Source organism: Cornus florida, unplaced genomic scaffold (genome assembly GCF_030987335.1).
Source record: "Cornus florida cultivar Cherokee Brave unplaced genomic scaffold, ASM3098733v1 CherokeeBrave_3.0.0_Hap2_Chr07, whole genome shotgun sequence".
Classification (NCBI taxonomy): Eukaryota; Viridiplantae; Streptophyta; class Magnoliopsida; order Cornales; family Cornaceae; genus Cornus; species Cornus florida.
In genome coordinates, this window is record NW_026775577.1 from 81,504,304 (window position 1) to 81,648,482 (window position 144,179).

General features: G+C 38.1%; 1 protein-coding gene across 4 annotated transcripts; it reads left to right on the top strand.

Moving 5' to 3' along the window:
* Positions 1 to 20,768: 20,768 nt before the first annotated feature.
* On the top strand, positions 20,769 to 94,741 carry LOC132267342 (DNA polymerase delta catalytic subunit). Of its 4 annotated transcripts, XM_059768495.1 has the most exons (31): positions 20,771 to 21,502; positions 21,597 to 21,707; positions 22,684 to 22,790; positions 22,965 to 23,124; positions 23,649 to 23,844; positions 23,961 to 24,096; positions 24,209 to 24,346; positions 25,041 to 25,118; positions 25,288 to 25,379; positions 26,609 to 26,675; positions 26,791 to 26,862; positions 31,105 to 31,191; positions 33,505 to 33,624; positions 33,718 to 33,816; positions 36,035 to 36,142; positions 36,922 to 37,017; positions 37,110 to 37,175; positions 37,279 to 37,335; positions 37,566 to 37,653; positions 37,784 to 37,863; positions 52,662 to 52,775; positions 53,580 to 53,694; positions 53,779 to 53,951; positions 54,075 to 54,146; positions 82,052 to 82,126; positions 82,207 to 82,296; positions 82,379 to 82,539; positions 91,057 to 91,130; positions 91,252 to 91,339; positions 91,493 to 91,626; positions 94,034 to 94,741. In XM_059768495.1, the coding sequence occupies exons 1-30, from the start codon at positions 21,250 to 21,252 to the stop codon at positions 91,578 to 91,580; spliced, it is 3,261 nt and encodes a 1,086-aa protein (XP_059624478.1). In that variant the 5' UTR covers positions 20,771 to 21,249; the 3' UTR covers positions 91,581 to 91,626; positions 94,034 to 94,741. The 4 variants fall into 4 exon arrangements, with proteins under 4 accessions (XP_059624479.1, XP_059624480.1, XP_059624478.1 ...); XM_059768494.1 differs by lacking the exon at positions 94,034 to 94,741 and having other exon boundaries at positions 91,493 to 91,770; XM_059768496.1 differs by lacking the exons at positions 82,052 to 82,126; positions 82,207 to 82,296; positions 82,379 to 82,539; ... (2 more) ...; positions 91,493 to 91,626; positions 94,034 to 94,741 and adding an exon at positions 73,924 to 74,156 and having other exon boundaries at positions 20,769 to 21,502.
* Positions 94,742 to 144,179: the final 49,438 nt, after the last annotated feature.

Here is a 144,179-nt window from a genome sequence, read left to right on the forward strand (position 1 = left end):
TTGGTTAGGGGTCCACCAGTGGATTCCCAAGTTGTAACCTTGAAGTTTTAGGAGGATTGGAGTTTTATTATTTCAGTTATGCATGTAGGGTTTTATAATTAATGTTTTTTTCTAGTTTTATTCCATCTTTATTATTTCATTTTGTCATCTGTGTTCGCTTTAAAATACTTTAATTGTTTGATATTCCCTCGGGTTTGGGCTTGGGCCTGATCAACCCGTGTCTCGGATCCGAGGGGTATCACAATAGGTAAGTTGTCGCTATGCCACGTTTTAACGGGGTTTCTAGCACTTTTTTTGTTCCATATGGAGGAGGAGGAAATGGAGGAGGAGATTACTGTATCATTGGTTAGTGTACCAATTGTATAGGACTTTCCAGATGTATTTCAAGATATTCCAAGGTTGCCACCTAGTCGCGAGATAGACTTTGGGATTGACTTAGCTCCAGGCACTGCGCCTATTGCTGAAACAGCATTCAGGATGGCACCAGTGGCGATGCGAGAGCTGAGGGATCAGATTCAGCAATTGCTCAGCTAGGGTTTTATTCGCAGGAGTACTTCACCCTGGGGAGCACCAGTGCTATTTGTAAAGAAGAAGGATGGTTCGCTTCGCCTGTGTATAGATTACAGGGAGTTAAACAAGGTTACTAGTCGGAATAAGTATCCATTACTCAGGATCGATGATCCTTTTGATCAGTTGAGGGGAGCTACATATTTCTCTAAGATTGATCTGCGTTCTGGGTATCATCAACTGCGGGTTAGGGAGCAAGACGTTTCGAGGACAACGTTTCTCACTAGATATGGGTTTTATGACTTTCATGTCATGTCTTTCGGACTAACTAACACATATGCAGTTTTCATGGACTTAATGAACAGAGTTTTCAGGGCTTATGTAGATCAGTTTGTCATTGTCTTTATAGATGACATTTTGATTTATTCAAAGTAAGAGGACAATCTTGTTAGACATCTACGCATAGTTGTGCAGATGCTTCGTGAGCACCAGTTATATGCCAAGTTCGAGAAGTGTGAATTTTGGCAGCGTGAGGTGAAGTTTCTAGGTCACGTGGTGTCAGAAAGGGGAATAGCGGTGGATTCAGCCAAGGTTTTAGCGATGGTTGAGTGGGGACAGCCTATTTCACCTGTTGGTATTCAGAGTTTCCTCGGATTTGCAGGATACTATAGTAGGTTCATCCAAGGGTTCTCAAAAATAGTGGGACGGCTCACTTACCTAACTAAGAAAGGAGTACTGTTCGTGTAGGATGAACACTGTCAGAAAGCTTTTGATGAGCTAAAGCGCGAGTTGACTTCTGCACCGGTTCTGTCCACTCCACAGAGCGGGATTGAGTATCTTGTCTACACAGATGCTTCTTTGTAAGGTCTTGGATGTGTTTTGATGCAGGAGGAGCGACCGATTTCGTATAGATCTCAGAAGCTTAAGCCTTATGAGCTTAATTATCCAACACAAGATTTGGAGTTGGCAACTGTGGTCTTTGCTTTACGCATTTGGAGGCATTATCTGTTCAGAGAATCCTTCAGATTATTTAGTGATCACAAGAGTCTACAGTATTTGTTCACTTAGCGGGAGATGAATATGAGACAACGCCAATGGTTAGAGTTTATGAAAGACTATCATTTCTCTATACAGTATTATCCAGGGAAAGCGAATGTGGTGGCAGATGCACTCCGTCGCCAACCTATTGCTAGTCTTTCTGCTCTATTCACTACTGAGTGGAATGCTTTAAAGACGGTGGATGCGTTATCGGATGCTTTTATGGCTAGCATGGTAATTACGGCTTCTATTATTCACAAAGTTTTGAAGGCGCGGCTCACGGATCAGTAGTGCATTGACAAAATTACAGAGATAACTTCTGGGGAGGTCCCATTTTACTATGTTGGGGCTGATGGAGGTTTGAGGTATAAGGGATGGTTGGTGGAACCTTCTGCTGATGATTTGAGCAAGGATGTGATGACTGAGACTCACCACTCTGAGTTTTCTGTTCATCCAGGTGGAGAGAAGATGTATCAGGATATGAAACGGTAGTCTTGGCGGGCAGGTATGAGAAAGGACATTGCTATATATATATATATTTTTGTCTCTTGATTTAGTATTTGTCAGATGGTTAAGATTGATCATCAGCGGTCGCCAGGAGCTCTACAACCACTACCTATACCAGAGTGGAAATGGGAGAGCATTTTTATGGATTTTGTGGAGGGATTGCTTAATTCCTTTAAGGATCACAATTCCATTTGGGTCATCATTGATAGATTGACTAAATCAACTCATTTCTTGCTTATTTGCACTAACTTCACTTTGGAGCAGTTAGCGAGACTTCACATTGTAGAGATTGTAAAGATGGATTACATTCTGTTGTCTATTATATCGGACAGGGATTCGAGCTCTGTGTCAGGATTTTAGAAGAGTTTTCAGCAGGCTTTGGGTACAAAGTTGCATCTTAGCACTGCTTATCATCCTCGGACTGATGGACAGACTGAGAGGGTTAATCAGATCATGGAGGATATGCTTCGTTCGTGTGTTCTTGATTGCAAGGGCCATTGGGAGGATTATTTGCCACTTGTGGAGTTTGCATATATCAATAGTTTTCAGAAGACTATTGGTATGGCGCCATTTGAGGCATTGTACGACCGACCGTGTCGGTTGCCTGTTTGTTGGATAGAGGTTGGCGAGAACAGATTTTTGGGTCCTGTGTTCATTAAAGATACCTCTTGGAAGATTGCTCTTATTAGGGATCGCATGTGCACTACCCAGAGTCGGCAGAAGAGTTACACAGATCGTCGTACTCGTGCATTGGAGATATAGATGAGGATTGGTATCCGCATATCGATGTTAGAGAGATCGAGTTGTCGCCGGATGTAACATATTTGGAGTCACCGTGTCGCATTGTCGACCGTTGGGATAGAATCCTTCGTAATAAGGGTATCCCTAATGAGGCTGAGTCTACTTAGGAACGGGAGGATGTCATTCGCTCGTAATTTCCTAACATACTGGAAGAAGGTAAGAGCGAATTCCGAGGACAGAATTCCTTTTGTTAGGGGGGAAAAATGTAATACCCCTAATTTTAAAATGATAGTCTCGGCATTTTAAGTATTGTTTAATTGCATTTTTTTTAATTATTTAATTGTTTATTTGCTTGTTTATTTGAATTAATTGTGAATTATGTTATTTAAATGAATTATTTTATTTAGGTGTGTTTATTTAATTGTACTTGTTGTTCTTTTGAATTGAAATTAATTGTATTCTTTATTTTATTTAAATGTTTTGTTTAATTGTTTGTTTTAATTTTTTGTTTTCCTTGTTATATGCTTATGTGGATTAGTGAATTAAATGTTTTAATAGTTTTAGGGTTTTATTTTCTTCACGGATGTAGCCGACTTGGTTATGTAAGTAGGTTAGTTTTCCTTTCCGTCTCTCAATATAATTAGAATTAGGGTTGGTATTTGTATAAGCCTATATATATACCTTCATACATCTTCCAAGGGTTTGTAAACCCTGTTCACGCATACAGAGAGACAGAGAGAAATAGAGAGAGGAAGATTAGGGTTTGGCTTAGACTAATACTGAACCAAGGAGGGGAAATTGGCTTGCTCGTGGGTTGAACTAAGAGCAACAGTGGTCGGTGAAAGCAGTAAGGTCGCCTGAATTATTAAAGACGACGGTTTAAGGTTTTGAACGGAAACCTAATGGCAAGTCTCTGTTCTAACTCTTTCCCCTAAACCTGTGTTCTGTGCATACCTACATAGACTCCAGGGATTTAATTAATGCTAAAACAAATCTTTTATGCATGTTTAAACTATATTTAAACTCGTTGAATTAAACTGGTTTGCAAATTCTTAAAGTTCTGTTAACTGGTTTTTGCTGTCTTTGAGTTTACACTTTGTTTAATTGAGATCGTTGATGCATGTCGATGTCTTATAATTATTCTGGGATGTTGAATGAACACTAGAACAAGTATGTAAAACATTACAGAGGCCCTAAGTATAGCCGGAGGCAAGGAAAACGAAGCAGAAACACATAACAGCTTTAGGGAGTGAGAGAACAGGCTCCCAAAAGGAGGGAGCCAGCTCCCTCATTCCCTACTCCTTGGAGCCGGCTCCCAAGTTAATGGAGCAGGCTCTCAACTTATGAGAGCCTGCTTTCGCCCGAAACACATAGTTTTGGTTCTTTTAGGGGCTGTTTGGGTTGTCCGGAGTATTTTTAATCCGTTTAAATTGCATTGAAGGATGTAATTATTTATGATGGACCTATGAAAATATTAGGAAGCATTATTACATAAGTGTATTAAAGAATGAAACAACATGAAGATAAAGAAAAGCCTACATGTTGAGCACTATTTTGTTAAGTTGTTTGCTTACTGAAACTTACCAAATCTTTCACATATGATTTAATAATATTTAATCATATTTAAACAGTGTTATAAGGGTGATGGAATTCTGGCAATTAACTAGGCTTGGTTTGGATTAAATTAATATTTAATTTGTTAAAAACGGTATCAATTTCTGGACTGTCTGGAGGATTTAATTGTTTATTATAATGCTAGCATTTTGTGTCTGTATGATTAAACAGTATTAATCATGTTTAAATACTGAAATAAGTATAATTGATTAACTGAAACTGTAGTATGCTTATATGGAATTAATTGATGTTTTAACGGTTTAGATTGCATCAATTGTTGGATTTATGGATTGTTATGAAATTTACGTTTAAGAATTTCACTATAATGTGTTCAGTAACGATTCTTATTATTATTATATTGTTCTGGATTATAATTGATGAACTATTTGTACTATTTTGTCAATTGTTGGATTGGTTGTGTGTGTACGCACCGATATGGGACGGTGGCATATTAGGGATGGCTTAGTTTAAAACACTAAGACCTACCTATTCTGGGGATAGATTAGTTCAAAACACTAAGTCCTACCTATTCTGATGTAAGGTGGATTAACTATAAAAGGTAAGTCCTACTTATATATATGACAGGTCAATAAACATTTGAATGTCATACCTTGAACAGATTATATATATATTTATATATATATATATATATATATCTTTATGGTGCCGTGATATAAGCTTGAGTCTCAGGATCATGGTTAGGGTGCGTATATCGCCTAGGATGGATAACCGGACATAGTTGCTGTTCCTTGGTAGGTCTAAGTTTACATGACCACGTTACGTGCAATTTGCATGTTACCTTTTATTCCAGTTGAGACTACACTATAGTCTAATGAGTGTCCTATAGTGTGTACTTATATCTATATGGACTACTTTAGTTATTGTGAGCTATCTATGATGTATCTACATATCGGGTTTCTGTATGGATTGTAGTAGGATATGACTTACATGTGGGCCTGACCCACTCCCTTATTTTTCAGGTGTTCGTCACTTCCAGGGTTAGAGCATGATCGTGCAGAGCAGATACAGTTACTCACTCCTCCGACTATGTAGGACTACTTTCTATGTTTCACTTTAGATTTTATTACAGTTGTTTCCTTTTAAATATGGGATTTGGATAGGGGTTCACTAGATGGATTCCCAAGTTGTATAGATATTGGGAAGTTTGGAATTTATATTAATTTATAAATTTTGAGGATTTTATAATTAGAATTCTTTTCAGCTTATTATTTTATTCTTATTTTATTTTTGTATTATGTGTTTATTTACATATTAATTGTCTGGTATCCCTCAGATCTGTGCTCGGACTTAATCACCTGTGGCTCTAGAATTAAGGGGTATCACAAATATCAACTGCAAACTTGGATACCCGGGGGGTAGCCGATATCTAATGTTGAAATCATCTAGCCTTGCCGATCTCAACAGGAAATTTTACCAGAAAATCAGCAGCAAAGTTGGTCTTATTATCATCAACTGCACTAGGCAGTAAATCAACCACATATAGAAATCAACCAGCCTTGTCGATTTAGTGAGTGGGAATAGATAGAAAATAAGCCTCCTGTGGCCGATCAATTCAACAACTATATCAACTCCAAAGAATTCCCTCAAAGATGCAAAGTCCCAGACTTTGTTACCACTTATGGTGGTGAAAAAAATAAATCAACTGTTTAGCGCATTGACCGCTTTATAGTTCAGTGTAGGGAGGCCAGTGTTGATCCCTAGTGGAAATTAAGGCTTTTTTCATCCTCCTTAACAGGGGTAGCCTACTCATGGTTTGGTAGTCTGCCTTCAAATTCTATCCATGCTTAGGGTGTAATGACCCTGTCATTTTCCTTCCTTTCCTTTTTCCCCTTTTTACGGAATTTTTTTTTTCTGTTGATGTTTTCCTTTCTGAGTTCAAGTTTTGTCCCTTTATGTTATCTTGAGTGCTCGGAATTAGCCTCCGACACTCTTCTCTTTTAAGATTTTGCTTTGTTTTGTGAGGACCGTGTCATCTCCTCACTTTTTTAGGTATTTTTCCTTTTTTATTCTTTTTTCCCGTTTATCGTTTCCTTTTGCGTTACCTCACTTTTGGTGCTCGGATTTGATTCACACTTCACATACCTTCATTCCATTTGGTTTCCACGAAATACGTATCTTTACTTTTGTGGAAAAGTACACTGGTTGTTCACTGTGTCCGTAAGGGTATGGATGCAGAGTTTCTTCAGAAGCATTTTATTTTCTTAGGTTGTTTTTTGTAAATATCTTTTGAAGATATTTTATTTCAGGGTTTTTAAGAAAGTATCTTTTAGAAGATATTTTCATTTTGGGTCATTTGTGCAACTATGCTTTTGTGTAGGGACCTTTATGCAATTTATGAAAGTTAGTGTCAAGTGTCCCGTTTTGGGCCTGGATCCTCGTACGGGATTTATTTTCACTTTTCATCGAGTCGCGTACTCTTAGAATTGTTTTCTGGTCATTTTTCCCAGTTTTAAGGTTTTTGACCCCGGTTGCCACCGAACTTGCTCGGAGCATATCTTTCTGCTCGGGACTCGGTTTTCGATGCCGTTTCTTTTGTTGTTCAATTTTTTCTTCATTTCGGTTCTTTTTTAGTCACAGTGCTTTTCCGTTTGAGCGTGTTTGGACAGTTTTCACTTTTCTGGGCCGCGTGGGGCCCGTTTAGGGCACTTTTTGGAAATTCTATAAATAGGGAGTAGGAGAGAGAAATATCATTTTCTCCCCCCTTTTCTATGGCTGTCGTCCCTCCCCTTTCTTCTTCCTTCTTCCTTCTTTTCTCCTTTAAGCCTTCTTCCCCTTAGAATCTTCCCTCGCCGATGAAGGCTTTATCGTCTGCCTTGACGAGGCCTTCGTTTCCATTCTTTTAGAATCCAGTTTTGACCATTCTTAAGTTTGGGTTTTGAGTTCAGGTTTGGATTTTGGTGTTGCTACAAGAGGGTTTGTTGTTCCCCTCGTTGTCCCCTAAGTATCGTCGCATTCAGAAGTGTTTCGTTTTGGTGTCATTTGAGATTTTCATCTCAAATCGAGGTAGGGGATGTTTTCATGTTTATACCCTTAGTGTTTTATATGTTCTTAGGGTTTATATAAGTTGTATGCATGTCTTTAGATAAAATCTAGAATTTTATATAATTATAATTGTATGAAATTTAATTTACATAGTTGTAACTTGTATGGAACTAACTTAAGACATGTTATTAAATTAGGCCATGACTTGATCTTAAGCATATATTAATTTGGAATTATTTGGATGAGTTTTGAAATCTAGAGATATTAATTAAATGAATTAATTGATTTTTATTTAGTGGTTCCATTGATTTAATTAGGTATTTGATTTGATATATGTAATGACCATGATATAACCTTCAACTTATATTAATTTGAGAATATTTGGATAAGTTTTGAAATCTATAGAAATTAATTAAATGATTTAATTAAATTCTACTTAATTGTTCCATTGATTTAATTAATTATTTGAAGTTGTTTTTATTTGTGCCATTGTGATATGGCTATAGGTTACTCACATATGTATATTTTGAGTGTGTAGTATGATACGAGCATGAGATCTCGGGATCGATGGTTAGGGTTGGTGTATATTACCAGATGAGATGGGTCGCTGGATATAGGGATGTGTGTGCCCTGGTAGAAGATGTACTCATGACCACCTTGTGTGCGCTTACATGAGACCTACTATCCGGTTGAGTTTGTGTTATAGTCCAGTGAGAGTCTATATTGTGTATACTTATGTATTTTGACCTACTTAGTTATTGCAAGAGTCGGACTAAGATGGATCGTTTATCGGGTCTCTGTTTAGAATGTAATAGAAAGGGCTTGTTCGTAGGTTTTGACCCACATTTGTTGTTATCTTTTTAGGTCCTCATCAGTTCCAGTCATAAAGTCAGTTCCTGCAGAGCAGAGGCCAGTCTTTTTCATTCTTTCGGTGTCATTAACGTATGACTCTATATTATGTTTTTATTATTTCTGAGATAGAGACATTCACTATTCATTTATTAGTTTGGTATTTTTATTAGGGGTCCACATTGTATGGATTCCCAAGTTGTACTCTGAAGGTTTTATCCTTATAAGGAGAATTTATTAGAGATTACGTTATCAGAGAATTTATTATTTAATTATTATTTTAGATTTCTCTTTCAGCCATATTTATTTTTTTATCATTATTTCCTTCATATTCTATGCTTGCTTATTATTGATTGGCTGCTATTCCCTGATTTTGTTCGCAGACTTGATTAACCCGTGTTCCAAAATTTGGGGGTAACACAAAATGTCGGAGATGCATTTTTAAGACCCCATAGCTCGACGAAATTTTAAAAGGAATCCCTTACAAGAATTCTAGCCCAAATTGAGACACTTTGCCTTAACTTTCGTTAATTGCACAAAGATCCCCCCACTAAAATATCTCACAAGAGAATCGCACTAATGCCCCAAAATAAAATATCTCCAAGAGATACTTTCTCAAAAACCCCTCAATAAAAATATCTTCAAATAAAAACCCCTCAAAAGATACTTTCTTTTTATTGAGATACTTTCTCAATAAAAACCCCTCAAAAGATATTTTCACAAAGATCCCCAACATATGAAAATGTCCTCTTACATAATAGCACAAATAACCCCAAATAAAAGAAGGTGAAATAAAAACAAGGACAATACAAATATCAAATAAAAGAAGTGTCGGGAACTATTCTTGAGCACTCGACTCAACCCTGTCTGACAAAACCCTAACTCAGAAGAAAAAAAAGAAAAAAAAAAAATGGAAAAAGGAACCGGTCTCTATACTATTTTTGAAGAAAAATACCTCTCTTAAATGAAGATTGATGATCGTCAAGCTTCACTCATAGCATATGAAATGAGGATTCGTGCTCCTACACAACACAAAAGAGAATCAGCTCTTAAGGCTATAGAAGTGGTTAAGGATGCTGAACCTAAGTCTGAAGATGATGATCTTGAAGAAGATGAAATTGCTTACCTTACCAAAAAGTTCATATTCAAAAAGAAGTCTCAGTCACAGCAAACATGTTATGGTTGTGGCAAGTCAGACCGCTATGTGGCTAATTGTACTAATTCAAAAGGCCAACCTCAGAATAAGACTGAGAACTTCAATAATAGAGGTAGATTTGGGATGAAAGCTCTTATTTCAAATTGGGATGCAAGCCTTGAAGAAGAGAAACCAGATGAAAGCCAAGGAGATGAGTGTTTATTCATAGCATTACTTAAAAACCCTAACTCACAAAATGAAGAAGACAAGTATAGTGACACTGAAGTGGAAGAAATCCTTGAAGAGTGTGAGAGTTGGATGTGAAGTGTGATCTACAGAAGGTTTAAATCAAAAAACTCAGCTCAGAGTTGCACAAATCCAAGGGTTTACTCATCAAATAGATAAGGTTAAAGTTGTCAAGTCTATGTTCCATCTCCTTAACTGTATCATGTGTATTAAAATTTCGCAACCAAAATGTGTGGCCAACCAAAAGATGTAAGGAATAACTCTCACAGGCTCTAGAGGAGAGATCACTGAAGATGACTGAGATTTGGAAGAACTCTACAAAGCAAATTGGAAAAACAGGCATTGGTTACTTATGTGATACTACAACTAAGGCTAAACAAACTCACTAAGTGTTTGTTAAGTCTTTCACTGGTGAAATATATGCTAAGTTTCCCATTATAAAAGTTACTAGGTCTAAATATGATTTACTTAACAAGACCTATCCTACACTGAAGCTCAACAAGTGTGACTTTGTCAATACAATCATGAAAAATATCAAAATCACCCCTGTGTATATGAAGAGGTTAGACCTCTTATAAGCTCGGAAAGCCAAAGAAAGTAAATCCTTTGTTATGACTAATATGATGTGGATTCCCAAAAAGTTAAACTCAGTTAGCATATTGGTTTACACAACTTTTAAATCTTGTAAAACCAATGATAGATGGTATATTGACAGTGGATGCTCTAGGCATACGACAAGTGACAGTTCTAATTTTCTATCCTTGAAGAAATTTGATGGTGGCAATAAGGTATTTGGAGACAATCAAAAGGCTAAATTGTTGGTATTGGAATTGTGTGCAAGTCTGAAGACCTACTATAGATCAATGAAGTGTTATTTGTTGAGGGACTCAAACATAATTTGCTAAGTGTTAGTCAACTATGTGATACAGCCAAGAAAGTGTGTTTTGACAATGACAAGTGCAATGTGGTTGATCTTACCTCAGATAAAGTCCTTTTCTCTGCAAAAAGGTCCTCTGGAAATGTATAAGTTTCTTTATTCATTGAGGACAATGCCAATCAACAAATGGCATTAAAATCACATGTTGTTAAAATACAATTTAAATTTTCTTGTAATGAAAGAAAGCACCAAAGACAGCTGAAAATCTTAAATTAAAATTTAATGCCTTAAAAGGAAAAGCAATAGGCATTGTAAGAGTCAAAACATGTGTGTAAAAAAAAAAAAAAAAATCATTAATAGCTGGCAATGAGTGTAATGTATGAATAATGTCGGTAAAAATTTTAAATTATACGAACAATAATGCAAATGCAATGTAAAACGTCATTGCAACTATAACTTCCAGTCTTAAATAAGCACTATAGATGTAACCTTTTACAACTATTTTAACCGACAGAAAAAAGCACTACCGTTACACACATATGGTTCTATAGACTAACTTACACATTAAAAGTATTCATTTCTCTGCATTAACATCTTAATGTTTCCCAAAAAGAGTGTCTCTTTTGGGAAACTGTGACTCATAAAAGATACACTCTTTTGCGACAGAGGGAGTAGTTCATAAGAATAAAATTAGAAAATATACTATCACGCATGCACTAAGCCTCGGAGATTGAAGTCAAATTGATAAAAGTAAGGTATAATGTCCACTAGTTTATAATTATATAAACATAAACAGGTTTTTACATAGAGTTCTAATAGGAATAGAATGACAATGACATCAACAATATCAACACTAAGTAATGCGGTAGGATTTCATTCATGGATGAAAACATTAAGTGGAAAAAAGCAACTATTACTCCGGGCCTTCAAACTCACCAATTATTTTATTCTTCAATTTTTCATATTTTAACAAAAACATAATTTAAATAAATATGTAGGAGATATGACTTTAGATTTGTTAGAAATAAAGGAATGGAAAAATATGATATTGCATTGTGACAATAAGAATACATAGGGGTTTATATAGGAGGGGTTATATGTGGTGAATAAGTAAACCTAAACTTTATATGGTAAACCTAAATCCTATATGGTAAACCTATACACGGTAATAATATATTCTACAATATATTCTAACAGCCCCTTCAAAGTCAAGGTGGGTTATATGATGCCATCTTGAGTTTGAAGATAATCATTTCACCCTGATGTAGCTGACGTGACACCGATGCTAACGTGGTTGATGACATAGCAACTGAAGTGGCAGGTGACTTGGCACTACTACTAGCACCTCTACTGCGTGGCAACTAACGTAGTATATGACGTGGCACAACTACTAGCACTGTTGCAGAATGTGTCATACGTTGCACCAATGCTCATATGTCATGTGGTGTAGGGTCAATCTGTGAAGATCTTGGAGGTAGTGTGGAGTGTGAATAGGTTAACATTGCCATCCCCAGTGGTAACTACTATAAATTGATGGGTGATCAATTTGTGAAGATTCACCACGTTGAAGCGCATGATGACAACAGATGGCGTGTGATGGCGCAGTGACGGAGTTGATCCGACACGTTGGGGTACGGGATTACTGCTGGTGTGCGTAAAAGCGCATAAAATAGTGGGATTACCGCTTGAGGCGCATGGTGGCGCGGTGACGGAGCTGATTTGACACGTTGAGCATCTTTGAACGAGGTATCTCGTTAAACAACGAGGCTTCCCTATATGAGGCATCCCTAGGCGGGGCTTCTCTAAATGAGGCATCTCGTTGGGTTTCCCGAATGAAAACTTAGACAATGAGGCTTCCCTGGACGGGACATATGAAGATCTAGGAGTGCAAAAGCATGAGATTGTTGGTTGACCGCCGTCACCGAGGATGAGATTGATAGTGTCATCCCCAACGATGGCTCTTATACCATGTTAGAAATAAAGGAATGGAAAAATATGATATTGTATTGTGATGATGTGAATAATATAAGAATACATGGAGGTTTATATAGAGGGGGTTATATGTGGTGAATAAGTAAACCTAAACCTTATTTGGTAAACCTAAATCCTATATGGTAAACCTATACACGGTAATAATATATTCTACAATATATTCTAACAGCCCCCTCAAAGTCAAGGTGAGTTATATGACGCCATCTTGAGTTTGAAGACAATCCTTTCACCCTGATGTGGCTGACGTGACACCGATGCTAACGTGGTTGATGACATAGCAACTGAAGTGGCAGGTGACTTGACACTACTGCTGGCACCTCTACTGCGTGGCAACTAACATGGTATATGACGTGGCACAACTATTGGCACTGTTGCAGAATGTGTCATACGTTGCACCAATGCTCATATATCATATGATGTAAGGTCAATCTGTGAAGATCTTGGAGGTAGTATGGAGCATGAATAGGTTAACGTTGCCATCCCCAGTGGTAACTACTATAAACTGATGGGTGATGAATTTGTGAAGATGCACCACGTTGAAGCATATAATGATCACAGATGGCGCATGATAGCGCAGTGACGGAGTTGATCAGACACGTTTAGGTACGGGATTACTGCTGGTGCGCGTGAAAGTGCATGGAAGAGTGGGATTACCACTTGAGGCACATGGTGGCACGATGACGGAGCTGATTCGACACGTTGAGCATCTTTGAACGAGGTATCTCGTTAAACAACGAGGCTTCCCTATACGAGGCATCCCTAGGCGGGGCTCCTCTAAATGAGGCATCTCGTTGGGTTTCCCGAATAAAGACTTAGACAACTAGGCTTCCCTGGACGGGGCATATGAAGATTTGGGAGTGCGAAAGCGTGAGTTTATTAGTTAACCGCCGCCGCTGAGGATGAGACTGATAGTGTCATCCCCAACGATGGCTCTTATACCATGTAAGAAATAAATGAATGGAAAATTATGATATTGTATTGTGATGATGTGAATAATATGGAATATATGGGGGTTTTTATAGAAGGGGTTATGTGTGGTGAATAAGTAAATCTAAATCGTATATGGTTAACCTAAACCCTATATGGTAAACCTATAAATGGCAATAATATATTCTACAATATATTCTAACAAGATTGTTGGGGAATTTACATATATATTAAAAGACACTAAGAATAATACATATACTTTTATTCATACACAATGATAATACATCAATGAACAATACATCGAATATAAATACACATAATTTAAATAAAATGAATTAATAATTCATCAATTTGAATATACATAAAATATAACAATGAAATTTAAACAACACATATAATCTTAGTTTTTAATTATATAAAATTAAGATAATATTAGAGATTAAGAAAGCAAAACAACAACAATAAAGTAAGTAAGAAAGAACTGGCCTAGATAATGAGAGGCATGTAAACACTATCCTAAAGTCATATGGTCTCCCTATGCACGCAGGTGATAGCGGTCGAATATGACTCCAAGATACAACCCATATCCGTCAGTGGTCGTTTCCAGGCACATCTAAAGAGAGACAATGTTGTACTAGTCTTGTCTTCAAAATTGCCCCAAACTCAATAGAAAATACTCTTATATACTCTCATGTATGTATGATAGTATCTCTAAAATGAAGGGAGAAAGAGATAGAAATAATTTACTTTTCTAAGAATAGACTTGCAGTCTTATTTTACATCACTCAAATATGTATATATAACAAAGTATAGTATAAGCTTTCTTTTATAGACTTTCTAAGCTGTAACGTTTATATGCCATAAATATAGGATTAAAAATATAATAATAATAATAATCATAATAATAATAATAATAATAATTTAATAATATTTATGATTTTTATTAAATAGTAGTAACATAAATTGTGCCGATGCAACCTTTTAGAAAATATTTCTTTGATACTCAATAACATGCTAAATATCAATATATAAAGTATTAGCATTCTTAGCAAAACTGACCTTAAGTAATATTTGCCCTCTATATATATTTAGGAAAATATATATGTCACGTACATATTTAGTATAAAAACTTAAAATAAATATAATATTTTAATCATGAAAATTATTATTTTTTAAAATATATAAATAAATTAAAGTACCATAGGATTTACCATGCACCTAATAGCATATGATCATGAATAATATGTATGCATGAACTTAAATGGTGATAGATGAAATTGAAGTGTGATTCTAACATTTGAAGCTCATACTTGAGAAGATTACATCTTTACCCTTTGAAGTTGATCTGTAACGATCCTAAAAAAACATAATTCTGTTCATCAATCATGTCGTTATTGTCCTCAAGTCGAACTTTAAATATCATTCTCAACTTAGGAATGCATTGTATAGACGTATGTGTGTTTTGAGACCTCGCATGATGTCTCGTTTGTTGACATGACCATTTTACCCTTTGACTTCCGTGTTAGAAATCGATTTCAGTCCCTTTTATTATTCGCTTCCACATTTGTATTCGAGTTGAGTCTTGTGACCTAATTAGAGGATCCCCTGTTGTCATAGAGGTAATGTTTGCCTCTAGTGACCTCTTTTTTTGTTTTCACTTCCGCATTTGCCATTGAGTTGAGTCTTGTGACTTGTTATGAGGTTCTCTTGTTGTCATAGAAGTGGTGTTTGCCTCTAGTGACCTCTTCTTTTGTTTTCACTTCCATATTTCAGACTCGATATTAGGTCAGATTTGGGTATACTTAGTTGATGTACCGAATCACGGGATTTGGGGCGTTACATGATCTTTAGGTTATTTTGCCCCTCGTAGTAGAATTTTTTACGGTTTTGCCCTTGCGATGGTTTTTAGACTATTTTGCCCTATGAGGTAGAACGTTGGACGACATGCCCTTGTAGTAATTCTTGAACTATTTTTCACTTTGAATAAGTACTTTGACTAAATTGCCCTTTGTAGTAGTTCTTTAACTGATTTGCCATTTGTTGAAGATTTTGGACCATATTGCCATTTTGATGTAACTTTATTCAAGCAATCTTGTCATCACACTCAAATCATCTAACCTATTATATTTCTATCTCACTCACTAAGTATTTAAATATTAAATTACAAGAGTAAGTTTGTACTACGATATTTGCCAATTATAATATCATAATTGCTAAATTCCTAACAGTAGTGAATGACATGATGGGAACTCCTTTCATTCCCCAAAATATTATTAATGATGTGCTATCTTTATTGCAAATAATGCATCTGTGTTCTATTGTCCATATTGCCAGAGAGGCAAACATGGTTGCACATAAGTTAGCTAGCCATGCTATACGTAGTGCATTAATATGTGATAATGTAAGTGATTTCTAGAATGATGTTCAGTTGGAAGTCTTTTGAGATATATCTGTAGTAATTTGAAACTTGTCTTTGCCAATGTTAAAGTTTTTATTTATGATAGTTTGAAATTTGTTATATTATAGTAGCCCCTTCCACATACCTTCTAGCTCTCTCTTTAAATCAAACAATTGTCTTTCTCTTACTCAAATAAATTAAACACAAAATCTTAACAAAAATTATAAATTGTAGGGAATAAGAAGAAAAGGAAGAAGAGAAGGAAAATGAGAGAAAATGAAAAAGGAAGATTCATTGTGCGAGGGTTCTGGTGAGAGTTTTGGCAGTCAACCAACGAGCTCCCTTCCCCTTCCATTCTTTCAACCACAAGAGTACTCCATGGTTTTCATTTTTTCATTTGGTTGTGTATTGAAGTTTAAGTCATGTGTGTATGTGTGTGTGTGTATATATATATATATATATATATTTTTCCCGGCAAAGGCAAAACACAAAAAAAAACACACGCACACACCCCAACACAAGCAAAACAGACTAAGGAACAAAGCCAATGTCATCCACTCGAGCACCCAGCACATCCAGCCGAGCAAGATCAACAACCTGAGGTGGACAATGGTCCAACACATGATCCATCGCCACATTAGTCCGAGACAACACAGCCAGAGCGTGAGCCACCCTATTTCCTGAATGCTGAACAAAATGCAAAGACGCAACAGAGAAGGTCTTAAGCTTCATCTGGATATTAAAACAAAGGGACGCAATCTACGTGGGGCAAGCAGAAGCATCCGCCACGGCCTCAACAACAACCTTAGTATTCGATTCAAAGCTTAAGCACCGAAACCCAACGAAAGAGGCCCAAAATAAAGCATGATGACAAGCAGTCGCCTCAGCCATGAGTGCCGACGAAACAAAGAATGGCTTAAACACCATAGATTTGAGAATATTACCCTAAAAATCATGAAACACAACACCCCCACTCCCACGAAATAGCTTTTTAAAGAAACATGCATCAAAATTGCATTTAACCATCCCCCAAGTAGGCGTAAACCAATAAGCCAAAGAAGAAGATGGTCCAGCAAAATTTAACTTTTGACATTGGGACTTCGCTGCCTGAAACTCCCAAAAACAAGTAATAGCATTTTCCACCACCTTCCTCGGCCCCCACAAAACACCCTTAAACACCAAATGATTCATGGCTTTCCAAATATACCACGCATAAAAGGATATCAAGCCAAGAGCAACTGGAGGATCCGGTGCCAAACCTGCCTGATGCAGCAAAAAAGGCCAACCGTTTTCAAAAAAAGTGGAAAGAACAAGAGGAAAAATAAAAATGAAACGGAAATAGCTTCCAAACCTGCACAGAATGAGAACAAAAAAACAAAAGGTGCACAAGCGATTCCTCCTCCAACCCACAATGGGGGCATAGAGGAGAAACAACACAACCCCTTTATCAACAACGCTGGACCAGTAGGCAGAGCATTATGATAACACCGCCAAAGAAAATGCTGTACCTTAGAAAGAATAAGGCAACGCCAAACTGAATTCCAACTAAAAGGCCCCCATAAAATGGGAGATCGAAAAAGCATTCATAGACATAGCAAAAGAATAAACAGACCTAACAGAAAAAATACTTGTTCGCTCGGGCACCCAGATTTGAGAATCCGGCTTGTCCCAACGACTAATATGTAACCGCAAAAATTCCTGAACCATGGCCGGGGAAAAAAGCTGATGCAAAACACTCACATTCCATGTTTGGGACTGCGGATGAATCAAGTCTGCCACATATCGGCAAGACACCCCAAACTGCGGACGAGGAAGCTTGAAAGGAAAAGCTGGAACCTAATGATCATTCCAAATATGAATTGATTTCCCATTACCCACTAACCATTACAGGCCTGACGTAGAAGAGGTTGAGAAGACCAGCCCTAAGAGGGGTTAGAACCTAAAGGAGCATCCAAAAACGAACATGAAGGAAAATATTTAGCTTTAAGAAGATCAAAAGCCAAACCATGCTGTTAAACTTGGAAATTCCACGCATGCTTTGCCAAAAGAGCCAGATGCCTTCAGATCCCGAAAACCTAGACCACCTTGTTACTTTCTCCGACAGAGAAAGTCCTAGTGAATCCAATTAATGGAGTGAGTTTTTCGTTTATTGCACCACCAGAAAGAACGAATATATTGCATTAACTCAAGACACAATGTATGAGGGAGCTTGAAAGAAGACATAACATATATAAGCAAAGCACTCAACACCGACTTAATAAGCACCTCTTTCCCCCCAGCAGGTAATGTGCAAGCCTTCCACGAAGACAAACGTTCTTGCACTTTAGACAATAAAAACTGAAACGCATCACGCTTAGATCGACCCACGATAGTCGACACACCGAGATACTTGCTATGCAACCTTTCCATCTACAATCCCAAAAAATGAATCATAGAACGGTGCAAGGAAACGGAAGTACTCTTGGAGAAAAAAATTGATGATTTCGCAAAATTCACTTGTTGCCCATAAGCCCTCTCATAATCATCCAAAATTCTTTTCACAAAACGAACTTCAGCTTCCACAACCGTACAAAAAATAATAGAATCATCCGCAAAGAAGAGATGAGAGACTGACGGAGCTGCCCTACAAATTTTTATACCGGACAACCAAACTTGCTGAGCACTAAGAAAAGCCAAAAATAGGGCTTCCGCAATAATAATAAACATATACGGGGATAACAGGTCCCCCTGTTGTAGACCCTGAGAAGGACGTAAAAGGCCCATAGACTGCCCATTAATTTTCAAAGAGTACAAAATTGTAAAAACACAAGCCGAAATCAACTTAATCCAATGAGAATGCATCCTCAGTCGATGTAACGTTTGGAACAGAAACTGCCATTCAACCCTATCATAGGCCTTGCTTATGTCAAGCTTCAGCGCCAGAAAAGATTTCCTCCCTTTTCGCTTATTCTTAAGATAATGCAATAACTCGTGAGTAATGAGAATATTATCTGTGATATGTCTACCTGTAACAAACACACTTTGGGACTCGCCGATAAGAGATCCAATAATCCCTTGGAAACGGTTAGTCATAACCTTAACAATAATTCGATAAGAGACATTACACAAAGAGATAGGCCTATAATGGGAAACAAGCGTGGGAGCCAGTATTTTAGGAATCAACACAATATTGGTATGGTTAAGAGTTGATAATAGATTCCCGATGGCAAAAAAACTAGATATAGCACTTAAAATATCAACTTTAAGTACGTCCTAATATTTTTGGTAGAACAATGGCGTCATGCCATCAGGACCTGAGCCCTTCATTGGTGCCATAGAAAACATCGCTTGTTTCACTTCCATTTCTAAAGGGACTGCTAACAAAGTAGAATTCATTTCCGCCAAAATTCGAACCGGAACAAAGTGCAAAAATTGCTCCATATTGGTGGGATGTTGAGATTGGAACAAGTTCTGAAAATAACTCAGAAACACCTCATGAACCGCATCTTCCTCATCTACCCACCTATTCCAGTCATCAGGCTCTTCTCCTCTTAGTGGCGGCATGGAAAAATTTTGTATTCCGATCTCCAGCTTGTAACCACTGAACTTTAGATTTCTGTTTCCAAAAGAACTCCTCCTCCAGCCAGCAAGAACTTAATAATTTTGCAACCTGGACAACCTCAGAATCATGATAATCAACAACTCGATTTTTAAGTTCCCGAAATCGGCGCTCCGCACAAGCAATTTGAACACAGGAATGAAAAATATTAACTTTAGCCCAATGTATAAGATCAGCTTTACATTGTTGCAATTTTTGAGCCCACCTAAATTGAGCAGAGCCAGAAAATGGAGTAGACCAAGTAGTGTCTATGATATGAGCACAGTCATCATGCAATGTCCAACGGGCATCAAAATGGAATTGACGTTTTCGCAGCTGAAACACAGGTTGAAGTTCCAAAAGTAAGGCAGCATGATCAGAGCCTAACACTGTGAGGTGAGATAATTTATCTTTAGGGAAAACCAAAAGCTAGTCCTTCGTCGCCACCGCCGTATCAAGCCGCTCTTGAATATTAGCCTGGCTATCCCGTTGATTAAACCAAGTAAAAGGAAAACCCACAAAACCAAGGTCCACTAAAGCACAACGATCTAGTAGTGAGCAGAACGATTTAAGTTGCCATCCCTGTTTAATCTTGCCACAAGAATTTTAGAAGTATAGAGAATGTCATTAAAATTCCCAATTAGCACCTAACTCCCAGGTCATGACTTAGCCCGGTGCTCTAAATATTGCCATACCGATCCACAGTACTCGCATAAATAAGAGACAAAACCCAAGGAGCCTTATTAGGTGGAGAAATTAATAACAGCAGTAGTAAAGAACCTCGTTTGTTCCAAAACACGTAATGGAACATGATCTTTCCACCAAAGAACCAAACCCCCAGCAAAATCATTAGGTTCCACAACACATCCATTAGAAAAAACCCAACAAATTTTGCATAGAAACAATACGTCTTTGACTATCTTTGTTTCAATAAGACCAATAGTATCAGGAGAAAACTTATCTTGCTAACGGTGAAGTTGTTGAACCGTTGAGAAAGAACCTAATCCTTGACAATTCCATACCAAAATTTGTGGATATCTAGTTGAGTGAGAAAGTGGAGCTACAGCCCGAAGCGTATCCAACTGTACCGGAGGCCGTTCAACAGCGGACAAAGAAGGCAAAGACCGTGAAGAAGGATGGCACTGGTTAGAAGAAGAAGGAACCTGCTTTGATGGACGAAGCCCCAAAGCCTCGAACCGATGTAATGGAGTATGCCTCACAGAACGGATAGGCACCTGAAAACCCAAACATAAATCCTTGTTACCCTGTGGGCTGGACGGCCAGCTTCCTTGGGCTGAAATATGAGGGCCCATAGCCTCCACAATGGACTTAAAGATCAAACCTGGGCATGCAAAAGAAACACGGCCCCGCCCACCAAAAGAAGCAGCGTATCACAAACGCCTCACCTTGGGATTGGTGCTACATACAAGACCGCAAAAGAAACGTCGCCCGCCGGAAAAAGCAGCGAGCCACCGCTCAATCCACACCCCAGATCAGCAGAAACAGATGAAACCAGCCCAACAACCAGTAGAACAAAAGCTACTTGGGATCGGCCCTCCAAAGAACAGGAAAACAGAAAACTCCCAACCCAAGGGAAAAACGGACAGAAACCCAAACTCGCCACACGAAAGAAACCCGAAACAACACATAACAAAATCATCCCCAAACCCAAGGGTTTAGACCGAATACGGGCAAGTCAAATTGCCCGTGTATGACACGTGATTTTGGTCCAGTACAAAACCATCCCTAAAACTGGCGGGAATATCATTCTCGTGGCAGTCTCTTTCCCTCTCTCTTCCTCAACCTCACTGATCTCTCTTACTCCTCAAAAATCTGCCATGAACAACGGCAACAGCAGGAAGCGTCCACCACCACCATCTGCGCAGCACCACCACCAACAACAAAAGCAACATGCGGCCATGGAAGAAGAAGAAATGGACGAGGACGTCTTCCTCGACCAAACCCTCCTCTACGAGGAAGAGTCCCTCGTCCTCCGCGAACTCGAAGACCGACAAGCCCTTGCTTCTCGTCTCTCCAAATGGAGACGCCCCTCTCTCTCTCAATCCTATCAATCTCAGTCCCAGAGCATCAGTAAGCACTTGAATTGAATACATATGCATTCATTCCTAGGGTTTTGAAGTTGATTTTTATTTTATATTTTTAATCTTTTATTTTTGGTTTTTAGTGTTTCAACAACTGGAGATTGATTACGTGATCGGTGAAAGTCATAAAGGTTTGATGCCTAATTCGTCTGGACCAGCCGCTATTATTAGAATCTTTGGGGTCACCAGGGAAGGTTCTCTCTCTGTCCACACACACACACACACACACACACACAAACATACATATTGCTTTATTCTCTATGAATTTGTGTTGGAAATTTTTATTTTTTTATTTTTGTTTTTTGCCCAGATAAGATATTATTGGAATAGCTCAATTTACATCTGAATTTCAGGTGGCCCCAAAATTTTAAACTATCATTCTTTTGCCAATCCTTCATTCATTTCACAATGGATATACTTTGCTGCTTCTTGTGAATTTTCAGTTTTCAGTGAATCTAAACATCGGTCTTGTCAGGGCATGATATCTGAATCTTGATCCAGTTTAATTAACATGAACAGTTGCTGAATGTTAATACTTTATTCCATAGTTATTAAATTTATAAGCATAGATTTATAGGTAGTATAACTTGTCAAAAAAAAAAAAAAAAAAATTGTTTTATAGGTAGTATTTATCCACCAAGGATATTAATGTTTCCTTAACAATTTTCTCTCTGATTTATTTATTTATCTTGCACTATTTGTATGTAAAAGAAGGAAAAAAAAGGACACATCAACAAAAAGGACGAAAAGGGTTGCATACATAAATATTGTAATTCACCTTGGACTACTAGATTTGATGTTAGTCCAAAAGTGTTGCTTCTTTTTCGACAACTAGAAATATGACTTTCAGCTGGTATGCCAATTGCACGCTAAACTTACTCCATGGTAAAAAAGAAAAGAGGTCAACTATTAAATGTCATAAAATTTCTAAAATTCGTTGAAATATCATCAGATTTTTCAACACAAAACAAGTGTTGTTTATGCTCTGTCACTCTTGCCAACGCTGTATGAAAAAGAAAAATTATCAAAACTCTTGAGAATTTTGAGGTTTGCCATATACAAGGTTGAAAGCAGTCACATCACATTTATATTCTGTAATACCATGGTGCTTTTATAACTTAAGTCAACATCTCATGCAAGTCTAAGGAAGGTTATATTTTGTATTGGTAGGACATAGTGTTTGTTGTCACGTTCATGGATTTGAACCATATTTCTACATCAGCTGTCCTCCGGGAATGGGCCCTGACGAAATATCCCGTTTCCATCAAATTCTTGAGGTACTTTATATGTCACTTGAATAATATATGGTTCTATGTACTTTTGTTTTTGTTATTTTGTGGACATATATTTTCTTAAATGTATTTTTGAGTGTGTTTATATGTGTGCATTATTGAATGCTTTCAAAAAAGTAGTTGTCTCAGCTCACATGTTGCAGTTGATGGTCACATCAGGGGAGGATGAGGGAGGTGAATAGAAACAGTAACGTTCCCAAACTTGTTCGCCGTATAGAAATGGTGCAGAAAAGAAGCATTATGTATTATCAGCAGCAGAGTTCTCAGCCTTTTCTTAAAATTGTCGTGGCATTGCCAACAATGGTTACGAGCTGCCGTGGTAAAAATTTGGATTTGTTATGCCCTCTAAAATTTATTTTTAGTTAATTGCATCTACTTTGTAGCAGCTGGTGAGAGTTTCCATCAATTGAACTCAAAAGAATCATCCTCTTTTCTTGTTATTTAATGGTATGCAGTTGTGCATACAGTGTATGGATTTTTCAATACATAAGACATCTGTTGTTGACTTGTTGCCTCATTCTCTCCCTTGTCATGCTTTTCTATGGCCTGTAATGTCAAATGTTGCTTCTTACAGGCCAGTAGGGAGACGGATCTGCTTGCATAGATGACCATTCCTTTATATAAAAGGGATTTATGGTTCATAGCCCTGAATCTAATTTACTTTTTGCTACATTCACTCTTCGTACATGAGATAATAGGATGAACGTATATACAAGAATGAGTGGATCCTGCTAAAGTCATAGTGCAAATTGGCAAACCCTTTTTGATATCATGAAGTCTAATTGCATTCATAGTTTGTTTATTACTTGTTTCTTTCCATTATTTTTATTCAAAATTTGGCAGGCATACTTGATAGGGGCATACAAATTGATGGCATTGGTACAAGGAACTTTATGACGTATGAGAGTAATGTTCTTTTTGCTCTTCGATTCATGATTGACTGCAACATTGTTGGTGGCAATTGGATTGAAGTCCCTGCTGGAAAATATAAGAAGACAGCAAAAAATCTATCATATTGCCAATTGGAATTTGATTGCCTGTATCCTTATTAATTGGGGCACATTACATCTTCGATAAGGATGGCATCTGCTATGTCCTATTGTCATTGAGTCTTTCCCTACTGTGATAAATTATTTCCTTAGCAGTTGTTCTTAGCTATTCGGAATTGATCAGCCATGTCCCAGAAGGAGAATTTTCGAAAATGGCTCCATTTCGCATTTTGAGTTTCGACATTGAGTGTGCGGGCCGTAAAGGTCTTTTTCCCGAGCCTACCCATGATCCTGTTATCCAGGTTCAATTTTTTACTCCTCCGTCATTGATCTAATTTATTCATAACAATTCCACTTTTAAACTAGTGATCATGCTTTTCAGTTGCTGACATAAAATTTCTTACTGCATTCTAGGTGGCCAATCTAGTTACCTTGCAAGGAGAGAACCAACCATTTGTTCGCAATGTCATGACTCTGAAGTCATGCTCACCAATAGTTGGTGTTGATGTGATGTCATTTGACTCAGAACGAGAGGTCTTGCTAGCTTGGAGGGTAATGGTTTTACATTTGGAATAATTCTATCACTCTTCAAAATAATGTTCCTGTACCACAGGCAAGCATAGCAACTAAAACATTTAGCATGTGTATAGGTAGAATTCTTTGGGAACTCATTTATAGGAAATAACATATTTGGAAAAAATGTTCTTTTGTTGTCAGAGATAGATTTACTTGTTGAATTCTCTCTCTCCATTTTTTTTTTCCCTTTCAAGTGGTGGATTAACAAGACATCATCAATTGATGCTGAAGGACAGGATGGGAGGAGATGTAACAGCATAGAAATAAACTTAACTCTATTATTTTTCTCTTCTTGTTTGTGGGACATTTCACTTGCAAGTTATCTAAGAGTGTACATGCTGGACAGATGTTACTTTGTATTTCTTTAAGTGCTTGGAGCAGTGTAAAGTTTCATCATCCGTCCTCTGCAGTGCTTAGTTGTTGATTCCCTTGTCTTGATTGACAAGCATTTCTCAAAGAGTGCATTTTATGCTGCTTGCAATGAGGAATGATGCAGTTATAAATTATCCATTGCTTGAAGAAGTTGGATTATGTTGTTTTCGTCTTCTTTTCTTCCTGGTTTTGAATGACGCTTAATTTTGTTAATGGAACAGTACAGCATTACTTGCAAGATCTAACCCCACTCCTGTTTTAACACTTATTTAGTTTCACTTAGCAAGCTTATTTGCAGGATTTCATTCGTGAAGTGGACCCTGATATTATTATTGGATATAACATCTGCAAATTTGATTTGCCTTATCTCATTCAGGTTGGTGACTGTTCTCTTCAGTTTCTATGTGGTCCACCACTTTGAATTTTATATTTTACATTTTATATTTAAACCTCTTATCAAGACTCTGGGTTGTGCAAGAATCTGTCATGCGCAAGGTTTCTATATCGAGTTAAGCTAATTCCAGGCATTTTTTCCTTGGTGATAGAGAGCTGAGACTTTAGGAATAGCAGAATTTCCAATGCTTGGTCGTATCAGAAACAGCAGGGTTCGAGTCAAAGATACGACTTTTTCTTCAAGGTCATGTTATGATTGTTATTTGAGTTCTGATTCTATTCCAGTATTTTTTTTTTTGCTTCATTCACTAACTTTTAGTTTAATGTGATTGATTGAATTGCCTAAGAAGGATTCTAATTTCCAGTTGGATGAAAAATGAGAGAAATCCTATGTTTATAGAAAATCACTGGTCTCATCACGTATGGATTGAACTTTAATATCTGCATTCTTATACACATTTGAATAATCATTGCAAGTTTTTTTTTTTCCTTTGTTAAGCCCATAAAATTATATCTGTTGCAACTCTATATAACTGATACACATGTTGGAATGAAATTTGTTCACACGTGACGGGGCATGTTAGGGTATATAGATACTTATGCTTCATTTGCTAGGAAGGGATGGAAAAGTGGGTGAAAGGGAGAGTAGGGAAGAGAAGGTGTCCTTTCCTCTTGTTGTTTGGTTGAGTGAAAAGGAGTAGAAGGAAGTGACACCTTCCATTATTTTTACCATTATACTCCCATTATCTAAGTTTGTTCAGTCTTCTTTCAAGTTTGAAAGTGTATCGGGAAATATGTATATAAATCCCAAAATACATAATATATGTTGATGTGAAAAACACTTTTTCCCTTTTTTTGCATATATGAAACAAATAAACAAATCTTAGGTTTTACCATGCAACTTATAAAATATGATGATGTACTGTATGTATGTATGAACCTAGATGGTGATAGATGATATAAAGTCTGATTCTTACCTTTAAAATCCCTACCTTGAAAAGATGACATCTTTGACCTTTGTTGATGATGTTGGACCTTTTTGCCCTTTTAATGTAGCTTTCTTCAACAAGCATTATGTTTAGACTGAGTTTCACCTAACTAACTTTTTCTACTTCACTCACTGATGATAAAACATTAAATTACATTGAGTGAGTTTTGTCATACCAAATTTGCCAATCACATTACTAAAATCCTAAAAATCCTAACAGAGAATATAAATACTTAAGTTACATCCTCTTTAATAAGTTAAGATTTTAGAGTAGATTGTCATTAACAAGTATACTTCCACAGAATTATAAATTAAAAATTTTCTTTTTCATACTTCTGTTTTGAATTTTTATACTGATGATGCATGTTACATGCAATTTATGTTCAGAGTTCAGACATATGAATGTGATATTTTTTACTTGATGAATTTTCTCCTTGCTGTTTAGCTTGTGGAAATATTTGACTGATTGATACTTTGTATTGCAGACAGTACGGCACAAGGGAAAGTAAAGAAGTTACAGTGGAGGGAAGAGTTCAATTTGATTTGCTCCAGGTATCCTTTCATTTAGCTGTTTTCTATGGTTTCTCTGAAATTAAATTGTGAATAGTGTATTTATGAAGATTTAATTAATATGAAGTGCTTTTATACTTCATCTTTACTTATGCAGGTTATGCAAAGGGATTATAAATTAAGTTCTTATTCATTGAATTCTGTTTCAGCACACTTTCTTAATGAGCAGGTAACACTCGCTTTCCTCGATGTAATATCAAGAGTCTAGCTCAAGAGTTGTTTCTTTTTGTTAACAACCATCTACTCCAAAACTTAATCTGTTAGAGAGGGTGTAACTTAAATATTTAAATCCTTCAACATGCCCCCTCACGTGTGGCCTTCTTTTTGGTCCAACACATGTTTTTCAATTTTTAATTAGGGTGACAATGAGGCTTGAACTCGAGATTTTTGGCTCTGATACCATGTTAACAATCATCAACTCCAAAAGCTTAAGCTGTTAGAGATTGTGCAACTTTAATATTTATATCCTTCAACGCGTCCCCTCACGCGTGGCCTTCTTTTTGGTCCAACACGTGTTTTCCAATTTTAATTAGGGTGACAGTGAGGTTTGAACTTAACACCTTTGGCTCTGATACTATGTTAACTAGAGAAACTGAAGATTTAGAGTGATTGAATTAGATGTTATTTCTATGGCCAAATATATGTATAACTTTGTAATGACCCACTTCACCACATGGTATGATATTGTCCGCTTTGGGCCCGAGCCTACACGATTTTGCTCTTGGGCTTTTCCCTAAAAGGCCTCATACTAATTGGAGTGACACACTTACATATATAGCACTTCTCCTTTCCCCCCTCCTTTCCACACCCAGGCGATGTGGGATTGCGCACCTATATCTCGCCTAGTGTGGTAGCCTGCCAATGCCTCCTGCACTAGCCCACGGCACACCCACCCACAAGGTCGCAACAATCACCCCCCTTGGGGTCCAACGTCCCCGTTGGCCACACTTTCGGCTGGTGAGGTTATGATACCCTGTTAACAACCATAAAATGGTATCAGAGCCAAAGGTCTCAAGTTCAAACCTCACCAATAGGTTTTTGTTTTCTATTGGTGTGATGCCAATAGGATTTTTCTTATTTTCAATTACTTTGTCTCTTGAACCATAATCTATTTCTTTGACCCTGTTGGTGTGATGCCAAGAGGCAGCTCTTATTTTCAATTACTTTCTATTCTCCTTGATTTCCTAAATTTCTACTATCAAACCTCCAAATTTCCGCCCTAGTTGTTAGAACTTTCAGACTCTGAATTCTTCGAGTTCTTAAGTATTTAAGGCTGCTCTCTTGTCCTACATCAACCCCATACATCTGAGTGAATTAACTGAAAAGGACTGGACACACAATTATCAATTCTAGATTTGAAAGACGCATGATGATGCTTGCTAGGTTGACAAGCTCCGCACGATAGAGATGACATACAACCAAGACTTGGGACTTGACACTGCAAAATAGGAAGCAATGGGTGGCCGAGACAATAGTGCCATTGAAACGGAGATAGAGAAGAATGACAAATCGTAGGATGAGGCTCAAAATCAAAATAGTATAAGCTACCGACTTCATGCCCTGTACCAATCTTCTTGTTTGTCTTAAGATCCCAAGAAACACGATAAGTGGGATAAAACGTAACGGAACATTGTAGGTATTTAGTAAGCTTACTACTAGACATCAAGTTAAAGGGAAATTGAGGAACATGTAAAACAGATGATAAGACAAAGAAGAACCATCACAAGAACCATTACAAACCTGAAACTTTACATGATGAATCCTCACAAGAGTGACATTCTGAGATTGATCAACTGAATGGTAGTCTTCTAAAAGATGAAAGCAACCAGTCATATGGTCTGATGCTCCCAAATCAATAATCCAGGGATTATGAGTGGAAGACAATAAACATGTGGATGCAATACCTAATTTAGCATAGATAGCCTTGGAAGATGACAATGAAACCTGTTGTTGTGATAGCAACTGAGCATACTTGGCGCGTGGGATATTGATCATATTAGATTCAGTTGGTTGGGCATCTGATTTGGAATGTGAAATGTGAACATTCTTATTTGCATAACAAGACTGTTTATTATAAAGATCCCAGCAATGATTAATAGAATGATTCATCCGTCGACAATATGTACATCTCTGTGGTTCTCTACCTTGCTCGTCCTCCCCTCATCTGGGCACGAATTGGCTCGTACTTGTACACATCAGTGGCTGCCAAATTAGAATAGAATAGAAAGAAGAAATTGGTTGGAAACTAGTTCACCAAAAACTGATTGGCCAGAATTAAACTGGCCAGTAGAAACAAAATTGGCCGGAAAACAAAATTGACCGGAAACTGGTCTTGTTGGTAATTGGGATGTGGAAACTGAATAACAGAATTTGGACTGGTTGGCTGGAGAAGGAAGAAAGGAAAACCAAAGTATTTTGACCTTAAATTGACGAAATCCTACAAGTAGAAACTAGATTGTTTAAATCAGGTTAAGAGGATGATCCAAGTGGGCCAAATTGGGTCGATATAGTTGGATCAAATTGGCCCGATCCAGTCGGGTCAATCTTACTGGGAAATGATCTGGCTGGGTATTGTCTCCTCTATTCACTATTCAACAACCAACCTTATCTGCAGATGATAACCCCAGCCTAGGGTTAGCCCCAGTGAGCCCAGTTGTAGGAGAAAAACTTCCTCAATGACGGTGATAACTCACAACCAAGCGACGACTTCCACATGATTGTCGCCAACAGCAACCACCACACACCTGTTACACAGGGACGATAAACAACACCATGACGACGACGATAAACCCAAACACCATGTTGAAAGCCTCTTGCGGCGATAAATTTTTTTTGTACAATGATGATGGCAGTTGAACTCTTGCCAGCAACGACAATCAATGATGCTAACAATGACGATAATTGATATTATTGACTAGAATCTTGCTCTGATACCACGTTCAAAATGAGGTTCTGGAGCGAGAGGAAAGTTTGGTATTTTCTTATTATTTTATTTATTCTCTAACTTGTAAATATATACACCATTTGGATTATTAAGTTGAAAAGACTAACACGCCCCTAGAAGAGTACTAATTGCAATATATACATTCTAACAAGTTCTAAGCTTTGATTTGGCTCCGATACCAAGTTGAAGTTGGTGAGGTTGTGTTCTAGAGTACGAGTGAAGAAGAAGACAAGAAAGGGAAACTGTTCTAGAGTATGAGTGAAGAAGAAGAGAAGAAAGGAAAACTGTTCTTATCGTGGAGTTGAAAACCTAAATCAGATTCTACACCACTCTAAAATTAGATAGAAATAGCAAGATGACAAAAATGCCCTTTATACAATAAGGCCCAATAACCCAAACTCTGTAAGACCAATAATTTTTAAACCCAAAGCAACGCATTACTAATTCTCAAGATAAAGCTGAGATGAGATATTTTGCCCACAGCTTAAGGCAGAAGGGTAGATGTTGTATATGACCTTCATATGATTGGGAGCTTCAATAAATGGGAACCTTTAAATGAAAAGGAGCTGCATTAAAGGAGAATTGTATCAATAGCTTCCCTGGCTTAGCATTTAATAGGCTCTTCTACAATCTAAAGTCAAATGGAAGTGTAGAGAACACATAGTTGGGGAACTTACTCTCAATCAGATTTGATCAGATTAATTTTGACTGTTAGGGCTGTATGTATATTCATGGGTTTTATAGGCAGAGTTTAAGGGATCGTTTTGTTGAGTCCAATAAAATAACTGATCAAGGTTCAAGGATTAAAACTTTCTTTGTGGACTGGTTTTCTTGATGATGTGTTATAAAAGGTTTTCTTGATAATGTGTTATGAGATTGTTCCAAAAAGTTCTTGAAACTCTAATATGGCTTTGGGGTTTTCTTGTGGACTCTTAGAGGATGTATTTCTATTTGGTTAAGTACAGGTCTGCATAAGGTCTCTCTGGTTTATTCTTTGACTGCTCGGAAGTCTGAAATATAATTTTAGTTGTAGTTGGGTTATATAGAGATATCTCACTTAGAATAGTGCCTCAGCCTGGACATGAATTACAGTTGATGAATGGTTTTGTTTCTATGTCCTACACAATACCATTCCTTTCTGCATTAGTGTTACTGCCAGGTGTGTTGGCTTTACCCTTTGTTTTTGATAAGGTTTCCATCCCTAGATCTTTGCTAGATTCTTGCTGCTGGTTGGTTTGTGTGATTAATATCGTGCGGTGAATGCATGGATTACCTTTACGTGTAATAGGATTTCTAATGCATGTCTGATCCATTTTTTCTCCTTTTGTCTTCTTATGGTTGTCATTTGCTGTGTATTTTCTGTGACAAGTACTGTATCATCTGTTTCTTTCTTTCTGTTTCTTCTCTTTGACTCCATGTTTTCTTTCATGCATTGAACATTTGCTGCTTTCACTTTTCTGTGTGCAGAAAGAGGATGTCCATCATTCAATTATATCTGACCTTCAGAATGGGAACCCTGAAACGAGACGTCGGTTGGCTGTTTATTGTTTGAAGGTGCATATAAAAGCATACTTTGTGCTACTCTACCTTGCGAACATTTTTGCATTGTCTAATCCCTACTTTCTACTCATGGAATTGCAAACCTATTTGCTTTATCAGTTTCAGTAGTCAAAGGTTGTATTAGAGAAAAGTTGTGCTTGATCTGCATGGAATGTAGAGGGACATCTATGCTAATGGCCCTTTATCATGCACTTTTTTGTCTGAATTATTCTTATTTTATATACCATTTTTAACTAAATAAGGTGAATGATGCGCTTGTAATGGACCAATGTACTTTCAGATTTGATGTTTCACTAAATTATAGGCTGCCCTCTTGTCAAAAGAGTTAGTCTCAAACATCAGACTTGTAGAACATAGATCCCGTTTTGTTTTTCTCCCAAGTGTTTACAATTTTAGGTACATGAAGTTAGGCATTGTTGAGTCTCTACATGAGCTTGAATTCTCTCTCTTTATGGGCATAAGGAAGAACATTTCATAGTGTTATCAATGTTATGGGTGGAAAGAATTCCTGTCCGAAAACATAAGCTAATTTACGTACTTCATTCTTATCAAAAATCCTTTTCTAGTTGCAGTTCCAAAGTTCTCTTGATACCAAAAAACTTTAACCGCCTATAGGCTATATCAAAACGATAACGAGCTCTTGAACATGGGAACTGTTCAGTTAGAGAGAGAGAGAGAGAGAGAGAGAGGGAGATGAAACTGATTTGGGGTATTTTCACATACATGAGAGAGAGAGAGAGAGAGAGACGAAACTGATTTGGGGTATTCTCACATACATGAGAGACCTAAACAATATTGTATATATATAGTTACAAGTATTGCTTATTTATACGAAGAACCCAATTCTATGAGTAGTTACAATATTACCCAACACTTCCCCTCAAGTTGGAGCATAGCTTTCTATCATTCCCAGCTTGTTACATTATTCCTACCTATTTTATGTCCCTTTTCCGGATACCCATAATGGTGGTTCATACACTCGATCAGATTCAGCGGAATTTTTTGTGGGGAGGCATGGGAGACGAGTTCAAGTACCACTTTGTCAATTGGGAGAGAGTTTGTACCCCTATTAGGAAAGGAGGTTTGGGGATCCGAAAGCCATAGTTGTTCAATAAAGCGTTGTTGGGAAAATGGCTTTTGGAGATTTGGGAGTGAGAGGTATAATCTTTGGATGCATGTTATTGCATGCCATTATGGGGAAGAAAATGGAGGGTGGCATTATAGGGAGGTGAGATCGCCAGCGGGCATGGGTTCTTGGAAGTTTAATCGGAAAGGATGGGATGAGTTCTCCAAATGGATCCAGTTCAGAGTTCGGAGTGGAAGTCATGTTAGCTTTTGGGAGGACCATTGGTGTGGGGACTTTGCTTTGGCTCACAGGTTTCCTCGCCTTTTCTGGATTTCCGTGAATAAGCATGCTGTGGTTGCTGACCATTATCGGTTTGATAATGGGAGGGTAACTTGGGATGTGCAGTTTCGTACAGATTTCAGTGATTGGGAGCTCTTGGAGGTTACAGATTTTCTGGGTTTGATATATAGGCAGGTGGTGGAGGGCGTGGGTATGGATGAGATGTTGTGGCTGGGCACCTCGAGAGGGGTGTTTGAGGTTAGGTTGTTTTACCGAAGCCTTACTGAGTTTCCATGCCCCATCTTCCTCTGGAAAGCTTTGTGGAGAACTAAAGCCCCGTTGAAGGTGGCTTTTTTCACTTGGACTGCTGCCCTTGGAAGCATCCTCACTCTCGACGACTTCATAAGGAGACGTCAAATTGTGGTAAATTGGTGTTGCATGTGTAGTAATTCAGGAGAATATGTGAACCATCTTTTGTGGCATTGCCTTGTGGGAAGGGATGTTTGGTCTATGTATTGAAGGTCAACAGATAGTACTTGGGCATGGCATTTTAAAAGTATACTTGTACTGCCGAACTGGTTCTTCGAGCTTTTAGATACTGTTTTTTTCTCAAGAACCTTTCCATGGTGGAATAGCTAAAAGTCATAAAAAGGCCATTACCGAGTGTTGGTCTTGCCTATGTGGGGTGCGGGATGGGAAGACAGGAAACAAACCTAATCTGAAATTTACTCGGTCAATTTTTTCTTCTATATGCTACAGAAGACACTAATTTTCATGATAAATGAGGAGAAGCCTCTTTGTCATAAAAATCTCTCTTTACTTCTGACATGTGATATGCAAATTCTGGCATGACTTAATTGCATAGACATACATTCTTTATTCTAGGAATGGAGAAGCTTCTTGGGTTGAGAATATCAATTTCATGCCACTTACCGAACTAAACATAGAAATTTGACTTGCAGGATGCTTATCTCCCACAGCGGCTTTTGGATAAGTTAATGTTCATTTACAATTATGTGGAGATGGCTCGTGTGACAGGTGTCCCTATCTCATTTCTTCTTTCCAGGGGGCAGAGCATTAAGGTTACTTTAATGAGTTTCTCAAGTTTTGAGTTGTTGGCAGTGATGAAAATGATTAGATGTATTGAAAAGTTGAATTTCAACCATTTTCTTCAGGTGCTTTCTCAACTTCTTCGGAAGGCGAAACAAAAAAATCTTGTTATTCCAAATGTCAAACATGCAGGTTCTGAACAAGGAACATATGAAGGTGCAACTGTAAGTTTGTCATTTACTCCTTGGTAAATATAAAGATTCTATTGCATATATTTTGGATAGATAGTCTCTTATCTAGATATACATGATGAGATATAAAAGGTAGGGCGAAACAACTTGAATGATTGCATTGTCCTGTTGGATCCACTTTTAAATCTATGAACCTCTAATTTGTGTAGTCCAATGATATTCCTTAGTTTCAGACCATGGATTTGGCCATATTCTTTTTTCCAATATTTTTTTATTGAAACATTTAAATGAGTGCTCGCTACTTGCAGTTTGAAATCAGCTAGGGTTTGAAGGAGACTTTAGCACTAGAGAACTAATTCTCTCACATGTGATGTAGCCCTTTGGGCTCAAGCCTAATTTCTCTTCCTAGGTTCGGACCCCTATTTTGGGGTATTCCGTTAGCATCTAAAATGTTGCTAAGGGTTTCTCGGAGCTATTTGTGACTTGTTTGGGCTGCCGGTGTGTTTAGCAGGATTGTTCTTCGCCTTTGCCGTGTCTCCGGCAGTTTTTATTGATGTGTTTGGGCTGCAGGTGTGTTCGGTAGCATTATTTTTCGCCTTTGCCGTGTCTCCGGTTGTTTTTATTGACTTGTTTGGGATGCCGGTGTGTTCAGTACCATTGTTCTTCGCTTTTGCCGTGTCTCCGATAGTTTTTGTTGACTTGTTTGGGCTGCCGGTGTGTTGGTAGCATTGTTCTTTGCCTTCTCTCTTCATCATTCGCACTTGCTACTACTCATCATCTCAATGGCAAGTTGGACATTCATGCTCCAACTTGAGGGGGAGTATTGAAGATTTTATGGAGGAATTAGTGGAGGAAAATCCTCAACTAATTGATGTGGTTTTCTATTATTAAAGATTTATTGTTACTAGAGGAATCAGTGGAGAAAAATCCTCATTGTTTCCTATTTTCCATCTCTTCCCATTCTCATCATTTCTTCTCCTATGTAGATGAGCCTCCACCATTGTATTGTGTATGAGTTGAGAGAGTATTGTTATAAAAGTGATGTAGCCCATTGGGTTCTTTGTGACGTGGATATAGGCCCTAGTGGTTGAACCACGTAATATATGCGTGTTTTACTCGTTTAATCTCTCTCTTCACTTTTTTTGTTTCATTTTTTACAACATAAATGAACAGTGTCTGTGTAGTGACAATAGTGAAAATATTTTTGGGCTACAGTGCCGAAAGCATAGGAACCACCTTTTTTATGTTTCCTCTTTTCTTCACAAAAATGGAAAACGTTTTCTATTATAGAAAAACAAAAACATATTATTAAACATGAATTTTTTTTTTTTTTTTTTTTTTTTTTTTTTTTTTTAGCCTTTTTAGGGGTTGGCAAAATGTTTTCTGTTAGTGAGTGCAGCCTAACAAACACGCACAGGTATTTGTGTGTGCACACTCATTCCAGCACTCTATCCTAATTTTGCTTTCCCATGCCTGTGCAATTTGGGATAAGCCCTATTTGTGGATATAGTAGCACTCCTGTATGGCATAATCACCATGGACGTTCTCTCGCATTACTCCTAGTAATATTGAGTGTTCTCTTATCAGTACTGTTGCGACAGTAACCACGATCAAGAATCATGATAGAAAAACTAACACGCCACAAATAAAGAACACAACAGATTTATGTTGTTCAGCGTAAACCTACATCCTAGGTGAAGATCCGGTGAATGTTTCACTATGCAAAAATCAGGAGATCGCACGTTTTAGTCTCCAAACCCTAGCTCTCTCTCTCTCTCTATCTTTTTTTTTCCTGTGGTTTTCATTGTTCTCTCATAACACACCCCAATCTAGAACCAGGTCCATGACCTACCAGAGAAAAATATGGATAAAAATAAAAATCGGGTCAAAACCCTACCCGTGTAGAAACAAAATTCAGGCCACAATTGCACAGTAACTGTGTCTTGGAGTACTTTTTTTTTTGGTGAGTAAAATTGTGTCTTGCAGTACTTTAACTAAAAAAAAACTGTGTCTTGCAATATTGAGTGTTCTCTTATCAATAACTGTGTCCGTTATGTGCTTTGACAACTTCTACTTTACACAATGCAGGTCACTCTCAAATGAAATGTTATGTAGACTACTACTTTAATCGTGTTTTTACATGTGTAGCAATTTTAATTATCTTCAATTAAATATGGCTCAGTTACCTTTTCTTTTACTTTTTTAATTTTTTTAATTATGCTTTGACTTCCTATTTTTTTATACAACACAGGTTTTGGAGGCCAGGGCAGGATTCTATGAGAAGCCAATTGCAACATTGGATTTTGCATCTCTATATCCATCAATCATGATGGCATATAACTTATGCTACTGTACTCTGGTGAAATGTTTTTCTGTTACTTCTTTTGTATTTTATGTGACTGACAGTAAAAACTCTCCCTCACCCTCTCTCTCTCCTGGTTGCATTTAAAAGTCTGACAAGCAACCCTCACCTATGTCATCGCCAGCCATTGACGATGTAAACGCTGACACCATAACAATGAATGCTGTTGGTGAAGAATCAGTAAAGATCTCTCTCATAATCATCCCAGGTTTCCAGCTAAAGGGGGTGGAATCCACTACACATTGCTGGAAGCTTGACACTGAACTCCAGCTATTATTGCCGTTAAATACTTTTCTGTCTCTTCCACACTGACAACCCCAACTGATACACAAACAATCGTGTACACACACATGCGCAAGCGCGCACGCACAGAGAGAGAGAGAGAGAGAGAGAGTCTCCTGCAGCATCTGCAATTAATGAGTAGAAGATATGAGGGAATAATGGCCCTTTTGTTTTTTTGATTTTTATTGACAAGAAACTCACGCACCCATTTGCCCCTAAGGGGACTTGAACCCTCCCCATCCACTTTGGGAGGTAGAGGAGTTATTACCACTAGGCTACATTGCCCTTGGTAAAGGATAACGGTCCTTCATTGTTACTGAACAGTCCCATTGAGCATGGGTAATTTTGTCGCTCTAATGTAATGGATATTATCACATAGAATTTGTTTGTTTGTTTATCTCTCTCTCTCTCTCTCTCTCTCTCTCTCTCTCTCTCTCTCTTCTCCTTGAGAAACTTATAGGGTTTGATGCTAATTTTTATTGATTTATATGAAGGTAACGCCAGAAGATGTTCGCAAACTTAACCTTCCACCAGAATGTGTTAACAAAACTCCATCTGGCGAAACATTTGTCAAGTCAAATTTACAAAAGGCTAGATCTTGTTATTGCTGTTATTTCATATGGTGTTTGTTTTATAAACATGAGAAGACGTAATCGATAAGAATGTATTATTTTACTTTCAGGGAATACTTCCAGAAATTCTTGAAGAGCTGTTAGCTGCTCGTAGAAAAGCTAAAGCAGATCTGAAGGTGTCCTTTTTTTTAGTTCTGTTTTCATGCTTTGTTATTTGTTGACTCGAGCAGAATCATTCCTCTCGGTGTCAGACCCATAATCAATTTCTTTTGTTTTTAGGAAGCAAAGGATCCTCTCGTGAAGGCCGTGTTAGATGGGCGTCAGCTGGCTTTAAAGGTAGAGCATGTCTCTCTTAATTTATCATCTTCTTCTGTAGGAGACTGCTTTGAGTTCTTTTTACTTTTAAAGATTGTGTTTTTTTCTTCTTCTTTTTCCTTTTTTTCCCCTGAATTTCTTTTTCCTTTTCTTTCTTTTTCTTTTTAATGTGTGTGTGTGTGTGTTTTTTTTTTTTTTCACTTGAGTTCTTTATCATGTTATCCATTGGTTTGTGTATGTTGGCTTTTCAGATTAGTGCGAATTCTGTATATGGGTTTACGGGAGCTACTGTTGGGCAATTACCCTGTCTGGAGATATCTTCAAGTGTCACAAGCTATGGTAATATATCTATCTTACTTATTAGTATTCCTTCTCATTAGTATGAAACTTTTCTTTCTATGGGGTAAACAATTAGGAAATACTTCTTTCTGGCTTCTAATTGATCTTATGAGCAACCCTCTTTTTAAAGGTCGTCAGATGATCGAACACACAAAAAAACTTGTGGAAGAGAAATTTCTGATGCTTGGGGGCTATGAACACAATGCTGAGGTACATCATCTGAATTTTTTTCATGTGGTGGGGCATATAATATGTTAGACAAGGCAAGTGTTATTAGTGATTTCCATCACCCTAGTTATTTGTGTTCTAGGAATTATGAGTTGAAAAACTCTCGAACTACTTAAGTTAGCCACTCAAAAACTTCTTATTTCTTGCCGCGGTAATATACGAAGTGCAAAGCTAATCAGTTGAAACATAAGAGCATTTGAATTTTGAGGCAACAAATAAGTACTCGATCAAATGTCTAATTGTATTTTCATCTAATAATGTTTGACTTTTTTAGAAGAGGACATGCAATTGATGCATTCACACTTAAATGGGAGATACAAGTCTCTAAAACAAATCTTCCACAATTTAAAGAATAATATTGTTAAATTATTGAGACAGATTTTAGAACTACTGATTTGAAAGGATGATTTTGGAAAGATACAATTTTTGTAATTGACTTTTCAAAGTAGACATCTATTATGGGACATCTTGACGAGCAGATGGACAAATAAATTGGGACAAAGAGAATAACATTGACTAGGGAAAAACACCTTAAGAGACAATGCAGATATCATACAGGTAGTTTTTTTTTTTTTTTTGTCATGACCCAAACCATAGGCAGTGAATAAATTAAGGTTTAAACACAAACCAGCCTACTTTCTATCACCCCATTTCAACATACAACCCACAGCAGAATGTAGTCCCAGTCACCAAAATCCTTTACAACACATTGTATATCATAAAATCTGGCCTCAATTACATCAAGATCTTCGAGTCACCTATTTACAAGCATTTCACAAAATACCTAACATACAAAACAAGTTCAGTCTCTAAATAGAGCTAGTCAGCAACTCCCAAATCTCCAATTGATCTTTGGGTACCTGGATAAATGATAGGGTGAGCTAACAGCCCAGTAGGGAAAAACCATAACAGGACCTTCAAAGAGGTTTAAAGGCACATGGAAGTGAGTTTACAGAAAATATGTAATCATTTGTATTACAAAACATATATATACAAGACATGGTTGTTTCTCAGCAAAATGGAACAAGAAACTCAAGAAAGGATGAACAACATTAGGAGTATGAATTTGAGTGAAACACATGTTGCAATTAAAACAGATAATTTCATGGCCAAACCAAGGAATTCAGGAAGTAAAACCACTCCAAGCAACTCAAGGTATAGAGAACCCTACCCAAGAGTGATGCAGATACTATGAAGAAGGAATCCTACGACTTTCTCCCTTGCTCTCCCTCTTGTTTTTCTCTTTCTTTTCCTTTGGTTTGTGCTGTAACAAGAGGAAGGCAGCAACAGGTGTAACATGTGTCTCTTGGGTTGTGATATAAGACCAGGTGTTAGGAAGACTCATATAGCTTTGACACATGGCTGCCACCAAGTCATATTTTGGTTTAATTGTATCCTCTCCCCTGCCAACTAAATAATCAAACAAATGCCTTCAAATAAAATCCCATAACTTCAATATATCATACTTTATACCCAATGTCACTAATGATGATAGGTGAATACTCCGAGAGAGAGAGAAGAAGAAATTCTCTTATTGCATATTTAGAAATTGTACAGAAACAATACATAAATAGGAAAATTTGGAGGCTACAGACCAGCTACTCAATTTCCTAAATTGATGGAATAAAACAAGCAACAAATAAATAGGAATTAAACTAGGAAAGTCAACACGCAGAAAGAATCAAATCAACACTAAATAGGAAAAACAATCAGCTAGAATTTACACCCTAAGATTAGGGTGCCAGCTATTCACGAATTAATCCATGTCTCCACTACGTATTGAGAAAAAAGAAAGAATTCTCAACACTCCCCCTCAAGCTGGAGCATAGATGTCGATCATGCCCAGCTTGGCTCCTAATTTTTCGAAATTCAATCTCGGTAGGCCCTTTGTCAAGATATCAGTAGTTTGGCTACTTGTAGGAACAAATGTCCTATAGATTGTTCCTTCTTCAATTTTCTCTTTGATAAAATGACGATCTACTTCCACATGCTTTGTTCGATTGTGATGAACAGGGTTATGAGCTATATTGATCGCAGCCTTATTATCACAGTACAGCTTCATAGGTAGATTTGCTTCAATTTTTAATTCTTGTAATAATAACTTTAACCACAATAATTCACAAATACCTTGAGCCATAGCTCTAAATTCAGCCTCTGCACTGCTTCTAGCAACAACTGCTTGCTTTTTACTTCGCCAAGTTACTAGGTTTCCCTAAACAAACATACAGTAACCAGTAGTGGACCTTCTATCTGTAATTGAACCTGCCCAATCAGCATCTGTGTATGCCTCAATTTTCTTCTCTTCATGTTTTCCAAAAAACAGGCCTTTACCAGGAGTTCTTTTGAGGTACTTGAGAATTCTGTACACGGCTTCTAAGTGATCCTTTCCAGGAGAATGCATGAATTGACTGACTGCACTAACTGCGAAGGTTATGTCTAGACGCGTGTGAGACAAATAGATCAGCTTTCCAACCAATCGCTGATACATGCCTTTATCCACAGGAGTTCCACCTTCTGTCAGTCCTAGCTTTTGATTAGGATCCATCGGAGTGTCAGCAGGTTTACAGTCAAGCATACCTGTCTCCTTTAGTAAATCCAGAGTGTATTTTTGCTGTGAGACTGAGATTCCTTTTCTGGTTCTTGCAACTTCCATGCCCAAAAAATATTTTAAGAAACTAAGATCTTTAATCTCGAATTCACTAGCCAGAGTCTTCTTCAATAGTTCCATTTCTTCAAGATCATTACCTGTGAGGATTATATCATCAACATAAACAATTAATATTATGACTTTCCCTTCACGGGATTGTTTATAGAATAAAGTATGATTTGCTTGAGTTTGACTGTATCCATGGCTGCGAATTGCTTTAGTGAAATTTTCAAACCAAGCACGTGGTGACTGCTTCAACCCATAAAGGGATTTCCTCAGTCTGCATACTTTCCCAGATTCGCTCCTGTTTTCAAATCCTGGTGGTCTATCCATGTATACCTCCTTGTCAAGATCTCCATTAAGAAAGGCATTCTTCACATCTAGTTGTTGTAGAGGCCAATCCAAATTTGCTGCGAAAGATAAAAGGACTCGGATGGTGTTCAGTTTTGCCACCGGTGCAAAAGTTTCCTGGTAGTCCACTCCATATGTCTGAGTAAATCCCTTTGCTACAAGTCTAGCTTTATATCTCTCAATAGAGCCATCAGATTTGTACTTCACAGTGAAGACCCATTTACATCCCACTGTTTTCTTTCCTGTAGGCAAGTTTACCAATTCCCACGTGCCATTTTTTTCAAGAGCCCTCATTTCTTCTTTAACAGCTTCTCTCCACTCTGGAATAGATAGAGCCTCCTGTATAGAATTTGGAATTTCGACACTGGAAAGATTAGTGGTAAAAGCTCTATAGGATGGTGATAATTTTTTATGCGAAACAAATCTAGAGATAGGATGAAGGGTGCATGATCGAATTCCTTTTCTAAGGGCAATTGGCAAATCTAGATCAGATTCATTATTAAGCATAGAAGTAGACTCGAAGGGGAGATTACTTGAATCAGAATTTCGAGTCACTGTCTGAGGTTCGGATTCTTGGCGATGCTGAGGTGGTGGTTGCTCTATTACTCGTTGATTGTTTCGTCGAGTGTAAACCCGTAGCTCTTCTTCATTCGGCTGCTGAAGTTCTCCCCCTATCTGAGAATTTTCACATGTTAATGGCATAGTAGGATTAGGAGGAGAAGGTGGAGGTTGATCTGGTTGAGATGGGGTTGAGTTAGGTAGAGAAATATCCCAAAACTGATCTTCCGAAATATATTGCTCCCCCTGAAGATCAGTTTTTGAAAAAAATGACTGGTTCTCAAAAAAGGTGATATCTATGGAGGTGAGAAATTTCCTTTTTTCTGGAGAATAACATCGGTACCCCTTTTGAGTAGGAGAGTATCCCACAAACACACATTTTATGGCTCCTGGATCAAGCTTGCCACGGTTATGGCTATGTATATGGACGAAAGCAGTACAACCAAACACTTTGAGAGGTAATTTGCTAATGAAACGTATATGAGGATAGGCTTCAATCAAGGAGTTGAGGGGAGTCTGATAATTTAGGCATACGGTTTATGAGATAAGAGGCAGTGAGAATTGCTTCTCCCCAAAAAGTTTTTTTCATATTTGAGGTGAACATGATAGACCGAGCCACTTTTAGGAGATGGCGGTTTTTTCTTTCAGAGAGGCCATTTTGTTGGTCGGTATCCACACATGAGCTTTGATGAATAATGCCATGTTTGTTAAGAAACTCACTGAGAACAGAGTTAAAATATTCACGACCATTATCAGTTCTTAATATTTGAATTTTTGTTTGAAACTGATTTTGGATCATGGAGTGAAATTTTTTGAAAATATGCGCAGTTTCAGATTTTTCTTTTAAGAGAAAGACCCAACAAATTCTGGTGTGATCATCAATGAAGGTTACATACCATTTTTTACCAGTAAAAGTTGTTACTTTAGAAGGCCCCCAAATATCACTATGAATGATGGAAAAAGGTTTTGATGATTTGTACGGTTGAGATGGAAAAAAAGTACGATGATGTTTAGCAAGTTGACATATTTCACATTGAAATAAGGCTGGATTTTTATTCTTGAATAATGAAGGAAATAGGTTTTTTAAATAGGAAAAACTAGGGTGGCCAAGTCTACTATGCCACAACATTATTTCTTTTTCTCCAGATAAAGAAAGAACTTCACTCTCACAGCTTGTTTTTTGAGCTTGTCCACTCACGACTATGTCCTCATTAAAGTAATAGAGCCCTTCACATTCCCTAGCACTGCCAATCGTCCTCCCCGAAGACAGTTCCTGAAATTCACACAAGGAATTAGAGAATTTAGCAATATAGTCTAGATCCTTAGTCAGTTTGCTAATAGACAAAAGATTACATGAAAGATTAGGAACATGAAGAACAGATTTGAGGGTTAGACTCTTTGAAATTGGAATTGAGACTTTTCCTGCAACGGAAGATAATGAACCATCTGCAATTTTTATTTTTAGATTTCCAGGACATGGATTATAAGAAGAGAAAAAATTTGCACAACCTGTCATGTGATCGGTGGCTCCTGAATCAATGATCCAGGGTTCCTTTTTGCTGACACTCGAAGCAATTTTAAAACTACCTTTTTGGGCTAAGAAAGACGAAGGATTGCTGGAATTTGTGCTAGACTGGTTAAGGAGTTTGATCAGTTGCTCCATTTGGTCCTTGTTGAGAGATAAGGCACTGGAGCTGTGGCTGTCTGGAACAGGGATCGGTAGCTGTCTGGAATAGGGATCGGTGGCTGACTGTCGGCTGCAGTTTGATATCCTTGTGGTTCTCTTTCTGATCTTGGCTTCCAGTTTGGTGGTTTTTCATGTATTTTCCAGCATGTTTCTCGGGTATGACCTGATTTGTGGCAGTGGTCACACCATGGTCTGCCTTTCCGAGGACGGTTGTCATAGTTTGAGGGACTGGAGTTTTGGGTAACCAAGGCTGATCCTTCTGTTGAAGCAGGTTGATTTTGGCTACCCATCATCACCTTTTTTATGCTTTCCTCATGTCGAACTTCTGAGAATACTTCACGGATGCTTGGTTGAGGTTTAATACCGAGTACTCTTCCCCTTACTTCATCAAGGTTTTTATTAAGACCCAACAGAAATTTATAGATTCGTTCTTTCTCGACAATCTTTCTATATTTTTTTGCATCTTCGGGAGTATCCCATACAGAGGTCTCGAACATATCTAGTTGCTGCCAATGACGAGTGAGCATATTGAAATATTGGGTAACAGACATCTCACCTTGTCGTAGATCATGAAAGATACCCTTAATTTCAATCGGTTCTGATGTATTTTCATTATCAGAATAAGTCTCTCTTGCTGCATCCCACATCTCCTTTGCTGTTGCATAGAACATGAAGTTTTCTCCCACCTCTGCAGTCATGGAATTAACCAACCATGACATAACCATCATGTTCTCAACTTTCCAAGTTTTGAATTTTGGATCTTCTTTCGCTGGAGCAGTAATCTCTCCGGTGAGATAGTCGTCCTTTCCTTTGCCACAAACGTACATCATGATGGATTGAGACCATTGTGGGAAATTGTTTCCGTTCAGTTTGTGTCCGGTAATTGGTAAGACTGAGCCTTCGGATCCTCCGACATGGCTGAGGATGGTTTTTTCTTAAGTAGATGTCATATCCAAGCAAGAGCTTTATTTCTGCTCTGATACTATAATGATGATAGGTGAATACTCCGAGAGAAAGAGAAGAGGAAATTCTCTTATTGCATATTTAGAAATTGTACAGAAACAATGCATAAATAGGAAAATTTGGAGGCTACAGACCAGCTACTCAATTTCCTAAATTGATGGAATAAAACAAGCAACAAATAAATAGGAATTAAACTAGGAAAGTCAACACACAGAAAGAATCAAATCAACATTAAATAGGAGAAACAATCAGCTAGCATTTACACCCTAAGATTAGGGTGCCAGCTATTCACGGATAAATCCATGTCTCCACTACGTATTGAGAAAAAAGAAAGAATTCTCAACAGCCACTAATCATGATTAAAGGTCACTAATCATGATTAAAGGTCACTAAACACAATTAAGAGTCACTAAACACATTTAAGAGCCACTAAGCACAATTAAGAATCACCAAACATGATTAGAAGGCCTAATTAAATCTTAGGCTATCACATTTTTGCTGTTACATGGTCACTTTATTTCTTAAAGGTTTCTGAAAGTAAATATAAATTTGTGCATTATGTTTAATGCTTTATTTATTTATTTCTTCTGGAAGAAGCGAAATCCAATCCAGATAATTCTAGCCCTCCATCCTGTCCACAAACACAACCTTTTGGAGCATGTTATGTATGTTTTATTCAATAACAATATCAGACATGGACATACCAAGAATGAGATTTGAAAAGATAACCAAGGATGAAGAGATTGCAAATTAACAATCTGGAAGTAGAATTTGAAATTGTATGGTTAAAATTGGTAAGGCGTTAGTTTTGAGGTGGGTCTCATATATGTGGAAGTCATACTTTTTTTATACTGATATTAGTTATTGCCTCAATCAAACAATGTTAACATGAAACCTTTGAAAATATCTGCAGCCCCTTTGTATGCTGAATATCTGCCTTTTCCAGTGCTGCTGCTAATGGCTTAACCTCATTTATTTTTCCCTGATTGCGACAATAGCACTGATATATATATTTCAGAGTCTGATTTCAAAGGCTTGATACTTGTGATTAATTTATCGGAAACTTGTTGATTCAGTTAATGAGATGTAAATCATATAATGTTTCAGTGTGAGGCACATACCTTAGATTGTAAAATGCATTTTAGATTTTTCAAGTCATTAGGGTGCTACACTTTTCCTATTGTTTCCTCTGCTTTTTCTGTTTTGTAAGGTATGCTTATATAGGAAGGTAAAAGATTTGGTGTAAAGAGTAGTTCCTGAACTGTAAAAGGATGGTTAGAGTCAAAATCAATCCTAAGGTCCCAAACTAGACCAATGGAATTCTCTCTGCTTTATTTATAATAAAACGAAAAAAGGTGCTTCTAAATTGATTTCATCTTTAAATAGTTTTCATTTTATGTTTGTTGCTTATGAGTAATTACTTAATCTTTCAATAAAATACTTTTTGTGGCAATATCACTAAATATTTCCACCAAACATTTTCAATTACGAAAAATAAGTAGACATTACATTAGATCATGAATCATGACAAAAAGCCTCCCTCTCTAAATTTGTATATAGGAAAGAAAGAATGAAAAAAATGATCCTTTTTTTTTTTTTTTTTCCTATTGCAATTACCATTAAAATTATTATGCTGAAAAGCATTTCTTATATTTAATTTGTTTGTAGTCTGTTAAAAACTTTATTATGCTTGATCGTCATTAAGTATTTTCACAAGCTGTTAAAGTAATTTGAAGTTGCTTGGCCAAAAGTCATTTTTTTCACTGATTTTTGTCTTCTTCTCCTTTTTTATTTTTTTGTTCCTCTCTGGAAGGTAATAGAAGATTTAAATATGAGATTATAAGGAAACCCAAGAGAATGGACAAAAATAAAGTAAAAATGGAACTGTAATTAGAAGAAGAAATATATATACAACGTAATAAAGTGAAATAGAAATTGGGATTGCATTGTTAAAACTTGGTATGGCATGGGTTTCAGGTCTTCCTCATATTTGTGGAATTCATTTGTTCGACTGACAATTCAATACGCTTGTTCTTGCCTCAATCTAAATGTTAATTGTTAACACCACTGTCCGTTGCACAGATCTATAGCCCTTGTTGGTGACCTGCCTTTTCCAGTTGCTCTGCTAATATCATCTTGTTATTTATCCAATGGTGACAATGGCTCTGATGCTTCTGTTCTGAATCTACAATTTAAAGACAAGATCTTTGTAATTATATGCTTTGAGAAAACTAGTTGGTTTAATTTAAAAGATGCATATCCTATATAGCCCTTGTCATGGATTCCGAGGTTTGTGTTCCTGTGGAACATACCTTGCATCTTAAAATTTATCTTATGCTTTCTAAAATTATTGGGGCTGTTGAAGGATAGAAATACTAAAGCTACACCCTCTCCAATAGCTTAAGCTTTTGGAGTAGATGGTTGTTAACATGGTATCAAAGCCAAAGGTCTGAAGTTCAAACCTCACCGACACCCTAATTGAAAAATTGAAACAGCATGTGTTGGACCAAAAAGAAGGCCTCACGTGAGGGGGGTGTGTTGAAGGATATAAATATTAAAGTTATACCCTCTCCAACAACTTAAGCTTTTGGAGTAGATGGTTGTTAACAGGGGCATTGTGCTACTTCTAAATGTCAGTTACCTTTCTATGGGATGTATAGCACATCTCATGTAGTAGAAATATATAAAAAGAAGAGAAAGGGGAGAATTGCGTAAAGGCTTGAATGATATTACAAGAAAGGAAACTAAATCAAATCAAAATCAAATCACAACTTATTCTAAAGCATATTCTGTGGTATATTCTATAGCATAGTCAAATCTCTGCTATTATGGTAAGTCATACCATAAATCGTGGTATCATGCTAACACTCCCCCTCAAGTTGGTGCGTGGATATCTGAAATGCCTAACTTGGACAATGCATTCTCAAACACAATCTTGCTGACGCCCTTTGTAAGAATGTCTGCAAGCTGCTGAGAGCTTGTGACAAATGGAGTGCAAATTTGACCAGAGATGATCTTCTCTCGAATGAAGTGACGGTCCACCTCTATATGCTTAGTCCTGTCATGCTGAACGGGATTTGCTACTATGCTAATGGCAGACTTGTTGTCGCAGTAGAGTGAGAATGGAAGCGACATTGGAAGGCATAAGTCTGTCATCAAGGTTTTCAGCTAAAGCAACTCACCTACCCCAAGAGCCATAGCCCTATACTCTGCCTCTGCACTAGATCGAGAGACAACATCCTGCTTCTTACTGCGCCAAGTAACCAAGTTACCACCAATAGTGGTACAATAACCTGAAGTAGACCTCCTATTTGAAATTGATCCTGCATAATCAGCATTTGTCCAAGCCTCAACACGTAAGTGACCATGATTGGCAAACAAAATACCACGGCCTGGACACCCTTTTAAGTAGCGAAGGATCCGATAGCTGCATCAAGGTGTGGGGCACGAGGCGAGTGCATGAATTGACTCACGACACTCATGGCATAAGCAATGTCAGGTCGAGTCATGGATAAATAGATGAGTTTCCCTACAAGTCGTTGATACTGACCAATATTTGACAACAACTCCCCCTCAGAATCAGCCAACCGATGATTCTGCTCAATCGGAGTATTAGCAAGACGAGCGCTAAGCTGACCAGAAGCAGAAAGCAAGTCAAGAACATACTTTCGTTGAGAGATGAAAATGCCAGTCTTGGAGCGAGCCACCTTAATGCCCAAGAAGTACCGTAGGGGACCAAGATCCTTAATCTCAAATTGACGGCCAAGATAGCTTTTAACCACATTAATTCCGGTAGTATCATTGCCGGTAAGAATAATATCATCGACATACATAATGAGAGCAACTGTCTTACCGCCTGAATGACGTAAAATCAAGGTATGATCAGCTGCACTTTGATGGAAACCAAACTTAAGCATAGCAGTGCCAAAGCAATCAGACCAAGCTCGAGGAGACTGCTTGAGGCCATATAGAGAACGATGAAGACGACATACCATAGAGAAACGCATTCTTGACATCTAACTGAAATAGAGGCTAAGATCGAATTGCAGCAACGGAAAATAATACCCGGATGGTATTCATCTTAGCAACAGGGGCAAAAGTCTCCTGATAATCTATGTCATAAGTCTGAGCATAACCCTTGGCAACCAATCGGGCCCTGTAACGAGCAACTGACCCATCTCGATAATGCTTAACTGTAAACAACGACAACCCACAGCCTTTCGTCCAATAGGAAGCGGAACCATGTCCCAAGTCTGATTTTTCTCAAGTGCTTGTAGTTCTTTTGTCATAGCATCACGCCATTGAGGTTGTGCTAGTGCATCTGCAACACTAGAAGGAATAGGAACCGAGGCAACAGAAACAAGAAAACTCCGCTAGGAGGGTGAGAGAGCATAATCAGAAACAAAATTAGAAATAGGGTAAGTACAAGAACGTTTACCCTTTCGAAGAGCAATGAGGCGATTATCAAGCGAAACAATAGCTTGAGAAGGAGGAGCTGGTGCCGAAGGAACAGGGCAGTCGATCGTGGGAGTAGAAGCTTGTACCTGTTGTCTCCGACTATAAACCTATGAAAAAGGAACAATTCCCCCTGCTGGAGGGGTATGACGAGGAGGAATCATAGAAGAAGAAACAGGTAATGGTAGAGGAGTTGAAGACAGAAGAAGGTGATCATCCATTATATTCAATGGGAACCATTTAGGGATGGCAATGGGGCAGGGCGGGGATCCCATTCCCCATCCCCATCCCCGCTTAAAATTTCACCCCCCCCCCCCCCCCCCCCCAATCCCCGACCTCTTATCCCCATCCTCGGCCTCGGCCCCGATTAACATATATATATATTTTTAAAAAAGCATAATTTATCTTATTTTCATATATGTAATAAATCTAGTTTAGTAATAAATTATTAAATGTAAGGGTATATTAGTAATTTAATACTTAATCAGGGCGGGGCGGGGCGGGTTTACCCCATCCCCGCCTTTGCCCCCGCCCCCAACAGGTTTTCAAAATTTACCCCCATCCCCTGGGGTGGGGCGGGGATGGGGAATTTGCCATCCCTAGAACCATTCACTCTGAGAACCAACTGAACCACTATAGTATGGTGTATGCTCAAAGAAAGAAACATCCATGGATGTAAATCGCCGACGATTAGGAGGATGGTAACACCTATAAACCTTTTTGAGAGTGAGAATAGCCAAAAAACACACACTTCAAAGCCTTGGGGTCAAGCTTTGTACTAGTTTGCCCCAACTGCTGAACAAAGCACACACACCCGAAGACTAGCGGAGGAATAAAAAAAAGAGATGAATTGGGATGTAAAATTGAGAGTGGGGCTGCAAAGTTAAGAATCCTAAAAGGAGTCCTATTAATGATGTAAACAGCAGTAAGAACTGCATATCCCCAAAATGACTGGGGAACATTCATGCCAATGCAGATTGCTCTGGTTAAGTCAAGGATGTGGCGATTCGTTCTCTCAGAATGACCATTCTGTTGAGGAGTTTTAACATTAGCCATCTGATGCTCAATCCCAAATTCTGTACATAACTGTTGTACCTGCCTATAAGTGTACTCTGTACCCTGGTCAGATCGGAATTTTTTAATGGTACGACCATATTGAGTTTGAACCATTGTCATAAAATTTTTAAAAATGGTGTATACTTCATTTTTGGTTTTCATAAGATAAACCCAAGTAACACGAGTATGATCATCAATGAACAACACGAAATATCGAAATCCAAGATTAGAAGTAACTGGGCAAGGACCCCACACATCTGAATGAACAAGATCAAAAGGTGTTAAAGCAAATTTATTATTACTAGCAGGATAATTGGAACGAACATGTTTAGCCATATGACATGTTTCACAGGATAAATCTGACACTGCCACGTTGCAAAATAAGGAAGGAAATAAATGTTTCAAATAACCAAAAGAAATATGTCCTAAACGTATGTGCCAACGCATAAGCTGGGCTTTATTAGATGAAACAATATTAGAAAATGAAGCTGAATGTGCTTGAGGTGACAAAGGAGCATCCAACAGGTATAAACCATCCACTGCACGCCCACTGCCAATCGTCTGTTTCGACACCAGATCCTAAAAAATACAATGAGAGGGAAAGAATGTTACACTACAATTTAATTGTTTGGTTACGCTACTAATAGAAATAAGATTTGTAGTCAACTTTGGAACATGAAGTGTATTTGACAAAGTTAATGAAGGAGTAACTGATATGTGACCCTTCCTAGCAATGGAAGATGGAGAGCCATCCGCAAGGCGGACCTTGCGTTGGTCAGAACCGATACTATAAGATTGGAAGAGTGAGGACATACCAGTCATATTGTTTGAAGCACCAGAATCAATGATCCATGGTGTTGAAGATGTAGATACGCTATGTGCAGACGCAATAGTACCTGAGTGGGCATAAGTGGATGTTGGCTGAGATGATGCCTCCATTTGGTTGAAGAATTGCTTGAACTTGTCCAAATCAGCTTAAGTCAAGGTAAATGTGGCAGAAGATGTAGAGGCAGGGTTGTCAGGAGTTGACAACGAGACTGGTTGTGTAACAGAATGTGCAGAGGATCGAGGTGGCTCTTTATGTTGCGGTGGACGTCCATGTAGAGTATAACAACGAGATTTGATGTGACCAATTTGTCCGCAATGGTCACACCGTCCACGTTGTCGTCCCAAAGGAGGACCAGTGGTAGTGCTTTGAACTGACTGGGATGGTGAAATTCCTGAAAGGTTGGGAACCCAAACTGCCATAGCAGAACGATCAACAGAAGCAATACCTAATGGATGAGTCCGGCGGCTCTCATCTGACAACGCATAGGAGTATGCATCCTCAAGAGTAGGGAATGAAGATAAGCCCAATAAATGAACACGAGCATACTCAAACTCGTCGTTCAACCCGGCAAAAAACTGAAACACTCGATTCTTCTCCACAATTCCTGCATATAAAACTGCATCATTTGGATCCTTCCAAGAGTGGAAGGAATCATAATATGATATCTCCTCCCAAATAGCACGAAGCTTGGCGATGTAACTTGAAACTGTCAAGTCACCCTGAGAAATCCTGGTGATATCTCGCCCCAGCTGGAAAATTTGTGCATTATTCTGCCTTTGAGAATAAGTGCGTTGAACTGAATCCCAAATCTGCTTAGCAGTCTTCATAAACATATAGCCAACAGCTATGTTTGGTTGCATCGAATTGACTAGCCAAGACATAACCATAGCGTTATCTGCAAACCACTGAGGATATGCCTTCTCTAACTTAGCTGGCTCTTTCTCAAAAATCAGTAATATAGCCAATCTTGCCTTTGCCACCAGTGAACATCTTGGCAGACTGTGCCCAAATCAAATAGTTGGAACCATCCAACTTCATTTTGGTGATTTGAAGTCCTGGATTTTCTGATGAGTTGGTGGGAAAAATGGCACCACCACCCACAGAACGCGAGCCAAGAGAATTAACAGTCGAGGACCCTGAATCTGCCATAATCTGTCACATGACAATAAAAAAAAAAAACTCCAAAAACACCACAAATTCTGTTAATAAATCAAACGGTCTCCTCAGACCATAAACAATGTCTCCTCAGACCATTCTCGAAAAATCCAAATGCATACCTTTTTTAAGGAGCGCTGCTCGCTTACATATAGCCAGACAACCTCCTTCTTAATATTCGGACCCTCTTTGTAGACTAATTTTTTTTACCCAAGCCCTTCTAGGTATTAGAAACCAACTATCCCAATTTACCCAACCCTAGAAGAGTGAAAAAGAAATTGTAAAACTTAAAAATACCTATTTTCGATCACAAAACAGCAACACAGAAGAACATGTTTAGGTAACGTCACACGATGTCACAAACAGCCTAAGGTAGTTGTCGCATAAGTAGTAAGGCTGCTAAAAGGTGTTGGCTCTGATACTAAGTAGAAATATATAAAAAGAAGAGAAAGGAGAGAATTGCGTAAAGGCTTGAATGATATTACATGAAAGGAAACTAAATCAAATCAAAATCAAATCACAACTTATTCTAAAGCATATTCTATAGCACATTCTATGGCATATTCTATAGCATAGTCAAATCTCTGCTATTATGGTAAGTCATACCCTAAATCGTGGTATTATATATGCTAACACATGCAAACATAATTTTGTGCATAAAAAAGAAAATAAAAGAAATATTTGGCGGAAAAGCAGTTCTTAAACAATTATAGGCTAAAAAAGAAAAGAAAAGAAAAGAAAAGAAAAAGAAAAAGCTCACTAAATGATATTAGTAAAAGATTGTTATCTTGATAGCCATTTCTTATACTAAATTTTCTGTGTTAAAGGTTAAATGTGAACTTTTAATAAGCACCTGGTTCTGTCAATATATATCAGGCTGTAGATGTTAATTTTACTTGCCAGATTTATTGATCTTTTCATTTTGAAATTTTCTTGTGTGATTTACTCTTCTCCAAATATTCCTTTTTCCCCCAGACCCTATATCATTGCTCTGTAATTCATAATTTATACCTTGCTATGTTAAAACATAAAATTTTGAAGTTAATGTTCAGTGAGAAGTGGTTACTTTTGGATATTAGGTTATATATGGAGATACAGATTCAGTTATGGTACAATTTGGTGTGTCAACTGTTGATGCAGCTATGAACTTGGGAAGGGAAGCTGCTGAATACATCAGCGGGACATTCATAAAAGTAGGTGTTTGAGCTTTGCTGTTTATTTTTTGTCAATTTATTTTTCAGCTTCTTAGATCTTATGTCTTTTTCTTAAAACATCTAGTAATAAAATCTTTCTGAACTAGAATTAAGAAATTCGTGTGTGTGTTGGGGTTCCGCACCCGGGGGGGGGGGGGGGGGGGGGGGGGGGGGTAGTGTTGGTTGTAGCTGTTGTTAGGATTTAGTGTTTCTTAGCATTGTGTTGAACTTCAATTTCTGAAAAATTGATCTATGCTCAACTCAACAAAGCTTTATGTAAACTAGTTGGGATTGGCTTTGGCAATGTTTTTCTGTATCGAGTGCCTCAATAGAGATTATTGGCCATATTGTTAATGCTCTCTTTAGTAATCTCTGTATGTGAGTAAACCATTTTTAGTTGATATGCCTCATCTTGTCCCCAATTGGCACTGCTTCCCACATCATACTAAATCATTCATCCCAGAGGTGCCCTTTAATGTGGTTTTAGTTAATGAAATCAGAGCAGGGTTCACTTATGAAGTTGAAGTATTGGAAGAAGATTAAGAAATCTGAGGTTTCTGGATAAGTTGGAATAAGAATTACAAATGTGACTTAATAAAACTTTCTTTCAGCTTTTTGGAGTTTTGTTGGCGTCTCTTGTTTTGAACTTGTTTGCAATTTTCATATGCATTGTGGAAGAACTATGTACCATTGTTTTGAGACTTCTAATGTTATTTTCATACATTTGTGGATAACTTTGTTCTTTTTCTTTTTTTCTTTCTTTTCCTTTTTCTCATTTTATATGGTGATATATGTGCTGCGAAGCCCATAAAACTAGAGTTTGAGAAGGTTTACTATCCATATCTCCTGATTAGCAAGAAGAGATATGCTGGTCTTCTTTGGACAAACCCTGACAAGTACGACAAGATGGATACTAAAGGTGAGCAAGTGTCTTACAACCGTGTCAGCTTCTGTATATTCTGCTGTTGACCTAGTCTTTTAATTTATTGACTTCTGTTGATAGGCATTGAAACAGTTAGAAGGGACAATTGTCTATTAGTTAAAAACCTGGTAAATGAATGCCTTTACAAGATACTAATAGACAGAGACATTCCTGGTGCTGTTCAGTATGTCAAGAATACTATTTCAGATCTTCTGATGAATCGCATGGATTTGTCTCTTTTGGTTATTACTAAGGTAAGTAAAAATATTGGCTGGTGGAGTTGCTCTTGGCTACTGGCAAAGTTAACAGAATCCCTGATTTATTTTGACAATAATCTGAAAGTTATATTATGTACACTAACCTTTCTAGTTTTACAGGGACTGACAAAAACGGGAGATGATTATGAAGTGAAGGCAGCACACGTTGAACTTGCTGAGCGGATGCGTAAGGTTTGTTGTACATTAACCTGATCATTCACTTCATGATTTTATATTGATTGATTGCCCATTCACTACATGACAGTGTATTGATTGATTACCCAATATATGATTGTTTCTATATCTACATGCTTGAGGCACCTCACACTATAATATTTGAAAATCGAAGTTGACATCCTCATAACTTTTGAGGCACCTCATATGACAATCTTTGAAAATTCGAACTGACAGATCCATAACTTCAAACGAATTTTTTAAGACCATAGGACAGGATTGGTGTGGTTTACATCTGTAAATTGATTGATTGCCCATATATGATTATATCTATATCTACATGCTTGAGGAACCTCACATAATAATATATGAAAATCCAAGTTGACATTCTTATAACTTTTGAGGCACCTCATATGACAATCTTTGAAAATTCAAATTGGCAAATCTGTTGTCAGGGGCTTATTTGTTATTACTTATATAATTGGGGCTTATGTGTAATTTTATAAACATATTATTGTAAATATAATGTGGTGGAAGGATGAAAGTATTCTTTTATTCTTTCTCTCTTTCCCCATCTGTCTCTCTTTTTCTCTCATCATCTTTCTTCTCTTTTTTTTCTTCTTATACTCAACTATTTGATTTGATTATCTCTTAAAGTCAACATGGTATCAGAGCAAGGTTTGTAAAGCTCTAGGTCTGTAGTTAAAACCCTAGGGCAAGTTTGTGTAAACCCTAGTGGGTGTGAAGGGTTTTGAAGAGATTCCAAGGTGGGATTTGTTTGCAAAATTTTTTTGGACCTGTTTTTGATCTATTGCAGTCTCGATTGGTGTTTTTTTGGTGTTCGCGAGGTTCTCCAACAACGGCTTTTTCTTCGTCGTTCGCGGTATGGTATACGTTGTTGCTTTCTAGGGTTTGTGTGGTGATTGTGTGGTCGCTTTTTTATGTATCTCAGAAGACTGTAATCTTTCTAGTTGAAGTTTGTGTGTTAGAGAAGTGTTTCTTTACGTATTTTGTTGATTTTTTTGTTTTTGAGGATTAATACCCAGAAACTGTTTGATAAAATGTTTGGCTCAAATGTTACTTCAAAAGAAGCTGGGTCTTCCCCAAGTTTGACTCCAGTATTGGGAGGTAGTGGTGATCACCATCTAGGCCTTTGTATTACGACTGTTAGGCTGGATGAGACGAACTATATGCTCGTATGAATATCACTGGTCGTAGGATGATCAACTATATCGAAGGGACTACCATGTATCCCTCCAAGAGTGATCCTGAATTCAAAGAATGGAGTGCAAATAATGCAGTAGTTATGACGTGGTTGTTGCAGTCAATGCAGCCACAAATTAGCAAAGGGTTTCTGTTTGTGAAAACAGCTAAATAGCTATGGCAGGCTGTGGAAGAGACGTATTCCTCAGTTGGTAATTTTGCAAAACTGTATGAACTCCAACCACAGATATCAAGATTTAAGCAGAAAGACCAAACTCTTGCTACATATTACCGCACTCTACGTGGTAAATGGGAAGAGTTAGATCACTACCAAGACTACAGACCTGTGTGTGCTGATGTTAAAGTATTTTGTGCTATGGTAGAAAGGAATCGAATCTATGAGTTCTTGGGTGGTCTGCATCCGAGATATGAGCATGCCAGGGTATAAGTGTTAGGCAGGTATCCAGCCCTACTTCTGTTAGAGATGTGTTTTTGTATATCTAGGCTGAGGAGAGTAGAATGAAGGCTATGTCTGCACCTGTAAACACTAAGCCCGAGTTAGAAGTACCATTGTCTGAGAGGTCTGCTCTTGCGACACAACGATGGAACAAGCCCAATCCTCCAAAAGGAGGGAAGCAGGATGACAAGAGCAAGTTGAGGTGTGATCACTGTGGGCGTACGTGCTGCACTAGGGAAACATACTGGAATCTATACGGTTGCCTTACTCTAGCTCCTACACATGCCAATGATAGGCCAAGGCCTGGTCCATTTAGGGGGTTATCTACGGCGCATACTGTAAAGTGTGAGAGTACTGGTTATGTCTCCTCAGGGCCACCAAGTTCTCTGTCCGGGACTGAACTAGATGCTCTTTGACATTTACTAGCTCAAAATGCCTCCATTTCCATCTCTAACTTCGCTCAGACACGTACCTCTCATTCGGCACATCAGGTTTCCACATTATCTCTGGGTCATTGATTCAGGAGCCACTGATCACATGATTGGTATGGCATCTGATTTTTCTTCGTACAGTTTATGTTTTGGTAAGGATAAGGTTAGAGTGGCTGATGGCACCTTCACCTCCATTGCGGGGAAGGGCACTGTTTCTGTCTCTCCTAATCTTACCTTATCCTCTGTTCTTCATGTCCCAAAGTTTACCAATAACCTCCTTTCTGTCAGTTACAATACAAAAGGCTTGAATTGTAATGAACCTTTTTTCCATCTCACTGTGTGTTTCAGGACTTGGATGCGGGGAAGACGATTGGAAGTGGACGTGAGGACAATGGCTTGTATTTGCTGAACGTGAGGCCAACTTCTTATTATGTTGCAAATCAATATAGTGTTAGGAATAGTAATGTCAATAAAGATCTGTTAATGCGATGGCATAATAGATTAGGTCATTTACCTCTTCTTGTTTTGAAGTATGTGCTTCCCCAGTTTCCTTCCGTTGAATCTTTTATGTTAAATTGTGAAATTTGTGTTCTTGCCAAACAATGTCGTGTTTCTTATCCTACTAGTATTAATAAAAGTACAGCTCCTTTGCAGCTTGTTCATTTTAATGTGTGGGGTCTTGAATCTACTACTTCGTTAATTGGTTTTCGTTACTTTGTTGTGTTTGTTGATGACTTTAGTTGATATACTTGGCTTTATCTTATGAAAACCAAAGATGAAGTTCATTCCATTTTAAAAACCTTTCTAGGGATGATATGTACTCAGTTTGGTTGCCCCATCAAAATCCTTCGATCTGATAATGGAGGAGAGTTTATGCATGGTGGTCTTGCCTCCTTATTTGCTGATAACATGATTGTCCATCAAACCTCCTGTGTTGATACACCATAACTGAACGGTGTAGTTGAATGAAAACACCGTCATATTACGAAGTTGACCGGTTCTCTTCTAATTGGGATGGGAGTGCCTAAAAGTTACTGGCCTGATGCAACCTTAATAGCTACATACCTTATCAATCGCCATAAGGCAATCCGATGTGTCTTTCTTGGATACTCTGCCACTCAGAAAGGGTATCAGTGTTATTAGCCTATCACTCGTCGTTGCTTCGTCTCCATGGATGTTACATTCTTTGAGTCTATTCCTTTTTTTCCCACTGTACGGGATTCTCTTCAGGGGGAGACTACTATTCAGGTAGAGAATCTGTCGTCCATTCTGAGGGAATGCCCCCTTCCTTTGCATATTCCCATTTAGGGGGAGGTTCTCATTCAGGGGGAGCTTCTTACTGAGGTGCCTATGTCTGGTCCTCCTACCACTAATGATTTGCAGTAGGGAAGCAGACAATTGTCTACACTAAGAGGGAAAAACAAGTCATTGATTCACCCCAGGACGAAGAAGTCTCCCTCGATCCAGGTAATTCCTCAGTTGACATTGATACTCCTAATTCTTTTCCTGATAGTATTCCTGTCGATCCTGATGTCCCTATTGCCTATCGTAAGGGTGTTCGTAGTTGTACAAAACATCCCATATCTTATTTTGTATCCTATGATGCCTTATCTCCAACATATCGTGCTTTCACTTCGTGTATCTCCTCTGTATCTGCTCCTTCTAGTGTTTCAGATGCTCTTAGTCAAACTCCTTGGAAGGAAGCCATGCTTGAAGAGATGAAGGCCCTTGAGAAGAATGGTACTTGGGATATTGTTCCATTACCTTGGGGTAAGAAATCAGTAGACTGCAAATGAGTCTACACAATAAAGTATCATGCAGACAGAACAATTGAGAGATATAAAGCCCGGTTAGTTGCAGCGGGCTTCACTCAGGCCTATAGGATTGATTGTTTGGAAACATTTCCTCCAGTTGCCAAGATGAACTCTATACGTGTCCTTTCTTTGGCAACTAATTTGAATTGGCCTTCACATTAGCTGGATGTAAATAATGTTTTCCTTCATGGTGACTTGGAGGAAGAGGTGTATATGACTATGCCACCAGGGTTTAAGCTTGCCAATGGTCAGAATTTAGTGTGCAAGCTAAATAAAGCCTTGTATGGGTTAAAGGAGTCGTCACGTGCTTGGTTTGAGAGGTTCAACATTGCTGTGGAAAGAGTAGGGTACACAGAGTCAGACATATCATACTCTCTTCATGAAGAAGCACTAGGGCTGCACCACTTCCCTTATTGTATATGTTGATGATGTTGGTATCACTGGAAATTATCCAGAAGAGATTCATCGAATGAAGTCATTCTCGGGGACAAAGTTTAAGGTTAAAGACCTTAGATCATTGAGATGCTTTCTTGGCATTGAGGTGTGCAGATTGAAGAAAGGGTTGTTCATTTCTCAATGGAAGTATGTGTTAGATTTGTTGGCTGAAACAAGCAGGCTTGGAGCTAGACCTATTGATATTCCCACTGAGCACAACTATAGGCTTAATGATGTAGATGGAGACCCATTAGACGATGTGGGGAGATTTCAGCGATTGGTAAGCATATTGATTTACCTACCTCTTACGCGCCCAGATATTGCCTACGCTGTTAGTGTGATTAGTTAGTTTATGCATGCTTTACGTACACCTCACCTTGAAGTAGCTCATCATGTTCTTGGCTACCTCAAGGGTTCACCTGGTAAGGGGATATTGTTTGGTCGTCATGGCCACTTGCGTGTTGAAGCCCATACTGATGTTAATTTGGCAGGTTCTGTGACAGATCGACGTTCTACTTTAGGATATTGCACATTTGTTGGAGGTAATCTTGTTTCATGGTGAAGCAATAAACAGTCTGTAGTAGCTAGATCTAGTGCAGAGGTTGAGTTCAGATCCATGGCACATGGAGTTTGTGAGTTGTTATGGCTACGAACGATGTTAGGTGAGTTGGGTTATCCTATTCGCGAGTCAATGAAGTTGTATTGTGACAACAAGGCTGCTATTAGCATTGCCCATAATCCAGTTCAACATGACAGGACAAAGCACATTGAAGTCGATCGGCACTTCATCAAGGAAAAGCTTCGTCTTGGGCTGATTTGTACTCCATACGTTATCAGGTTGCTGATGTTTTGACTAAGGGTGTGAACAAGACTTGCTTGCAAAATATGTTAGTCAAGCTGGGCATGCTTGATATCTTTGCACCAGCTTGAGGGGAAGTGTTGTCAGGGGCTTATTTGTTATTACTTATATAATGTTGGGGCTTATGTGTAATTTCTGAAACTTATTATTATAAATATAATTTGGTGGAAGGATTAAAGTATTCTTTTATTCTTTCTCTCTTTCCCCATCTCTCTCTCTTTTTCTCATCCTCTTTCTTCTCTTTTTCTTCTTATACTTTACTCTTTGATTTGATTATCACTTAAAGTCAACAAAATCCACAACTTTAAACTAATTGGTTTGAGATCTAAAGAACTGGATGTGTGCGGTTCTTTAATTTCTATCTGTATATAGACATCTGCAGCTCTTGTTTTGTAGAACTTCAATTCAAATTTTAGTGGTTTTAATTTTTTTTAGTGCAATGATAGCCTTGATTTTTTATTTTTATTAGAGATTTGATTATCACTTAAAGTCAACAAAATCCACAACTTTAAACTAATTGGTTTGAGATCTAAAGAACTGGATGTGTGCGGTTCTTTAATTTCTATCTTTATATAGACATCTGCAGCTCTTGTTTTGTAGAACTTCAATTCAAATTTTAGTGGTTTTAATTTTTTTTAGTGCAATGATAGCCTTGATTTTTTATTTTTATTAGATTTAAAACAATATAGTACAAGGCTAACAACAAGGTCATACCCTTGCAATACAAAAACAGAGAAACAAGGCCATAAGAAAAACCAATGCCCAAATAAAACAAGACTAGAAGCCTACACAAAGAAAACACAAGCTAAGGCAACCAGCATAGGAAACAATAGCAAGAAGCTAAGTAAAGCTTGTGGATGAACACCGGCAATATCAAAAACCTCCCTCCAAATCAGCCTTGCAACTTCCTCAGCAGTTCTCAAAAAACCCTGATGATATCTGAGATTTCTCTCATACCCTATAGACCATGGGGTAATAGAAAATAACATTCTGCAGATCTTGTTCCCCAAAGAAGATGCAAAGAAATGATTAAGAAACCAATTAGCAACTAGGTGAAAGTGGTTAAAGTGATGCAGGTTCCTACCAAGCAGGTCACTTAACCTCAGCCAAACCTTCCTTGTAAAAGGACAAACAGCAAAAATGTGGTCAAGAGTCTTCAGCTGCAAAATAGCAACAACAGTAAGGCCTTTAAGTCTCAAATTAGACAAAGTTTGGATCTTGTCATGAAAGATCAAGCACAGGTGAAGGACAAACTGGCCCTGCAACCATTCCAGCACAATGTGTGCTAATAAACCTCAGGTTTTTGAAGCCTGACTGAATTCCACACTGCCTTGAAACTGGACCTACAATTCATCCAAGAAATATAATTAGTCCTCTGTTGTAGTTTAATAGAGAGAACTGTTGTCAGGGGCCTTATTTGTTTTTACTTATGTAATGTTGGGGCTTATGTATAATTTTTGAAACTTGTTATTATAAATAGAATATGGTGGAAGGAAGAAAGTATTCTTTCATTCTCTCTCTTTCCCCATCTCTTTCTCTTTTTCTCTCATCCGTTTTCTTCTCTTTTTCTTCTTCTTCTTTATCACTTATTCTTGATTTGATTATATTTATCACTTATTCTTTATCAAAATGGTATCAGAGCATGGTTTGTAGAGCTCTAGGTGTGTAGTTGAAACCCTAGGGCAAGTTTGTGTAAACCCTAGTGGGTGTGAAGGGTTTGAAGAGATTCCAAGATGGGATTTGTTTGCAAGGAAGTAGTGTTAATCACAATCACACGTACTTCGAGGCCCCGAATTTTATTTTTTGACCTGTTTTTTATCTATTGCAGTCCCGATTCTAGTATGGTATTTGGGGTTCGGGGTTCTGCAACATCGGCTTTTTCTTCGTCGTTCGCGATTCTGGTATGGTCTACTTTGTTGCTTTCTAGGGTTTATGTGGTGATTGTGTGGTTGCTTTTTTATGCATCTTAGAAGACGGTAATCTTTCTAGTTGAAGTTTGTGTGTTAGAGAGGTGGTTCTCTACGTATTTTGTTGATGTTTTTGTTTCTGAGGATTGTATACCCAGAAACTGTTTGATAAAATGTCTAACTCAGAGGTGACTTCAAAAGAAGCTGGGTCTTCTTCTAGTTTGACTGCAGTAATAGGAGGTAGTAGTGATCACCATCCAGGCCTTTGTATTATGACTGTTAGGCTGGATGAGACGAACTATATGGAGTGGGCTCAATATGCTAGTATGCATATCACTGGTCGTAGGATGATCGACCATATTGTCTGTCATGTATCCCTCCAAGAGCAATCCTAAATTCAAAGAGTGGAGTGCAAATAGTGTACTAGTTATAACGTGGTTGTTGCAGTCAATGTAGCCACAGATCAGCAACGGGTTTCTGTTAGTGAAAACAGCGAAAGAGCAGTGGACGGCTGTGGAAGAGACATATTCCTCGGTTGGTAATTTTGCAAAACTGTATGAATTCTAACAACAAATTTCAAGATTCAAGCCGGAAGCCCAAACTCTTGCTACATATTACCACACTCTACGTGGTAAATGGGAAGAGTTAGATCACTACCAAGACTACATACCTGTGTGTGCAACTGATGTTAGAGCATTTCATGCTATGGTAGAAAGGAATCGAATCTATGAGTTCTTAGGCGGATTGCATTCGAGATACAAGCATGCCAGGGTACAAGTGCTAGGCAGGTTTCCAGCCCCTACTTCTGTTAGTGATGTGTTTTCGTATATCCAGGTTGAGGAGAGTAGAATGAAGGTGATCGGTTGGTCAATTAACATCAACCTTCGCAATAGCACGAATCATTGTAAAATAGGGCTATTGGTCGGGTAAGTCGAACCACTGGGACTGCGCTAGTCTAAGGCAACCTAAGTGTTTAGAGTCATTCTTAGGATGATGAAGGGGTGTTCATAGAGGTTTTGTTTGTTGTCACTTAAATTAGGAATTCAAAGTGCATAAAACACTAATTTGCAAGGAATTTAGGATGAAAAGATTAAGAAGAGGAGACTAGGGAAGTGAATCCGCCTCCATCCCTATACATATGCTAGATTAGACCTAAATTGGGGGAAAAACAACATATGATGGTCAAGACTTACATAGCAACACATGGTTGCCATATAAGTAATCAAGAGGTACATTAGGTCTCAAACAAGTATAATCCATCAAAAGATAAACATGCTTAGACTACCTAATTAAGGTGTAACTTATACACATTTACTTAAATGAGAGACTATCAAGTTCTTGACAAAATGATAAAGCACATGGAGTTAGAGATTAAGCATACACCATCAAAGGATTTCCTAAGCAATGGTCTATCAAAGTCACCTATCAACATGCCATGAAACCATTTCATAACCTTGCTTCCACTCTCACCATGAAAAACTCAAGCAATATGATTACTCTAAGACATCATCTAAGACAAGATAATCAACTTAAAGAAATCATCCATACATGTATCAACATTCATTACAACAAATGAGGTGCTCTTGGTTATGAAAAGACCATAAAATATACATGGCAAATCCCCAAAATAGACTATCCTAGGACATGCTTACAAGGGAGGGACTTCATCACCTCCCTAGAGAAAGAGTTAGTTACCCATTGCTAAGCTAGAAGAAGGAAGAAGCTCCATCCAAGACTCCATTTTCGTGCTCCTACTGTAGCACTCAAGAACAGCCTCCTCCTTGCTCTCTTCTCTCTCCTCTATCTTGCTAGAATATAGGATAATGATATGTGTGGCCTTCCTTGCCTTATCTCCTTCAACAAAGCTCTCTCTCTCCTCCCAAAAAACATCCCTAACCACCTCATAAAGAAGTAAGTAGAAAATGAGGAAACCAATGCACAAGTGGCTGCCAAAATGAGAATTCCCGAAGGCAATTCTGCCCCAAATTCGAGCACTCTAAGCAAGGCCTCGAGCACTCGAAAATGGAGCAGATTGCTCCATGCTTGCTTTGATTCGCCCGGACCTACTTTGGTAAAACAGCCATAACTTTGCGCTCCAAACTCCGAATGACGAACCGTTTAAAGATTTGGAGAGCTGGTTCAGAGCTTTAAAAACTTCATGTTTTGATGAAGACCCAAATCTCAAGTCTGGTTGGTCGAAAATGGGGAGAAAGGCAGTACTTCAGTGCTGCCAGGCAGTTCTGCGCACCTCTGGTAACAAGGCCATAACTCTCTGCTCCGAGCTCTGAATGATGAACCGTTTGAAGATTTAGAAAGCTAATTCAGAGCTCTAAATCTTTCATGTTATGATGGAAGTCCAGTTCTCAAGCTTTCTGGGTCAAAATGGCGAGCAAAGTCCTGACTCCACTGCTGATCTCGTGAAGCAATCTGCCCTAATTTCGAGCACTCGAAATAAGGCCTCGAGCACTCGAAAATTGGCCAGAATGCCTTATGCTTGGTTTGCTCCGCCCAGACCTACTTTGGTAAAACGGCCATAACTTTGCGCTCTGAACTCCAAATGATGAACCGTTTGAAGATTTGGAAAGCTAATTCAGAGCTCTAAAAACTTCATGTTTTGGTGGAGATCCAATTCTCAAGGATGGTTGGTCGAAATTGAAGAGCAAGGCAGAAATTTATTGCTGCCAGGCAGTTCTAAGCACCTATGATAAGAAGATCATAACTCTCTGCTCCGAACTCCGAATGACGAACCGCTTGAAGATTTGGAAAGTTGATTCAGAGCTCTAAATATGTCATGTTATGAGGGAAGTCCAGTTCTTGAGTTTACAAGGTCAAAATGGCGAGCAAAGTCCAGGTTCCACTGCTGCCAGAAATTCAGCATTGTGACCTTTGATGTTCAAAACTCCACAAAGCATCCTTCTTGCTTCTTTTTGGCCAATGAACCTGAAAATACGCAAAAACGTGCATATGAAGGTAATCTACATAATTAAACAAACAATGGACTTAAATAATGCAATTAAGGGTGATTGAATATGCAATATTCGGCGCTTATCACACCCCCAAACTTACATTTTGCTAGTCCCTTAGCAAAACCAAAATGAATACTTCAATGAAAATACAACCATGGGCATGCTACCACAAAAATATCATCCATGGTGAAATGAAGTGCAAACATAGCTCAAATACAATTTGAAACAACAAAGAACTGGAGATGGGGTCATTGGGAAGACTACCTTGCATATATGAAGCATTGATACTAAACACATTTCAACATGTATGTATCAACATCATAGACTATATAAATAACTCAATTATCATCTCTTGAATGGAAATCAACTCTAACTTCAGTGAAAGTGAATTGGATTCTCAACATGCGACTTTTACTTTCTTTTCCAATTCCAAAGCACAAGTTTTCAAATCATTGAATTCCCCTTTAAATGAGGTCCCTAAGGCATGATTTTATTTACAAGACAACTTTTGTTGCTTGTTGACAATTTATTGTAACTCAGAAGTGAAACATAAGATGGTTGTGCAATGCTGAAGTCCCTTAAGCTTTCTAACCAACCTATGTAGCAAGCGTTAGGCCAACAACTCCCAAACCAGATGGCTTTAGGGTGTTAAGTGTAGAGACACTCCAAAGGGCTTAATAGCTCAAGTTGGAAAGGCTACGAACTCTAGCGAACCATGTTTATTACAATTTTTTTGACTGACCGTGCAATGTTAAAGTCCTTTAAGTTTTCTAACCAACCCTTGTAGCAAGCGTTAGGCCAACAACTCCCAAACCAGATGGCTTCAGGGTGTTAAGTGAAGAGACACTCCAAAGGGCTTAATAGCTCGAGTTGGAAAGGTTACGAACGTCAACTGGTCATTTTTCTTTCTTTCTCAATTTTTTTTTTTTTTTTTAGACAACTTAAATCATGCCAAAGATATTCATCTATTAGGTTCATCAAATCAGATTAACTAGGCCAAGGTCAAGGTCGATTAAGTTGCATGCCTCACAGTTAAGTTTCCAATGTGCATCTGTGCATTGTGAAGCTTAAAAGAGTGTCAAATCCAGCAAGAATCTAATTGAGACATTTATACAGACTAATTTGAATCCACATGATCATTTCAACTAAATTTTTTTTTTATTTTCAAAAATGTCCATTGCTTCTATACACAAGGTATTAAACATATGCTTTGTCTCCGACAAGTTCAAAATTATACTATCATTGCTTAGCAAAAATTATGAAACCAAAAATGTATAAATGTACCCCCAAACTTGAATGTCACATTGTCCTCAATGTGAGAAGACAAGTAAATCAAAATAAGAGCAAAAAGGGGGGAAAGGAACAATAATACCAATTGGAGTGACAAAGGCGAAGATGTTCAGCTATGTAAGTGCGCAACTGCGTCCCCCAAACTTGGACATGAAGACCTATCAAAATACAACTAAAATATACATGTAAAAGCATAGGTCTCTTAAGAAAAACGGGAACAGAAAAAATAATACAAACATGAATGTTATTGAAAGATAGAAATCTATAGAAAAACATAAATTGGCACACATTAGCCACAAGTTTAAAATGGATAGCAAAAGAATGCCAAAAGTGTGCCATTTTACTCTTCTTCTTTTTTTTTCACTTTTTTCTTTTTTTTTTTTTTTTGTTATTATTATTATTATTATTTTTATATGAAAACATGCATGAGGGTTGGATGTGTGGGGGGTTGTAGGGGGTGTTGTAGTTTGGTTAGAGTGGTGAGGTGAGGAGGGCCGAGGGAAGGGTTGGGTTGAGTTGGGGTAGTGAAGTGAGGGATGCCGATTGGTTGGGATGGTTGTGAGGTGGAGAGATGGGTTGTGTGTGGTGATGCGTTGGTGTTGGAGAGTGGTGAGGATAGTTGAGGTTTTGGAGGATGGTGGTGTGAACCGAGAGGAGTGATGGGGGTGAGGCAACGAGTGCTCGGGGCGTTGGCATGAGGTGTTCGAGCACTCGCTAGAGGGAGCTCGAGTGCTCGAAATGGAGCCAGTAGGTTCGGTATGTTGGGGTTGGCTATGGAGAGAAAAAGAAGGTGGAGTTCGAGCACTCCAAATAGGATCGGCGAGTGCTCGAACTGAGAGCAGTGAGTTGGGTGGGTTGGTGCATGAAATTCGAGCACTCAAACTAGAATTTAGAGTGCTCGAAAATGGCTCAGTAGGCTAGGGGGTGAGCTCAGCTGTGAGGACTGAAATTTGGAGCAATCCAAATGGAATTTAGAGTGCTCTAAAATTGGGCAGTGGTGCATGCAAGATTGGTTCACAATTGGAGCACTCTAAAATGGAGCTAGATTACTCCAAATACAAGTAGTAGCCTCGGAATGATGGTGAGGAAGTTTGGAGCAATCCAAATGAGAGTTAGATTGCTCCAAATTTTGACAGTAGCATTCGAATTGATGGTGAAGACATTTTTTTGCAACTGCTGCACCTGATGCCAAGCAATACATAGATGGATTTTCAGACCTTCCATGCATTATTCCAAACCAATGCATGGATGGAAATCAAGAACTTGGCAACTTCATGCAATGCATGGAAAATTTGGAAAATGCTTCAAACTGTGCAAATTTTTTACAGCATGGAAAATTTTTAAAAATTTCAAATTCAGTCCATTCCAATGCATGGGTGGAATTTGGTCTCTTCAAATGCATGGATGAATGTAGGAAAATTTTTTAAACCTTGCAAATTCATTCCATTCCAAAGCATGGATGAAAAATTTTGAAAATTGTTCACAGTTTGCAATTTTTCTCTAATGCATGGAGAATATTGAAAATTTTTCAAACATTGCAAATGCATGGAAAAATTTTAAACGGTGCAAGAATTTCAATGCATGGATGGAATTTGGGAAATTTTTTCAAAAATGCATTAAAATGAGACATTATGCACATGAGTAGCATTCCCAAGATGCGGTGAAATTGCTAGAAAGCGATGGAAACTTCCGGGAATGAAAATTAGAGTTGAGAAGGTCTAAGAAGCCAGTCTAAAATTTTGGAACACGACTGAAGAGATTTCCAGAAAAATTAAATTTTTGGCTTTTCTTAACCATTTCCCAGAAAATTTAAAGGCACGAGCAATTTGAGAAGGTAAGGAAGCTTGGAACATCGAAAGAATTTCTTCCCTTGCTTTGCTAAATTTAATGTCGATAGCTAGACGAACCAGGATCGGGATCCATTGGAGAGATGGATCCTTAACGCTCCGTATGCAACTTGCCTCCTTCATATGGTCTCAAACTTGGATCAATGAATGATAAGGGAATTTGATCCTTCCGAAGAGAAACAAGTTTGGCCTTAGAGGATTTGAGCATCGCTTTTAATCTTCTTTTATTTTCAGATTTAAGCAAAGGTGTTGCTTGTTCGAGATTATGGAGGCTCGTTGAATGTCATTGTCTTGACTAACAATGGGAGGATCATGACCTTTCATATTTGCAATCTCCAATTCATATACCTCATTGTACTCAAATGGTTTGTTCATAGGTTGAGTATCATGGACAATGATTCTAGATTGGGCCGGAATGATTGGAAGAATTTCCAGCAACTTGCCAACATTCTCCTTACCCTTGTCCGGTGGTTCACCTTCAAAATGTTGAGGTAACTCCGGTGAAGAAATGGAATGAGATGGACAATCCCGAGATAGAGATGGATTTGGTGCTTCCCATAAAGGAGAGGAAAATGGTGATGGAATATCAAGCAAGGAGTTGACTTCCCGAATGGATTTTTCCTCATTAAAATCCTCAAAATCAGAGTGGACCAAGCAAGCTTGTAGGGGATCCTCCGTTGAAGGAGGTGGAATTGGATTTTCAATGAGTTCATCAGTAATAGTGATTGCAAAACACTCACTCTCATCCAGAGAAAGATGCACAGCATTGAAAATATTGAGCTTAACATTCATATTCCCAAAAGAGATATCCATCAATCCGGTTCTACAGTTAATAGAAGCATTAGCTGTAGCTAGAAAAGGACGTCCGAGAATTATGGGAATGTGTTTTCTTGGGTCGTGGACTGGTTCCGTATCAAGAACCACGAAGTCTACCGGGAAGTAGAACCTATCCACCTTTATGATAACATATTCAATGATTCCCCGTGGTTGCTTAATAGATCTATCGGCAAGTTGCAATACTATCGGAGTTGGTTTAAGATCTCCCAAACCAAGTTGTAGGTAAACCGAATATGGAATCAAATTCACACTAGCTCCTAAGTCAAGGAGGGCCCTCTCGATTTTGTTGTCACCAATGACACAAGAGATTGTGGGGGCACCCGGATCCTTATACTTCGGAGGAGTGCTGTGCTGAATGATCGCACTAACATTTTCGGTTAACCTCACTTTCTTTGGTAAATGACTTCTGGAAGTGCGCTTTTGAGTGCACAAATCCTTAAGGAATTTTGCATAGGGAGGAATTTACTTGATAGCATCCAAGAGAGGAAGATTGATCTTTACTTGCCTAAAAACTTCCCACATGTCTTGAATTTTGCAATTCTTATTCCCAAAATGTGTCGATTCTTGGAGACGTTGAGGAAACGGAGCTTTTGGCTCATAAGAAGTTTCCACATTTGGGGTGACATGAGTGGGCTTTCCGTGAATGGTATTTGGACAAGAAGAGCTTGAATTTGGACTTGAAGAGCTTGAATTCGGATTTTTCAAAGGAGGGTTTTTCTCACTTGTGTCTCCATCAACCTTGTTGTCAACCACTCTACCACTCCGAAGGGTGGTGATAGCTTGAACTTGTTCATGAGTCAGCCCACTCGGAGGAGGGGTTTCATCAATCACATGCATTCCTCTAGGATTTTCAAATGGTTGAGCGGGAAGCTTACCCTTATCTTTTTGAAGAAGTTGGTTCACTTGGTTAGCTATTTGTCCCATTTGATTTTCGAGCCTAGCTATGGATTGAGTATGGGAGTGAACCATTTGGAGAGTAGGTTGCAAGGATGTCAAGAGATGCTTGTTGGAATCCATGATTTGCTTGTTTAATGATTCCATCATTTGCATATTTAATGATTCCATCATTTGCTTGTTTGCAGCCACTATCTCATCAATTGGATTCACAGGAGGTTGAGTGGAGACACTTGGATTGTATGGAGGTTGGTAGCTTGAAGAGGCTTGGAAAGGCCTACCTTGATATTGAGAAGAGGGCTGATTTTGAGGCCCTTGATTTTGAAGTTGGGAATTTTGTGGGGCTTGTTGCCTCCACGAAAAATTCGGATGGTCCCTCCAACCTGGATTATATGTATTGGAATACGGGTTATGCCCGGGCCTTGAGAACATGGCATTAGCTTGTTCTTGGTTGGGATTGGGAAATTGCTCCGGTGTGGGGCAATCTTCCGAGAGATGGAATGGACTAGTACATGAAGCACAAACCGAACTTGCCGAATTTTGAGACAATGAAGGGGGAAGATGTGGTGCCATCAATTGGTAGAATTTATGAGCAATGGCATCCACTTGAGATGATTCCTCCCTTATTGATTTTTGTTGACAAGGATTGGTGTTCTTTGGAGTGGTTGAGGTCGGAGCCCTACGAGAATTGTGTTGAAGTGAATTTTCACTCAAATTCTCAAGTAAGGTCCAAGCCTCATCCGCATTCTTGGACATGAACATCCCACCACAAGAAGAGTCAACCATGAATCTATGGGTGTCGGTCAAGCCGGCATAAAAAGCTTGCACTAATTGCCATTTTGGGATCAAATGATGAGGACACTTCCGAAGAAGATCTTGTAACCTTTCCCAAGTCTCGTGGAGTTGTTCTCCATCAACTTGAGAAAAGCTTAGAATGGAACGCCTCATTTGGTTAGTTTTACTCACCGGATAATACTTCTTAAAAAATTCTTGTTGCAATTGAGCCCAAGAAGTAATAGAGTTGGGAGCAAGGGAGTTCAACCAATATTTTGCCCTATCCTTTAGGGAGAATGGGAAAAGATGTAAGTGGAGTGCATTTTCAGGAAATCCTCTCAACCGGATGGTTGAACAGATTTCAAGGAACTCATCGAGATGCTTATATGGATCTTCATTATCAAAACCATGAAAAGATGGAAGCATTTGGATGCTACTAGATTTGATCTCATATTGAGCTGCATCGATGTTTGGCATCACTATGCAAGATGGAGAAGCATAGGTGGTAGGGATGAAATGATCTCTAAGAGTCATTGGCTCGATATTAGGAATTTCAGCGCTTTCGTTCCCCGGATTTCCTATATTATCCCCCATTGTATTAAATTCAGTTTCAAGATCCCGTATAAGAGTAGGTTCCCTAGGGTTCCGTCTAAGAGTTCTTTCAAGAGAGTTAATATCAATGGGAGAATCGATTGTGGGTAAGGAAAGTGACCTACGACCGAACATCAACAACAAAGCATATACTCAACAAAGCAATTCATCAACCACAACTCCACATACGATGTTCCCTTTCTCCTCAATTATCAAGACAGAAAATAAATGGCCACGACAAGGACCGATGCTTGAACACAAAATTAAAACAATAATATAGCCTCAACAAGGGCTTGCAAATAAATTAACTACTTCTAAGCTTAACACATGCACAAAATATAACAATGCGAAACTAAAAGGTCAAGAAGCTTACCTAGGGTCCTCTAGACTTACACTTTGCTAGCGTTCCCACGGCGAGAGTCGAGTCCCTAGAATCTTACAACATAAAAATGGTTAAACCACACGAGAAATATGCACAAAACACAATATTAACAATCACACTAAGTTTAATCCTAAAACTTTGGTTGCTAAACCGTATTCAAGTCCCCGGCAACGGCGCCAAAAATTGATCGGTTGGTCAATTAACATCAACCTTCGCAATAGCACGAATCATTGTAAAATAGGGCTATTGGTCGGGTAAGTCGAACCACTGGGACTGCGCTAGTCTAAGGCAACCTAAGTGTTTAGAGTCATTCTTAGGATGATGAAGGGGTGTTCATAGAGGTTTTGTTTGTTGTCACTTAAATTAGGAATTCAAAGTGCATAAAACACTAATTTGCAAGGAATTTAGGATGAAAAGATTAAGAAGAGGAGACTAGGGAAGTGAATCCGCCTCCATCCCTATACATATGCTAGATTAGACCTAAATTGGGGGAAAAACAACATATGATGGTCAAGACTTACATAGCAACACATGGTTGCCATATAAGTAATCAAGAGGTACATTAGGTCTCAAACAAGTATAATCCATCAAAAGATAAACATGCTTAGACTACCTAACTAAGGTGTAACTTATACACATTTACTTAAATGAGAGACTATCAAGTTCTTGACAAAATGATAAAGCACATGGAGTTAGAGATTAAGCATACACCATCAAAGGATTTCCTAAGCAATGGTCTATCAAAGTCACCTATCAACATGCCATGAAACCATTTCATAACCTTGCTTCCACTCTCACCATGAAAAACTCAAGCAATATGATTACTCTAAGACATCATCTAAGACAAGATAATCAACTTAAAGAAATCATCCATACATGTATCAACATTCATTACTACAAATGTGGTGCTCTTGGTTATGAAAAGACCATAAAATATACATGGCAAATCCCCAAAATAGACTATCCTAGGACATGCTTACAAGGGAGGGACTTCATCACCTCCCTAGAGAAAGAGTTAGTTACCCATTGCTAAGCTAAAAGAAGGAAGAAGCTCCATCCAAGACTCCATTTTCGTGCTCCTACTGTAGCACTCAAGAACACCCTCCTCCTTGCTCTCTTCTCTCTCCTCTATCTTGCTAGAATATAGGATAATGATATGTGTGGCCTTACTTGCCTTATCTCCTTTAACAAAGCTCTCTCTCTCCTCCCAAAAAACATCCCCAACCACCTCATAAAGAAGTAAGTAGAAAATGAGGAAACTAATGCACAAGTGGCTGCCAAAATGAGAATTCCCGAAGGCAATTCTGCCCCAAATTCGAGCACTCTAAGCAAGGCCTCGAGGACTCGAAAATGGAGCAGATTGCTCCATGCTTGCTTTGATTCGCCCGGACCTACTTTGGTAAAACAGCCATAACTTTGCGCTCCAAACTCCGAATGACGAACCGTTTAAAGATTTGGAGAGCTGGTTCAGAGCTTTATAAACTTCATGTTTTGATGAAGACCCAAATCTCAAGTCTGGTTGGTCGAAAATGGGGAGAAAGGCAGTACTTCAGTGCTGCCAGGCAGTTCTGCGCACCTCTGGTAACAAGGCCATAACTCTTTGCTCCGAGCTCCGAATGATGAACCGTTTGAAGATTTAGAAAGCTAATTCAGAGCTCTAAATCTTTCATGTTATGATGGAAGTCCAGTTCTCAAGCTTTCTGGGTCAAAATGGCGAGCAAAGTCCTGAATCCACTGCTGATCTCGTGAAGCAATCTGCCCTAATTTCGAGCACTCGAAATAAGGCCTCGAGCACTCGAAAATTGGCCAGAATGCCTTATGCTTGGTTTGCTCTGCCCAGACCTACTTTGGTAAAACGGCCATAACTTTGCGCTCTGAACTCCAAATGATGAACCGTTTGAAGATTTGGAAAGCTAATTCAGAGCTCTAAAAACTTCATGTTTTGGTCGAGATCCAATTCTCAAGGATGGTTGGTCGAAATTGAAGAGCAAGGCAGAAATTTATTGCTGCCAGGCAGTTCTAAGCACCTATGATAAGAAGATCATAACTCTCTGCTCCGAACTCCGAATGACGAACCGCTTGAAGATTTGGAAAGCTGATTCAGAGCTCTAAATATGTCATGTTATGAGGGAAGTCCAGTTCTTGAGTTTACAAGGTCAAAATGGCGAGCAAAGTCCAGGTTCCACTGCTGCCAGAAATTCAGCATTGTGACCTTTGATGTTCAAAACTCCACAAAGCATCCTTATTGCTTCTTTTTGGCCAATGAACCTGAAAATACGCAAAAACGTGCATATGAAGGTAATCTACATAATTAAACAAACAATGGACTTAAATAATGCAATTAAGGGCGCTTGAATATGCAATATTCGGCGCTTATCAGAAGGCTATGTTTGTACCTATATACACTAAGCCTGATCCAGAACTACCATTTTTTGAGAGGTTTGCTCTTACCACAACAATGGAACAAGCCCAATCCTCAAAAGGAGGGAAGCGGGATGACAAGAGCAAGTTGAGGTGTGATCATTGTGGGCGTACATGCCACAATAGGGAAACATGATGGACTCTACATGGTCGCCCTACTCCAGCTTCTACTCATGCGAATGCTAGGCCAAGGCCTGTCCATTTAGGGGGTTATCTATGGCACATACTGCAGAGCGTGAGACTGCTTCTACTGGTCATTCCTTGTCAGGAAAACCGAGTTCTTTGTCCGGGGCTAAACTTGATGCTCTCCGACATCTACTAGCACAACATTCCTCCATTTCCACCTCTAACTTCGCTCAGACAGGTACCTCTTATTCGACACATCAGGTTTCCGCATTATCTGGTGGACCACCTTGGATAATTGATTCAGGAGCAACTGATCACATGACTGGTATGGCATCTGATTTTTCTTCGTACAGTTTATGTTCTGGTAAGGATAAGGTTAGAGTAGTTGATGCCACCTTCACCTCCATTGCGGGGAAGGGCACTATTTCTAACTCTCCTAATCTTACCTTATCCTCTGTTTTTCATGTCCCAAAGTTTACCAATAACCTCCTTTCTGTCAATCACATTACAAAAGGCTTGAATTGTAGTGTAACCTTTTTTCCATCTCACTGTGTGTTGTAGGACTTGGACACAAGGAAGACGATTGGAAGTGGACGTGAGGACAATGGCTTGTATTTGCTGAACGCGAGGCCAACTTCTTATTATGTTGCAAGTCAATTTAGTGTTAGGAATAGTAATGTCAATAAAGACCTGTTAATGCGATGACATAATAGACTAGGTCATTTACCTCTTCCTGTTTTGAAGCATGTGCTTCCCCAGTTTGCTTCTGTTGAATCTTTTGAGTTAAATTATGAAATATGCGTTCTTGCCAAACAATGTCGTGTTTCTTATCCTACTAGTATTAATAATAGTACAACTCCTTTGCAACTTGTTCATTCTGATGTGTGGGGTCTTGAATCTACTACTTCGTTACTTGGTTTTCATTACTTTGTTGTGTTTGTTGATGACTTTAGTTGGTATACTTGGCTTTTTCTTATGAAAAACAAAGATGAAGTTCATTCCTTTTTTAAAACCTTTCATAGGATGGTATGTACTCTGTTTGGTTGCCCCCTCAAAATCCTTCGATCTAATAATGGAGGAGAGTTTATGTATGGTGGTCTTGCCTCCTTTTTTGCTTATAACGGGATTGTCCATCAAACCTCTTGTGTCGATACACCAGAACAGAAAGGTGTAGCTGAAAGAAAACACTATCATATTATGGAGGTGACCCGTTCTCATCTAATTGGGATGGGAGTGCCTAAAAGTTACTGGGCTGATGCAACTTTAATAGCTACATACCTTATCAATCGCATGCCTTCTAAGGTTCTTGGCTATCAAACCCCCTTCTCTGTCTTACACCATGACACTGCCTTGTTTATTATCCCTCCGAAAGTGTTTGGTTGTGTTTGTTATGTTCACATTCATCGTCGCAAGGACAAAATGGACCCCAAGGCAATCCGATGTGTCTTTCGTGGATACTCCGCCACTTTGAAAGGGTATCGGTGTTATAACCCTACCACTCGTCGTCGTTTTGTCTCCATGGATGTTACTTTTTTTGAGTCTGTTCCTTTTTTTTTTTTTTTTTTTTTTTTTCCACTGCTCGGGATTCTCTATAGGGGGAGACTACTATACAGGTAGAGAATCCGTTGTCCATTCAGAGGGAATGCCCTCTTCTTTTGCCTGTTCCCATTTAGGGGGAGGTTTCCATTCAGGGGGAGCTTCTTACTGAGGTGCCTATGTCTAGTCCTCCTAACAATAATGATTTGCAGCAGGGAAAGCAACCAATTGTCTACATTAGGAGGGCAAAATAAGTGACCAAGAAGTCCCTTGACCCAGGTAATTCCTTAGTTGACATTAATACTCCTGATTCTTTTCCCAATAGCAATTCTGTTGATCTTGATGTCCCTATTGCCTATCATAAGGGTGTTTGTAGTTGTACAAAATATCTCATATCTCAGTTTGTATCCTATGATGCCTTATCTCCAATATATCGTGCTTTCACTTCGTGTATCTCCTCTGTATCTGTTCCTTCTGGTTTTTCAGATGCTTTCAGTCAAATTCCATGGAAGAAAGCTATGCTTGAAGAAATGAAGGCCCTTGTGAAAAATGGTACTTGGGATATTATTCCATTACCTAGGGGTAAGAAACCAGTAGGCTGCAAATGGGTCTACACAATAAGGTATCATGCAGACGGAACAATTGAGAGATATAAAGCTCTGATAGTTGCAAAGGGATTCACTCAGACCTATGGAATTGATTATTTGGAAACATTTGCTCTAGTTGCCAAGATGAACTCTATACGTGTTCTTCTTTCTTTGGCAGCTAATTTGAATTGGCCCTTACATCAGCTGGATGTAAAGAATGCTTTCCTTCATGGTGACTTGGAGGAAGAGGTGTATATGACTATGCCACCAGGGTTCAAGCTTGCTAATGGTCAAAATTTAGTGTGCAAGCTAAATAAAGTCTTGTATGGGTTAAAGCAGTCACCATGTGCTTGGTTTGAGAGGTTCAACGCTGCTGTGAAAAGAGTAGGGTACACACAAAGTCAGGCAGATCACACGCTCTTCATCAAGAAGCACCAGGGCTACAACATTGCCCTTATTGTATATGTTGATGATATTGTTATAATGATCCAGAAGAAATTCATCGAATGAAGTCATTCTTGGGGACAGAGTTCGAAGTTAATGACCTTGGATCATTGAGATACTTTCTTGACATTGAGGTGTACAGATTGAAGAAAGGGGTGTTCATTTCTCAACGGAAGTATGTGTTAGATTTGCTGATTGAAACAGGTAGGCTTGGAGCTAAACCTATTGATATTCCCATTGAGCAGAACCATAGGCTTAATGACGTAGATGGAGACCCATTAGATGATGTGGGAAGATTTCAGCGATTGGTTGGGAGACTGATTTACTTATCTCTCACGCACCCGTATATTGCCTACACTGTTAGTGTGATTAATTAGTCTATGCATGCTCCACGTACACCTCACATTGAGGGAGGTCATTATGTTGTTTGGCAGTCATGGTCACTTGCGTGTTGAAGCCTGTATTGATGCTGATTGGGCAGGGTCTGTGACATATCGACGATCTACTTTAGGATATTGCACATTTGTTGTAGGTAATCTTGTTTTATGGCAAAGCAAGAAACAGTCTGTAGTAGCTAGATCTAGTGCACATGGAGTTTGTGAGTTGTTATGGCTACGTACAATGTGGATGAGTTGGGTTATCCTGTTTGCAAGTCAATGAAGTTGTATTGTGACAACAAGGTTGCTATTAGCATTGCCCACAATCTAGTTCAACATGACAGGACAAAGCACATTGAAGTCGATCGACACTTCATTAAGGAAAAGCTTCGTCTTGGGCTGATTTGTACTCCATACGTCAACACACATGATGAGGTTGCTGATGTTTTGACTAAGGGTGTGAACAAGACTTGCTTGGAAAATATGTTAGTCAAGCTGGGCATGATAGATATCTTTGCACAAGCTTGAGGGGGAGTGTTGTCAAGGGCTTATTTATTATTACTTATATAATGTTGGGGCTTATGTGTAATTTCTGAAACTTGTTATTATAACCAGAATATGGTGGAAGGATGAAAGTATTCTTTCATTCTCTCTCTTTTTCTCGCATCCGCTTTATTCTCTTTTTCTTATTCTTTCACACTTATTCTTGATTTGATTATATTTAAAAGTCAACAAGAACAAAATTATTAAACTTCCTAATCACAGCTGAAGATGGTGGAGGAAGACTGCAATTACCATATTTGATCAAAGCAGCAACCATAGCATCTCTTGGAATTTGCAGTTTTCTATAAAGTCTAGGAGAGAACCTCTGAAGCAGAGTTTGACCTTGGCACCAAGTGTCATGACCTGCCCCACACCGTGTAGATGTTGTCCGCTTTGCACACTCTCCGTGCTTACAGTTTTCCTCAAAACGCATCTACACAGTTGGGGTTTGGGTGGTGGGGGGTTGTCCACACATATAATAAGTCTCAACCACTTCTCCCCCGCCCCTTTATCGGGACCCAGTGTCCTCGCTGATCTCCTGTCCCTCATGGGCTTGTGCACGCCCTTCATTTACAGCTGGGGATTGGCTCTGATACCACGCTATCACACCCCGGATTTCCAAAAGCCGAATCGTGTTAAAAGAAGGAGAAATTAAAATTCTAGTGATGTGAGAAAAGAGAATTTTTTTTATACCAAGATTGTATACATATATATGGAAACAAATGATAGCCTTGATTGCATAGACTGTACTTATTAGTTGTGTTTGGTTGCCTGAAATTGTAAGTTACTCTTCAGCTTCTAATGCACCTTTTTACTCATGCATCTAAGTCTTTATGTGTAAGGCTCACAGGGAATTACTCAATCGTTCCCATTAAAAAAATTTAATTACGCTCTTTTACTCTTATTGGGAATTGTTTACTTAAATAATGTCATAAAATAACATAATTGTTGAAAGAGAGAGAGAGAAAGAGAATATACGAAAACGTATGTCTTATTGAGTAAGTAAAACAATAATACAATGGTGTTTATATAGGAGAAGCTACGGGAGTAGGTGAGTGGAGAACAAGTAAACCCTATACATGGTAATTCTATATATGGTAATGAGGGGTAGGTGACAACTCATGCAATACTAACTGTACACGTGTGACAACTCATACAATACTGTACAACGTGACAACTCATACAATACTATACAACACTCCCCCTCAAGCTAGAGAGTAAATGTCAATAACTCCTAGCTTGCTACATATGGAATCAATAGAGTTCTTGGGAAGCGCCTTAGTGAAGATGTCTTCCAGCTGTCTACCAGAAGGAACAAAAGGTGTAACAATCTCATTCGAGTTAACTTAAGATCAAATTAAATGGTAATCTACTTCAATGTGTCCTCTCATGGTAGACTGGATTGCTAGCAATATGAATAGTTGCTTGATTGTCACAATGGAGGGGAATTGGGTACTGGACTGAAATCCCAAGTTCCTGTAAAAGAGTTTTCAACCAAGTAAGTTCACAAGCAGTGTGTGCCATGGCACGATACTCTGCTTCCGCACTGGAACGAGCCACAACTGACTGTTTCTTACTCCTCCTAGTTACTAGATTTCCTCCTATGAAGGTGCAGTAACCCGTGGTGGACCGTCGATCAGAAGGAGAACTGGCCCAATCTGCATCAGTGTATCCCTCAATCCGAAGATGTCTAGAAGATCGATAAAGCAGACCACGTCCCGTAGCACCCTTGAGATACTTCAAAATGCGTACAACTGCCTCCATGTGAGGTACCCGAGGACTGGTCATGAACTGTCTCACAACACTGACTGCATAGGAGATGTCTGGACGAGTGATTGTGAGGTAAATAAGTTTTCCTACAAGTCTCCGATACATCTCTGGATCATCGAGTGGATCACCATCATCCACCTTAAGTTTTACATTAGTCTCCATGGGTGTAGCTACAGGTTTCGAACCAAGGTATCCTGTATCCTATAAGAGATCAAGAGTATACTTCCGTTGAGAAAGATTAATGCCTTGCTTCGACCGAGCCACCTTAATTCCTAGAAAATACTAAAGTTTGCCCAAATCCTTAGGAAGGAAGCTAGAACTCAAGTGATGAATTAAAACTTGTATCCCATCTTTGTCACTGCCGGTGATAACGATATGATCTACATACACCACAAGAATCACAATACCACGTTTTGCTTTCTTAAAAAAGAGAGAGTGGCTAGCCTGGCTTCTAGTCATATCATGAGCTACCACTGCTTTACTGAACTTATCAAACCATGCACGAGGAGACTGTTTGAGGCTATAAATAGACTTCTTGAGACGACACACACTGCCCCTTATACTCAAACCCAGGTGGTTGAGTCATATAGACTGTGTGAGTAAGGTCACCGTGCAGAAAGGCATTTTTAACATCAAGTTGATGAAATGTCCCATCTAGATTAGCTGCAAGAGAGATTATCACTCGAACATAATTCAGTTTGGCCATAGGAGAGAACGTCTCAGTATAATCAAGGCCATAAGTCTGAGTGTAGCCTTTAGCAACAAGTCGAGCTTTAAGATGGTCAACAGTACCATCGGGCTTCTGTTTAACAGTAAAAATCCAACGATAACCAACAACCTGAGTATCAGCAGGCTTAGGAACAAGGTTCCAAGTATGATTCAATTTTAAAGCGTTTATTTCTTCTTCCATAGCTTTCTGCCACCCTGATGAGAAAGTGCCTCCCTGTAGGAATAGGGAGAGCAATAGAGGATAATGACAAAGAAAAAGCTTGAAAGGATGAGGGCAATTTATTATACGATACAAAATTAGAGATAGGGTGATTGGTACAAGATCGTTTACCTTTCCGAATAGCAATAGCAATAGGTTAACCACTCTTTTCCGGCAACGAGTATAGACACGAAGAGCTGGTGGGATGTCAGAATCAAAAACTGGAGTTGGAAGAACAGACTCTTGAAGAATAGAGTACTCCAGATGACTGCTTTCTTGGGAATAATAAGGAACATCCTCAAAGAAAGTTACATCTGCACACACAAATTGTTTACGAGGAGTTGGACTGTAACATTTATATCCCTTTTGAGTTGGAGAATAACCTAAGAAAATACATTTGTGAGCACGATGATCAAGTTTGTCTCGTCTCGGGCTTAGATTATGACAAAACAGACACACCCAAACACCTTTGGAGGAATGGAAAAAGGGTTTTTGTCAGAAAACATCATTTGGAAGGGTGATTTTCCTTGAAGGACCCTAGAAGTTATGCGGTTTAAAAGATAAGCAGCAACCAGAATTGCATCTGCCACATGCATTTGAATTATTAAGGCACGAGCGATAGCTAAGAGTGGGCCATTCTTTCGTTCAGCAACTTCATTTTGTTGAGGGGTATCAACACAAGATGTTTGAGGGATAATGCCCCTTGACTCAAGAAACTTTTGAAAAACATTAAGTTTATATTCAAGGGCATTGTCAGTTCTAAGAACAAGTAATTTTGCATCAAACTGATTTTGAATTTCAGCATAAAAGGATTGAAAAACAGAGAATACTTGAGATCTATCTTTAAGAATATAAACCCAAGTTAAATGTGAATAATCATCAATAAATGACACAAAGTAACGAGCACCAAATAAACCAGTAATACGAGCCGGTCCCCAAACATCCGAATGTACTAACTCAAAAGGTTTTAAACTTTTATTATCAAAACGAGACTTAAAAGTAGCCAGATGATGTTTACTAAGTTTGCAAGTAGTACAATAAAACTTAGAAAAATCAACTAAAGAAGGGACCAAGACTCAAAGACTATTTGAAGAGGGATGTCCAAGGCGGCAATGCCACTAATAAGCTGAAGAGGAGGTGGAATGTAGAGCTGTCGGAGCAGTAGTTGGCTGGAAGTAGTAAAGACCCTCCTTCTCAAACCCCCCACCAATCATTTTCTTCGTCTTGAGATCCTGAAAGACACAACGAGAAGGAGAAAAAGTAACTGAGCAATTTAAATCTGATATGATTTTGCGAACTGACAATATATTGAATGAAGATTGAGGGATATATAAAACTGCTGAAAAAGTGAGCCTCGAAGTGCGAAAGGTACCAATTCCATGAACAGGTGTTTTGGCACCATTCGCTATAGTAACAACCGATGGTGAGAAAACCTGAGAAATATCAGAAAGAAGAGATGGGTTACCTGTCATGTGATCGGATGCCCCTGAATCAATGATCCAAGGTGTAGAAGATGAAGCATGGAGACATGTATTACCTGAAGTAACGATAGTAGTGGTGGAGGAGGGCTGATTTGCATGCTCACGCTTTACCAGAGAATCATATTTGGCTTTGGAGAGAAAGACTTGTTCATTCGCTGCTACGGCTCATGACCATTGAAGGTAGTTCAAGCCTTTCCGTTTGGTGCTGGTGATTGACCCAAGAAGATGGGATTCCTTAGTATCCATCACAAGAGCTGCCGAACAAATGAGATAGAGTCGCGATAGAGATCTGAGATAAGAGAACCAAGATCTAGCCGAGATGAACCCGAGAGAAATTATCGAGGAGAGAACTGAGGAGGGATCCGAGAGAGATTGCCGAGATGAGAACTGAGATCACCGAGGAGAGGTCGCCGAGAAGAGTTTGCTGAGAGAAAGCCGAGATGGAATAATGATCAGAGTCTGAATAAGACTAAAAATATAATTTAAAGAGGGATCGATTTCCGCTCTGATACCATGTTGAAAGAGAGAGAGAGAGAGAGAGAGAGAGAGAATATATGAAAACGTATGTCTTATTGAGTGAGTAATACAATAATACAATGGTGTTTATATAGGAGAAACTACGGGAGTAGGTGAGTGGAGAACAAGTAAACCCTTATACATGGTAATTCTATATATGGTAATGAGGGGTAGGTGACAACTCATACAATACTAATTGTACACGTGTGACAACTCATACAATACTATACAACGTGACAACTCATAAATACTGTACAACAATAATGATGACCTAATTCTATTAGTTTGTCCTCTATCTCCCATATCACAATTCAAGACTTTCCTCCCTTCTGCGATGTCCTGACATACTGTGGTAATTCTTATATTTCAATGAGAAGTGTGTATGTCCTATCAAATTGGAAGATCTTATTATTTATTTAAGATTCTTGAAATGGAACGGATATTGTTCTAACTGAAAGAAAATATAAAATAAAGAAAAAATCATTGTGTTCATGCCATGATTAACAGAGAGATGCTGCTACTGCTCCAAATGTTGGGGATCGAGTACCTTATGTCATTATTAAAGCTGCAAAAGGTGCCAAGGTAATCTGTCCGGTTATTTCAGTTTCTGAGAACTGCTTAATTTCATGTATGAATCAAATTGAATGGTTGATGACAAACAGGCTTATGAAAGGTCGGAGGATCCCATTTATGTGCTAGAAAATAGCATACCTATAGATCCTCACTACTACCTAGATAATCAAATTAGCAAGGTTAGTTTGGTATTATATCTATAGTTTGCATCTAGTTAATAGTTTGTTCTACTTGCTTTTAATTATAGCATTTCATTTGCAGCCACTTTTAAGGATTTTTGATCCCATTTTGAAGAATGCTAGTAAGGAACTACTTCAAGGGAGTCATACAAGATCTATTTCTATCTCTACTCCTTCAAACAGTGGTATAATGAAATTTGCTAAGAAGCAACTGAGTTGCATTGGCTGCAAAGCTGTAATCAGGTACATTTCAAATGTTATGCTCTTCTCCCTTTTCCTTAATTAACATGTAAATCTTTGCTGCTTTTTCTTTCATAGATGTTTTTATGCTCACCGTAGTTAGATTTGATTTTAATGAATGGTAGTGTTGGTAGTCCCAGTGAACAGGCAATGAAGTTACCTCTTCTACAGCTGTCCATTCCTTTTACTGGGATGCATTCTTTTGCTAATTCTTACTCATGCCTACAACCTATGATATGTTATTGGAGAGTGAATATACAATACTTGCCATACTGAAGCATGGGTTTGAGCATTTAACAATCAATAAAGAATTTGTCTAAAATGATCATTTCTGGTAGTAGATTGTTAAGAAGGACGTAGAAAATACGAATTTTTGCACAAATGCATCTTCTGTTTGTGTGCTTGAGGGCCAATGATGCCACCATTGAGATGAGCTTGGAAACAAATAAAGGGTTTTGACTAATGAATTTATTCATGCATTTATTCATTATATTTTTAAGGCGGGACCATTGAGATGAGCTTGAAAACAAGTAACGGGGTTTTGACTCGTGATTTTATTCATGCATTTATTCATTATATTTTTTAGGCGGGGAAGGGGGGGTGATTGTATTGGTTTTACTATGAAAATCAGTGTCAAGATCATTCTCAAGTGGATGCATTTTTATCTAGAGATATTTATGGAATTTGAAACTAGTGTGGGAGTATGCTTGATGAGTGTCACAAACAACTCTGGAGGTACATTCTTTGCAACCTGAATTTTTTATAAAAAAATAATAATAATAAATAAATATATTGAGGGCTTGAGAACTGACATTTAGAGTGATATTCATTGGGTTGCATATGGATATGCCATGGAATTTAGAGGGGGCATTATTATGATGTTAATACTCTCAAATTAATCTCTTTGACATTTTAGTAATTGACATCCACATTTTTATCTTTTTCTTTTTTTCTCTCTTTTCATATAAACTTCAGAAATAATTATAAAATATGAAGAAATAAAGACGTGTAAAGGAATGCAAGGTTGAAACTTCTAGCCTCAGGAAAGTAATCCAAACAAATCCACAATCAAGAATCAAACCCCTACTACAACCAACTTGACCACAAAAAAAAAAAAAAATGATAATAATAACCCATCCCTCAAAATAACACTACAGAAGTGGCCAGAGGGCTAAAAACTGCCCTCCAACTGGAAGCAACATGTCACCCCCTTCTAAAACAAGAAGTTAGCTTGATCATTTGTATATCTCGGAAGTGATCTAATTTCTGTGTACAGATATATTAAGAGATCCATAAGGACTGAGATTTTACCCATCCAACCACAATCTCAGAGCCCCTACCTTAAAAAAAGTCATAATAACTGTTAAAATTGAAGGATCGTGTGATTGTAGGAAAAAGGAGAAGAGGAAGGAAGAAGAAAGAGAAAAATCTGTAAAGGATGAGAGTAAGGATGAGAGTATCATGGGGTTTCCCACATCTCTCGCCTATTTATATGTATTGATAAGATGAAAGTACAATTGTGCCCTTAATAAAAGAAAATAAACTCAAACTCTCCAACGCTCCCCCTCAAGTTGGAGCATGCAAATTCAACATGCCCAGCTTGGAACACATGCGCTGAAAAGCAGTACGGTTTTGTAAAAACATCACCAAACTGGTCGTCATAGCAAACATAGGGAGTAACTATTGTTGTCAGGGGCTTATTTGTTATTACTTACATAATGTTGGGGCTTATGTGTAATTCCTTAAACTTGTTATCATAAATAGAATGTGGTGGAAGGATGAAAGAATTCTTTCCATTCTTTCTCTCTTTCCCCATTTCTCTCTCTTTTTCTCTCATCCGCTTTCTTCTCTTTTTTTTCTTCTTTATCACTTACTCTTGATTTGATTGTATCTTAAAGTCAATGTGGTATCAGAGCATGGTTTGTAAAGCTCTAGGTGTTTTCTATGAAAGATCTTTCGACCACTTCACTATTTTTTAGGCATTGAGGTCAACTACACTGCTGAAGGGATTTTTCTTTCTCAGTCTAAATATGCAACAGATTTGCTCCACAGCATCCATATGGAAAATTGCAGACCCATTGCTACACCAATGGCCAGCAAAATCTCCACACTTAGAGATGGTGATGCTTTATTTTCAGATGTCACTGAATATCGGCGAATAGTAGGCTCACTTCAATACCTTACCATGACTCGTCTGGATCTTTCCTATGCTGTTAATACGGCCTGCCAACACATGCAACAACCCACACAAACTCATTTTCAGCTCGTAAAGCGTATCATACGCTATATCAAAGGAACTCTCTCATATGGCCTTCGTATTTTGGAAGCGAGCAGTTTAAATCTTTATGGATTTTCTGATGCAGATTGATCTGGATGCCCTGTTACTAGACGGTCTACAACATGATTTTGTACCTTCTTAGGTGCCAATTGTATATCATGGTGTGCTAAAAAGCAACCAACAGTTGCTCGCTCTAGTACCGAAGCAGAATATCGGGTTATGGCTTCTACCACTGCAGAGTTAACTTGGATTTCCTTTTTGCTAGGAGATATTGGTATTTTTCAGCCCACGCCACAAGTTCTATTTTGTAATAATCTCTCTGCTCTTCATATGACTGTTAATCCCATTTTTCATGCTCGAACGAAGCACGTTGAACTAGATTATCACTTTGTGCGCAAAAAGGTTGCTTCCAGTACCCTTGTCACAAAATTTATTCCCTCTACCCACCAGCTTGCTGACATCTTTACAAAGCGACTTTCTCGAGAGGCCTTCTCCATGTTACAAGTCAAACTAGGACTATGGGAAAACCCACAGTTCAGTTTGAGGGCGAGTATAGAAGCACCAAATTTAACCCTTCTAGAAGAGTCTCACGACTCACGACAGCAGAGATCCAATCCTGTTAAAAACAGAGATATGGAAGGAGAAATTCAATGCAATATTGTTGCACGAGATATGAGAGAGATTCAAGACAATATTGGTGCACCTACCTAATGAGTTAGCAGAATTGACACACAAGGAAACAATCAATCTTCACCTTGATTTCCTCTTCTAAATATTGCTACCATATCACCTTTCCTTTTGTATAATTCTGACTTGTAATATGTGTATAAGTGTATCATCACCATCATCGATTGATATAGAAGAAATCCATATTTCTGAAAACCCTTTTCCTCTCCTTTCTTCACTCAGAGGTATTTTTCTTTACCTATCATGTGGTGTGAAGCCCTGTAATCTATGATCCAAGGGTTGGTTTTTGAAGTTTCTGTGTGTAAAGCAGTGAGAAAGTTCCTGCTTGTGCTATATTAGCTGAAGAGGAAGGTGTAGATTAGTACTTAGTTGGCTCATGAATTTATGAAGATAATCTAACTGTTCTTTGCTGAAAACAGTAGTCTCCGAGCCTTTCTGCACATTTTGAGTCTTCAGGTTGTCAGCTGCTACCTGATAACCTCGGTTGAGCTGGCTGGATTGGTTGTTGTTGCTGCCAGGCCTGGTTCCTTGTCCAATGCCTTGCGGTTTCCCATGAAGCTTCCAGCAATGATCTCTTGCATGGCATGGCTTGTTGCAATAGTCACACCATAGTCTGTCTTTGTCCTCATTTCTCTTACTGGTTCGCTTTGCTCCAAGAAAGGCATTCTCGATTTTCACAACCATGGCTGAGTTCTCATTACCCGAGTTATTTGAGCCATTCATCATCACAGCCAGTCTTGATCCTTCCCTTCTAACTTCAGCAAAGACCTCTCTAACAGATGGAACTGGTTTCCTTTCAAGCAATCTTCCTTTAACCTGATCGTAGTCAACATTTAATCCAGCAAGAAAATCAAACACTCTGTCTCTCTCAAGAATCATCTTATATTTCATGCTGTCCTCCACATTCTTCCATCATGGTCCAGATACAGGTCCATTTCTTGCCAAAGACGACTCATTCCATTGAAATAAACAGTCACACTTTGCGTACCTTCTTTTGATTCATGGATCTTACGCCTGAAGTCAAACAACTGTAAGTGAGATCCTTGTCCGAATAAGTGAGATCGACAGCCTCCCAAATCTCTTGCGCAGTAGAAAAAAACATGAAACTCTGACTTATTTCTGGCTCCATCGAGTTAATGAGCCAAGACAAAATCATACAGTTTTCAGCATCCCACGCTTCAAAACCAGGTTCCTCTGGTTTGGGCGCCTTCTTTGATCCATCCAGCAATCCCATCTTCCCTCTGCCTTTGATGAAAAACTTCACGAACTGACACCAGTGAAGAAAATTTTGGCCATTGAGTTTGTGGGTAGTAATCTGAATGGTAGGACTTTCTATAGGCCCTTAGGATTTCCCACTAGAAATCTTTTCCGAAGCACTGACAGAGGTTGCTTCAGACATGGTGGTCGAAGGAAGTTAGCCAGTAATGAAGGCCAACTGATTTAGAAGAAAATGAACCCAGAACCCAAAGGAGGCTCTAATACCGTGAGGAAAGTTTTTGAATAGGGAATTCTATATTTCCTTCATCCTTTACAGATTGTACAAGGCCTATATATACAAGAAAGGACAGCTACACTCTAGGCTATAAATAAGGAAAGAAATTAATGTACAAAGTCAAAGATTTGCAGCTGTACAAACAGCTGGAATCAGAGACTAAATTGGGAAGGAATCATTCCAATTTATTCAGGGAATAATTCTGAATAAATTGGATCCGAATCCTGGGGTCAACTGCGCCTAGAATCCCAGATTTTCTGGTGATCTGTTTTTCCACAAAAACTTTAGGAAGATGGTTCTTAATTCCAAGCATTCTTGGGTGATGTAGGCTACCAGGGTTAATTAATTGCATAAGACATTTCTAAGTACTTCATGAGGTCCCCTACTTTTGAAATTATTAGTCTGAGGCTACTTGCTGGACATTTTTCTTTGCTGCAAACTGTGGGTGTCGGGAAGAAGGTGCTGATGAGAGTGCTTATGCAGCTCTCATTACTGCTTCTGCAGTTCCAGCAGCTGCTTCTTGGTGTTGATGATGTTCTGGAGTTGGTGGAATTTGTCTAACTAATTTAAAGGGAACATCCTTGCATTTTTTTTCATGTCCTGGTGGTCTCACTGAAAATTGAGGAACTTGAAATCTTTCGTAGTCATAAAGTTCCTATGCATTTTCTGACATTAGTTTTTGAGGTATCCACACCGACATGCTCTGATACCAGTTGAAGGATTCAGGATCAATATGTAAGAGCATGTAGTTCAATTAGACCTACATCGGAGTGGATATTATATATGGCTATTAATTTGTGAATTATAACTTTTCAAATTTTTGTTACTGCTTTGATCAATTTTCTATTTGATTAGTTATCCATGTATCTAAATTTCAATCACAAACACATAAAGCAATAAACATAGCAATGTAGAGCACAAGATTCTTTATGTTTTCCACCTAGAAAGGGAAAAACCAGGGGGCATAGTTCAGGTTGGTCAAATCCATTATGAAGAAATGTGTACAATTGGGTTAACCAAACTCTAAACTAAGAATCCCCTCATACCCTTGTCACATACTTTTGCCAGACAATCAGTTGTTGGCAGTCAACGAACTCTCTCCTCGTGCAGTTCGCACTTCCTTTGGTACTTTGATCTCCAATGACTGGTCACGTCCATTCAACTAATTGTTTACGAACCACCTAGTTGATGCTTTATCTGGTAGAGTTTTTATTCTGATCCTTGCTTTGAAAGATATAAATTCTCTAAAAAAATATGTAGAGTTAAAAAGACCTAAAAGATATCTTCTGGGTTTTTTTTTTATTTTTTAAAATAAGTAAATTCATTGAAGGCACTCGGGGGGGGGGGGGGGGGGGGGGGGGGGTTGGGTTTGGGTGGGCTCCCAAGAGAACAAAAAGCCGCTACCAGCGACATTACATCTTTAAACTATCAACAAAATTCAAAAGACTATCCAAGGAGATACAATTTCGCCCATTTACCCAAAAGAATAAAGACGACAAAATATTGTATTTGAGAGACCAAATAGGAGACTCCTCCCCCTCAAAGGATATCCTATTTCTCTCACGCCACAAGCCCCACCAAATACAGAGGGGAGTGGCCCTCCAAGCATCTCTGACTCGGCTCTCCACTATACACCCTTTTCAAGCCTCAAGCAAATCAACTGTGGACTCAGGGAACACCCAAGCCACACCAAAGGCAGGCAAGAACATAGCCCAAATGTCCCTCACCATAGGGCAATAAATCAGAAGGTGGTTCACAGATTCCCCTGACTTCTTACACATGCAACACCAGTTCACTACAACCCGGCGTCTTCTTCAGAGGTTGTCGAGAGTGAGGATACTTCCAAGGGCAGCTGACCATGCAAAGAAAGCCACCTTCAAGGGGGCTTTAGTCCTCCAAATAGCTCTTTAAGGGAAGGAAAGGCCAGGGGTCTCCATAAGACTTTGGTAGAAAGATCTAACCTCAAACACCCCTCTCAATGACCCCTCCCACACCATCATATCCATACCCACACCCTCCACCACCTGGTTGTAAATTAGAGTAAGAAAATTTGAAATCTCCAAAAGCTCCCAATCATGCAACTCTCTGCGAAACTGCACATCCCAAGTCACCCTTCCATTATCAAGCCGATAACAGTCAGCAACTACAACATGCTTATTCACAGCAATCCTGAAAAGACGAGGAAATCTACAAGCCAGCACAGCCCCACACCATCAATCCTCCCAAAATCTGACGTGCCTCCCACTCCTAACTTTGAACCGGATGCATTCGGAAAACTCATCCCAGCCCTTCCAAATGAGTTTTCAAGATCCTATACCCACGGGAGCTCTCACCTCCCTAGAAAGCCACCCTCCATCTCCCTCCCCGAATTGACAAGAGTCAACCTGCCTCCATAGTTATGTCCTCTCTCCCCCAAATCTCCATAGCCACTTGCCCAACAAGGCCTTATTAAACATATCCAACCTTCGGATCCCCAAACCTCCCTTTGAAATAGGGGTATAGACTCTCTCCCAGTTCACTAAATGGTATTTGAACTCATCCCCCACGCCACCCCACAAAAAAAATTTCTGAATTGTATCAAGCCTTTGGAGCACTGTCTTAGGCATCGGAAAAAGTGACATAAAATAAGTAGGGAGGTTTGAAAGGGTTCCTATGTAAAATAGGAAGATTTATATTTAAAATTATGTTTAAAGAGATTTTCCTAAAATATATTGCATTGATTCGATCGATCAAGACATCAATCGAACACTACTGCCATTGCTTTGATCGATAGATACTTCAATCGAGCACCACTAAACACTCTTGGCATTGCTTTGGTAGTTTGATCAATACTTGGATCGATTTAGCATTCGATTGAAGCTTACTGGACTCAAGATATATATCATAACTTACAACCCAACTTTTGGTTAGGAATTTGCCAACACATGACTCAATGACCTAACAGTTGGTACTTTTTTAATGTTATCAAGGGGACAAGTTTGTTATGCCTGGTTTTGGTAGGTGATATATTAAGATTACCTCCTTCATGTTAATTTGATTTGTACAGCTGTTGAATTGCCAAAAGGAAAAAAGAAGACTCGCGGTTGTTTTGTAATGATTATTTTCTCGTTTGACAAGCTGGTTACATGATCTGGGCATCCACTCTGCTGCCTTTTCTCTTCGGCTAACTATTTTGGTTTTCAAGAGTGCCGGAACTCGAATCAATGTAGGGTTTCTAGAAATGCCACTGATTAGATTGTCCAACATATGCTAAAAGATGTCTTGATGGTCCATTTTAAAGAAATTATACCGAGGTTAATCTAGTGTCAATTGAGTGGTTCACCAAAAAATCATATTCTTGTGTTTTTCCCTGTACAATTTTTTAATTTTTTTTTAAGAAAATTATAACATGAAATTTTTTCATGATACACATCAAAAAAATTGGTAGCCCCACCTACCCTCATCTTTGCATATCATGACATCAACCATGTGAATTGAAAGGAGATCTATTAAGTCAGGATCCCATTAATTTGTGTATAATATTAAAGTGCTTTCCTTTGTGTTATGGTGGTCTTTGTGGAGGGGAAAAATAGGAGATCCGTTGAGGGAGTGGAAACTCCTATTGGGGTGCTTAAGTTCTCTATCCTTAGCGCTCTGTATTTTTGGCTTCGGGGGAGAAATTGTAAATCTAGTGGATAAGTTGAGTGGTTAGGGCCCTATTTGGCCCTTGTGCAGTTCTTTTTGGATGCGCTCCCCGGTCGAGCACCCTTTTATGATACTTATAAAAAATAAATACATAAATAAAGAAAAAGAAAAAAGAAAAATTGAAGTACATTAATGGAACTAAATGAAACCTGGTGGGACCCTAATTTATGGAGTCTCTAAGAAAATCCATGTATTGTGATAAGTTTAATGGGCCCACAATATCTTTTTGTAAATATTAATGATTTTTAGCATTACTGTTTTAATTATGCTCACAACAACAACAGGTCATCCATGCATATCTATTTTGTACCTCATAGGAAAACCACCGATTCCTCAATCAAATAGGATTCTTAAGTAACAGTGTTGTTTTTGGTCCCAGTAATTCTGATCGAACTCTCTGCTCCCACTGCAAGGGAAGAGAAGCTGAACTTTATTGCAAAACAGTAGCCAACGGTATGCAAACTTCTTTTTGTTTCTGGGTTTCTTTTTGTGTTCATTAACTCTAAAAGTATGCTGGAACACAAATGAGCCTTTTCACAGAGACGGAAAAGAAATAATTATTGTCCAAATGCAGTGTCTGAGTTGGAGAAGCTTTTTGGGAGGTTATGGACGCAGTGCCAGGAATGCCAAGGCTCTCTTCATCAGGATGTGCTCTGTACCAGGTTTTATCTAAGTCAACCTTATTTCATATCTTAGAATTTATTCACAACCTACTAGCATGAAATTGCAGTCATTCCAGAAAGACATTACATTCAATTTACAAACCTACTAGATCACACTTTTTTGATTATTAAGGATGTTATATGTTTTTTCAGTCGGGATTGTCCAATATTTTACCGGAGGAAGAAGGCACAGAAAGACATGGCTGAAGCCAAGCTTCAATTAGATCGATGGAACTTTTAAGTGAGGAGTTTTTCTTGCGGAAGTCAAAATCTCTCCTGTTTTTTTGGTAGTTCCTAAAAATCATCGTCCAGTATTTTTTATATTTTGTATTAGGCAGCATTTTTTTATAGTTAAGGAGATCATGAACTATATCTGGTGCTAATGCCTTTAAAGTTTATAAAATATAAAATAGTCATTAATCCTAAAACAATCACACAGTTTCTCTCACCGGACCTTTTTGGCTTTCCATATAAATGCTGCCGGAAAACTTTTCTCCTCCGTTCTTTGTCATGTTATTACACAAAAGTTTTTATTTACAACCCTCCCTCCACCAAAAAATATTGAAAATAGAACACAGTTCAGCTTTAACATTGTAAATTTGAAAATTATTTTATAAAAATTAAAATTGATATTGACAAGTTCATCCACTGGCACTATTTTTGTCATGGTTGAATCTCTCACTTGGGAAGTTTGGTTAGTTGCACCACATTAAATTATTATTTTTTGTTCCCAAACGTACCTTCACAGTGCCAAAAAACAAGAAATCTGCGAGATTGCTAAAAACAAGAATGTTAAGACTCGAGGATAAAGCCAAGCAATATGGCCGTACATAAAAGTAATTTAAAACAGTTAAGATTATTCATTCAAAGAAAATCTAATTGAATACTTTATATATATAATACTAGTTTCATGCAAATCAAATCAATTTTTTGAATGCAGAGAGCAGTGTCACAGTAAATAATTGTTGAATAAAAAATAATAAAGAAGTGATCTCACCTGAAATGAGAAAATATGATTCTTCAAAATTTTCTAGGTCACTCAATTTTTGTTCCTCTAATTAATCAATGTACTAACATATAAGTATATTACACACACACACGCACACACGACACTCAAATAGAATAACGTTTTTTTATGAGAAAAGTAGTAGTGTGGAGTAAAGCAATGAGATTAGAATAGGAAGGAGTGTTTTTTACTACTAGATCATAACGTATGTGACAGAATATATAGACCACGACAATAGCCATCTCGCCTGATGGCTTTTGAAAATTACTATCGTGTAAAGTTAGTTCACTCTAATATCTCACAAAATTTTTTTTTTTTTTTTTTTGATCTGAATTACATTTCTTATTATTTCATACTGTTACCAAATCGATCCTTGTTTTCATGAGTTATGTAAGATGTATTTGTTTTCATTACTTGACGTTGATTGGGCCATTTTCATGCAAGAAGAAAATGATGTATCATATGCATAGAGATAGAATACTCACATCAAGACTTGAGAAAGTCTTTAGATCTATCCACCAAGGGAATGTTCTCTCTTGTGAAGACCACTTTAGATCCTAGCTCTTTCTTCCTTAGAGTACCACCTTTCTTTTGGTAGTCTTGCCTTTAGAAATCAACCATATACCTTTATTGATGACCTTGGGATTCAAGTTTGTGGGAACTTCAAGAGATGAGAGCACAAAACTTTAATTCTGGAGAGAAAAAGTGTATTACACTAATAGTGCCCCAAAGCTTATTCTTATCATATGGCCTAGTATATATAGGAACATGGATTAGAATTATGAATTTTCAATCTCCATAATAACAATGTTATCTCCAATCTAATGGGCTTCCACATCAATATTGGGCTATAGTTGAGAATCCATTGGACTTACTAACATTTTGGCTCTAATAAATTAATAATTAACCTAGTCTAACTATTAAATACTTAGTTCAACTAATTCATAAATTAATTTTTACTCCACTAAAATAAATTAATTGCACTCCAATCGGATAGTAAAAATAAACCACTAAGTCAATGTTGTAATTTGACCCCTCTATGCCTAATTTGTTATTGGATAATTAAAGCCATCAATCAGACCACCTAATTAATTTATATATTTTGGTCCATTGATTATTTCGAGTTCGATAATAATAAAAATACCTGAAGGCCTTCGAATTTACTTTGTGATCAACCATAATTAATACAAATAAATACAAGTAACATTTATGCAAATATTGATAATATAACCCTCTAACTATTAATTACATAATTACACAAATAGTTGGTCATAGGATCCTAAAGGCTTCGCTGAACAAATCAAAAGTAATTATTAATTAATAAAAAAATCTATACTTTTTTCATGGTTGAGTTAAATGTCATAACGATGATAGGGAGCAATTGTATACGCGACTCTTATAGTATATCTCAACCTATTGCGGTTTTGGTTCAAATCTCTATTAATATAAGAGTCTTTTACGACAAACACAGTGAGCCTAACAACAATCACAAAACAGAACAGAAAAGTAAATACACCATACAAAGAGCACAAAAATGATATATATTATGTGGATCCTTGATGCCACACAATGATATGTGATAAGTGCTCAAATGTTTCACATTTTAGCACCTAAGTTAGGGTATTTTAGTTCATTTATCTATTTTACTTTCTCGTTTTAGTTCTAATTCTTGTTTTTGTCGATTTCAGGTCAATAAGGTTCAAACAAGTTAAAAAATAGTTTATTAAGCCTTCTTTGAAGTCAAGAACAGAATCCGAAAAAAGTTAGAAAAAGTGCACTGGAGTACCTTCGATCGATCGAAGATTCCTCCACGATCGATCGCAGCCTTTTCGATCCATCGAAGTGCCACGTCAGTGCCAGCTCAGCAAAGGATAAGGCTAACAGAAGATATTTTCTTGCCATGTCATCTTCAATTGATCGAAGTTATCTTCGATCCATCAAAGTCTCCTTCGATCTATCGGAGCCCCTACTGGCAATAAACTGTTTAATTCCCAAGTGTGCGCGAACTCCACTTAACTTTTGCCTGCGGGATTAGACCAATGAAATGGCTATTTTCTGACTTGTTGCCTACACAAAGAGGCTTGTATTTAAATCAAATTGGACCATTTTTGTTAGGGTCCCCAACTTTTAGCTATTGTTGTTCATAGTTTAGATATAATTTTCTCTCTCTAGATTAGGGTTTTTGGAGCAAAAGAATAGGCAAGAAAGGAGAAGAAGATAAACTTAACCATGAAGATAATCCTTAAGGGTTGCAAGACAACATCCATGAGTGGCTAAATCCTCCTTTTGGGGCTTGGAAAAGACCCTAGGCTTGCCTTTTAAACCCTAGACTCTTGATTCAATTGGGGATTTTTGTTGTAACTAATCTATTGATCTTGTGATTTAATAAATCTTGTGATTTTGATGATTTAATTCTTCTAATTAATCTTCCAATTTTATTTACATGTCTATGTGTGATGAAATGGATGGTTATGTCTCTACATTAGATTCTACTAATTTAATACATGTCTATGTGTGTTTGAATTGTGAATCTAGTGACGGTCATGCATAGTGTTTATTGTTTACACTTGTGATTGATTTGATGGGTTATACTTATGCTTGATGGGTTATTCCACACCCTTAGTTAATTAGCTTAATTTTCATGTCATTAGTGTAATTGTATTTTATTTCCTAGATAGGTCGACAATCCATGCTTGTATTTGATGATTCATACTTATTGTCACGTGATGTACATTTCTCTAGATTTTTGTGTACATTAATTGTGGGTTTATTGAATGGTTAATGGCTTAGCTTGATGGGTTGTGCTACACGTTAGTCTAAGTAGACAATTCACACTTGTTTAGTCATCCATGCTCATTGTTTCAATTGTTGGCACACACTTGGTTTACAACATTTAATTTCCCCAAATTTGTTAAGAACTAGTGGTTTAGAAGAAGAGCTTAGCGGTAATTCTAGCTTGTTTACATCACATGTTTCAATTTAATAGTAGTTAATTAAATCAACCAACCCTCTCTTTGATCATTCGACCTACTAATCCAACTTTGATTCCGAATACCTTGCAAATCCCTTGGGACGATCCCTTCTCACTTCATACTACATAGTATAAGTGTTAAGTGGTTTTTATAAATTTTTAAATGTGGTGGCCACTTCACACACTCATACTTTTTACACTATTTTGAGCACTCCGCTCCGAGCACACCACGTTTTTGGCACCGTTGTCGGGGATTAACAATGTCGTATTTAAAATTGAATAGAAATTAGTACTCTTTTGATCCTTGTTTTTACTTTATTTTATTTTCTTTCTCACTTGATTCTCATTGGTTAGGTACTTGGAGTCAAAGGAAAGCAAGCATTGAGTCTTGAAGCAAGCATAAAAAGCAAGCAAGAAAGTATATATAAAAAAAAGAGAAGGAAACAAAAAGCATGACCTTTGTGAGCATTTCTTAACTCTTCTACTTAATTGATCATCTGCCCATGTGGAGGCCATTAGTTTAATTTCTTGCATTGTTAAAAGCACGGGAGTATGGGAACAATGTATGTGGAGGTTTGTTGTTGATTAAAGTGTGGGTGTGTTGACTATTCCTCGTGAAATCTTTTCCGCTCTTAATCATCACTCCAATAGACGACCAAAATGCAAATCTTAGATACCAAGATCCCAATGTAGGTCACCAACTTCATCCAGATCTATTTCCTCCTGGAATTCAAGCTCCAAACCCTCCATTGGTCCATCGTGATCATTATACCCCCAGTGTTTACAATGCACCTACATGCATACAATTGCCGGATTTTAGGGCTAATCACTATGAGATCAAGCCCTCAACTATCCAAATGTGTCCCATTTTCTATGGGTTAAACAATGAAGAACCTTACAACCATTTGGATGAGTTTCTTGAGGTGTGCTCCACCGTAAAATTCACGGATATGCCCGAAGAAGTGTTGACGTTGAAACTTTTCCCTTTCACCCTTAAAGAAAAAGCTAAATATTGGTTCAACAATTTGGGGGTTAATGCTATTACATCATGGGCTCAATTACAAAATGAATTCCTAAATAAGTATTACCCCGCCTCTAGAATGAATACCATGCGAGAATCTATTCGTGAATTTTCTTTAGGTGAGGGAGAGCTTTTTCAAGAAGTGTGGGAGAGGTTGAATGAATTGTTTAGGAAGTGCCCACATCATAGCATTCCAAAATGGTAAGTAGTTCAATACTTCTACGAGAGCTTATCCGATGCCCATAAGGGTATAGTGGATGCTTCATGTGAAGGTTCATATTTTGGAAAACATAAGTGTAACGACCCGAATTTCTCAACCTGGTGCATTAGTGATGAACCGGAAGTTGACCCGATAACGAACCCGAAATGCGGAAGCGAAAGAAACCAAATGACCTCAAGAGATGTACGTCATCCCTAAGGCCCGAAAATGACTCTCCACGAAGCCACGGAACTCAAATGAGCCAAGCAAATGAAGCAAGAATGCTTAACCCGAAAAGAGATGAACTAAGGGCAAAATGGTGATTTCTCACTGAAAAGGGTACCACCGTGCACACCATTGGAAGGACAACGAAAAATGAATAAAATTAGACACAAGAATCGTCTGATTCTGAGTTCGGGCAGAAAAGATATGAAATTCCAACACCCGATACGAAAGTTATGAAGTAATGACCTAACATTTTTCAATATTTTCATAATAAACTTTGAAAACCAAAGTGCATAGAAAATGAGATATATGCCATTGGCCTCTGGCCTCATCTCATACATGTTAAATACATTGAAAAGAGAGTACTTATGTACACTTTACATATATGAATCAACGAATACAAGTTTAAACAAATAGGGCTACAAAGAGGCATCATATGCTAACACTTGCATAAAATAGAAACTTAGAAACTGTAAGCCATCCAAAGAGCAATGGAATCTTCAAATCCTGAGTCCTGTACCTGAAATATGCCCTAGTATCGTAGAGGTGAGTAACATAAAGCTACTCGTAGGAGATGAGCATGCATTGACCTAGCATTTTACAATTTTATCACCTTATGGTGAAACATGTTAAAGGGGCTCATGCCACATAACGTCTATGTCAAGATGAGACCCAGGGAGCATCCTGAGCTACCTAGATCATTTCTATCATAATCACATTGTTCATGCAATTCAAACAATATAGAAACATTTTATACAAGGCAACAAGATATAGATTCTCAAAGTCTTCAACTTGAAATCTAAAATACGAAAACAAGTGTAGGTCATGCCACCTAACGTCTATGTTCAAAATGAATCTATAAGGTCATTCCTAAACTACAGTTGAACATCAAAACACAAATTATGATATCGATGCAATTTAACCAACAATGGAACTTCCAATACAACGCATGAATCATGCTTGCACAAAGCTACATCTTAAGCTCAAAATAGGAAATCAAATAAAGAACAACAAGTTACGATATCATCTAGTTATCAACTTGAAATGAAATACGAAATCAAACAAAGTGGATACTCGGACGTCATGCCGGATTAGACCGACAACATAGTTACTTTAGGGTTACTAGCCCATGGGTAACCTCCCTATGTGCGTACTAGACTATATAGAGGGACAATCCCCCGTACTAGTCCTAGTCGTAGCCAAACAACGACATCTCCAAGTTTCCAAAATCAAAAAATTGTGCAATAACGTATATATATCGACATGTATATATAATATATCAACTATTTACCAAGCACAATCCAAATTTTAGAAACTTATACAATACATGCTCAAAATTCACAACTACTATGGCATGTAAGATGTCAAATACAAAGTGTGCAATTCCTTACACATAGCAACAATATATTCAATAAGGAAAAACATATTCTCATGAATATAAAAGTAACAACTATGTTATCCAATACTCAAAAGTAATCAAGTGAACATACATCAAATTCAAAAGCATGATTTAAATATAGAAACAACTTCCAAAATGCAATTAATTCCATGGAGTAATAAAGTAGAATTTAATTAAACATAAATAGTTAAATTCTCTAAATTTCAAGTTAATCCAAATAACCTCAATTTAATATATAGTGAAAGACATGTCATGGTCATCATATATATAACATCAAATGACAAGTTAAGTGATTAAAACACATAAAACAAAATTAATCAAGCTAATTAATTAATTTCCTCTAGGTTTTTAAACAATTCCAAATGCCCTTAATTTAATCTATGTTAGAGAACATGCCAAGGCCTATTTAAATACCATATTACAACTTGATTTAATTCTTGATACAACCATGTGAATTAAACTTTCACTAAAGATAAATATTAAATAAAAGTTGTAATTCTTAATCAAATGATCCAAATTTAATATATGTTAACTAATATATCTAAGCATAATTTCCTAGCATGTTACAATTCAAATCAAAGTTATACATCATCATAAATTTTAAATCTTATACAAAGAAATAAAAATTACTAACTTTCTAGATTTGATACAAGGCATACATATATGTTGTATAATCATTGCAAATACACAATACAACACACAAACAATCCTAAAACATTCCCTACCTTAATTGGAATGAAAATCCCAATTACCACTGAAATGAAATCGCCCCAAATTTTCAGTCCGCAAAACAGATTTTTCAGCTTGCTACCTTCAACTTGTAAAATTCATAAAAAATTCAATTCTAACCCAAATTGAATGAATCCAAACCCCAATGAAAGCTTAAACACTGTAATTTGATAATATCAATTTAGTTTAACAAAATATTTTTCCAATTGAAACAGTTTTGACCCACAACATTGAAACAAATTCTGCCCAGAAAACACATTTTCAGCCTGTAGCTTCCAACTTTGAAAATTCATGAAAAATTCATTTGACATCAAAATTGGGCAAACCTAATTTATTTTGGAAGTAAACATATGATAGTGTAAAACTGGAAATTTAAGCCATGATCCAATGTCAAAAGGTTAGTGAAATAAATCATCTAAAAATATGTTTTCCAGCTGCAATAAAAACATGGACAACAGATAGTTTCGGATTTTAAAAAAAAATTTAGAAATGCTCTAAAATCGTGCAAAAATTCTGAGTATTGTAAAACCCATGGGGGAAGTTCCAGTAAAAATTTGAAGGCAATTGAAGTACCACAGCTCCATATAAAAATTCATTTCCGGACCAAAAAAGAAAAGCTTCAAATTTCCAGCAACTAGCTTGCAACTTCAAAAATTCATAACTAATTCATTTTAAATCCAAATTACATGAAACCAAAACTAAATGAAAGATAATTGAGTATATTTTCATAATCTATATTTAATTTGACAAGATAAATTTCAAGTTAAAACAGTTTAAGGGCAAAATACAAGTCCTTTTCTTCCATGCATGTAAAACACTCAATAATGACATAAAAATACTTCAAAATAATAGATCAATACCTCACTAGAGAATTGAATCTCTAGATACCAAAGCAAAACTAGGAGTTAGGTTAGATCCTTCAAGGATTTTGAAGAGGAGGATGAGGGGAACAAAAAGCATTCCAAGCTTTATGGTTTAAAGTAAGTGGAAGGGCCTCAAAGATCAAGGTCAATGCCTAAGGCTTCAAGTTCCATCCATGGAGGCTAGGGTTTTCTTGTAAGGAAGAGAATGAAATAATGTGGTTAAGTGTGAGTGGAGGAAATAAAAATCCTCCACTCACTATGTGCTCTTACACTATGGTCAACACACACATCTATGGTCAATTGCACAAAAACCCTCCTTTAAAACCATAATCCCAAAGTGGCCCAAAGATATTTGCAAGACTAAATTGTGAACCTACATTTGTCACCAATCCATGGCTCTTTCCTAGGCTTAATCCCACACCTACACTTGTCAACCATCCAAGCCAACAAATGCACCAATCCTAGGCCAACAAGTGGGTGAATCCTCACCCTTCAAATGTCATCATCCAATGCATTAAAGTGTTTCCACACAAATATCAACAAGTGGACCAATGAGAGTATGACACTTGTCACACTTTTCAAAAATTACAAAAAGGTCCTTTTTGAAAATATCTTCCAAATTTAATTACAAAATGGTCCCCAAGATGAAAAATAATTACTTTATTTAATTACACTAAAATCCCACAAGTTAAGAATAATTACACTAAAGTATGCATTAATGCCCCTTTATGAAAGAAGTAAGCAATCAACATGCTTTTCTTGAAAAGTAAAAATACCACTATCATGGAAATCAAATATCATGAATGCATGCAAAACTGGAATCAAATTCGAGCACAAAAGTGAGGTTGTGCAAGGAAAAAGGATAAATGAGAAAAAGACAAAATGTGAATAGTGTTCAGAAAAATAAAATATGGAAATGACACAATCCTTAAAGGAAGTTGTCAATCCAAGGAAAAGAGTCTCGGAAATCATTCCAGAGCACTCGAGACGACATTAAGTGATGAAAAACCGAACCCAAAAAGGAAAAGACAACGGGAAAAAAATATCCGTTAAAATCTGAGAAAAAGAAAAGGAAAAAAAATGACCGGGTCATTACAACCTTCCCACCTTAAAGGGATTTTGTCCCCGAAATCTAGCCCCAACAAAACAAAAAGGCGAAACCAGGATAACTACGGAGTACATCTCTGAGTATCCCTTACAACATGCTACGAAAGCAATCCCAAAACTGAAGACAACGTACAACCCCATGTCATTCGCACCCACGTGCTTACGACAGGACAACCCCTCAAAGGAAAAGTGATCACATGGCCACACCACAAGTCGAAACTCACACACAGAACTTAAGGCCAGACGAGGGAACGGAAGACAACAATCGAAAGCACCTCTCCTGACGAACCATCATAAGGAACCAAAAACAACCACCAACAGAACTCCAAGATATCCATGAATCAAATCAAAGTACTAAACAAAGATGACATAGCAGTACGGATAGCGACCAGAACCCGCCCACGACGTACTCAAATGTGTGATAGCAATGACAATTCCTAGTGTCCGTCCACACTTACTCGTTAGTAAGGTAGCATCGACGGTAACTAGCACCCGCCCACAGCACACAACCTCACTATAAGGGCTCCACTTAACTCCAATATACCAAGTGGTATACAGGTTTCTATATTTTAAGAAATACAATAATCATACAATGCATAGGTTGTATCAAACAACAACGTAATCCTCCCATTTTGACAAGGGAATGATCTACATACCTCCAAGTGCCATAGAATATACGCATAAACTCCTATGCACCCAGCGCTAATAATTTGGTAACGCTAATTTAGAGGCAACTGCCTTAATTGCGAAACACAATCCTCTCCAAAAACCAATGTAATAAGTAAAATTGACCTTTCTCCAAAAATCGCCTTTCTTCCTACTTGGAAAACAGAACGAGCAAACTACTCCCTGATAAAAAAACTTTAGTATACGAGTTCAACTATTTACAACATCCCACTGTCGCCTCCCAACCGCGCGCAGTTCAATACAAAGGGAAGTATCTCTTTCCGGCATATTTTAAAATGAAATCAAGGTCTGATTGTACAACCCTTACTTCCATTTCCAACCAACAAATGAGGGGTATGCATTGTGAAAGATACAAAACCTCCAAAGATGTCACACTAACCTCCTTGTGCCAACAATATCGCAGACAAAATTCCGACAAGTGAAGTAAACACTTCCAACTGTCCATGAAAATCTAGGATATACGCCTCAAATATATCCTTTATGGTCTAATTTAATCTCTCAATTAAGTCCTCCGTCTATAGATATAAAGTAGAGCTGCTGCTCCAAAATCTTCATAAAGCTCATTCGAAATAGCACTTTGCATCCACTAATATGGACATCCATATGCTATAACACCACTATCACTGAACTATAGAACTACTATGAAGTTCTAAAATAAGCATCACTCAAATTTATGTCCTCAAGCGATCTTTCTCAATCCACCACTTGGATTCCATATAGAAAATTGAAATTCCAAATCAATGTCGATCCTTCCCACCAACTATCACTCCTGTTTAGTTCAACTTCCATATTTGTTATAGGAAGTGGCTAAAGATTCCTATGATATCTAATGATCAACTTTCTACCTTTGTAGCAGGTTTTACACTTAGGGCAATTATATACACGTCCCTATCCGTACCTGTTCACCAAAACTGACATTTGATGTCGTGATGTACCTTCTAACCGTCTGGGTGTACCAAGAAAAATTATAAATTTCCATCTCAGTCGCCCGACAGTCATATCACTATTTATAGAAACTACTAACTCCTCCTCCAGTACCTTAAACTCCATCTGAGTAAGGTAACACCTTCTCTAGGGTCAGCTCCGATATTCAAAATTGACCTCCTGAACTACCTTGGTAATAACAAGTGTTATTATTAACACTTTGCATCCATCTAAGCCGTCTCATGATCCGTTATATTCGTATGAACTGATATCTTACCAGCTCGATCAAAATAGACAAAATGAAACTGATTTAATTTTATCAGTCAACCAATATCCCATCTAGAATCCTGACCCTTGCATCAAATCAGCAATCCTTCAACTAAATCCGTGAAAATACTCTGTCATTTCCACTTCAGTATAGAAAATAGCTGCAAGAATCCAGTGATCTCTGATGGTCCATCTCTACTATTTAATAAATATTAGATTTAGAGAAAAAACACTATATTCCTCTTCCTGCCTGTCCTCCAAACATCTGCTTCATACTGTGAAGCATCATGTTTCTACTAGGGTGAATAAAGAACTAAGAGTTGTGAAACTCAATCCTTGCATCCTCTATCAAATTTGTCTACAGAAAGTACCGTTTGTCCGGTACCACCAGCTTTCGTCTGTACCCATTGTTTAAATTGGAGCATCTTCAAAAGCGAATTCTGTAACTAAATCTATCCACCACTGATCCTTGATAAACTTGCCGATATTAAAAATCAATCGGTAATTCAATTTATCAATAGTTAACTATGACTTTAACTCAATAAAAGTCAACAAACTATGACCTTTCCATACATACCATGCACCTCATCTTTATATAAGTATTTGGTCTCACCATCTTGTCTTTGACACACCCTGCTTCTTTAAGACAAGTTAATGACAATCCGACTTCTTTATCTAACTTCAAAAGAATATAAAATCTTCCCATCCTCTACATAAGTCATCAATTTCCTTGCAACAGCTAATTGTTGCAAATTGTGACTAAAAAAATAATTCCATTTTATTTATGGAAATGTATTGACTTAGTTTCCTCCTCTGTGTGCAACACCAGCAAATTGTTCCTATGACACACCTTCGTGAATAAATTATTAATTAAGAATTTACTGATGAATATTTATTCAGTATCCTATCCTCACTTGGTGTTATTCCAATAAGTATTTAATCCAGTACTAAATTCTCCTCCCGACTTGGTAATAATTTCTGAAATTTTCAAGAAAATGTTCAGCAAATCTAGCATCTCTGATAAATCATCATGGCGTTACAGTTATCTTTATTTACCACCACCTCACGCATACCGAAACATTAACAACCACCAATATCATGGCGTTGTAATATGATACAAATCCATACCTAACGTAATGTATATCAAATTAATCATTCTAGATTGTTTGACTCGTAGTGATGGGTTAATTATCCCATCCCAAAACACACCATAATAACACATGTCCAGGTCTAATAGATTGGTTAAATTTATGTGTATCTACCAAATCCTACGATCGTATGCTTACAAATCTAGCGTAAATAGCGCTATTACTCCATGTTATTAAAACAATAGTTGGCTGATCACACATTCGTGTCCCCAACTAAACCACATACCAAATCCCGAATAATTAACAAAAAAATAATAATAATAATAAAACACGTATGATAAACACAATAAAACAAAATATACTCCTACTTAGGACATCGTTCTTTCTAGAAAAGAAAGTCTCCTTTGAAATCAGTCTTACTAGATTGTTTCTAAATTTCCTTTTATAGTTTCGTAAATAATCATCCAACCTCGAAACATATCCTTTAAAACATAGCTTAAAAACACAAATGTTTGCCTAAGCAAATACCAAGGGCTTAACCCTCATCCTACTTATATGCGGAATGTACACTGTCTTACTTGACTTTATAAATCGAATTAGAACGTCACAACATAATACCAATGCCTTTTTGTATGTGATTTAAAAATTATGTATTTCGTTCTGATAAGAACACATCCGATCCCCAAACTCCTGAACAATACTTCTTATATACCTCTTTTAGAGATGATAAGAAAGATTTAATTATTTGTAGATTGATCAACCACAATTCTACTAATAACATTCGCTATACTACTAGCAATTCAGATCACCTAGCGCAATCATCCCTCTTCAAGATTTAGTACCCTCTCTATTGGATACACATAAATCTCCTCCATTAGGATCCTCTTCGGCTCATACTCTTTGCTTATCTCCTTTTTTAGATCAACTGAAGTCATGTTGGTCCCGATATGCGGTGACTTATCACGTACACCTAAATCCTTCCTTGGCTTATACTTTTAAAGTAACGCCAAGCGAACCTAAACCGTCAATCCTTAACTCTGCCTTCTGGCAACGAAATCGATAACATACTCCTCTACTCCTTTGGGTCTTTATTGCTTTCACCTTGAACCCATCCTTTTTCTAGTGCCAACCATTCTATGACTATAGAATATAATTGACATCAGCTCCTCCTAACAAACCGTAAATAAAGTACAACGAATCCTAATATGGGCTCTAAGTTTTAAGAGACGCAACGCGGAAGTCACATAACGAAAGACACTCCTAAGGACACTTGAACCTGGAGTGCTCTGATACCAACTGTGATACCCCTGAATTTCCGAATGCGGGTTGGCCAGGCCCACGCCCGAATACCTGAGGATATCAAAACAAATTGATAATAAACGAACACAGAGCACAAAAGAATAAAGAAGAATAAATAAAATGCTGACAAGAAACTAAAATGATAATCTAATAATAAACTTCATAATATATTTTCATTAATTAATAAACTCTTCTGATACAACGGATCCTCCAAAATACAACTCGGGAATCCATACTGTGTGGATCCTTAGAAAATCCAAACTAAACAAATGACAGTAATCTAAAACAGGAAACTGAATCATAAAGGAACTCCTATGTAGCATCGGAAGAATGAAGTAGACTGATCCCCGCTCAACATGAACAACCTCTACTTGTGACGAACACCTGAAAAATAATGGTGGGTCAGGCCCACAAACAAGTTCTACTCTTCTATAGTCCAAGCAGAGATCCGATACACGTATACATCCTAGTCAATCCAACAGTAACTAGTAGTCCGTATATATATATATACACACTAAAGGAACCTTACTAGACTATAGGGTTTTCTCAACCTGAATAGTAGGCAACATGCAAAACGCACATATAGTGGGCATGAGTACCTAGACCTACCAGGGTACACAACTACACTATATCTAGCTACACATCCCTGGCGATATACGCGCCCTAACCATTGATCCTGAGACTCAAGCTCATATCATGGCACCATACTTATATATATAAAATCTAGTAACCATCCTATCCAGTATAAATTAATCCTCTATAAGTCATTCAACTTGTTTAGCTGACCTGACTAGAATATAAGTAGGACTTAACATTTTAGTTAATCCATTCCCTTATATAATAAATTAATCCTCCATAAGTCATTCAACTTGTTTAGCTGACCTGACTTAAATATAAGTAGGACTTAACATTTTAGTTAATCCATTCCCTTATATAAAATAGGTAGGACTTAACTGGTAAGTTAATCCATCCCTAGAATGCCACCGTCCCATACCGGTACATTAAACCACACAATCCAACAATTGATGTAACAATTAAGGAAATACATCAAACATTCCATAAATAACTATGATAAATATGATATCAAGTTATCACATAATAGGAATGACTTATTATTTCTTTAAACTTCCTATATCATATGTCTTACACAAACTAAATCTTATACATGATGATATTTTATTATACCGTTAAATAATGATTCTCTACATCCAATTCATCCTATACATTTAATCTCAATTGCTAAAATATTTTAAAAGATTAAATCCATTCGTTTGTTTAAAACATTCAAATAGCAAGCATCATTATGATTAAGTCTATTTAAATTTATTAAAATCCAAACCTAGTCCCTATTTAATGTTCAGGAATCCTAGGCATGTTTCTACGTTCCATCATTCCTCAGATATGAAAAATACATAATTTAAACATGTAAAAATTCACATAAGAAATCAAATCAAAATCATGCATTTTATCAATTCATAACACAAGAACAGATATGAACCAATTTCATAAAACCTATGTTTTAACCCAATTAAACATGCATAATTATTTAATTTTATGTGTTTAATAAATCCTTGAATTTCCTAGGCATGTACAGAAACACGAATCAAAGGGAAAAAGATAGAAGAAGAACTTGCCTTAAACTTTCGGATCGAAAGTTAAACTTCTTCTTCCTTGATCTTCTCTCTACAGGGTTTTTCTCCTCATTCCTTCCTTTTCCTCCTTCCCTCTCTAACACTATCTCTCTAGTATATATCACGTGAATATTTCTAACCCCCTTTTACAACCTATAGCTATATATTTATAGGCTAAATAAAATAACCCTAATCCTTTTCCCAATCCAAGTCAACTAAAAAAAAAATGAAAATAAAAATATTAAAAAGGTAAGCAAAATATATTACGTATATAATTTATGTATATGTTTATTAAATAAATAAATTATACACATTCCATTATTTATTAATGGATTATCCAATAATATTTAAGTTACCATAATATTATAAAGTAACTTAAAACATAACACGTATCAAATCTATGTATATTTTTATTATTTAAATAAACATATACATCAGATTAAATATTACTACCCAAATTACCATAAAAGTAATTAATAAATTACTTTCTCTTATATATATATATATATTAAAAAGGTAAGTTAAATATGTTACGTATATAATTTATGTATATGTTTATTAAATAAATAAATTATACACATTCCATTATTTATTAATGGATTCTCCAATAATACTTAAGTTACCATAATATTTTAAAGTAACTTAAAACATAACACGTATCAAATCTATGTATATTTTTATTATTTAAATATAAAACATATACATCAGATTAAATATTACTACCCAAGTTACAATAAAAATAATTAATAAATTACTTTCCGTTTTATATATGTATATAATATATATATATATATATATACATACATTATCTATGGGTAATAATCCATACACATCCAACCTCCTATCCAAGTAGTCCATGGGACCCAATTAGTTAGCCCATTACCACTAACCATAACCATAAAATAAAATAAAATAAAACATTTAATCATTTAATTTACAATTAATCAAATACATCATTTAAGCACACAATCTAATTAAACAAATAATACAAATAACATCTAGACAAAATACAAATAACACATAAATAAGTAGCCAATTAATCAAGTAACACTTAATTCAATTAAACACATAAACAATTAGTCAAATAATCAATTAAACAATTAAAAAAATATAATAAAAATAAATAAATAAATACCGAGACTATCCTTTTAAAATTAGGGGTATTACAGAATGTCACCATTAAGAACTCACAACCCTCTTCTTCGTCTTCTCAAGTTGTAAGGTCTTATGAGCCAAAAGCTCCATTCCCTTGTGCTTTAAAAGAAACTTCACCTTTTGGGAGGCAAGAAGGAAAAATCCATGACATGATGGAGGTCTTTAAGCAAGTCAACATAAATCTTCATCTCTTGGACGCAATTAGGCAAATTCTGCCTTATGCAAAATTTTTGAAAGATCTTTGTACACAAAAGAGGAAGAGTAAGGGACAAGGCCCTAAAAAAGTGTTTCTCACTGAGCAAGTGAGCTCAATCATTCAGCATAACACTCCACCTAAGTTTAAAGATCCCGGTGCTCTGACTATTTCATGTGTGATTGGAAACCATGAAGTTCGTAGAGCTCTTCTTGAATTATGAGTGAGTGTTAATTTGATTCCTTGCTTCGTGTATGTCCAACTAGGCTTGAATGAGTTGAAGCCAACCTCGGTGGTGCTTCAATTGGCTTATAGATCCGTCAAAACACCTAGGGGCATGGTTGAGGATATACTCATCAAAGTTGATAAGTTTTACTTCCCGATTGATTTTGTAGTTCTTGATACCTGATGCGATGTAGCCGTTCCTTGTACGCCAAATTGATGTAGTGAATGTGCGGTTCAAGAAAAGCCTTTTGGGTCAAATTTAAATTTATAAAAACCATTACCAACACTACTACTAAAGTAGCAAGAGTGAGTAGGGATCGTCGGAAGGGATTGGAGTCGTACTTGATTGTGGAATCGCAATTAGGGTTAGTTGGTCGAGTGATCAAACAAATGGTTGGTTGGTTAATTAAACAAGAGAGTAACTAAATTAAACTAAGTAATTGAATGTAACAAAGAGTAAGTAAGAGAGAGAGAAATCTTGGGGTTTAAAGGTCACCACCAAGCAATGCTTTTCTACACTTCCAACTAGTGACTAATGAGGGTAATGTATGTTGCAATAATGGTGTGTGTGTGTGTGTTTGGTTAATTCAATTAGCAAGGGCGACCAATTAAGCATACATTATCTAATCAACATGTGAAAAGCACAATATATCTAGCAATTAAGTATATATTGTCTAAATAGCATGTGAAAAGCACAACATATCTAGCAAGTCATTAATCCTTTCATTAAGGTCACAAGCCAAATACACCACAAGGTTAGAAACATATGCTACTTGCATTCAAAAGTATGGAACATCAAATAACTAGCATGGATTGTCCTCTCATCTAACAACTATGCTATCACTACACTACAATTAAGCTAATGACATGAAATTAAACTAATTAAGCTAAGGGAGAGGCATAATCCATCAAGAAATGAGCATGGACCATCTAGAAAATCACAAGAGCATTCTTTTAAGCACAATGTGTTGACAATCTCTAAATATATAGCATTAATATATATAGACATGCATCAATAACTTAAGAAATAGAGGCAAACATATGAACATCTATTTTAGCATACATAGACATATGGATAGAATGAAATGATCAAATGGAAGCATTAAACCACATAAATCATTGAATAAGCAAGATCTATATATATTAAGGTGTCAAAACATTAATTACAACTCTAATCCTTCAATAATACACAAGATTAAGATATAGAAAGCATTCTTGGGGCTAATTCTAGCCTCAAGAGGATATCTAGCCACTCATGGTGATGTTGCTCCAACCCTCAAGGGCTAAGTCCATGGTTGAAATCTGCTCCTTGTTGATGAAGAACTCCAATGGTGTCTCTAGCCTCCTTCTCCTCTAAGCTTGCTCTCCAAGAGATGATATGAAAATCAAATTGGCTCCCTTTGTAAGAAGCAATCCTTATCCTTATATAAGTAGGTCAAAATGACACCCAAAATGAGCTGGGGTCATGCACACAATATTCCCTAATGATTGGATAAAGGACAACTTTCAATTAGATGTAATTTTAACTTTTTCGTACTGGAGGAAGTTCGATTGATCGAATCTTGTACTTGTATCGATCGAACTGGCTGAGATCTATCGAACTTAGGCTGGATCGATCCAACTGGTTGAGCTTTTTGGGAAAAGACAAATCTGAGATATTTTGAGAGATATTTTTAGGAAAAAGGACAAAAGTGGTTAGTGGGTGGTACAGTTGTGGATAGGATTAATCATTTGAATAGGGACAAAAGTGTTCGATTGATCAAATGATGGTGTTAGATCGATCGAACTTTTGGGACTTTATGCTTTTGGGTCAAGGCTTGGATCTATCTTGAAGTGCTGAGATCGATCATTGTTCGATCGAACCTTGAACTTGGATCGATCGAACTTTGCTGCTTTCCACCTTTCACTTCATTTGCTTTCTTCTTTCTCCACTTTGCTCATTTCTTTGTTTAATCCCAGAATTGCTTCAATTAAGCTCTTATTTGGCTGAGTTAGCTTATTTTCGGGATAAGTGCCTAAAAATGGAAATAATACGAAATTAATCTAAAATGGTAAATTAAGATAGATAATGGTACTAGAATGCCTAAGCTTAAGGGGTTTAAATACGTACTTTTCAGCGCTCATCAATACTGAACTGGTTGTCAACCCTACTAACCACATCCCGATCATCTTGGGAAGGCCATTTCTTCTTACCGAAAATGCAACCATTAATTGTAGATCTGGGGTTATGGACTTTTCTTTTAGAAATATGATGGTCAAGCGTAATTTTGTCTTATAGATGTGTTGGATGAGGTTGTTGAGGAATCTATTCCCACTAAGGTAATGAAATAACTAACCAAGGAAAATCTCTCATCTCTCCTCTCCGAGGATCCTCTTGCATCTTGTCTTCTTGAAATGTATGGTAATTGTGGGTTTGATGATGAAAAATCAATGAATGAAGTAAGCAATCTCATGGAATCGGTTGCAAGCTTGGATTTTCCACCTTGGAAAACCCCAATAGAACCTCTCCCTCCACTCTCTAGCACTCCACCGGTCTCATCTTTAGTTTCTCCACCAACTCTTGAGCTTAAAACTCTACCTTCCAATCTTAAGTAGTCCTTTCTAGGCCCAAAAGAGATTCGTTCGGTCATCATTTCCTCTAATCATGAAAAAGATCAAGAAGATGCTATTTTAAGTGTGCTTAAAGAAAATAAGGAAGCCATAGGATGGAGTGTGGTGGATCTAAAATGAATTGATCCTTCTATTTGCATGCATTGCATACTTATGGAAGAGGATGCAAAACCTTTTAGGGATGCTCAAAGAAGACTTAATCTAAATATGAAGGAGGTAGTCAAGAAAGAAGTTGTTAAACTTTTAGATGCCGAAATCATTTACCCAATCTTTGATACAAATGGGTGAGTCCAACTCAAGTAGTTCCCAAGAAATCGGGAATTATGGTGGTTGAAAATGCAAAAGGTGAGGAAATTTCTAAGCGTACCGCCAATTCATGGCGTATGTGTATTGATTACCGCAAATTAAATGCCGCTACTAGAAAAGATCATTTCCCTTTACCATTCATTGATCAAATTCTAGAGAGATTGGCTGGGCAACATATTATTGCTTTTTTGATGGCTATTTGGGTTATAATCAAGTAGCCCTTGACCCCTTAGACAAAGAGAAAACCGCTTTTACTTGTCCTTTTGGTACATTTACTTATAGACGGATGTCTTTCGGTTTGTGCAATGCTCCCACAACATTCCAAAGGTGTATGATGTCAATTTTCTTGGATATGGTGGAAGAGTATCTTAAGGTCTTTATGGATGATTTTTCTGTCTTTGGGTCTTCATTTGATGCATGCCTCAAAAATTTGAATTTAGTGCTTAAAAGATGTCGTGAAACAAACCTTGTTCTTAGTTGGGAAAAGAGCCATTTCATGGTTCAAGAAGGTATTGTTTTAGGTCACGTCATCTCAAGGAATAGAATTGAGGTGGATAAAGCGAAAGTTGAGCTCATTGCTAAATTGCCTCCACCTTCAACGGTGAGAGAGGTTCACTCCTTTTTAGGTCATGCCGGCTTTTATCGCCATTTCATTAAAGACTTTAGCAAGATTGCTAGACCCTTGTGCAATCTTCTTACCAAGGAAACACTATTCGTCTTTGATCAAGCATGCCAAGATGCTTTCCACAAATTGCGTGACTTGTTGTTATCTGCTCTTATTATACAACCTCCCAATTAGTCATTACCATTTGAAATAATGTGTGATGCTTCTGATTATGCCATGGGAGCAATTTTAGGGTAAAGAGTAGGAAAACTTCCATGCACCGTATATTATGCAAGCAAGACCCTCTCGGGAGCTCAATTGAATTGCTCCACCATCGAAAAGGAATTACTTGCTGTAGTGTACACCCTTGATAAATTTCGGTCCTACCTCTTAAGGTTAAAAGTTATTGTCTATTCTAATTATGCTGCTCTGAGGCATCTTTTAAGCAAGAAAGAAATAAAGCCTCGTTTGATAAGATGGATTTTGCTCCTTTAGGAATTTGACTTTGAAATCAAAGATAAGAATGGCACCGAAAATGTGGTTGCCGATCATCTCTCAAGGTTGGTAGTTGAATGTTCCTTTAGCCCACCAATTTGTGATTTATTTCCGGATGAACAAATTTCCCAAGTTTCTAATGGACAAATGCTTTGGTTTGCTGACATTGTAAACTATTTGGCAATTGGCAAGCTTCCAACTACTTAGTCAAAGAATGAAAAGAGCTGTTTCTTTGCCAATATCTGGAATTACTATTGGGAAGACCCTGTCTTGTACCGATATTGTCCATATCAAATTATGAGAAGATGCATTCCGGAGAGTGAAATTCTAAGCATTCTTGTGTTTTGTCATACTCTTGAATGTGGTGGGCATTTTAGTGCAAAGAAGACCACTGCTTACAATTTTTGCAAATCGTGTGAAAGACGTCAAAAGTAGGGCTCAATGTTGAGAAGAGACATGATGCCTTTGACAAATATTCTTGTTTTAGAGATCTTTGACATATAGGGCATTGATTTTATGGGTCCATTTCATATGTCCTATGGTTTTCAATATATTCTACTTGTCGTCAATTATGTTTCCAAGTGGGTGGAGGCTTGTGCTACCAAAATAAATGACCACTCTGTGGTTATTCAATTCATTAAATCCAATATCTTTGCTCGTTTTGGTATGCCAAGGGCTATGATAAGTGATGGAGGAAAGCATTTTTACAATCAATTCTTAAGGAAACTCTTTCTTAAGTACTCCGTTACACATAAAGTCGTTACTCCTTGTCATCCTCAAACAAGTAGACAAGTAGAAGTGTCAAACCGGGAAATTAAGCATATTCTTGAGAAAATGGTTAACACAACCCGGAAGGATTGGTCACACAAATTGAACGATGCTTTGTGGGCTTACCAAATGGCATACAAGACTTCCATTAACATGTCTCCTTATAGACTTGTTTATGGAAAGCCTTGCCATCTTCCGGTTGAGCTAGAACACAAAGCTTTATGGACGGTTAAGAAGCTCAATTTTGACCTTGACAAAGCCGGAGAGAATCACTTACTCCAATTGAATGAGTTAGAAGAATTGAGACACAATGCCTATGACAATGCCAAACTTTACAAGGAGAGAACTAAAGCTTTTCATGACAAACACATTGTAAAGAAATCTTTTGAGCCTGGTAAAAAAGCTTGGCTTTTCAAGTCTAGGTTAAAGCTCTTTCCGGGAAAGTTGAGAACCAAATGGGAAGGTCCATATGAGATCATCTCTATTGCGCCGCATGGGGCGGTTGAGATTCAAAGTTTAAAGAATGGCAACACATTCAAGGTGAATGGGCAAAGGTTGAAACCCTACATTGAGGGACAGGTTTTTCAAAGGCATATGGAAGCAGCCCTTTTGGTAGATCCAATCTATGAAGAGATCTAGTGTCGCGCTCAATGTTCTCAAAGTGAAGTTCAAAATTCTTGCTTATTTTTAGCTGTTCAATCGGTCTCAAAAAAAGTTCGATCGATCGAACATTACTCTCTGCATCCAATCATCTCTCAGTCCCATCGATCGAGAATTCCCTGCATATTTCAGTTCTTTGTGTATCGATCGAAAATTTCCTTAGATTAATCTAAGTCTTCCAAGATCGATCGAACTTTATAATCGATCGATCTCAGTTCCATACTTAGAAAATTTTTGGATCTCTATATATTTCACCTCTCTGTGTATTGATCGAACTTGTCTGCAGGATTTCACCATTTCGATCGATCGAATATTAGATCGATCTGAAGCTATATTCTCTAAAAAAAAATTTATAACCTCTTGATCTTTCAAAGTAGCATTCTGTCTAGCTGGAGAAGTTAAACTTAGCAATCATTGTTCATATTTTCTTGTATATTTTTAATCTTGCTTTACTTGAAAATAATAATAATAAAAATAATAATAATATTTCACCATTGTGCCCTTATGTGTAGTCATGCTACTTTCATGCTTTAGCTAGGGCTTGATCTCATATCTCTCTTTCATCTTGTGTTATATTGCCTTAGAATGCATGATTTGATTATTCTTATCCCATTTGATATATGATGTGAGTTTGCTAGTGTGGTTATTCACGTAGGTTGTTGATTCCAAGTTTGGGGGAGACGTCTTTCGAATTGGATCACTATCGAGTTTAATGTCTTTGCCATCATGGTATACTCTTTCCATCTTTACCATTGTTCTCATTGCACATTAAGGACAATGTGCAGTTTAAGTTTGGTGACTTTGTTGCATTCTACTTAAAGTTGAACTTTAAATGCATGATTGGGATTTGAGATTGATGTTAGCTATGATTTTGATCTTTGAAGACTATATTGCTTAAAATTTAAAAATTGTTTGACTCTAGAGTCTAATACTCTTTGTATGCCTCGAGGATGTCATTTATGAGTAAATTTTTTGAAAAATTAATATCTTGCTTGCATTTGTGGTCCCCATCATCTTGATTTTGTGATTGTATTGAGATTCACTCTAGGATTCTACACTAGCACAGGCACACACTAGCATTCATTTGTGGGGTACATGCTTTGTTGATTATTGAATTGGTTATATCCCAATTGGGCTAGTAGTGCATTGAAAACTTTCATTCTTGATAAAGGTGGATAACAAACCCTTTTCATTGAGTAGCTGGGATTGTAGCCTTATCAAGCACTGAACTTCTCGTGCCGAAAGGTGGAGGGCCCAAACTCTAGGTTAATAATTGAACTTTTAAAAAACACAAAAAAAAAAAGAAAAAGAAAAGTTGCAAAAGCAATAAAAAAGTGAGGACTTTTCCCAAAAGATGAGAAGTGGGAAATGATTAGATGGAGGTTGTTTTGATTTGTAACCTAGTTGATTTGAGCTTGTAAGTCTTTAGGGGTGTTTGAACACCTAGTGCCCTAAAGTCGTCTGGTTTGGGAGTCATTGACCTAACGCTTGACCTCATGGATCGCTAGAAAGCGTAATAGATCAACACATTGCACTATACTACCATCTTTGATCCTTAGGGATAGAAAAAAAAGAAGAAGAAAAAAAAATCGAGTGAAAAGAATAAGTGCACCTAGATGAATAAAGCTTTAATAAAAGGTCCACTCTTTGTCTTGATGATCGGTACTAGATTTGTGTGCTAGCTTGAGGGTAAGAATGTGATCATTTCTTTTGTTGGCTTAGATAGCAACATATTTGATGCCAATCCACTTGAATAAGATTCTAGAGTTGTTTTGATTTACATGATCATTTTCTTGATGTGTGGAGGACCATACTTGCTTGCTTGATGTTGAAATTTTGGGAGATTGCTTGGAAATGGTTGAAAAATTGCATACTTGAGGTAGTTTTCTCCCAATGCCTATTTGCAATATTGTTGCCTCTTTAGTGAGAATAAGCTTTATGTTTGTGGGTCATTTTTGGAAACCCTCACGAGACTTTACTCGTCCACTTGGGGTAACCTAGGGGTTTAAAAGGCTTGTTGCATATGCTAAATGCAATCGTGTTCCCTACGAAAGTGGTGTTATCCATTCATTGCTTTCTAGTTCATAGTTGTATAGTTGTTCGTTTCATTCATTTACTTTGTATTTCATTGCTAGGGACTAGCAACATTTAAGTTTGGGGGTGTGATAAGCGCTGAAAAGTGCACATTTAAACCCCTTAAGCTAAGGTATTCTAGGACCTTTATTTATCTTACTTTCCCGTTTTAGACTAAATTCGTGTTATTGCCCTTTTCAGGTGCTTATCCCAAAAATAAGTCAATTCAGCCAAATAAGAGCATTAAAGAAGTTAACTCAAGAAGTTTGGAAGAAAGGAGTAAAGTGGGAGCAAAATGAAGCGAAGTATAAAAATTTAGCATGTTCGATCGATCTCAACCTTTCTTCAATCGATCAAAATTTCATTGATCTAAATAGTTCAAGATGGATCTAAGCCCTTGTCCTTATCCAAAAGAATCCAACAAGTTCGATCAATCCAAAATTTCCCAGATCGATCGAAATAATCATATCTTATCCACACCTACCTACCACTTTTGTCTTCTTCCCAAAAATATCCCAAAATATCTCAGAGATTTTTCTTTATTCAAAAAGGTGCCGCCAAGGATGATCGATCTCTACAGTATTCGATGGATCTTAGCCAAGTTAGATCTCAACAAAGTTCGATTGATTGAACTTCCTCAAGTCCGAAAATAAATAGATTCCAGCTCATCAAAAGTTAGCTCATGGTGCAATCATTGGAGGGACCTTGGTGTATGAGCCCAGACCATTGGGTGTGACACTTGACCTACCTATATAAGGATTTTGAGCCATTTTTACATCATAACTTGTAACATTCAACATAACTTGTATTTTTCTTATCTTGGAGAGAAGCTAGAGATTAAAGAGTTTTACACATTTTAGGAGTTCTTCCATTCTTCTAGGGTTTCCATCAAGAAGGAGGTCGTTCCTACCATGGAGATAGCCTTTGAGGGTTGAATGACTACTTCAATGAGTGGTTAGACATTTACTTGGGGCTAGAGTAGCCCCTAAGTTTGCTTCCTGGACTTAGTTCTTTGTATATTTTTGGGGATTTATTTATAACAATGTTTTGATCTTGGATTTATATATATATCTTGTGGTTTCTACTTGATGTGTATGGATTAATGCTTTCAATTGATTATCCACTTTTAACCATATGTCTATGTATGCTAGAATGGATGATTCATGTGATTTTCTCTAGATTTAGTGGAATTTATGCATGTCTATGTGTATGGATGAAGTTAACCTAGAGATGGTCAAAACATAGAGCTTAATTGAACACTCTTGCAATTTATTTGATGGTTCACACTTGTTTCTTGATGGATTGTACCATAACTTTAGCTTACTTAGTTAAATTTCATGTCTTTAGTGTAGATGTAGTGTAGTTGCTTTAAATTCATAGATAGATGGACAATCTACTCTTGTTCCTTGGTGTTCCATACTTATGAATGCATTAGGTGTATGTTTCTAGATAGTTGTGTGTGCATAAATTGTGGTTTTATTAAATAGATTTTGGTGTCATTTGATGGGTTGTGCTTTCCATTTGATGTGGCTTAACAATCTATGCTTATTTGCCATCCATGCCTAGTTTCAATTAATGTTATACACACACACACAAGTTACAAGTCAATTTCCCCATTAATATACAATTGCTAATGTCTAGTGAAGTCAAGCTTAGTGGTGAGCTCTAGTACTCCAAGTCCTCCCCTCTATATCTTTCTTTACTTTATTAATCATTGAATTTTGTTTACTTTAATTTTATTTGCATAATAGCTTAATCAATCAATCCAACCAACCTTTGATCACTCGACCTACTAACTTTATATATTGTTTCCATTGCAAAGGCACCCATAATCCCTTGGGACGATCCTTACTCAACCTAGTTATACTTTTAGTTAGAGGTAGTAGTGGGTTTTATAAATTTAAAACTTGGCTACATTGCACACTCATACTCTTAGTGTAATATCTTTTCAAGCGTTGGTGCGGCAACACACCATGAGGTCTTTAAGGCATGATTTTATTCACAATACAACTTTTGATACATATTATGGTCGTGCAATGCCGAAGTCCCTTAAGCTTTCTAACCAACCCATGTAACAAGCGTTAGGCCAGTAACTCCCAAACCGGATGGCCTTAGGGTGCTAAGTGTAGAGACACTCCTAGGGCTTAATAACTTGAATTGGCAAGGCTACGAACTCCAACGAACCATATTTATTTATTTTTATTTTTGTGAATGACCGTGCAATGCCTAAGTCCCTTAAGCTTTCTAACCAACCCATGTAGCAAGCGTTAGGCCAACAAGTCCCAAACCGGATGGCTTTAGGGTGCTAAGTGTAAAGACACTTCTAGGGCTTAATAACTCAAGTCAGCAAGGCTAGGAACTTAAGCTAGTCATTATCCTTATTCAAATTTAAATTATATTATATATATATATATATATATATATATATTTTTTTTCATGCCAAAGATATCCATTCATTAGGGTCATCAATTCAAATCAACTGAGTCAAGGTCAAGGTCAATTAGGTTGCATACCTCACAATTAAGTTTTCGGTGTGCATCTATGCAGTGTGAAGCATAAAAGAGTATGAAATCCGACCAAAATCTAATTGAAGCATTTATATAAACCAGTTTGAATCCACATGATCATTTCAGATTTTTCTTTACTTTCAAAACTATCATTTGCCTCTATACACAAAGTATTAAACATATACTTCAATCTCTGACAAGTTCCTAGATTACTTTATCATTGCTTTCCAAAAAATGATGCTATTAATTACATGAACAATTTAGTACATGCAATAAAAAATGCTACCAAAATGCACCCCCAAACTTGAATGTCACATTGTCCTCAATGTGAGAAGACAAAGGATGAGAAATGAAAAATAGAGAGGGTAACAAAGAACAATAGTACCAAGTGGAGAAGGAAATTCAGTGGCGGTTGTAAAAATATGCCACTATGTGAATTTTGAAAGCACGCCCCCAAACTTGATCCTAAAAATCTGTCAAAACACATCTATACAAAGCAAGTATTATAAAAATCTAGACAAATAGAAATAACTGCAATTTTATTTACCTAAAAACCAAATATCCATGCAAAATAGCAAAAGATTTGCAGTTATAAGTTTAAAAGAGGAATTGAAAGTAAATGCCAAATGCGGCGCAAAATAAGTCTAAAAAGTACTACTAGAAAGCGAAATAGATACGAAAAGCATAAAATCACTCCATCATCGCAGTGGAGGATGAGCTACCGGTGCCGCTTGGGGTGCGATCAATCAGAGTCTGGAGAATAGTCTACAACGTCTTCTGTCCCTCCAGAGTCTCCTTAAGGGTGCCTTCAATGTTCCCAACTCGCATGTGAAGTGCATCAACACGAGCGCTGAGAGAGTAATAATCAGCACGGGTCATAGCAGGCGGAGGTGGCGCAATAGGGGCAGGAGCAGGGGCTTGGGCAACAGGGACAGCCGGAGCTCCCCAATCAAGCACATCACCTATGCAGGCTTAACGGGCAGTCTAAAGCTGAACTGTGCTGGACTTCCAAACCCCAAGGTCAAAATCAAATACATCGGTCTTCTTCTCCTTATGACGGGGCAGTCTAAACCCTTGGTTTTTTAGGAGCCTGGTAACAAGATATAGGAATGGGAATGCCCAAGCGGTGGCATTATTCGACCTCAGCAAAATTAGGTCATTGTAGACCTTGAGAATTCGGTCCTAGACAAGCTGCAGGATGCAAAACCATTGCTCCTTCTCAGCAGCATAAAGGATGTGCAAGAAAGCCCCCTTACGCTTAGAATGCCCAGGGATGGGGAAAACATTCTTTGCAAGGACAGAGTCCATGAACCAGAGTCGGCACGGAAGGAATGATTTATTTGTGCTTGTGGTTTGAGTGCCGGTATACTGGTTGTGGCAAATTTCTTCCATAATGTCAGCCCATCTGGAGGAGCAACGTATAGAGGCAGGCACGCCCCATCCACCGGAGAGTCCATTGGACATGCCAAAGCCGTTGTAAGGTCCTTAATATGGAATTCAAAAGTCACGCCATCTATGGTGGTCTTAATGAAGTCCGGCTCGGCACATGAATAGAACATGTTTGAGAAGAATTGGCGGACTATGCGCTGATAGTAAGAGTGAGCGCGTGGCTTGAATAGAGATTGGAGGCCACGGTTCGTTAATTCTTGGACCGCCCACGCTGTTTCTGGATTGACTTCGAAGCCGTCTTGGATGAAAAATTTGGCCTCGGTGGCAATGGGCCAATCCGCCCAATTTGGTGTGGGGGCTTCCCCGGAAGGTCCCTCGGAAGAACAAGCACACTTTGAAGAGGTTTTGGGTGCCATTTGAATGAAGAAGTTGGCTTATGCAATTTAACGAACACCTGGCGTGCACAAAAATTAGGAAGAGAGACAAAAGGGGATTAGAGATGAGAAATTCCCAAAATTTTGACCTGCAATAGACAAACTACCACCTCCAAACAATCACTAATCCTCCAAATATGCAATCCCGTCATCCATTGATAAAAAATTTAGAGAAAGATAGAGAAGAAAACATACCAACAATGGAAGAATCCAAATAGCCCCTTGTGCTTGGTGATGGAAGATGAGATGAGATTGAGGGTGATGAAGATGAATGTATGATGGGTAGAAGGATGATGGAGATGGGAGAGGATGAGATTGAGGTGGGAGATGAAGAATTGAGAGGGCAAGGGAGAGTGGGGCGAAAGAGAGAGAGGGAGAGAGAGATTTAGAATGTTTTAAAAAGGGCTTGCCAACCCATTTTAATGCTACCGCGAAGGGGGGCGGGCACCCGCGGGTCTCCAAGAGTCCACTACCCAAAATAGCGGAAGCCCGTGGGTCCTGGGCAGGTGCCCGCAGCTGCACTCTCCTCTCTGTCCATTTGGGCGGGCGCCCGTGAGAAATGGGCGGGCGCCCATAATGTTGCTGGGCACACACTTTATTGAAGGGACTTTTGGCCTAACGGTGGCACGGCAGGGGTCAAAAAATTCCTCAATTTGATTTTTAAGCTCCCATTGACCCCAGACACCTTGTAGAACCTGGGGAACAGGGTTTGATGAGTGCTGAAAAGTGCACATTTAAACCTATTAAGCTAAGGTATTCTTAGACCGTTATCTATCTTACTTTCCCGTTTTAGACTAATTTCGCGTTATTGCCCTTTTCAGGTGCTTATCCCAAAAATAAGTCAATTCAGCCAAATAAGAGCATCAAAGAAGTTAACTCAAGCTGAATGGAAGAAAGGAGTAAAGTGGGAGCAAAATGAAGCAAAGTGTGGAAATTCATCATGTTTGATTGATCTCATCCTTTATTCGATCCTTTCTTCCACAAGCGGATGCTTTCACAGGCACCGTTTCAGTCCGAGGCGGATGCTTTGACGGATCCACTACAATACCACCCCCTAACACAACATGTCCAAGGAACTTCACCTCTGGTAGCCAAAATTCACATTTCTCGAACTTGGCATACAATTGGTTATCCCTAAGGATCTGTAAAACTGCTCTCAGATGATACTCATGCTCCTCTCTCGAAGCTGAGTACACGAGAATGTCATCAACGAACACCACCACAAAATTGTCAAGATAGTCACTGAATACACGGTTCATCAAGTCCATGAAAGCTGCTGGAGCATTGGTCAAACCAAATGGCATGACCAGAAACTCATAATGGCTATACCGTGTACGAAAAGCGGTCTTGGATATATCCTCATCCTTAACCCTCAACTGATAGTAACCTGATCTCAAATAAATCTTTGAAAAGCATGTCACTCCCTTTAACTGATCAAACAAGTCATCAATCCTAGGCAAAGGATATCTGTTCTTGATCGTAGCTTGATTCAACTTGCGATAATCGATGCAAAGTCTCAAAGAACCATCATTCTTCTTCACAAAAATAACTGGTGCTCCCTATGGTGAAGCACTAGGATGAATAAAGCCCTTAGCTTTCAAATCATCCAGCTGACTTTTCAACTCATCAAGCTCTGCCGGTGCCATACGGTATGGTGCCATAGAGATGGGTGACGTGCCGGGAATAACATCAATAGCAAAAACCACTTCCCTTAAAGGAGGTAACTCTATTAGCTCCTCTGGAAAGACATCAACAAAATCCTCAACAACTGCCAAAAAAACACGGCCCAAACTGCTATCCTCGTAAACTAACAAACTAGCCAAGTAGGATCTGTGGCGACTCCAGTCACCAATGCTGAAAACCATCGCCGGGTGGGAATCACTCCGATCTCCTACAAAATGGAAACAATCTCCCTTGGGAGTACAAACGGTCACCTTCCTGCAGAAGCAATCAATCGTAGCCCGGAAGAATGACAACCAATCCATCCCAAGAATAACATCAAAACCCATCATGTCGAGAACAACAAAATCGAACTCCAAGGTCCGCCCAGCTATCTCAATAGCACAACCTTGACAAACACGATCCAAAGACATTGGACCCCATACTGGTGTGTCAACACAGAGAAAACTATCTCGAAGTGTGACCTCTAGACCCAATGAATGTGCAAATAATGCAGAAATGAAAGAATGTGATGCACCCATGTCAACAAGAACTCGTGCCCAAGAACTGAAAACTAGAAAGATACCTCGGACTAAAACGGTGCCTGTGGAAGCATCCGCCTATGGAAGAGCATAGGCTCATCCCTGCGTCCCTGAGCCCTACTGTGAACTTCCATGATAGCGTGACTGATGTGTAGAAATAGTAGGTGTAGAACCTCTGGCTGGATAAGTACAAACCGGCGCCACTGACTGTGGTGCCTGAGGAACTCTAAAACCAGACTAAACCCCTGCAGACTGTGCCGGTACCATCTGTGAATCTGTGCCACTACGTGGTTTATTTAACAATCTTGGACAATCCTTCTTGAAATGACCTAGTTTCTTGCAATAAAAGCAAGTTCCCTGCCCTGTCTTCGTAGAAACTGAAGTCTGACTGGCTTGTGGATGAAGCTGTGGGCAGCGAGGCTTGATGTGCCTCGGCTGCTGACAATGGTAACAAACCACTCCCTAAGTTGATCCCGTAAATACAGGAACTGTGGGTGCAGAATGATTCTGCTATGATGCCCCCTATGAGTGAGTATTGTTCCCTACCTTAGCCTTCTTCCACTGACTCCCGGAAGATGATGGATTATCTCTGCGAGGCTGCTTGTGTGAACCCCTGATCCGTTACTGATCTCGTTCCTTTGCTTCAGCTAGCATAGCCCTCTGGACCATCTCTCTGTTGGTCCTCAAATCTAGGATTAAGACCCGTAGCCTGATGTCAAAACGTAGCCTATCCTGAAACTTTATTGCCCTGGCCTCGTCTGTTGCTACCATATCCTCGGCATAACGAGAGAGAGAAGTAAACCGTGTCTCATGCTCAATGACACTCATAGTGCCTGATAAAGACCTGCAAACTGTCTTCATCTCCCGCTTCATAGCCCTCGGAAAGAAGCGCTCGAAAAATAGATCTCTGAACTCATTCCAAGTCATCAACTCAATATTGTGGACATTGGCATAGACCTCCACCAGATATCTGCATCACCTATGAACAAAGAAGCCGTCAAGGAAATCCTCAACCTGTCCGTGGGTATCGCTATACTGTCTAACTTGCGAACCATAAGGTCCAACCAAGCTTTTGAGACTAGCGGATATGAATTCCTTGCAAATAGATCAATCTTGACCCTTTGTAGTCGCATGAAGTACTCCAGTGCCTCATTGACTATCGGTGCCGGTGCCGGTGCTGGGATCTGTACCCCTGCCACCTGCCTGCGTATCAACTCCTGTAGAGATTTAGTGATCCCCTGATTGATTCCCTAAGCCACTCGCTCCTTATAAGTCGGTGCCCATGGTGGATTAGCATCTAAGCCACGAACTGGAATCCTAGGCCTCCCTGGACCCTGTTTGAACTCGGTGTCAGCCACCTGCTCCTCAGTGCCCTGATGCGAAGACTCTCCACAAGGTATACATATAATAAGGCATACAAACCACCTTCCATGCACAAGTATTTTGAAACCATACAAACTATGTCTTAGGGTTCCAAATCTAGAATGGCATGCCAAATGACAAATTCACATCATGATATTATACACAATACAATATCACAAGGTTATCAATTCAAGTCATGCCTCAATAACAAGCTCTATATACTAATTATCAACATCATAGCAATAAGCTCCTAAATAATTACAATTAGTAATTCACAAGGGTATAGAATTATTGTAACAACAAATATAGCAATTCATATCAATAGAGATTGCATACAACATCAATAATTCTACAAGTGTCCCACATCACTAACACATGTGAAATTTCTAGAATTTAGCATGCTACTAAATTATATAATCCTCCTGCACATGGTTTACACATATCATACATGCTTAAATAAATAAACCCTAAGTCAAGAAGTGAGGGTTTCCTATACTATGCATTACTATCATATCAAAAGCATGTACACAATATATATTAAACCACAAGGACTATAAAACACTTAGAATATAAACATACTACAACCCCCACCTCAATGGAGAATTGAATCTCTATAATCCAAGCTACCAAGCACAAAATGAAAAACAAGATTAGGATTCTTGAAGAGGAGAGTGAAAGGAATCTTTTCTCTCCTAAGGTCAAAGGTCTAGGGTGAGTGGAAGAGTGCCAAATGTGAAGTCAAAACTCTGTACTAAGCTTTCCTCTAATGGAGTCTTTCCTAGGGTTCATGAGAGATAATGGAATGAAGAAGGTAAAGTGTAAAAATGGTGAGTGGAAGGACTAGAAATCCTCCACTCACTATGTGTTCTTGCACTACCTCTCTCTCACATACAATGCAAGACTAAATGAACCTATACTTGTCACTAATCCAATGCCCCTTCCAAGACTTAATCCTAGACCCACACTTGTCAACAATCAATGGTTACATGTGCACCAATCTAAGGCCAACACATGGATGAATCTGCACCCACCAAATGTCAAGAAGTCATGGTGCCAAGTCTCTTCACCTAAATGCCAACAAATGGCTCCATAAGAGTGTGACACTTGTCGCACTTTCCAAAAATTGCAAAATGGTCCTTTTTCAAAATATCTTCCAAAATAAATTACAAAAAGGTCCCCAAAATGAAAAATAATTATTTTATATAATTACAGTAAAACCCTAAAAGTTATAAATAATTACACTAAAGTATGCATTTATGCCCTTTATAAGAAAAGTACTAATCTAGCATGCTTTTCAAGAAAAGTAAAAATACCAATGTCATGGAAATCCAAGATCATGAATGCATACAAAATCAGAATCAAATCCAAGCACAAGAAGTGAGGTTATGCAAGGAAAAATGAAAAATGACTAAAGACGAAATAAGGAAAAGACAAAATAGGAAAAAGACAAAAAAAGAAAATCGCCGAAAATGGAAAAAGAGAAAAAAGACCGGGTCATTACAACCTATCCTCCTTAAAAGGATTTCGTCCCCGAAATCGAGTCATACCTGAAAGGGAAAACAAATGGGGATACCGAGAACGAACCTCTTGTTCGAGCTCCCAGGTAGCCTCCTCAACGCCATGATGTCTCCACAAGACCTTAACCAATGGAATGGTCTTGGTTCGCAAAACCTACTCCCGTGAATCAAGAATCTGGACCAGACCCTTCTTGTAGGTCACGTCCTCATTAACAACATCATCTGTCCACCGTAAAACATGCGATGGATCTAGCTAGTACTTTCTCAACATAGATACATGAAAAACGTCGTGAACCCTATCCACGTCTGGCGGTAATGCCAAACGATAAGCAACTTCACCGACGCGCTCTAAAATCTAAAATGGCCCAATGAACCTAGGAGACAACTTGTCTGTCTATCTAAATCTCAGAAGTCCCTTCTGTGGAGAAATCTTGAGAAAGACGTGGTCCCCTACCTCAAAAGATAAGGATCTCCTCCTCTTATCAGCATAACTCTTCTGTCTGCTCTGAGCTGTAGCCAACCGCTGCCGAATCAACTTAATCTTCTCTGTAGTCTTAAGGACAATATCGGGACCTAAGGCGACTGTATCACCTATCTCGGTCCAACAAATTAGAGATCTGCAAGGTCTGCCATACAACGCTTCAAAAGGTGCCATGCCAATACTGGACTGGTAACTGTTGTTGTAGGTAAACTCAACTAAGGGTAAGTAGTCTTCCCAACTACCCCCAAAATCCAAAATGCAAGCCCGTAGCATATCCTCCAATATCTGAATGGTACGCTTTGACTGACCATCAGTCTGAGGATGGAATGCTGTGCTGAAATGAAGCCCTGTGTCAAGAGCCTCCTGAAAACTCTGCCAAAAGTGAGATGTGAACCTAGGATCCCTATCCGAAACAATGGATACTGGAGCCCCATGAAGCCTGACAATCTTCCCCACATACAATCCACTAAGTCTCTCTACGTCATCTGTCACTGCCATAGGTAAAAAGTGAGCCATCTTAGTCAATCTATCAACAATGACCCAAACGACGTCATTCCCTGCCTTGGATACCGGAAGTCCCGTCACGAAATCCATAGTGATATGCTCCCACTTCCACTCTACCACTGGTAGTGGTTGGAACAAACCTACCGGTCTCTGATGCTCTGCTTTCACTTGTTGACAAGTAAGGCATTTAGTCACGAATTGAGAAACGTCCCATTTCATACCTTTTCACCAAAATTGTCTCCGTAAATTGTGATACATTTTCGTACCACCAGGATGAACTGCGAGTCGAGAATGGTGAAAATCCCAAAGAACAACGTCACGACAAGACAAAGGGACAAACATCCTCCCTCTATACTTGAGACCACTGTCTGAATGCAAGGTCCAACCCTCTACATTCCCGCAGCCTGAAATCTACTCGTGGATGGACTTCATCTCCCCATCCTCCTGTTGTGCCTCAATAACTCTGCTAACAAGAGCCGGTTGAGCCACAAGGCTAAACAAAATAGCCGATGGAACATCCTTATACAATTGCAAACCAAGATCTGCAAGCTCTTTTAACATCTTCCATCTATGAATGGAAATGCTAGCAAGAGTACCCCGTGACTTCCTACTCAATGCATCAGCCACCACATTGGCTTTCCCCAAATGATACTGCAACATAAAGTCATAGTCCTTCATGAACTCAACCCATCTGCGCTGTCTCAAATTCAAATCCTTCTAAGAGAAGAGATATTTGAGACTCTTGTGATCGGAGAAAACTTTGAACTTCTCCCCATACAAATAGTGTCTCCACCCTTTAAGGGCAAAGATAACTACTGCCAACTCCAAATCATGTGTCGGATAGTTCAACTCGTGAGTCTTCAATTGTCAAGACCCATAAGCCACCACCCGTTCAGTCTGTATCAGAATACAACCCAAACCTTCTCGTGAAACATCACAATAAATCACGTAACCCAAACCACGTTCAGGTATGATAAAAACTGGAGCTGATGTCAACCTGACCTTCAACTCCTGAAAAGCAAAATCATAAGCCTCATTCCATATGAACTTGACCCCCTTGCGAGTAAGTCGAGTCATAGGTGCCGCTAAACGAGAGAAATCCCGAACAAATCTCCTGTAATAGCCGGCTAGGCCAAGAAAGCTTTGAATCTCAAACACTGTCTTCGGACGCTCCCAATCCATCACAAACTTAATCTTCGACGGATCCACTGCAACACCACCCCCTGACACAACGTGTCCAAGGAACTTCACCTCTGGTAGCCAAAATTCGCATTTCTCAAACTTGACATACAATTGGTTATCCCTAAGGATCTGTAAAACTGCTCTCAGATGGTACTCATGCTCCTCTCTCGAAGCTGAGTACACGAGAATGTCATCAACGAACACCACCACAAACTTGTCAAGATAGTCACTGAATACACGGTTCATCAAGTCCATGAAAGCTGCTAGAGCATTGGTCAAACCAAATGGCATCACTAAAAACTCATAATGGCCATACCGTGTACGAAAAGCGGTTTTGGATATATCCTCATCCTTAACCCTCAACTGATAGTAACCTGATCTCAAATCAATCTTCGAAAAGCATGTCGCTCCCTTTAACTGATCAAACAAGTCATCAATCCTAGGCAAATGATATCAGTTCTTGATCGTAGCTTGATTCAACTTGTGATAATCGATGCAAAGTCTCAAAAACCCATCCTTCTTCTTCACAAAAAGAACTGGTGCTCCCTATGGTAAAGCACTAGGACGAATAAAGCCCTTAACTTTCAAATCATCCAGCTGACCTTTCAACTCATCAAGCTCTGCCGGTGCCATACGGTACGGTGCCATAGAGATGGGTGCCGTGACGGGAATGACATCAATGGCAAAAACCACTTCTCTTAAAGGAGTTAACTCCGTTAGCTCCTTTAGAAAGACATCAACAAAATCCTCAACAACTGCCAAAAAAACACGGCCCAAACTACTATCCTCGTCAACTAGCAAACTAGCCAAGTAGGATTTGTGGCGACTCCAGTCACCAATGCTGAAAGCCATTGCCGGGTGGGAATCACTCCGATCTCCCACAAAATGGAAACAATCTCCCTTGGGAGTACAAACAGTCACCTTCTCGCAGAAGCAATTAATCGTAGCCCGGAAGAATGACAACCAATCCATCCCAAGAATGACATTAAAACCCGTCATGTCGAGAATAACAAAATTGAACTCCAAGGTCCACCCAACTATCTCAATAGCACAACCCCGACAAACGTGATCCAAAGACACTGGACCCCCTACTGGTGTGTCAACACAGAGAAAACTGTCGCGAAGTGTGACCTCCAGACCCAATAAATGTGCAAATGATGCAAAAATGAAAGAATGTGATGCACCCGTGTCAACAAGAACTCGTGCCCAAGAACTGAAAACTGGAAAGATACCTCGGACTGAAACGGTGCCTGTGGAAGCATCCGCTTGTGGAAGAGCATAGGCTCGTCCCTGAGTCCCTGAGCCCTACTGTGAACTGCCATGATAGCCTGACTGATGTGTAGAAACAGTAGGTGTAGAACCCCTGGCTGGATCAGTGCCAACCGGTGCCACTGACTGTGGTGCCTGAGGAACTCTGAAACCAAACTGAACCCCTGCAGACTGTGCCGGTACCATCTGTGAATCTGTGCCATTACGTGGCTTATTCAATAATCTTGGACAATCCTTCTTGAAATGACCTGGTTTCTTGCAATAGAAGCAAGTTGCTTGCCTTGTCTTCGTGGAAACTGAAGTCTGACTGGCCTGTGGATGAAGCTGTGGGTAGTGAGGCTTGATGTGCCCCGGCTGCTGACAATGGTAACAAACCACTCCCTGAGCTGATCCCGTAGATATAGGAACTCTGGGTGCAGAACGATTCTACTGTGATGCCCCCTATGAGTGAGTATTGTTTCCTGCCTTAGCCTTCTTCCACTGACTCTCAGAAGATGATGGATTATCTCTGCGAGGCTGCTTATGTGAACCCCTGATCCGTAACTGATCTCGTTCCTCTGCTTCAGCTAGCATAGCCCTCTGGATCACCTCTCTGTAGGCCCTCAAATCTAGGATTGAGACCCGTGGCCTAATGTCAAGACGCAGCCTATCCTGAAACTTCATTGCCCTAGCCTCGTCTGTTGCTACCATATCCTCGGCATAACGAGAGAGAGAGAAGTAAACCGTGTCTCATACTCAATGACACTCATAGTGCCTTGATAAAGACTTGCAAACTGTGTCCTCATCTCCCACCTCATAGCCCTCGGAAAGAAGTGCTCAAAAAATAGATCTCTGAACTCATTCCAAGTCATCAACTCAAGATTGGGGACATTGGCCATTGACCTCCACCAGATATCTGCATCACCCATGAACAAAGAAGCCGTCAAAGAAATCCTTAACCTGTCCGTGGGTAACGCCATACTATTTAACTTGTGAACCATATGGTCCAACCAAGCTTCTGAGACTAATGGATCTGAACTCGCTGCAAATGGATCAATCTTGACCCTCTGTAGTCGCATGAAGTACTACAGTGCCTCATTGACTATCAGTGCCGGTGATGGTGCTGGAATCTGTACCCCTACCACCTGCTTGCGTATCAACTTCTGTAGAGATTCAGTGATCCCCTGATTGATTCCCTAAGCCACTCACTCCTTATAAGTCGGTGCCCATGGCGGATTAGCATGCAAGCCACGAACTGGAATCCTGGGCCTCCCCGGACCCCGTGTGAACTCGGTGTCAGCCACTTGCTCTTCAGTGCCCTGACGCGAAGACTCTCCACATGTGACAACCATGATGCTAAACGCACGAAAGAAATGAGGTCAACAATAACTCAAGTTATTATGACCAAGTGCAATTCACACTATGAATGCACAAGACATGAAGCAAGACGAGATATGCAACATACTGTCATGCTAAAGTAATTAACAAAAGCTTTTAAACAATTAAGCACTTAAGCAGATAAGCATACATGTCAAACCAAGGTGCTCTTAACCACATAGGCATATAAGCATAAAGACATGTCATACTACTAAGTATGTTATCACGAAACACCTAAACATGTTATAAAGTCAAAATATGTTATCCAAAACATGTGAATGCATCAAAGTACATCAACAAAAGCATGATATGCACCCAAAACCCATCGTCCTAAGCTGTTCAAACCTAGGAGCTCTGATACCACTTGTGACGACCCAAGTTTTTCAACCCGGTGCGTCAGTGATGAACTGAAAGTGATCTGATAACGGATCCGAAATGCGGAAGCTAAAGGTAAACCAAGGTCTCTAGAGATAGGAGTCACTCCTAAGACATAAATGTGACCCTCCATGAGGTCACGGAACTTAAAGAGGACAAAAACGGAAACAAAGGTCAAAAAGGATAAAATTTGCTACCCAAGGGGCAAAAAGGTCAATTCACTATTAAAAGGAGAAATTCGAATCTAAACAAGTCAAACAAGGTTAATACAACCTAATCTAATCATTTTGAAGCATTCCAAGAGGTTCCATGGACTTTGGCTAAGAATCCCACAAAATGCCTCGTCCCGGTTGAAGTGAAAACTGACACTGCTTCACTAAAACACACATAACTCCCACTGTGTTTGGAATTTGAGGATAGTATTGGTACCATTGGAAAGATGACTCAAAATCATTGAGTCTAGGCTCAATAATCACCCCATTTGGATTAGAAACGAAGAAGTTATGACCCGTTGAAGTCGGATGATTAGTGCTGAAACCCAACAGAGGCAAGGCTCGGGTTCAAGCTATTTCGGTCGACCGAAATGAAGTTTTGGATGACCAAAATGAAGATGCTGAGACCTGAAATCATGAAGAAAAGGTTTGTGTTGCTTTGGTAGACTGAAATAAGGGTTCGGTCGACCGAAATGATTCTTGAACAGTGTTTTTGGCTACTGGAATGTGATGATACTGTGCAAACACAAAACCAATTGACATTGGTCAACCGAAATGGAGTTTCGGTTGACCAAAACACCATGAAATGCTGCTAAAAAAGCTGCTAATAGCTTAAGGTACTAAGGTCTAAACTCTGCTTTGAATCCCTTCATGAATTGGTTCAAAATGCATGTGTAGAACTGATTTTTCATGAATTTTTGAGAATGTAAACATGTCAACAAGTTTGATATGAGTAAATGAATATAAAACAATGGCCCATGGCCTCATACACTCTATTTACAAGATTTTCATATGTTAAACCTCAAAATTTGATTAAGAGATATTTGAAGCAAAACTTTGATACAAAAAGTGTCTAAGTACAAAAATACACATGCTTGGCCCTTGGCCTCTTTACATACATACTTAAAATGTCAAAAGCAAATATTTGAATGTTATTACATATCAAGAAAGCTACTAAAGCTCCAAAAGTACCATACACCCATGGCATTCAAAATATGATATCAAAAGTCAACTCATACTAAACACTTGCATGTTAATATACAAAAATGCTTCAAATAGCTCAAAAGCTTCTAAGGATGATGAGCATCCATGAACATAGTCTCTTTACCTAAAAAATAACCCAAACCACTAGGGTGAGTAATCAAGTTACTCGTAGGAGAAGCATATGCGTATACCCTAAAGTTTCAATATCATTGCTAGATCAATATAGACGAATATAAGGGAGCATTCCATTTAACGTCTATGTTCAAGGTGTGCTAAGGGATCATCTTAAGCTAACTTGAATGATTCTTTAGCAATACAAATCAATATCAATGTACTTAAAAACATCAATTCGCCAATAATAAGAATTTCAAGCTACAATTAAGCATTGGTTGTCAACTTGAAATTTAATGCGAAAACAAGTAATGGAAGACTTGGACATCACGTCTTGGACTTAACCAAGATCAATACGGTTATTCCGGGCATTAACCCACTGGGAAGACCACCCTAGTGCGCACTATCTCTATTGGGGAGAACTCATACCTCCTGCACTAAAGCCAAACTTTAGCCATGTCACATGTAACAATGTCCCAAGAGATTCCAAAATATATGAAAAGTTCAAAACTTATATATATATAATAAGGCATACAAACCACCTTCCATGCACAAGTATTTTTAAACCATACAAACTATGTCTTAGGGTTCCAAATCTAGAATGGCATACCAAATGACAAATTTACATCATGATATTATACACAATACAATATCACAAGTTTATCAATTCAAGTCATGCCTCAATAAAAAGCTCTATATACTAATTATCAACATCATAGCGTAATTCACAAGGGCATAGAATTATTGTCACAACAAATATAGTAATTCATATCAATAGAGATTACATACAATATCAATAATTCTACAAGTGTCCCACATCACTAACATATGTGAAATTTCTAGAATTTAGCATGCTACTAAATTATATAATCCTCCTACACATGGTTTACACATATCATACATGCTTAAATCAATAAACCCTAAGTCAAGAAGTGAGGGTTTCCTATAATATGCAATACTATCATATCAAAAGTTTGTACATAATATATATTAAACCACAAGGACTATAAAACACTTAGAATATAAAAATACTACCACCCCTACCTCAATAGAGAATTGAATCTCTATAATCCAAGCTACCAAGCACAAAATGAAAAACAAGATTAGGATTCTTGAAGAGGAGAGTGAAAGGAATCTTTTCTCTTCTAAGGTCAAATGTCTAGGGTGAGTGGAAGAGTGCCAAATGTGAAGTCAAAGCTCTATACTAAGTTTTCCTCTAATGAAGTCTTTGCTAGGGTTCATGAGAGATAATGGAATGAAGAAGGTAAAGTGTAAAAATGGTGAGTGGAAGGGCTAGAAATCCTCCACTCACTATGTGTTCTTGCACTACCTCTCACACACACACAATGCAAGACTAAATGGTGAACCTACATTTGTCACTAATCCAATGCCCCTTCCAAGACTTAATCCTAGACCCACACTTGTCAACAATCAATGGTTACATGTGCACCAATCTAAGGCCAACACATGGATGAATCTGCACCCACCAAATGTCAAGAAGTCATGGTGCCAAGTCTCTTCACCTAAATGCCAACAAATGGCTCCATGAGAGTGTGACACTTGTCACACTTTCCAAAAATTACAAAATGGTCCTTTTTCAAAATATCTTCCAAAATAAATTGCAAAAAGGTCCCCAAAATGAAAAATAATTATTTTACATAATTACAGTAAAACCCCAAAAGTTATAAATAATTACACTAAAGTATACATTTATGCCCTTTACAAGAAAAGTACTAATCTAGCATGATTTTCAAGAAAAGTAAAAATACAAATGTCATGGAAATCCAATATCATGAATGCATACAAAATCGGAATCAAATCCGAGCACGACAAGTGAGGTTATGCAAGGAAAAATGAAAAATGACTAAAAGACGAAATAAGGAAAAGACAAAATAGGAAAAAGACAAAATGGAAATGGAAAAGGAAGAAAAAGACTGGGTTATTACACAATTCATGGCGTGTGTGCATTGATTACCGCAAATTAAATGCCGCCACTAGAAAAGATCATTTCCCTTTGCCATCCATTGATCAAATTCTAGAGAGATTAGTCGGGCAACAATATTATTGCTTCCTTGATGGCTATTTGGGTTATAATCAAGTAGCTCTTAACCTCTTAGACCAAGAGAAAACCACATTTACTTGTCCTTTTGGCACATTTGCTTATAGACGGATGCCTTTCGGTTTGTGCAATACTCCCGCAACATTCCAAAAGTGTATGATGTCAATTTTCTCGGACATGGTGGAAAAGTATCTTGAGGTCTTTATGGATAATTTTTCTATCTTTGGGTCTTCATTTGATGCATGCCTCAAAAATTTGAATTTAGTGCTTAAAGAATGTCGTGAAATGAACTTTGTTCTTAGTTGGGAAAAGAGCCATTTCATGGTTTAAGAAGGTATTGTTTTAGGTCTCGTCATCTTAAGGAGGGGAATTAAGGGGGATAAAGCGAAAGTTGAGCTTATTGTTGAATTAGCTCCACCTTCAACGGTGAGAGAGGTTAATTCCATTTTAGGTTATGCCGGCTTTTATCTCCGTTTCATCAAAGACTTTAGCAAGATTACTAAACCCTTGTGCAATCTTCTTGCGAAGGAAACACCATTTGTCTTTGATCAAGCATGCCTAGATGCTTTCCACAAATTGCGTGACTTGTCATATTCTCCTATTATGCAACCTCCCAATTGGTCATTACCATTTGAAATAATGTATGATGCTTCTGATTATGCTATGGGAGCAATTTTGGGGTAAAGGGCAGGAAAACTTCCATGTGCCGTATATTATGCAAGTAAGACCCTCTTGGGAGCTCAATTGAATTACTCCACCACCGAGAAGGAATTACTTGCCGTAGTGTACGCCTTTGATAAATTTCGGTCCTACTTCTTAGGGTCAAAAGTCATTGTCTATTCTGATCATCCTCCTCTGAGGCATCTTTTGACCAAGAAAGAAACAAAGCCTTATTTGATAAGATGGATTTTGCTCCTTAAGGAATTTGACTTTGAAATCAAAGATAAGAAAGGCACCGAAAATGTGGTTGCCGATCATTTCTCAAGGTTGGTAGTTGAATCTTCCCCTAGCCCACCAATTCATGATATATTTTCGGATGAGCAACTTTTCCAAGTTTTTAATGGACAAATGCCTTGGTTTGCCGACATTGTAAACTATTTGGCAATTGGCAAACTTCCAACTACTTGGTCAAAGAATAAAAAGAACCATTTCTTTGCCAACATCTGGAATTACTATTGGGAAGACCCTGTCTTGCACCTATATTGCCTGGATCAAATTGTGAGAAGATGCATTCCAGAGAGTGAAATTCCAAGCGTTCTTGTGTTTTGTCATACTCTTGCATGTGGTGGGCATTTTAGTGCAAAGAAGACCACCTTGAAGGTTCTTCAAAGTGGTCTCTTTTGGCCCATAATCTATAGAGGTGCTTACAATTTTCGCAAATTGTGTGAAAGATGTCAAAAGATGGGCTCAATGTCGAGAAGAGACATGATGCCTTTGACAAATATTCTTGTTGTAGAGATCTTTGACATATGGGGCATTGATTTTATAGGTCCATTTCCCATATCCTATGGTTTTCAATATATTCTACTTGTCATCGATTATGTTTCCAAGTGGTGGAGGCTTGTGCCACCAAAACAAATGACCACTCCGTGGTTATTCAATTCATTAAATCCAATATCTTTGCTTGTTTTGGTATGCCAAGGGCTATGATAAGTGATGGAGGAAAGCATTTTTGCAATCAATTCTTAAGGAAACTCTTTCTTAAGTACTCCGTTACACATAAAGTCGCCACTCCTTATTGTTGTTGGTTTCCTTGATGGAGTCGCCACAACCAACAAAGCTTGAGAGTTGTATGTGTTTAGGAGGTGGCCAAGTTTTACATTTATAAAAAGCCACTACTACCTTTCTCTATATAAAATATAGATAGGGCGAGTAGGGATCGTCCCAATGGATTTGATGGTGTATCGAATTGTGAACTATGGTAATTAGGGTTAGTAGGTCGAGTGATCACACAATTGGTTGGTTGGTTGATTAAGCTAAATTGAATTCAACTAAATAAAATAATATGAGGTAAACAAGAGAGAGAGAGGTCTTGGGGTGTAGAGATCACCACCAAGCAATACTTTTCTATACTACTAACAAGTGATCAATTGAGGGTAATGGATGTGTTGCAATATGATAAGGGTGTGTGTGCATTAGGTTGATTCAATTGGCAAGGATGACAAATCAAGCAAGTATTGTCTAAACATCATGTGAAGAGCACAATATATCTAAGCAATAGAGCATATATTGTCTAGACAACATGGGGATAGCACAATAGATCAAAACAAGTCATTAATCCTTCATTAAGCTCACAATCCACATGCAACACAATATTAGAGGAATATGCCATTTGGACTCACAAGCATGGAACATCAAACATCAAGAGTAGATTGTCCTCCCATCTAACATTATACTACCACTACACTAAATCTACACTACTAGCATGAAAATAAAGCTATCTAGATTAGGAGAGAGGCACAAACCATCAAGAATAGGCATAAACCATCAAATGAACCAAAATAGCATTCATTAAGCATATCATCTTGATAATCTCTAGATCTATAGCATCAATACACATAGACATGCATCAAAAACACTAAATCTAGAGATAAGCACATGAATATCCTACTTTAGCATACATAGACATATGGGTAGCATAGAATAGTCAATTGGAAGCATTAAACCATACAAACCATGAAATAATCAAGATTTATATATACATGAATATCAAGATGTATCATACAACACTAATCCCTCAATAATACACAAGATTAGAGTATAGAAAGCATGCTTGGGGCTAACTTTAGCCCCAAGAAGATGTCTAGCAACTCATGGTAGTGATGATCCAACCCTCAAGGGCTAACTCCATGGCTGCTCCTTGTTGGTGAAGATCTCCTCCAATGGTTGCTCTAGCTTCCTCCCTTCTTCCTCTCCAAGAATAGCCTCCAAGATGATTTTTAATGTGTGACAAGAGACTCTAGACTCCTCTCCAAAAAGTGTATCATATTCCTTATATAGGTAGGTCAAATACACCCTATGATGAGCTGTGGTCGTGCAAGGCATATTCTCCAATGATTGGGTGAAGGACAGAATAAATGAGCTGGAGTTTAACTTTTTCTCGCTGGAGGAAGTTCGATCGATCGAACCTTAACTTGGATCGATCGAAGATGGGTTCGATCGATCAAACTGCATCTTGGATCGATCGAAGTGGTCTGACTCCTCCGGATAAGAACAAGGCTGAGATATTTCGAAGATATTAATGGGGAAAAGGACAAAAGTGGTTGGTAGGCGTATAGCTGTGGATAAGATCAATCATTTGAATAGGACAAAATAGGGTTCGATCGATCGAAGGTGATGTTGGATCGATCGAACTTGGAATTTCAGCAAAGGCCAAGGTTAGATCTATCGAGAAATACTGTGATCGATCATAGACGTTCGATCGATCGAACTCTAAGTTGGATCGATCGAACTTTCAGCTGCACAACTTTGATTCCTTTTTGCTCCTTTCTTTCTCCACTCTGCTCCCTCCTTTGGTTTATCTCAGGATTGCTTTAATTAAGCTCTTATTTGGCTGAGTTAGCTCAATTTTGGGATTAGTGCCTGAAAATATAAATAACACGTAATAAGTCTAAAACGGCAAAGTAAGATAGATAAAGGTACTAGAATGCTTAAGCTTAACGGGTTTAAATGCGCACTTTTCAGTGCTCATCACTTATCATCCTCAAACAAGTGGACAAGTAGAAGTGTCAAACCAGGAAATTAAGTATATTCTTGAGAAAATAGTTAACACAACCTGGAAGGATTGGTCGCGCAAATTGAATGATGCTTTATGGGCTTACCGAACGGCATACAAGACTCCCATTAGCATGTCTCCGTATAAACTTATTTATAGAAAGCCTTGCCATCTTTCGGTTGAGCTAGAACACAAAGCTTTGTGGGTGGTTAAGAAGCTCAATTTTGACCTTGACAAAGCCGGAGAGAATCACTTACTCTAATTGAATGAGTTGGAAGAGTTGGGACACAATGCCTATGACAATGCCAAACTCTACAAAGAGAGAACTAAAGCTTTTCATGGCAAACACATTATGAAGAAATCTTTTGAGCCTGGTCAAAAAGCTTAGCTTTTCAACTCTAGGTTAAAACTCTTTCTGGGAAAGTTGTGAACCAAATGGGAAAGTCCATACGAGATCATCTCTGTTGCACCGCATAGGGCGGTTGAGATTCAAAGTTTAAAGAATGGCAACATATTCAAGGTGAATGGGCAAAGGTTGAAACCCTACATTGAGGGACAAGTTTTTCAAAGGCAAATGGAAGTAGCCCTTTTGGTAGACCTAGTTTATAAAGAGATCTAGTGTCGCGCTCAATGTTCTCAAAGTGAAGTTCAAAATTCTTGCTTATTTTTAGCTGTTCGATCGATCTCAAGAAAAGTTTGATCAATCAAACATCACTCTCTGCATCCAATCATCTCTCAGTCCCATTGATCGAGAATTCCCTGCATATTTCAGCTCTCTGTGTATCGATCGAAAATTTCCTTAGATCGATCTAAGTCTTCCAAGATCGATCAAACTTTATATTCGATCGATCTTAGTTCCATACTTAGAAAATTTTTGGATCTCTGCATATTTCACCTCTCTGTGTATCAATCGAACTTGCCTGCAGGATTTCACCATTTCAATCGATTGAAAATTGGATCGATCTAAGTTCGATCGATCTAAAGCAATCTTCTTTAAAAAAAAAATTATAACCTCTTGATCTTTCAAAGCAGCATTCCGTCTAGCTAGAGACGTTAAACTTAGCAATTATTGTTCATATTTTCTTGCATATTTTTTAATCTTGCTTTAACTAATATATATATATATATATATATATATATATATATATATATATATATATATATATATATATTTCACCATCGTGCCCTTATGTGTAGTTATGCTACTTTCACATTTTCTATTGGGGTTTATCTCATATCTCCCTTTCATCTTGTGTTATATTGCCTTAGAATGCATGATTTGATTATTCTTATCCCATTTGATATTTGATGTGAGTTTGCTAGTGTGGTTATTCAAGTAGGTTGTTGATTCCAAGTTTGGGGAGACGTCTTTTGAATTGGATCATTGCCGGGCTTCATGTTTTTGCCACCACGGTATATTCTTTCCATCTTTTTTATTGTTCTCATTGCACATTGAGGACAATGTGCGGTTTAAGTTTGGGGGTAAGGTGTCTTTGTTGCATTCTACTTAAAGTTAAGTTTTAAATGCATGATTGAGATTTGAGATTGATGTTAGCTATGATTTTGATCTTTTGAAGACTATATTGCTTAAAAATTGCTTGACGTGAGAGTCCAATACTCCTTGTATGCCTTGTGGATGCCATTTAGGAGTAAATTTTTTGAAAGATTGATATCTTGCTTGCACTTGTGGTCCATATCATCCTGATTTTGTGATTATTTTGAGATTCACTCTAGGATTCTACACTAGCACAGGCGCACACTAGCATTCATTTGTGCGGTATATGCTTTGTTGATTATTGAATTGGTTATATCCCAAACGGGCTAGTAGTGCATTGAAAGCTTTCATCTTGATAAAAGTGGATAACAAACCCTTTTCATTGAGTAGCCGGGATTCTAGACTCAATCAAGCACTGAACTTCTCACGCCGAAAGGTGGAGGACCCAAACTCTAGGTTAATAATTAAACTTGAAAAAAAAAAAAATAATAAAAATAAAAGAAAGAAGTTGCAAAAGCAATTAAAAAGTGAGGACTTCTCCCAAATGGGGTGAAGTGGGAAATGATTAGATGGAGGTTGTTTTGATTTGTAACCTAGTTTATTTAAGCTTGTAAGTCCTTAGGGGTGTTTGAACACCTAGTGCCCTAAAGCCGTCTGGTTTGGGAGTCATTGACCTAATGCTCGACCTCATGGATCGCTAGAAAGCTTAATAGATCAACACATAGCACTATGCTTCCATCTTTGATCCTTGGGGATAGAAAAAAAGAAGAAGAAAAAAATCGAGTGAAAAGAATAAGCGCACCTAGATAAATAAAGCTTTAATAAAAGGTCCACTCTTTGTCTTGATGATTGGTACCAGATTTGTGTACTAGTTTGAGGGTAAGGATGTGATCATTTCTTTAGTTGGCTTAGATAGCAACATATTTGATGCCGATCCACTTAAAAAGGATGCTAGAGTTGTTTTGATTTGCATGATCATTTTCTTGATATGTGGAGGACCGTATTTGTTTGCTTGATGTTGAAATTTTAGGAGATTGCTTGGAAATGGTTGAAAAATTGCATACTTAAGGTAGTTTTCTCCCAATGCTTGTTTGCAATATTGGTGCCGCTTTTGAAAGAATGAGCTTTATGTTTGTGGGTATCATTTCTGGAAACCCTCACGAGACTTCACTCGTCCACTAGGGGTAACCTAGGGGTTTAAAAGGCTTGTTGCATATGCTAAATGCAATCGTGTTCCCTACAAAAGTGGCATTATCCATTTATTACTTTCTAGTTCTTAGTTTTATAGTTGTTTATTTCATTCCTTTACTTTGTAGTTCCTTGCTAGGGACTAGCAATATTTAAGTTTGGGGGTGTGATGAGCACTGAAAAGTGCGCATTTAAACCCCTTAAGCTAAGGTATTCTAGGACCTTTATCTATCTTACTTTCCCGTTTTAGACTAATTTCGTGTTATTGCCCTTTTCAGGTGCTTATCCCAAAAACAAGTCAATTCAGCTAAATAAGAACATTAAAGAAGTTAACTCAAGAAGAATAGAAGAAAGGAGCAAAGTGGGAGCAAAATGAAGCAAAGTGTGGAAATTCAGCATGTTCGATCGATCTCATCCTTTTTTCGATCGATCAAAAGTTCATCAATCTAAACAGTCCAAGATGGATCCAAGCCTTTTTCCTTATCCAAAAGAATCCAACAAGTTCAATCGATCCAAAATTTCCCAGATCAATTGAAATGATTCTATCTTTTCCACACCTACCACCCACCTACCACTTTTATCTTCTTCCCAAAAATATCCCAAAATATCTCAGAGATTTGTCTTTATTCAAAAAGGCATCACCAAGGATGATCGATCTCTGCAACATTCAATGGATCTCAGCCAAGTTCAATTGATCTCAACACAGTTCGATCGATCGAACTTCCTCAAGTCCGAAAAAAAATAGATTCCAACTCATTAAAAGTTATCTCATGGTGCAATCATTGGAGGGACATTGGTATACGAGCCCAGACCATTGGGTGTGACACTTGACCTACCTATATAAGGATTTTGAGCCATTTTTACATTATAACTTGTAACATTCAATATAACTTGTATTTTTCTTATCTTGGAGAAGAGGCTAGAGATTAGAGAGTTTTACACATTTTGGGAGTTCTTGCATTCTTCTAGGGTTTCCATCAAGGAAGAGGTCATTCCTACCATGTTGATAGCCCTTGAGGGTTGGATGACTACTTCAATAAGTGGCTAGACATCTACTTGGGGCTAGAGTAGCCCCTAAGTTTGCTTCCTAGACTTAGTTCTTTGTATATTTTTGGGGATTTATTTGTAACAATGTTTTGATCTTGGATTTATATATATATCTTGTGGTTTCTACTTGATGTGTATGGATTAATGCTTTCAATTGATTATCTACTTCTAACCATATGTCTATTTATGCTAGAATGGATGATTCATGTGTTTTTCTCTAGATTTAGTGGAATTTATGCATGTCTATGTGTATGGATGAAGTTAACCTAGAGATGGTCAAAACATAGAGCTTAATTGAACACTCTTGCAATTTATTTGATGGTTCACACTTGTTTCTTGATGGATTGTACCACAACTTTAGCTTACTTAGTTAAATTTCATGTCTTTAGTGTAGATGTAGTGTAGTTGCTTTAAATTCATAGATAGGTGGACAATCTACTCTTGTTCCTTGGTGTTCCATACTTATGAATGCATTAGGTGTATGTTTCTAGATAGTTGTGTGTGCATAAATTGTGGTTTCATTAAATGAATTTTGGTCTCATTTGATAGGTTGTGCTTTCCATTTGATTTGGCTTGACAATCTATACTTATTTGCCATCCATGCCTAGTTTCAATTAATGTCACACACACACACACACACACACACACACACAAGTTACAAGTCAATTTCCCCATTAATATACAATTACTAGTGTCTAGTGAAGTTAAGCTTAGTGGTGAGCTCTAGTACCCCAAGTCCTCCCCTCTATATCTTTCTCTACTTTATTAATCATTGAATTTTGTTTACTTTAATTTCATTTGCATAATAGCTTAATCAATCAATCCAACCAATCTTTGATCACTCGACGTACTAACCCTATATATTGTTTCCATTGCAAAGGCACCCATAATCCTTTGGGACGATCCCTACTCACCCTAGCTATATTTTTAGTTAGAGGTAGTAGTGGCTTTTACAAATTTAAAACTTGGCCACATTGCACACTCACACTCTTAGTTCATATCTTTTCAAGCGTTGGTGCGGCGACACACCAGGATTTGGAGTGGAATTGCAAAAACGATAGTCTAGAGATCCTTATGTCCCTTGATTTTTGGATTTGGTGAGAAAATTGCCGGAATGCCCTTGAAAAATTTCGAAAATGGTACCGAGACCTTAGAATGACTAAGAAAACCAAATGTGACTTTTGGAACACAATTCGAGACAATTCTGGAAAAGTTCACATTTTGGCTACACTTAGCTAATTTTTAGAAAATCTTTGCTAATGCCACTTAAGGAGGGTAGCTTGGAAATTGGAAGAATATCTTCCCATGAGTGCTAAATTTAACGACGATAGCTAGACAACCAAGATTTCGCATTAGTCCTCGTAAATTAGGTCGCTAATAGGACTTTCTCTACTTTGCGAATTGGGACTATGCCATCAACATAAGGCTTAAGCCGTTGGCCATTAACCGTAAATAGAGATCCATTGGTAGGATTTTGGAGTTCAATTGCACCATGAGGAAAGACGGATGTGATGACGTATGGACCATCCCACCATGAACGGAGTTTACAGGGAAAGAGTCTCAATCAAGAATTGAAAAGCCAAACTTTTTGTCTGGGGGCAAAAGACTTATGGAAATTGTGCTAATCATGACAAGCTTCAGTCTTTACCTTATAGATTTTGGCACTTTCATACGCATCATTTCGAATTTCCTCGAGCTCATTGAGCTGCAATTTGCTATTAGAGCTGACTTGTTTAAGATCAAATTTGAACCTTTTTATGGCCTAATAAGCGCCATGCTCTAACTCGACTGGGAGATGACAAGCTTTGCCAAAGACAAGTCAGTATGGCGACATGCCAATGGGCGTCTTATACGCTGTCCGGTAGGCCCAAAGCGCGTCGTTTAGTCTCAATGACCAATCTTTGCAGTCCAGTCGAACCATTTTTTTTAGGATATGCTTGATTTCCTGATTAGATACTTCCACTTGACCACTCGTTTGAGGGTAGTAAGGTGTGGCAACCTTATGAATGACGAAGTATTTAAGAACGGATTTAAGATAACGATTTTGAAAATGAGATCCGCCATCACTGATGAGTTCTCGGGGTGTACCAAAACGATTGAAAATGTTCGATTGAATGAACTTGACCATACCTTTATGATCATTGGTTTTGGTAGCCTCGGCCTCAACCCATTTAGACACATAATCCACCGCTATAATAATATACTCATAGCCATACGAAGATGGAAATGGTCCCATGAAGTTGATCCCCCACACATTGAAAATTTCTATGATTAAGATGGGAGTGAGGGGCATCATGTATCTTCTAGACATGGAGTCGAGCTTTTGGCAATGCTCACAAAATTTACAGAAATTGTAAGCATCCCGAAACAAAGAAGGCCAATAGAATCCACTTTGAAGGACTTTATCAGCGGTCTTCTTGGCACTAAAGTGACCCCCACAAGCAAGGGTATGGCAGAAATTTAGGACATTTGTGAATTCATTTTCGGGAATGCATCTCCGGATGATTTGATCTGGGCAATACTTGAATAATTCTGGATCTTCCCAAAAGAAATGCTTGACTTGGGAGAAGAACTGGTCTTTCTCTTGTTTTGACCATTTGGAGGGAATTTTTCCTACCGTAAGGTAGTTGACAATTTCCGTGAACCATGGAAGATTTGAATGAGAAATCTGATATAGTTGCTCATCTGGAAAGGAATCGCGAATTGCGGCAAATTCAGAAGATTTCTCAATGAGCAAACGAGAGAGATGGCTGGCGACAACATTGTCTATTCCTTTTTTAATCCCAGATTTCAATGTCAACTTTCTTAGAGTAAGAGTATCCATCGAATTAGGCAAGGTTTGGTCTTTTTTTTAGCGAGCAAATGCCTTAGAGCAGCATGGTCTGAAAAGACAATGACTTTGGATCCTAGAAGGTAAGAGCGGAATTTATCCAAGGCGTATACCATA

Coding starts and splice junctions, on each gene's coding strand:
- LOC132267342 (XM_059768495.1), top strand. CDS start 21,250: ATGAACAACGGCAACAGCAGGAAGCGTCCACCACCACCATCTGCGCAG. Junction 23,125..23,648: donor AATGGTTACGAGCTGCCGTG/GTAAAAATTTGG, acceptor AAAATTTGGCAG/GCATACTTGATAGGGGCATA. Junction 52,776..53,579: donor TCAGCGGGACATTCATAAAA/GTAGGTGTTTGA, acceptor TGTGCTGCGAAG/CCCATAAAACTAGAGTTTGA.